Source organism: Aedes aegypti, chromosome 2, assembly GCF_002204515.2.
Source record: "Aedes aegypti strain LVP_AGWG chromosome 2, AaegL5.0 Primary Assembly, whole genome shotgun sequence".
NCBI lineage: Eukaryota > Metazoa > Arthropoda > Insecta > Diptera > Culicidae > Aedes > Aedes aegypti.
Genome location: NC_035108.1, coordinates 218794648 through 218938826, shown reverse-complemented (window position 1 = coordinate 218938826; position 144179 = coordinate 218794648). Strand labels below are relative to the sequence as shown.

Below are 144179 nucleotides of genomic sequence, written 5' to 3'. Positions count from 1 at the left end.
TTGTTGAAGCCAGAGGCATTGCAATTATAAAATGTGAAGTAAAATTTGAATCCGTGATTATAGACGATGATCTTGAACTCTTGATCCGCCTTAAAAACGTGAGAAGAAGGAAATTTCAACGCACTCGCGATCCTGCTATGAAAACTATATGGCGATGATGGAATTTTCTACATCCTCATCAAGAAACTTCCAGAGAGCAGCTTATCATTCTTTGTTGATATATTTAACAAATGTTTTCAGTTGGCTTATTCTCCTGACAAATGGAAAAATGCCAAGGTTGTACCAATTTTAAAACCTGCCAAAAATCCTGCAGAAGCTTCTAGCTATCGTCCAATCAGTTTGATTTCCTCCATCAGTAAACTTTTTGAAAAGGTCATTTTGAGCAGATTGATGGTCGACATCAACGAAAATTCAATTTTCGAATGAACCCAATTTTCCAACAAACATTGTTAGAACAATCCAAAGTAATCTGTCAAATTGTACCTTACCTCAAATTGGCTTACCTCAGGGATGTCAAAAATCTTTGTTTGCGGAATGACACAGGCCTCTCCTCCAAAGCACAAAGCCTGCGTGTCATCTGTAGTAGATTGCAAAAAAGTTTGGATATTTTTTCATCAACTCAACTAATAATATTCCCACATAAACCAAAAGCTCTTTATTTGAAACCTTCATGAGGACATGTTGTCACGATGAGAGGGGTTCCAATAAATTGTTCAGATGAAGTTAAGTATCTAGAGCTCATGCTAGATAAAAAATTAACTTCCAAAAATCACATTGAGGACATTCAAGCCAAATGTAACTAATATATAAAATGTCTGTATCCACTTATTACCAGAAAATCGAAATTTTCTCTTAAGAACAAGCTTTTGATCTTCAAACAAATTTTCAGGCCAGCCATGTTGTATGCTGTACTAATATGGACTAGCTGTTGTAATACCAGGAAGAAAGCTCTGCAGAGAATTCAAATAAAATTTTGAAAATGATTCTGAAGCTTCCTCCCTGGTATGTACCAATAAGATACATATAATATAAAATGTTGAAACATTGGAACAAATGTCAAACAAAATAATTGATAATTTCAGGCAAAAATCGTTACAATTTTTTTATTGCCACGATTAATGCGTTATATATTTAGGTTAAGTTTGGTTAACCCCTCTACCGGCAGCTTCATTTTTTACCTCAAGAAAAAAAATCAAATCGCGATAACTTTTTCGTTTCTCGGTATTTTTGCACCATTTTTTCACAAATTCTCAAAAAAACTCTCCTAGTTTAAGAATCCGTGTCGATATTGATGATTGGTGATCTGGTTTTAAAGATATTCCAGTGTTCCTTGGGGGACCGACATTTTCCATATAAAATGTCTTAGGCGGCCATTTTGTTTTACGTCAATTTATCGAAGAAATAAAATGTGGGCTATGCTTGCATGGCATTGCATAAGGAGCTACTCTGAAAAAATCATACAAATTGGTTAAGTATTCTTAGAGAAATATGAAAATTACGATATGCGGTTTTGTGAAGTTTTCAAGATCCTTATTTGGCCAGCGTGGTACCAGCAACATAAATGCTCATAACTCCAAGACGGCTGCACCAAATTGCTTCATATTTTCACAACAAACTCTCATTAATGTATTGTTCCGAAGAGTGAATATCCGAATACGATAAAAATTATATAATCTGAGATATATGTGTGGGTTACGGTTACGCGTCGGTCCCCCAAGGGATTTCGGAATATCTCTGGATCCAGATGTCCAATGATCAATATTGACACAGATTCTAAAACTAGAAGATTTTTTTGACAACTTGTGAAAAAATGGTGCAAAAATACCGAGAAATAAAAAAGTTATCGTGATTCTAATTTTTTATCTAGCGGTTAAAAATGAAGCTGCCGGTAGAGGGGTTAAGTAAATTGAAAACGTGTTTTTTTTTCAACTCACCAAATCAACTCATCTGTAAAAAATTTGAACTGCAACGGCAAATGAAATGTAATATGTTGTTGACAAAATGTTAATAAAAGCTTAAATTTGTTTTACCAAATTAGGATAATAGTGTTGTCTAACACAGAACACAGAAATGTAATATTTGAAATAATACCAATAAAGAATTAAAAAAAGGAAAAAAAAAAGGAATTTGTAGACAGTTAACTCTCCCTTACTCGATATTCCGTATCTCGATATCGAGTTAGATAACCATAGTAAAAGTTGGTTTTCATGGCTAACTCGATGGTCCCTTGGATCGCAGTTGCACTGATTTTGTGTTCTGTAACTCGATACCTCCCTAACTCGATGGTCCCTTCAATATCGAGTAAGGGAGAGATGACTGTATCTGCTAGCGGTGGACACCCTTCGGAAATCTTACACCTCCAACGACACCGAAATGTACAAGATGATCTGTTCAGATCTTCAAAGACTCCGCTACCGGAAATAGCTAAATCCGATCCAAAAGTTTACGATTTTCTTCAGCTGCATAGGGATGGAGTCGACCTTCCAACAACTAGAACTTCTAATTCATTCTGAACCAGAAAAAAATCCTGTTACTGCAATAGCTTATCCAGAAACTGCAAAGCCTACCATAACGGGTTACAGACGAGGAGTTGAAATCGGCTCTCTGTGTGTAAGACAATCAAGAACAACTTCGACTCGACTTCTTTCGCAATTCAATAGAACATAAATGGCTACTACAAAAATCTAGCTGACCTTGAGATGCATGTTAAAGATCAACAGCCAAACATGTTGGCTATTCAAGAACCGCACAAGATTAGGGACCGTTCATTAATAACGTAATGGTTTATGGAAGGAAGTTTAAGAAGTTTAGGAGAGTTCAAGATTTAAGATTTATTACACGCCATGCAATTTATTTTTAATTTGCATACAAAAATCTTACCATGATAACCAATAATATTAAAAATTATGGTTTGGTCTATCCGCTCAATAAATACTTTATCAAAGGATTCCGTTTCTAAAAGTGATTGCTCAAAAGGATTTTCTGAACCAAAGAATATTGAGTTGACTATAAATGAAAGTTTGCATATGATTTCTGTTATTGTTTATTGTGACACTTGAAGAAGTGTTAAAGTTTTTAGAAATCGTAGATCTAACTGTCCTTTTTTTCAATTTTTCGTCCTAAACGACATTATTGCCTAGTACTGAATTGCATTCCGATTTCCGATCGTTGACTTTCGACAGTATTTTCATATAATAGTAACAACAGCGGAATTTACTTATTTGACTGACGACTTTAATTTAGTGCTAGAACCACAATATTTAAACTTGCCTCATTAGTGAAGTTAGTGAAAATGGGAAATAAGTTTTTCAAAACATTTTCGATATTTGTTCTGGAGTTTTTAGATTTAGTAGCTGTCATTCTAAAAAATATACACGACCATATTAATTTAAACTGGAAGTATTTATGATGTCGAGAACCTTAACTATACAATTTTCCATACCCGCTTACAAATTGTTAAAGAAAACCACTAGATAGACAGCTTAGGTAAGGCTCAACAAATGTGATCGATCATACATCAGATTCAAGTTCAATGTTTGAATGTATTGTGGGTGCTCTGCCCACGCCATCCACCAGTCCAAATGCATTTTTATTGTTTCCTTTTGTGTCGATTTGATTGCTACCTGAACCACTTGATGAACTGCATGTCTTTGATAGTTTTCATAAAATAATTAAAGAGCTTATAAACATATGATATCTGTTCCTTGTTATAACATAGCACAAATAAGCTTCTACTGCTAAGTTATCCTTTATTATTTCATGCGAAGCCCAGCTATCAAGTGTATAAAAAAAAAAAATTCCTTGTAAAAGTCAAATTATGTGCAAAGGCGTTCATAGCAGATAAAAGCAAATTATGCTATTGTAGCTGAAAAAAATGAAACCTAGCGTCGAATCTTTATCGAATTGACATCATTTCTATTTCTTCCACACTTTCAGTATGGAGAACGAAATGAAAAAAAAAAACAATCTCACATGAATCAGATTCATGTTGCAATACAATTTAGAAGCAAAACTAACCGAAATCTTTGAATTTGTTAAAAAATTATCATCGCATGAAGTTTCGTAGACTTTGTCAAACTATTATTGTACGCATTTGGGTTTTAGTCATAGCATTTTCCATTTTACCTTCGAGAAAGTTGGAGCTGCTCAACACACGAGCAGAAAATCCGCAGGCGAAAATTTTTCTTCAGTTTTCACCCCCAAACCACTGGCCGAGGCAGGAACTAAACCACTAATCACTGCTTTGATCGTAATAGTACACTTTTGTCCGTCTGAATCGTAAAATTATTCGAAAATATAATCTATTGGAAATGTTTTCACTGAAAATTTTGAGAGAAACTGCTTGAGAAATCTATCGATAATAACACCACCAACATCACGATGATGACAGCAAGCAATGACAGCGATGCACTTTGACAGATTTGACGTATAGCACGGTGAACATGTTTTGTTCAAAAATTGCGTATAAAAAACTATCGCGTTTATATTTTTTAAGGGGCGTATCGTGATCGTCAACCAGGGCTGTGCATTTTCGAAAGCCTTTTACGAGCGCTCATGGCTGCCGGATATAATCTCGCTTTCTGGTAGGGATCAAAAGATTTGACGATTGTCTTGGGTCAGCTCAATACACGGTCGTTTGAGAATACCCTTTAATGGGTGAAAAAATACCCATTTTCGCTAGAAGTGCCTCTCCACATTTAATGAGTAAACACGGTTTACTCATTAACGGGTAAAGGCAGTTTATGTCAAGGAATGGGTATTTTTTTACCCTTTTTTGTATATCAAGCTCGCGGCATAAAAAGGGTAAAAATTTACCCATTTTGAGGACGGTCAATGGAGCTATCAAGAGTAATGATAATTTTGAGATTGTTTTCGTCTTACTTCTAAAAGAAAGTTCCGTTAAACAATGTTTCTATACAATTTATTTCAAAATATAAGTGTAATTTAGCAAAATTTTAAAATACATTCATATCCACTGGGCAGCTCTCGGTATGCCGTATACAAATCTTGGTGCAGCCTAGAAATGCAGAGAAACAGAAAAAAATCCAATTATTACAATAAATGTACCACATCATCACTTACCTTTCAAATTAAGTCTCCTGTGAGTTAAAATAGTTGATTTTTTTTACAAATAAGAACTGTTAATGCACACCATAAACACATGCGGATTGACGAGTTGAATAATCATAACTATTTTTCACCCATTAATGGGAACGCTATTGGTTATTAAAAATGGGTAAATTTTTACCCCTTTCGAGATTTCAAATTCCCCCATTTTCTGACAGATCTGATCGCTATTCGACAATGGGTATTTTTTCACCCATTAAAGGGTATTCTCAAACGACCGTGTATAAAACGACCCATGCCAAACGTCAAATCAACTCATCCCTAGCAGAAAGCGTGACTGTATGCGGCAGCTATAAGCGCTCGTAAAAAGCTGGATAAGGCATTTATGACACGTTTTTTGGCGTTATTAAATTTGCCAACAAACCCTAACAAAAGGGCTCATTCACAAATTTCATAACGCTGAAAAGGGGTGGGTGGGTGTCTTGGCGATGTTACAGCTCATACAAAATTTGTAAAATGGTCATACAAATAGCGTTACGAGGGGGTGGGTGGGTGTCAAAAATGACCATTTTTGGCGTTATGAAATTTGTGAATAAACCCAAAGAGTTTCAACTTCTTTAAAGAGGTATAGATCTTCAACGTTGTTGCATTTATCCTTTGAAATATCACAGTTAAAATCACTTATTTTTACAAAATAATTATTTTTACATTTTAAACATTTTTTACAATATTTATTGCCTTTTGAACTTCTTTTGTTTACTTGTGTCAGTCAAGCTACACAGAAAAAAATTACAGCTAATTTACACGAAAATTGGAATTTGACCAAAATTTTAAAACCGTTGAAAACTACAGTCGCCTCTCCACATCTCGATATCGAAGGGACCATCGAGATAGGGAGAGATCGAGACAAAGAACAAATTTTTGATGAATACTAGATTGAAAACACTCCGTTGCCAAGAAAGTAGTACACAAACAAACGTCATTTTGCGCTCCTAATTTGTTTTGAATCCCAAAACTTTGGTCTAGTAACCTTCGATATTGGTCATATCGACATACGGAGAGAAAATTGAGAACGAAAAATCAACAGAAACACATCGAGATATGGAGATATCGAGATAAGGAGGATATCGAGATATGGAGAGTGAAAATGTATGCAGACTGAAGGGACTTATGAAACCATCGACATAGGGAGAGATATCGAGATGTAGAACATCGAGAGGTGGAGAGTCGACTGTAATAGGGCCCATTCACAAATTTCATAACTCTGAAGGGGGTGGGTGGATGTTCTCGTTCTGTTGCGGCTCATACAAAATTTGTAAAATATTCATACAAAAAGCGTTACGACGGGGGTGGGTGGGTGTCGAAAATGGCCATTTTTAGCGTTATGGAATTTGTGAACAAACCCATACAGTGTTCTAATACAATACATTAAATTGTTATTGGATTGTATATTCAATATAGAATAATTTTGTTTCGACATTCAATTACAATAGAGTCTGTTCACAAATTTCATAACGCTGAAGGGGATGGGTGGCTATCCACAAAATGTAAAAATAATTTTTCAAAATGTTCATACAAAAAGTGTTACGAGGGGCTGGGTGGGTGTCAAAAATGGCCATTTTTGGTTTTATGAAATTTGTGAACAAACCCATACACGGTCGTTTGAGAATACCCTTTAATGGGTGAAAAAATACCCATTGTCGAATAGCGATCAGATCTGTCAGAAAATGGGGGAATTTGAAATCTCGAAAGGGGTAAAAATTTACCCATTTTTAATAACCAATAGCGTTCCCATTAATGGGTGAAAAATAGTTATGATTATTCAACTCGTCAATCCGCATGTGTTTATGGTGTGCATTAACAGTTCTTATTTGTAAAAAAAATCAACTATTTTAACTCACAGGAGACTTAATTTGAAAGGTAAGTGATGATGTGGTACATTTATTGTAATAATTGGATTTTTTTCTGTTTCTCTGCATTTCTAGGCTGCACCAAGATTTGTATACGGCATACCGAGAGCTGCCCAGTGGATATGAATGTATTTTAAAATTTTGCTAAATTACACTTATATTTTGAAATAAATTGTATAGAAACATTGTTTAACGGAACTTTCTTTTAGAAGTAAGACGAAAACAATCTCAAAATTATCATTACTCTTGATAGCTCCATTGACCGTCCTCAAAATGGGTAAATTTTTACCCTTTTTATGCCGCGAGCTTGATATACAAAAAAGGGTAAAAAAATACCCATTCCTTGACATAAACTGCCTTTACCCGTTAATGAGTAAACCGTGTTTACTCATTAAATGTGGAGAGGCACTTCTAGCGAAAATGGGTATTTTTTCACCCATTAAAGGGTATTCTCAAACGACCGTGTACGCTGTATTTTATCCAATACTTTATATCATACATTTAAGATTTATTCCATTCACTGAGAGGTACACTGAGAACAGCGTTGCGGTTGAAAATACTATATTAGAGGGTTAAATTAAATACACAACGCCACTTGATTTGTGCAGACTAAATTTGCATTTATTTCAAATATTCTGTGCATTCAATTTTACCATGGCACCATTTCGACAGTAAAAATTACTATATCATGGTTAAAACTGGCAGCAGACTAGAATCGAACCGAGGATCTTGCGATTGTCAAGCGCGAACGCTTACCGCTCGGCTATCGATGCGGTTGGATCGAGAGGGTACAAAACGCAAATAAAAAGCTTTCTTGATAGCTCAATCATGATTGGAATAGTAAATTTAAAAACTTATTCATGGTTCTCATTACTTCAATGCTTGTTTCAGTGTACGTTTTAATCCGGGAAATCTCGCATAACTTTTCAAAACGTCCTAAGTAACAAATGTAAACAAATCGAGATTATCATTGCAAATCATTTGCGTTGCACCACTTAGCAGCACACTACAACACTCGTTCTGATATATTAACAACAAATTAATCTATTAATAGTTTAACAAAATGACCAATGTTCAAAACTGCATCGTTTTTAATCAATTGTTACATTGGACCTTTGATCAGAGAACCAACCACATGTCCTATGTTACATTTATGAATAAACACGATTCTAATGTTACATTGGACATTCCTGAATAATGCTTTGGAATGGAGTTTAAAAGGTAGAATGATTTGTAGAAGCGTGTCTGAGACACTACCCGGATAAAAAATACAATACAAAAACAATATAACGTATTGAAACAGTACCATTCAATATATTGGAAATACAATACAGTATTTTGTGAAATGACAATACAATTACAGTACAATATATTGTTTTCAACAGATCACTGTATGGTATATGAGATTTTTGCAATATAATGTATGGGTGGTTAAGTATCGTAACAATACAAATATAGATATTTTCTCATACAAATATTTTGAAAACACAATATGATATATTGTTCATGTATTGTCTTGATAAGCAATTCGTGTATTGTTGTACAATACAAAAACAATTCAACAAACTGTATCATGGTTGCATGTCAGCTAATGTCAAGTGACTTTTAAAAAACTACTTATTTTGACTTTTTGAATATTTTCCACCCAACATTTCTTGCTTTTTGAACTTGTTTTGTTTATTTCTTTCAGCAAAGCTACATAGAAAAAAGCAACAGTTGTTTTACGCGAAAATAGGAATTTGACCAAAATTGTAAGGTATAAAACCAATTAAAAACAATACAATGTTCTGTTACAACATATTATATTGTTTTTGAATTGTATATCCAAACATGAATAATATTGCTTCGACATTCACTTACAATACGCTGTATTGTATCCAATACGTTATATTGTACATTAATGGTTTATTCCATTCACTGAATGATACGTTTTTATCCGGGTACTTAGATGTATAGAATGCCATAATAACTGCTTCTCAATCATTTCAGTCGATATTTTCTGAGTCGCACTGCCTCGCAACATTGAAAACGCTCAAGTGACAAAAAGAGAATGAGTTACACAAAACTGTATTTTGGTCTTTTTGCCAAACCATGTTTTACCGTTTCGCTGGATTGGATCAGCTGCAACTTCTTTTTTCATATTATAAGCGCATTGCGTGCATATAGTGGAATGATATTGAGCACAAGATTGAGCATCATGATGTCATTGTATCAATCTGATTTAGATGCATGGTCGATCAAGCATATACATATGCTTCCCGGCAGCAACACGAGCAACGTACATGCGCGACTTGCTCACACATATTTGCAGAGCGATCAATCACCGAAGAGCGGAGAAGCTGTATGTATTTGTTAGGCGTGGGCTTCTTTCTCAAGCTCCTACACTGAGAATAATCCCACTCTAGTTTTTATGTGCTGCACACATATTTTTTTGCAATCAAGCTTTGCACATAAATTATATTGGTATTGCAGATAGAACCAGGAAATCTGTTACCCTTAATTTTGATATGCAATGCAACTACAAGATAAGGGTAGATGCAGTTTAATTCATATGATCTTGCATTTATATTTTATGTGCGTCCACAAATGGTAAACAAATGACGCGCTTTTAAACTGTTTTGTTTTGTTTAGCCTTCTCTAATGATCAAAAAAGAAAAAGAAACAAAAATATTAAGTTTTCTTTGAAACGTTTTATATATTGTTGACTAAAGTATATTTGAATATTAGTTTGACTTCAAATCTGAACAAGATTTCTACTGTAAACCAACGATAACGGAATCCGTTTTTGTGGCGTCATTTTCAGCAATCAGGTTTGTAGTTTTCGTTGTCGACCTGCTGTCTGGCCGAAAATATCGCTTGCCTCCGGGTGTGGGCCAATTGTGGTTGTGGTTGTAGCGTTCGTTTCGAAACCTCCCGCTGGCCGCAAACCAGAAGAAAGATGTTTTTAGAGTTTTGTTTTCAAGGGTAAATGTGAACTTACAGCTTTATGAATAGCGTTTATAATCGTTCCCAAATTAGACAATGTACTGCATCCACTTCCTGTTTATATGATCAAAGTTCATAAAATAACATATAAAGTACAAGATTTTTGGAAACTGAAAACCGATCAGTGGATTTTCAAACAGTTTTTTTTCTGTTGGTTGCAATGCGTTGATCCACGTTCGTCCCACGTGTTGATATATAATTCTACGCATTCAAATCTTAAATGTGAGACATTTCCATTACACTGCAGAGCATGTGGATAATATATGAAGAGACAGTAAATTTTATTGGAAGCTAATAGTATTTAAATGTTGCACATAGATCAAAGTTAGGGACACTAGAAGTCGTTCTATCTGATCTTCGCACATAAAATATAATGGAGATTTAATCTCAGTGTACAACAAGATGGACGGTGTCGTCATCGTCATCATTCCCCACCGCAATTTCTTGTTTCAACCGACGGCAGCACCTTGCAACACAGTCGTCACCACCACCACGTCATGCAGTGGGAAACTCACGCCTGATCATGTGGGCGAAACCGTTATAAAAACGGGGGGAAAATTGAGGGAGAATCGGTGGGAGAGCAAAATGTCCTACATACAGCTCAACGTTTCCCCTCCTTCTGTTGTTACATAGGACATATAGACGGAGGGGAAGAAGTGACGTCGTGGGATTGAATGAATCAAAACAAAGCACAGCTGGTGTCTCCGATTAGCACACCGCAACAAAATGTCGATATTTTCAGAGTCGCTCTGCCTCGCAATATTGAAACGCTCAAATAACAAAAAGAGAACGAGGTACACAAAACTGTATTTTGCTCTTTTTTCCAAATCATGTTTTAGGCTTACGCTGGATTGGATCAGCATTCGCTCAGCTGCCAGTTCTCTTTTCATGTTATCAGCGTATTGAGTGCATGTAAGGAAATGATATTGAGCATCATGATCTTAGGGCTTATTCACAAATTTCATAACGCTGGAAGGGGTGGGTGGGTGTCGTACTGGTGTTACGGCTCATACAAAAGTTGAAGATTATTCATATAAAAAAGCGTTACATGGGGGTGGGTGGGTGTCAAAAATTGTCATTTTCAGCGTTATGAAATATATGAATGAACCCTTATTGTATCAATTCGATTCAGATCCATGGTCGATGAAGCATATACATATGCTTCATGGCAGCAACACGAGCAACGTGCATGCGCGACTTGCGCACATATATTTGCAGAGCAATCATTCACCGAAGAGCGGAGAAGCAGTATGTATTTGTTTGGCATTGGTTTCCTACAACACAATCGACGGCGCCGTCATCGTCATCATTTCCCACCGCTATTTCTTGTTTGCGCCGACGGCTGGTGCCGAATGCAACACAGTCGTCACCACCCGTCGTGCAGTGGGTAACTCACACACGAACAAGTGTGGGCGAAACCAGCATTGAAACGGGGGGAAGATTGAGAGAGAAACAGCGAGAAAGCAAAAAGTCCCAAATACAGCTCAACATTTCCCCTCCTTCTGTTGTTACATAGGACACATAGACGGAGGGGAAAAAGTGACGGCGTGGCATTGAATGAATCAAATTGTTGTTGTTTGTGAGAGACTTGAACCCGAAGGTCATTTGTCCCTTCTTCAAATGAATCAACACAAAGCACAGCTGGTGCCTGAAATTATCACACCGCAACAAAATGAGCAGTTCAACTTGAATGTTGAAGCAGTTCAACGCACGTGGATACAAAATGAAATAAAACATGCTTGCTGTGTGCTCAAATCAAAATGTCCGATGTTACTATAACTGAAAAAAAAATGACCGAAGTGAATGTCCAATGTAACAATTGTTGAAACAGAACGACCTATGTGATTTGTCCTATGTACATATTTTTGGTCAAAACGTCCTATTTGATGTTTTTATAGATTTCAGTGTAATTTCCAAATAAATTGACAAAATTTCATTTCTTACTTCTTCTTCTTTCTGGCGTTACGTCCCCACTAGGACAGAGCCTGCTTCTCAGCTTAGTGTTCTTATGAGCACTTCCACAGTTATTCACTGAGAGCTTACTATGCCAATGACCATTTTTGCATGCGTATATCGTGTGGCAGGTACGAAGATACTCTATGCCCTGGGAAGTCGAGAAAATTTCCAACCCGAAAAGATCCTCGACCGGCTTGATTCGAACCCACGACCCTCAGCTTGGTCTTGCTGAATAGCTGCGCGTTTACCGCTACGGCTATCTGGGCCCCTCATTTCTTACGTTGAACTCTATTACACTGCTTCCCTCTACAAGCAACACAGTGGGGAAAAAATGTTTCATTTTGATATTGAGGATTTTGCCCTCTAATAGACTCACACCTAAATAATTTTGTCACACCAAAATATTCTCCCACCATGTTTGCCATATATTGGATGGTGTCGTAGCTAACAAAACCAACAAGTAACGCACATGTAACGCATTATGTTGGATTGTACATTGAATGCAAGGTGCGTACTTCTATGAAAGTGCCATATAAACTGACGTGTGAGTATTTATTTTTCCACGTTGAAAATGTGCACGAGAATCTATTCCTTAACTAAACGAACAATACAGTTTCAAAATATATTTTCACAACCTTCAAGCTCGATTTACTCGAAATGTGTGAATTGTTAGATAGGCCGTTTTGAAAAGTTACGCGAGAAATCAAATGTTGGGTTGGTAACTTACCCATGTCAAAAACATTACCTTAGGGATCGTTCAAATATTACGTAACGCAACAGGGGGAGGGAGAGGATCTTACATTATGTTACGGTCCATACAAAAAAAACAAATCAATACAGTACCAGAACAACGGCCTAACTGACAAATGTAAACAAATTGAGTTTTATTCACCTAACAGTTTATTTGATAAACTACAATCATATAATGCACAACTGTTTCTGAAAAATAACGTTTTTCACGAAATAAGTGAGAAAAACATAAAGGCGCATTTGATATTCTCTTTCGATACGAACTCTAATGTCAATTTCGCCCACCTTCTCCCCCTACGGTAACCGGGCGCATTTGCGATTGAGTGTTGCAGCAGGGCGCATTTAAAACTGAGTGTGCAGAAGGTCGATAGTGAAGAAGGTTCGTGTGAAAGAGCGTAGCAAAACGGCGAAGCTGATGATAGTCAAACCAGAAGGATGAGGTAGAAAGGCGCAATCGCTGCTGTCAAACTGAAGAAGACGAAAAACCGAGGGGCGCAACAATCCTCAATTTTGATGAATGGCGCATGATGCTTTTTTATTTATTTTAACATGTTGTTCATAATATGAAAATAAATCAAATGGTTTGTTACAAAAGTAATATTGTAATGGATCATACAAAAATGCATCATGCGATTAAATCGATCGGAAACATAGTATAGAATTGAAATTATATCCGCTGAACTTCTAACCGATATTACTGACAATGTATTAGTGTTCACATTCGCCCTAATTCTGACTCTGTATTGAAATAAAATTTTCCTTACAACAGCTGTTACGTGGGGAGGGAGGGGGTCTATAATTGGCAAATTTTTCGTTACGTAATATTTGAATGAACCCTTATTCCGGAATGTGCGGAATGAGATAAAAACTTGTCTGCAAAATTTAGTATCACTAATGTTTAGCGTGTGTTGCGGACAACCTAATCGCCCAATGTTTTCCGTCAAAATAAAAAAGAGAGCCCCGTCGCGAAAAATAGCGTTCATTGTTTATGTTATGTGCTCGTGGATGGTTTTTTGTTTGAAGTTGTGACCGACTGCAGACAATTTTTATTCCCAAGTGCTGTTCAGTGGAATATTTTGCGTAAAATGACGAGTAACAATAAGCCGAAAAAGGTCGATTTCAAAAAAAACGAAAAGGAAACCCCTGACGGAAACCGTCACCAAGCAGAATTCGTGGAAAACGTTGGCCGTGTCGTTTACCGGCTTAACTATTCTTGGCGTTGTGGCCGCTATTACTTATCAGGGCTATCTGGAAACCAGAGTTTCGACACCGTTTAGCCAACACAAGGTAAGATTCTCCCTAAATGCTTCGATAAAATTGCATGCGATAAATAAGCGTTAATTTGTGATCTTTGGAGTAAAATCCGATGATTTTACATACAGTGAGTCAATGTCATATTCGTACAGGGCACTGATTTCATATAAAGTTGGTAAAAAACTATCCAACTATATCGCAATAGAAAATTTCAAAATTATAGACAAAATATGAACCCGTTTCGCAGCTAATTGATTTTATAATGAGAAGACAACATTACTTGAATTATTGGGGATCTGTAGCCTTGAGGTTACGCTTTCGCTTCATAAGCGGAAGGTCCTGGGTTCGATTCCCAGCCCCTCCACAAAAAACCCGTCCAGCCACACCAGAAGACGCCCCACGGAGGACCATGCTTTGGGGAGCACATCCATCCTCCGTCAATATCAGATGGTGACCAGGGTGTCTACTACCTGAAAAAAAACCTAGAAAACCTGGAATTCTCAGGGAATTTTATTTATTTATTTATTTATTTATGCACCATCTTCGGCTACGCCGTACAGACTGATTTCTTAATAACTACTTAATCTAAACCTCTTATTCTAACACTGAATACATTTTTGGACATATTAAAATCAAACTCGTCACAAACATCATTGAACGAACGCAAACACATATCAAAACAGTTGCTGTATCCAAAATTAGATCTATGGAAAGGAATCACGAATAACACTGAATTACGAAGACGTCTGGAAGGAACATTCCACGGAATCAATTCTAACAGATCAGGGCAGTCTATATTGTTTGTGATGAGGTCAAAAATGAACAATCTCTGTGATCTGATGCGCCTTGCAGAGAGAGATTCTAAGTTAATTAACTTAAGTCTTTCCGGATAGCTCGGTAAGTTTATCGGATCATTCCAAGGAAGATGACGCAAAGAAAACCTTAAAAAGCTTTTTTGGATACGTTCAATTGCCAGATTATGCTTTACGTAGAATGGCGACCAAACCGGTGATGCATACTCAAGAATGCTGCGTACTAGAGAACAGAATAACGTCTTAAGACAATAAATATCGGTAAAACCGGAAGCATGGCGACGGATGAAACCAAGCACGGTAAATGCTTTGGCAGTTATGATGCTTATGTGCTCGTTAAATCTCAATTTTGAGTCAATCGTAACACCCAGATCACATATTGAGTCAACCCTTTCCAAAAAATCTAGTCCCATGTTATACTGATGGAGGGAAATGCTATTGGATCGTGAGAAGGAAATTACTTTGCACTTTTTACTGTTTACGCGCATGCCATTATCGTCGCACCAGATAAGCAGTCGATTTATGTCTTCTTGTAGTTCGACACAATTTGCAGAGGAGGCAATCACACGGAAAATTTTTAAGTCATCCGCATATGAAAGATTAAATGAAGAAAGCAGCTCATAAAGGTCGTTTACATAAATGATAAAAATCAACGGACCGAGGACACTTCCTTGCGGGACGCCGGATGGAATATTGAATGTCCTGGAGCGTGTGGATTTCACTTTCACGAAAGCTTCACGATCGGTTAAGTAGGAGCAAAGCCAGTCAGTAAGCCACGCCGGAAAACCAAGATGACTGAGTTTTCTGCAGATGATGTCATGCGGTACTGAATCAAAAGCTTTTGCAAAATCTACATACACTGCATCGATTTGCCGCCTTGATTCAAGTTCACGGGATACAGCTGACACATAGCACATAAGGTTCGATGTTGTGGAGCGGTGCTTCATGAAGCCATGCTGGTTGTTATAGATGATCGGCAGCTTGGTACAAAACTGCGTGTATCAGCTTCTCAAACACTTTGCTTAGGCTGCAAAGTATAGACACCCCGCGATAATTTGCGACACAATTGTAGCTTCCGGACTTGTGAATCGGTGTTATAGATTTTATTCAACCTGGAAAAAACCTGGAAATCTCAGGGAATTTTGGCCATCTTGTAAAAAGTTTAAAACTAATTGGTTAGGGATCGTTCAAATATTACGTAACACAACAGGGGGTGGGAGGAGGTCTTACATAGTGTTACGGTTCATACAAAAATTTAAAATTTTCCATACAAAACCTGTTACGTGGGGGAGGGAGGGGGTCTAAAATTGGCAAATGTTGCGTTACGTAATATTTGAATGAACCCTTATCGTCACAAATAAATAAACATACATACATACAGTCAGGGAAATAATTTTGAAACAGTAATTCATGGTTGAATGTGTCCACGATTAACTATTTCGAAACTATTTTTGCACACTTTATTTAATATAAAAAATTTCGACTTCACCGCTTAAAAATGCTACTTGAACGATTCAGTTCATTAATAAACTTGGACGTTTTCCGTGAAATGCTTTCAAATAATCCACCATGTATTTATCATAAATTTCTAAAATCATCGATTATCCGTAGTTCCAGAAAAAATTGTCTGTTTGTTGCAAGTTATGAATCTGCATGATTAAAATTTTCAAAGGTAGCAGTAATATTAGGGGAAAGGGTGGTAAAATGAACACCTTAAGGAAATCATCTTGTTTCTGATAGAAAAACGAGAAATCTGTATAGTTCTATCGCACAACATCAAAAATAGGGATGTAATCTATAGCAGCGACGTGGATTCAGACTAAAATAGCAAAATTTTCACATATTTTCATCGCTATCAAAAAGCGATGCAAATGTTCATTTTACCTGCACTATGTGGGTAAAATGAACAGCGATTGGTGGTAAAACGAACACCATACAAAAATCGTGAGCAAACCAAATATTTCTGAAAATTTTCATTGCCCCACCAAAAATACATCCATTAATGATTGCAACCCATTCAAAAAGAATTCTAAAGATATCAGATTTGACATCATACCATAACGATATTCATCTCACTGAAAAACCTCAAGTCTTCCGGGCTAAAAGTAACGTCAATTCTATTTTTCAAACGTGGTTTTCTAAAATCTTTGTTTTCATTGATATTTTCACTTCAATTGGCCTACGTATCAACTCGAACACTCAAATTTATGCTCTGAATCGTCTGTGCGTGATAAAATTAATCGAAATTTGTTTTTTCTCGGTAAAAGGCACGGTGTTCATTTTACCACCCCTGTTCATTTTACCACCACTTCCCCTACACAGCTTAACGAAGATAATATTTTCGCGTATCTCAAAGATCAAATGTACCTAGTAAATTTGGGGGTGGTGAATTTGAAGCTAATTTCGAAAATGTTCCAGCACATTACAATTTCAAGCTACGGGTCCTCAAAGTTGTATATAATGCTGAAAGTTAAACTATGATTGGTATATAGTGATCTAACCCACCAATAATTATCAGAATAGGATTATGTAGGATTCAATTTGGTTGGAATGCACGAATAAATGTTGAATGAATTGATCTTTTCAACATACCGCCATCGTCACACAAAACTATTCGTTCCAATTATATGGCAAGATATCATATTTTTCTAATACATCAACAGATAACTTTTGAGATTTGAAAGTATTATGAAATTTGTTGAAAAGTATTCTCTAACACATTAACTTTGAACATTTTAGTAAACTAAGAAAATAAATCTTCATATAAGCTGGTTCTTGCATTTAATGCATTTCAACACCCAACATCTCAAAAACTAAAAAAAAATGAAAACGGCCATGGTTTCAGTAATTCTAATTTAAGTAAACAACAGATATTGATAAAATGAATACTTTTTAATCGAACTTTTGAATAGACCCGCTCTCAGAATATTTTTAAAGCATTCCTGTTTTTCGTAGACATTCTGATGAAATACAAGGAAGGAAGATCTCTAAAGTCTCTGTTTTGAACAAAATGGTCTCCAAAGTCACTATATTAATTATATTGCTTGCAGTTAATCCTGATGCAAAATTATACACAGTAACATTCAGAGACTATAATTTAATCTGGAATACTTTCAAAGATGTCCTCTAGAACTTTCTATAGAGTTCTCTCTACCAATTATCCCAGAAATTCATCCAGTGACTTTTCGAAGGCTGCTTAGAGGAACTTCTCCAGGTTGTGCTCCCGTAATTTCTTCATTTATTTCTTTGGTTTATTTTTTCGAAAAACTTTCCCAAACTATGCACTAATTCTTCAATTGATTCCTCCAGTTGTTGCTCTGAAGAATTTTCCAATGATTCATACACAGAAATTTCTTCAAGAAAATGCACAAAGATTTATTCAATAGTTTTGAAGAAATTCGCTTAGAAATTTTACCAAGGAACCCTACAAGAATTCCTACGCTTTTTCATGTGAATTCCTTTAGAGCTCATGTTTACTTCAAGGAATTGCTCCAACAGTTTCTCGAGGGGTTATTTGAGGAAATCTATTAGGAAGGAAGGCTTTTCCAATAAACTCTATCGTCGATTCATCATAAAGCTACTACAGATTTTTTTCTAGGAATTTCTTCAGCATTTCATCCAAACGTTTTCAATGCATTTCTCGAATAAAAAACCCTTGGAATCTTCTAAAGTTTATTTAAGGTTCCACACCAGTGCAAATTTTTCAGTAATTACTCCGATCATTCTTACACAAACTTCTTTGGGAAATCCTTCCTTCCTTTGGGAATCATTCAAGGAGTTAGAATTCAAAAAATCCTACGGGATAAGCTATTCGATTGAGTTTTGTTTTCAATATCTTAACAATTGATCTAGGTAATCTCCTAAAACTTCCTCAAGTATCTAGAAGTTCTTTAAGAGATCCTTGTTCAACAAGAGTTATGTACTTTAAACCTTATACAAGCTTCATCAGTGTTTCAGGTTTTCTTCTAAAATATTACTCGTCCAGATTTTATCAAAGATTTATTTAATACTTTCTAAAAAAATTTCATTAAATTTATCTGGAGATATTCTTTTAAAAATATTGGAAGGCTAACTTGGGAAATATCTCAAAGAATTACTGGAGTAATTCCTTAAGAAATCTTAGAAGGAATCTCTAGGGTACATCCAGAAAGTATCCATAGAGAAATTTCAAGTTGAAATGTTAAAGATATCCTGGAAAACAATGTTGTAGGGAATTTTAAGAAAGGCAACATTGCATAAAAGTCTGGAAGACTTAAGACTGGAGAATTTTTGGAGGAATTTCTAATGAAATCTTTGAGGTTGTTATATACTAGTTTTAAGTTGAAGGGTTGTAGATCTTTCTCGGTACTAGCAAATGAATAACTGTTTTTAAGTCGGTAGCCGAAATATGAATGACGACTCAAAGCTTATTTTATTATTTCGAAACCTTCCAATGAGATGAAAATATAAGAGGAGACTATCGATGTCTCTTTCATACAATGTCATTTGACACACGGTAAAAAGAAGCAAGGTATTATACTCCGAAAAATGACATTTGGCAGTGACGTCATTCCTATCGCAAACTCGAACGAGTGCAAACAAAGCAAGGCTTGCTCTCTTTTACTATCCTGTAAGCCTCATGCTTGACGATAGGAATGACGACACATGTTTTTGATTGAAAACCGTTGTTTACACGTGGGAATAGCCTACCTTGTTGTGTCTACCGTGATTTGACATATATCTCAGAGGTGTTTTCTGTGGTTCAACTTTGAAAAATCTATATTGTATTCTTGAGGATTCTAAAATGAAATTGTAGGGGAAATTCTTTGGGAAATAATCACTTAAAAAATATTTTTTTTATCAAGTGTTTTGAAGCCATTTAAGACCTATACTGTTAGAAATGAATTCAAATTCATTCAAAATTAATAATTTGATAATCATTAGTATTTAAGAGTTTTTCTTGAGCCTGGAATTATTTATTAAGACCTGGAAAAAACCTGAATACATCAGGGAATTTCATTTCGGTAAACGAGTAGACACCCTGGTGACTGAGACAAAACTGATCCTCTCGCAGGCAGCTAGCCTCACTAATAGCAGAGCTCTCTCCTACCTGCTCGGTGTGAGAGTAAAAGAGTAGGAGAGAGTGAAACTAGATGTAAATATTCGTGATCAAACGTCAACATCCCACCGCAAAATCGCTAGTGTTTGGAGGTGATTTTAACCTCCAAAATGCGAAATCATCACCTCCAACTTAGTTCTAATACCCACCCTATATGAATTATGGAGGAGCGTCGATCGTCGCAAGTTTCTCGTTAAACAGATCAACTGAGTCCGGCACAGTAGTGGCCACGAGCACGGAGTGCCTATAAAAAAAAACATTACTTGAATTTAGTTGAGAGCATTGATATTCTTTTTACTAGAATATATTCTGATGAGTTCTAGCATTATGATGATTATGGACAGCACGGTGTAGGGTAGTTTGTTGCACAACAAAATCCGTGGTTCGATTTATTACTGGTGGCCTTTCGTACTCATGTTGCGTACACTAGAGCAGCGAGCTCGATTTGGCGCACGGGGTCATCTACGCTTAATACCTTCCGGGCCGTTGGGGATCACAGCGTCCACGTATGGACTTCAAATTTTCACCTGGCTTATAACATTTCGCATTTTCGAAACATAAGGGACGGCCTAATGCGCATCGTACTGTGCGTACACGAATTCTCTCTGCTCTTGGAAGTTTAAAAAAAAAATACCTAAAACAATAAAACAGTACTTCTCAGTGCTGAAATAAAAAACGGTACTTTTCAGTGCTACTAAAACAGTATTTTTCAGTACCATTTTTGCTACTATTGATCCCTTTACGATCCTTGTTTGGACTCGTGCCTTCGATTTTTCGTTGGACCCGTTGGTGAAAGCCAAGCTTCTTGGACATCTTCTTGGAAAAAAAAAACCTCTCGAAGAGCACGTCTTCTTTCGTTTATACACCAAACAAAAGGAGGGCAGAATCTCTGAATTCACAACTTCCTTCCAAAAAAAGTGGGTTTTAAAACTGTCACTAGACGTGGTAACAATGGAAGAAAGGACGTTTCCCCGGAATACAAACTTTCTTCCAAGGGTGAAATGAATAATTGTATCGAAATGAGCAATCAGTTCGATGCTCTAGACAAATTTACCGAACACCAAATCGGAGCAGTCTCTAGACGTCTACCACAAAAAGCCGAAACACAGAAATTTTAAAATCAATTGTATTGTAAACCACAACCATTCAGCACCTTTTATGCAATATTTTGAACACCGAATCTATGCTATGCACACTCCAGATATCGGAGACTGCGGCGGCCTTCTGCCTTCTGTTGTGGCATGCTGTTGTGTATGCATGTGGTTACTTGGGTTATGTTCGATGTCCGTGTGACATGGGAACATTTCCAGAAACCTGGAGGAAATTACCAGAACCCCACTCAGTGCCGTCGGTGCCAAAAGTGGGGTCATGGTACAAAAAATTGCCGCATGGATTCTTAATGCATGATTTGCGGAGGTTCCTCTCACGCTAAGGACGTCTGTCCTATGAAAGAAGATACCGATAAGTTCATATGCGCAAATAGCGGGGGCAACCATAAGTCTAATTTTTGGGCTTGCCCTTCGCGTAGGCGACTCGTCGAGGCAGATTTTATTTTTCATTTATGTCGGTAATGTCCGTTACGATAATGGTCGTTTCCGGAATTCCCTTGGTGGAGTATCGAACACTGCTCATTTTTCAGTTAACGATCGCTTGAATAGGAATCATACCCATCAGGAAGATTATAATCATGCTCATTCACAAACAAATTCTAATCCGTCGGGTAACAGTTCGAATCTTTTAATTTCGAATGGATCTACCCAAGGAAAATTCTTTGCCGATATCGTAGCAGGATTTGAATTCCTCCCCTTTTCATACTATGAGTACCGTAGAATGGGGTGAAGTTGATCATTTTTTTGCCACTCCGTTTTATAATTCCTAGTAGGATCCATGTATTATCATTCAAATATTTTTGAATCCTATACTGGTTGAACGTTTATTGCGTTATAAAAACGTAATTTTGACGAAATGTTATCATAATAGTAAAAATAGTTTTAAGAAATCGAAAAGTGGAGTTTTTGATTCCGGGGTGAAGTTGATCAATTACTGCGATAGGTTTCCTTAAGGTGATTATAGAACGAAGCCACACCTCAAACTTTCAAGAGCACAAGTCTTGAGAACCAAACAGCGCTCCGCGTTGAAAATTTATCCCATTGGTCACCACCAGCAAACAAGCAATTTGATTTATTTTCAACGCGAACTGTTGTCAGATTCTCCAGTCTTGTGTACTTGAAAATTCAAAGTTTGGCTTCGTCTTACAATCACCTTAAATAAAGCGATATGCTATTCAAAAGATTTGAAGTCACTAAACCTGAATCGAGTCTCAACAATTACATCTTATTGATAAATCGGTCAATTTTAGAGTTGAATGTTGTAAATTAAAGAATACACCACATTAAACGCTTAAAAGTATGCAATTATCCTTTGAAATAGCAACTTGCTCACAAAAGTTCTTTTTGTTTTTTCTCTAAAATGATTTTTTATGTTCAATGCAAATTCAAAACAGTTTATTTAAATGGTGTTAGTACTTGGCAATAGTAGATTGTTTGGAAATGAACCCTTCAACAGTTCATCAAAAATTTCATAAAAATCTGATTTTACATAGTATAATTATCTTGAATATCGAAACGAATTTCAAAACATCAAGAGGTATCAGGTAATATGACATCACAGAAATTGTGATAATTGAAAATGGATCATAGCTCTCTTAACAGTTCATACATGTGGGCACGGGAATGATCAACTTTTCCCCACTGATCAACTACACCCCGAATTACGGTACCCGTTCATTTTTTTCAAATCAAATGGAAAAACTATGCCGCCACAGGTAATTTCTACTCCGCCTCTTCGTCTAACGAAAATTCTAACGGGAAATAATCAGATAATGTACCCACTTCAAGTGATATGTTTGCCTCTGATTTTAATTTTCTAACTGAACAATTGAATCAAATGAATGATGCAATGTTCAAAACCACCACTATGACTGAAGCAGTCCAAGTTGGTGTAAAATTTACTAATCAAATTTTTATTTGATTACGCTTTTCTAATGAATCCAAATAATAATTTAAATATTTTTAAATTGGAGTGCTCGTTCTGAGTAGCAGAAAGGATGAGCTGTTTAATTTCCTTACAGCTAAGAACGAACATATAGCAGTTATTACTAAAACCTATTTGAAACCTGGATCCAAACTCATAGGAGATCATAACTTTTTTGTTTATCGTAATGATCGACTTTATGGGGCATGTGGGGGAGTTGCAATCATTAATGATGATGTATAAAACATCAACTGTTTTCGTCATATGAAACTACAGTTTTTGAAACTTTAACCCTCTAATACCCACATTTTTGTTTTCGATCTAAATATTATTTTTCGTTGTCTAAAATCATTCTAAACACGGTTTATGCAATGATTTATTTTTCTTCGCAAATTTATGAATTTTCGTTTTTGATTTTATTATTTTTATTTTTGAACATCCCTATCCTTTTCAAATTTTTCTTGAAGCCTTTTCTGGTTACTGATTTTTGACAATAATAAAAATTTGAGTTTTTACTATATTTTTGAAAATATGATTTTTTTAATATTTTTCTGGAACATTTTTTATTTTCCGTGTAACTAACGGAAAAACAGGTTTGAAATCATTTTTAATACCATCAGGCTCTTCTTCTGTGATAGGTTGATCGTAGAAAAATATAAAAAGTAAGATTTTTTATAATACACGTTAAATGAATCCCAGGCATTTGTAGGCTATATGAAAATACAATTTTTCAAACAATTTTCAATAATACAAAAAAGTTTCAAAAATTCATAAAAAACTTTTCTTATATGCGTGTTATGAGTCAAGGTTTAAGCCAAAAATAAAATCATTTTAATTTCCGGCCTACGAAAAAATACACAAAATAGGGTCCTAAAGCCATGTCCCAATTTTAGTACCAAACGCTTAAGTTTAGGCCAAAAACACATGTTTACTCAATTTTCTAATGTTTGCCGTTGGTTTAAGCCCAAAAAACATTTTTTTAGATTTTGTCACATCCTTTGGCTTAAACTTAAATTTTGGGTGTATTTTGTTTTCCGTGTCCCTTACGAAATGTCAGATAGGAACAACCCCAGTGGTAGAACTAAAACCCCTGTGGTGTTTTTGTCGACTAAGCGAACGTCAAACATGATCAAAAGTGTCAAGGTTCATTTATGGACCAAATTTTTAAATTAAAGTTTAAACATGTTATAGCCATTATTTGAGCGGGAAAAATTGCTAAAGTAGTTACAGTAACATGCTTTTTCGTGTTATTGAATAAAAACAAGATTTGATTAAAAATTTTAGGACCCAATTCCAAAGTGTACCCCGTCTAAAGGCGGGGTTGGGTATTAGAGGGTTAAGTGTTTCTGTTGAAACACAGCTTGGTTAATATAATTTCATAGCTGCCTATTTGCCTTTTCAATGCTCTGGACAGCAAGTTAATTTGCTCCAAACTGACTTGCGAAAGTTGACTCGCAATAAGTCAACATTTTTTGTCATTGGTGACTTTAATGCCAAACATCGGTCATGGAATAATTCACAAAGTAATTCCAACGGCAGAATTTTTTTCGATGAGTGCTCTTCAGGATATTTCTCAATTCAATACCCTAATAGCCCTACGTGTTTTTACTCTTCTAGAAATCCTTCTACGATTGATTTGGTCTTAATCGACTCTAGTCATCTTTGTAGCCAATAAGGTACTCATGCTGATTTTGATTCTGATCATGTCCCTGTTACATTTCAAATATCCCATGAAGCGATTCTCAATCCTATCAGCTCCACTTTCAATTATTTTCGATCCGACTGGAATATATATGAAACAAACATCGATAGTAATCTTGATGTCAAATTTCTTTTCGAACAAAACTTGATATTAACAATGCTATGTAACTTTAACAAATTCCATTGTTGAAGCCAGGGGCATTGCAATACCAAAATGTGAAGTAAAACTTGAATCCGTGATTATAAACGATGATCTTTAACTCTTGATCCGTCTTAAAAACGTGAGAAGGCAATTTCAACGCACTCGCGATCCTGCTATGAAAATTATATGGCAGGATTTGCAGAAAGAAATCAAGAAACGTTTTGCACAATTAGGAAACAAAAATATTAAAAATAAAATTTCTCAATTGGACCCTGGCTCTAAGCCCTTTTTGGAAGTTATCCAGAAATTATCTAAAATATTGAACAAACACATCAAAAGCCTATACCGGCATTGAACGAGGAAAACAAATCATTACTATCTAATTGCGAAAAAGCTCAAAAACTTGCTATGTAGTTTGGAAGCTCGCACAATTTTAATTTTGGTCTTACTAGTCCAATTAAAAATCAAGTTACTCAGGACTTCGAAAATATTCTCAATCAAGAGAATGTTTTCGAAAATTCCTAGGAGACTTATTTGGAAGAAAAAGTTATTGAAAAAAAATCAAAAATATGAAATCCACTGGCGAAGCTGGAATTTTTTACATTCTCATCAAGAAATTTCCAGAAAGTAGCTTATCATTCTTAGTTGATATAGGGTTTCAATGCTAGTAATGGAACCATTAGTAGCTGAAATTCATTCTCGACGCTTTTCCGCAATGATATCTCAGACGCATATACGTTTTGTGGATTCCAACAACAAGTTCAATGTTTTTACTTCATAGTGCGCCTATGAAACATACAAAATCATTCGATTTTTCCAGCGAAATATGCATTTGGAAAACTGTTGTCCAAATGCCTATTATGGACCCACCTGGAAATGCGTATTGTGGACCCTCTTGTGTGGTTTCATTTACAAAACCGTTCAAATATCTGTATTTATGCGTCTCAAACCAAATATTTTGCCTGAAACTGCTGACTAACAATGCAACCGAAGTTCCCCCAGTGGATTTTCATATGAAAATGGTTGCTTTGAGTGTTAATTTTATGTTTTTCTGTAGGGGGTTCATAAAAGGCAAAGGGTCCAACAAATGTTTTCTGTTGGCATATTTTCCTGACAAATGGAAAAATGCTAAGGTTGTTCCAATTTTAAAACCAGACAAAAATCCTGCAGAAACTCTGAAAGGTCTGAAAGGCTTCCTGTAAGAGCTGGTGTTCCTCAAGGCAGCATTTTGGGACCAATATTATACAATATCTTCACATCTGACTTACCTGAGTTACCTCAGAGATGTCAAAAATCCTTGTTTGCGGATGACACAGGCCTCTCCGCCAAAGGACGAAATCTGCGTGTCATCTGTAGTAGATTGCAAAAAAGTTTGGATATATTTTCTTCATACTTGCAAAAATGGAAGATTTCTCCTCATGCTTCCGAAACTCAACTAATAATATTCCCACATAAACCAAAAGCTCTTTATTCAAAATCTTCAAGTAGACATGTTGTCACGATGAGAGGAGTTCCAATAAATTGGTCAGATGAAGTTAAGTATCTAGGGCTCATGCTAGATAAGAATTGAACTTTCAAAAATCACATTGAGGGCATTCATGCTAAACGTAACAAATATGTAAAATGTCTCGATCCCCTTATTAATAGAAAATCAATACTTTGTCTTAAGAATAAGTTTTAGATATTCAAACAAATTTTCAGGTCAGCCATGTTGTATGCTGTACCAATATGGACTAGCTGTTGTAATACCAGGAAGAAAGCTCTGCAGAGAATCCAAAAAAATAATACTAATGAGTTTCATAGAATATCTAATGTTGAAACATTGGAACAAATGTTAAATAAAATAATTATTAATTTCAGGCAAAAATCGTTACAATCTTCTATTGCCACGATTAATGCGTTATATATTTAGGTTCAGATAGGTTAAGTACACTCAGGCAAATGGACTATCGATAAACATAGGAACCCCTTATGAAAATTCGCCACAAGGAATCGGGTTGAAATTCATAAATTTTGCCTTATGAAACCACAATTTGAAAACAAAAAAAGTTTGCGCGGCAACCTGGAATCGAACCAAGAACCTTGCGATCGATAGGCCCGAGCGTTCTCCACGCGCCTATCGACGCCTTGATGTGGAGTGATGCTAAAACGATACATAAAGCGTTCGTATTGCAATAATCGTTCCTCCTTTCATAAGGCAAAATTTATGAAATTCGATAGTGTATATTGAAAGCGTTTTTTTTTTTCTCTTATAAGCAGGTAAAATTACCTGTAAAAAATCTGAACTGCTACGGCAAATGCAATGTAATATGTTGTTAACAAAATGTTAATAAAATCTTAAATTTGTTTTACCGAATTAGGATGACACAGTTGTCTAACATAGAACACCTTGATATAAGAAATGAATGTAATGTTTGAAATGATACATAAAAGAAATTAAAAAAAAAATAAACGATACTGTTAGACTTATTATTGTATTTTATAGCAAAAAAATTGAAAAAGTTGCGTTTTTCATGATTTTCTCAAGTCTGCTTATAAATTGTTCATCTGAAAAGCGTAATGCAAAACCTGAGCAATTATTTAGAATATTAAAACTTAGTTTTAAATGTTGTATGTTTGTTTTGTACGGAAATAGAGTCAATTTTAGATACAAATCCACACTTTTCTATTATTCCAGAGATGAAGTTAAATCAAAAAAGTTAATAATTGACACCTATGATCTGCATTATTGATAAAGTATTTCGAAGTCGGTGTATCATTTGATAGTTTTATGAAACATGAAATTGAGTCACTATAAAAAAAAATAAATTCGAATATTTACTTTCCAGCTCGTATCTGATGGCGGAGATGACGGCATGTTATGGGGCTCATACCGGCCCGGTGTATATTTCGGCATGAAATCTAGAGAAGAACATCCACTCTTAACTGGCTTAATGTGGTATCTCCCGAGCCAACTCAGGTCCCTGTCGGATATAAGGTTAGTATACTGTCGTACCGTGTCCTCATGGCGCCCTTGGCGAACTGTCTTTTGAGAGCTCCTTAGTCAAAGCTAAAATTTTGATTACATTGGGCTATTGTTTTAAATACTCAGGGTGACCAGCGCACCGGGAAATCGGGAAAACCGGGAAAAAGCCGGGAATTTCAAATCACCGGGAGAAAACCGGGAAATATACGGGAATTTCAATTACCACCGGGAAAATGGTGCATACCAGATAATATCCAACACAATCCCTATAAAATTGATTAGTGGGTTTTTAATACAGCTTCAACATTCGAATCTCAACCTTGTCAATAAAGTCAGGGTATAGTATGTAGAAACAGAATCTTTATACAAATGTTGCCAATTGGGTTGTTAGTGATGAAAAATTCACAGTTTTTTGTTAGTCTTCTTCTTCTGCTTCAGTGGAACTTTGGATTCTGGCTCCGGCTAACATACAATCAGAATATGTAAAAAGCAGGATACCCCTAAACAAGCCAATTAGATAAATATTTTATAAAACGATGACTTTCTTTAATCCAGTAATTAACTACATAAAATGTTAAAACTTTTCAATGTTGAAGAATCTTGTGAATAATGATTTTTTCATAACATTCCTTGAAGAATTTCATGTTATAAAATACAATATTTGGATGCCATCAATTATATTTATCTAAGCAAGCTTGATATTCGCAAAGCTCTCGACAATTGCATTTTTGATTTTCTATTAATTTAAGCTAAAAATTCCTCCACATAATACTTCTATATTTATTGCTTAAGGTATATTTTTTAAGACATATAAGGATGCCTATGATAATATTACTTCAATCATTTTTCGAAATCAACTTATGGGAAAGTTTATCTAACTTTTCAAAAAACATTTTTGGTGCAAGCTTGCTATTTTCTTCTGATGTTAAAGGCTTGCTATTGTCTTCTGTTCGAGAAATGTATGACAATTGATAAACTTGTTTTACAATTCAAACTATGATGCATTCTTGGGATTCGTGGCTGTGCGGTTAGTGTTACCAAGCATTTAGGCGCATCGAGTCAAGGAGTGTGGGTTCAATTCCCGCTTCAGGTCGTAAAACTTTTCGTGAGGAATGTTTTCCGACTGTGCCACTGGGCGTTGCATGCTAGTCCGTTGTCTAGTGTGGTGCTTCCTTCGTCCTTCGTGTGGGAAAATCGTCCCCTAGAAGCACTAACGTGTGGGTCTTCGAAAAAAAAATACAAACTTCGTTTTTACAATAAAAAGTTTCAAAACAAATTTCACGATAACTTGAAACATTAAAATATCGTTGCATTGATCAGACTCGTATTTGAAGTCGTTTGAAATGTATTTGAAAAATCGTATTTGAAGTCGTTTGAAATTGTAAAAAATAGATTGTAATTGAACCGGGAATATTTTTGAAATATCGGGAAAAAACCGGGAGAAAACCGGGAATTTGATATTGACTTTTCACTGGCCACCCTGAATACTACAAGAAGGGTCTCCCTTAGCCGAGTGGTTAGAGTCCGCGGCTACAAAGCACAGCCATGCTGAAGGTGTCTGGGTTCGATTCCCGATCGGTCCAGAATCTTTTTGTAATGGAAACTTCATTGACTTCCCTGGGCATAGAGTATCATCGTACCTGCCAAAATGGCAACTTTGATTAAGGTGATTATAGAACGAAGCCACATCTCAAATTTTCAAGAGCACAAGACTTGAGAACTAAACAGCGCTCCGCGTTAAAAATCTATCCCATTGGTCACCACCAGCAAGCAAGCAAGTTGATTGGTTTTCTACGCGATCTGTTGTCACATACTCTCGTCTTGTGCACTTGAAAATTCAAAGTTTGGCTTCGTTTTATAATCACCTTAAAATACTAGGGTCGGTAAATTTTTACTGGCTTTTCGGACTACCGGAAAAATCAGTAAAATGAAAATTCTCGCTACGCATAATTGAATAGCAAATATTATAATGTTTTATTATTATTGATAAATTATATTGAAAGATAGCCTTCTATCAAATTACAAAGAAAAATCTCAGATTTTCGACAATTTTAGTTTTTAACTTTTTTGGTAGTTCAGTATTTTTTATCTAGCGCTTCGGGGAAGTCCAAGCAATCGTGTCGGTTTTTTTTTTCATTTCATCGGTGCGGTTCCCTGCTTTCCGTTTGCGCGCGATTTACTGGGCGGTGGGGTGGTGTATGGTCCTTTTATTTGGAATCAATGTTAATCGTGATCGGTTCACGTTGTGCGAGTGCGAAGGGATGTTCGTGTTCAGTCGAGAATGAATTACCAACTGGTGAGCTCGTTTTATGCTTATAATTACATATTTATATTGAGGCAATGTTCCCTGGCCACGATCACAGGGTTTGACGGTGCCAAAGTAAAAGGTGCACCATAATAATACCCGTCTGTGAAACATATCACCTTCCTAATACTTTGGCACACCTCCAACGGTTCATGATTTGTCATGAAACGGCTGCTTTCAGGCGGAGGATCTGTTAATATGTTTCGGCGTATTTTCAGGTTCTCTTCAAACGGAGGGACCGCCAGTGCTCAGTAGTTGCTTATAAACCAGTGCTGGTTGTTGATGTTTCAGTTTGTTTACACGAGCTGTAGCATTAGGGTGGGGTTTATTTCCAAAAATCTTCCGTAGTCAGGATTTACAAATTGGAAAATGATCATCGGTCCCAAAATAACATCCTTTGAAAAAATGAGAATTTTTGGTGAAGGTTTAGAGGTGGCGCAAAGGGCGTAAGTGCAGTTTTCCCATTTTAGTGAACTCTGAAAAATTTTGGTATGCTTTTCAGCTTTTTTTTTGGTGATTTTAAGACCCTTAAGGGCAAAAAATCACCTCAAAATTGCGATATCTCCACTCCTTTAGATGATATTTGACGAAATATATATTATGCATGCGATTTTTGGCCCTTGAATAGGTTACGCTGACTGATTACTATGAACCCGAATAAGCATATCAATAGCTGGGGAAAATTCCTATGCTAGTAGAATGGAACAAAGAGCAAAGAAGAATGATAGAAAGAACAAAGAACACAGAAGAATGTAAGGTGGGGTGGGTTAAAAAGGTAGGAATCTAGAAAACGATGATTATATTTATTGACTTCATTTGTTTTTTTCAATCTTTATTAACGAGATTTTTAGCTCTTTAGCTGTGGGCTAGTTCATCTCGGGACCAACGGGTTCACTTCCCTTCTAAAGGAGTGGAGATATCGCAATTTTGAGGTGATTTTTTGCCCTTAAGGGTCTTAAAATCACCAAAACAAGCTGAAAAGCATACCAAAATTTTTCAGAGTTCACTAAAATGGGAAAACTGCACTTACGCCCTTTGCGCCACCTCTAAACCTTCACCTAAAATTCTCATTTTTTCACAGGATGTTATTTTGGGACCGATGATCATTTTCCAATTTGTAAATCCTGACTACGGAAGATTTTTGGAAATAAGCCCAACCCTACTGTAGCATCCTTTGTACTAATCAGTAATGGTGGTTAAGTTTCAAAGCCAACGTTTTATAATGCAGCATAAGAAAGGGTGTTTGGTGGAACTGTGCGTTACACTCGTCGTTATTAAATTTAGTGATTGTGAGGGGCTAATAGTGATTCTATAATAAAATCTATGATAATAAAAATTTATCTTCTATCTTAAAATATCTTTTCACCGCGAGACAAAATGCAAAAACAGTTTTAAATAAAAGTCGTATTTTCTTCCTTATCCATGGATCGCATCACCGACCCGTGGTGATTGAGGAGATGCAGAGGTATTCTCGGTCTCTGGAAGCCGGCGCCGTTATTGATCAATAATATGAGATCTGCTAAAATTGCACTTCGAGAGTATGGGGAAGCTCCCATCCAATATTCATTTGGATCGTAGTGCAATCCTTACCAGTTCCGATCAATAACGGAGTAGCAATCATTGGTATTTTTTATCGAGCAGATTGTATATCAGGAATTATTGCAAAGAATATACTTTGAAAATTTCATGGACAAACCCTTGCAGGAGTTTCTGGAAGAATTTCCTGAAATAGTTCAAGAAAAATTCCCGAAAAATATCTGGATGTTGAGAAATCTTTGAATGCATTTCATCAAGCATATATGAAACTATTTATTGTAGAATCTTTGAAAGGTTACCACTACTAATATCCAAGATACGCCGTAAGGGTATTCCAAGAAAATAATTGGATAAATATTGCGCAGTTCCCACCTTATTGGACCACGCACTTCAGAAGTGCGGGTGGGTGCATAAGTGCGGAAACGTCAAACCCTTTGTTTTCGCCGTGGCGGGCAAGAAAAGGCAATGAATCGGTATTGTACGGTATCGTACGTTTTAGCAAAAGCACACTGAACCAAGTAATCATGTCCGATTTATCTGAAAACACATATAGTTTTCTCCATATAGCTTTTCACATAACGCTCATCAATTTATCACATAAACTTGTGCGATTTCGTTTTAATTAGATTCATCTGATAAAACACATACATGTCATGCATATTGAAGATAAGAACCTGGGAGGGAGAAACCAATATAAAATTTCTCTACGTCACAGTGAGCCGAGATTTTGCTGTCACGAACTGTCACTGTGAGCCCGAATCTCAAATAATGGACAAACATAACAAAAGCGCGTAATTAGCCAAAGCATAATTTTGCATTTCATCAAAAGTAGCAAAATTTGAATTAAAATCAATTCATGCACACTAAAAAGTAACGTCACGAGAGCACCGTTTATTCTAATTGAATATAACGTATTGGAATAAGGCTCTTATCCGCATATAAAACTGTGGCCCTTTTTCAATGTTTGTCCAGAAAGATCGAAGTTACACAACAAATGAAAACTAGTGATTTTCACCAAGCCTGCCGACAATCAGTTGGCAAACTGGAGTTATCTTGCAGTTTAGAAAAAAATTGTATCAAATTTCGTGTGTAGTATCTGTGTCTCCCTCCCAGATAAGAACCATTGGATGTTGCCAATGAGTGTTATGTTAAATTCAGATGACAAATATTAGTAATGTCAGAGATTTCTATATGATAGTATAATAAATTTTGGATGCTTTCATTTCAGATTTCAGTAGAATTTACAATATAATGATAATTGAAACATCGTTTATTCAATTAACTATTAATTACAATGGATAGCCGATCACATTAACCCTTTCCCGCCCATGGTGTCTGCAGAGCACCAAAACTTTCAACCTTTGTATCTTTAAAAATAACGAACAAAATTAAATTGTTTTCACGCTACTTCATAATTACACATATCCTCATAATTACAGCGCACACAAAAAAAAAGCTTAATATCGATATTTCATCATTGTTTACATTTAACAAGAAATTGTTGTTGACAGCTCATTTTGCAAATTTTACTGAAAATTCATCAAGAAATACGACAAATCTTTACAAAAGTTGTGCAGAAAGTAATTTTATCGGATTTTCCTAAGATGATTCGCTGATGCTTTGAGTGGATTTGACGCAGTTACTGATAAAGTGGAAAATCGTTAAGCATACTCCGAAATCGATTAGATCCAGAAGAAAATACAAAACTAGAATCATATCGGAAGCAGAATATATATAGAGCTATATTACAGATTCCGATAGCGTGCACTTTATCATTGTCCGAAGGAGATGAAACGGAAGAGTAGAATTTGGATATGAGCGATTATGAAGATGAAGTAATCCAGTTGACGGTTGACATCGAAGTATTGGATTATACTTATGTAACGAATTAGGTAAAGGGAAAGATAAGAAACGACAATTACAAAAGCGTTTGAAGAAAGCTCATCTGAAAAAATACGATGAAGCATCAGAGCACCAACTCATATATGATTTTAAATTATCTTGAACACTAATTCATAGTTCAAAAACAAGGTTTTGTTTTACGATTTCGCGCAAAAATGTACAGTTCTATTTTTATTCATGAAAAAAAGTCATGGGCGGGATAGGGTTAATTGGTATAATTTTAACTTGAAACAACACATCCCGTACGATTCTGTGGGTGTTCTGAGCATTGTTTTTTTCCTTTCGTCCTTGTTCCGCCATCTCCAGCTTACAATCAAAGTGATGTTTTCTGTAAATTAAATTCCAAAATTCATTTACATCCAATTTGTGTTATGAATATTTTATTTACCCTTCTTTCACCTTGACGTTATGATTCCAATTCATGTTGCTTATAATTTGAAGCGACTTAAATGCATCAAACTGAAATTATGAAACTCGCCATCACGAAAATACGAATAAAATAAGGAAATAATAAGAACGAATTTTCACATCGGCAAATCACATAACATTCATCGGATTGCACACATGACTTTTGTTCATATACAATTCACAGTATTGGTAAATGTACCCGTAACGCGGGTAGATCACCTTTTCGTGGTGCGTTATGGGGTAAGATCTACCAATTTGAACCCTAGTCTCATCTTGTTTGTCGGGCTAGGGTAATATGTTCTGGTAATTCCAAGGATTCACGGTACAAAGTCCTTGTTACTGGCAACAGTTTCTGAAAATTTATCTATTTTACCTAGCAGATGGTTAAAGACTCGGAGTTGATCAGTCCCGAGACTACACTTGAAGCCAGGATAACAATCATGAGTATTAACTCAACAAGAACTGTTATGCTTTGCTAATTCAAGGACTTACGTGAATTCTGATTATTAAACAAATTTTCTAGCTTGATTCGGTTTTGCTGCTAACATAAAGCCCCTTTTTTTCTAGTATTTTTCTGGGACTAAACTAAAAGCGAAACTAGGATGTGACTAGAGTTCCGTTGCATGGTCAAATATCAGTAGTACCGATTTGGTTCCTCAGAAATTGAATCGATTATGTTTGCTAAGGGGCGCGCCTTCGCTGAGATGTAAATTTCTATGAAGGGTGTAAATAGCGAGACCATTCCATTATAGTCGATTTTTATCAATATCTGAGGAATCAAAACAAGAACTGTACAGAAATCGATGCTTCATTACCTATCAATGGAAATGGAGTAATGCGACATGCACTATACACTAAGGATACGGGTAATGCCACAATAGATCTAAATACTGGTCGCAGTGGCGCATCCGAACAGAGAAAAAAAAATTGGTAAATGAATGATATTAAACATCATAATGAGTTTTATGTGTTCTTGAAATGAATATCATTGGATGCACATAAATGAATCGGATTTCATTTATCGCAAGGGTGTGTGAGGTTTTTAATATTTTCTATGATATTTATTGGTTCAGTGCATGTGCTCTCAGCAGGGTTGCTAGTTTTTTTTTTTGTTTTATTTGTTTCTCGAGAAATTTGCTTGTAAAACATTTGTAAAAGCATGTCAGCCACTTAAAATAGGCTTGGTCGATTATAATTAATTGTGGCAATGATGCAGTCATGTGAAAATCTGCATTTGGATAGAAAAACCAGTGTAATTTGTCGCGTAAATGTACATTTGAAGAACTTTGGGTATTGATCAATTTGCATGGAAACATATTTGGAACCTCTGCTTGGTGACCTTCGAAGTGCGATACACAACTTTCCCAATAACCCATCTATCAAAGCAAAGCACAATAACAACAGAGAGCATATGCAAAACACTTGAAAAAAAAACTTCATTTCATTCCTGAAAGAACTTCAGTAGCTACAATATGAATTATTTTGAGGTTTGTTATGAAAGAATCTTTGTGAAAAATCTTAGTAATTTATGTACCGTAATCCGGGGGCCTTCCTTAGCCGAGTGGTTAGAGTCCGCGGCTACAAAGCAAAGCCATGCTGAAGGTGTCTGGGTTCGATTTCCGGTCGGTCCAGGATCTTTTTGTAAAGGAAATTTCTTTGACTTCCCTGGGCATAGAGAGTATCATCGTATCTGCCACACGATATACGAATGCGAAAATGGCAACTTTGGCAAAGGAAGCTCTCAGTTAATAACTGTGGAAGTGCTCATAAGAACACTACGCTGAGAAGCAGGCTCTGTCCCAGTGAGGACGTAAATGCCAAGAAGAAGAAGAATCCGGGGTAACATTGATCGCAATGACCCTCCTCGTAAAAAGTTCGCATTATCATTTATTGATGGAACATTTCCAAACCATGAATGGTGCTTCCCTTTCTTATATTCATGAGCTAATAAAAGTGAAGATTTTTGCGAAAATTGCGTTTAACTTATACGTATATTTGGAAACTTTTCGAAACAATGATTTTAATGGTTAAGGATGACACTATCAAACATTCATTTTTTTTATTCTCCATTTTACTTAATCTATTGAGCTCTTATTCGCCAGCTTGGGCATCACCAGAGCGAATTCAAATTTGACAGTTGTTCTGCTTTATCGATTAAATCTATTTGTGGATCTGATCCGACGTTACCTGGATGTTGCCTTTTTCCAGAGAGAGTCCAGAGAGAAGTCCATTATTCCTTGCCGTTGGTCGATCATCATGTTATACATTAGAGCATATTTGCTCAGAAGAGGGTCAGTTGTCAGTCCGCTTTCAGACGGCCATGGTGTTGGACGGGTGAAGCTCGTGTAGTTTTCAAGCGGACTGACGATGAGTTTTTTGTTGGGGGGGCTGGGAATTAAATCCATGACGATCCGCTTATGAAGCGAACGTGTAGCCAACTACTCCACGTTACCCCCCCAATCAAACATTCATGTCTCACATAAATTCTGTAAACGATATGAGCAAGGAAAATGCGATTCCTAATTAAAACGGCATCGCCGAAAACGATTCCGTTGTCAAAACTTTCATAATTGTTCAATTAGGCAACATTACCGAATTACTGTTAAGAATGTAAATTTCCCTTAGGAATTTGCCTACCTTGAAGCGTATTCGTGTTTTTAATTTTAAAATAACTCAAAAAGTAAATGACTTGTAAGCGTTTGGCGTTCATATTCGGCTTCAGGGGCCATGATTTGAGTAAGTTACGACATATTCAATAATACCGTTGATTACCTAAGTGATCAATGTTACCCCATACCAGCTAAATAGAAAAATCGCCTGAAACATTTTTTTAAACATTCTTAAATCGTTCGAAAAAACAAAATAAAGTATATAGTTACAAGCTATTGGTGGCAGTACTTGTTTTAAAAAATATAAAATTTGCAACATTTGCATTTTCAAACGAAATATTTAAGAAATATTCAAAAAAAATGATCAATGTTACCCCGGATTACGGTATTAGCTTTAAAAGCTCATGAGGAATTCTAAACCTAAATACAACCTCTACACAGATTCTAAGATAAATTCCTAGGAGAATTCTATCAGAATTCTTGCAGAATTACATTGAAAAACTCTTTAAGGTGAAAATGAAGCGAAGCCACACTTCAAATTTTCAAGAGCACAAAGCTGGAGAACTGAACAACCGTTTAGGCTGAAAATTTAATCGATTGGTCACCACCGATTAAATCATCGATTGGTAAGTTTTCAGCTTAAACGGAAGTTTGGTTCTCCAGATTTGTGTTCTTAAAAATTTGAGGTTTGGCTTCACCTTAGGGGTGCGTGAAGAAATTTTGGATTCATCCGATACATTTTTTAGTTATTATACTTTTTGTGTTTGAACCATTTGGAAATGTAGGACATTAAGTTTTTATGAAAATGAGTCTCCCTTTAGATACCATTTACTATAATCATATGAATGCCCAAGTAGAACTACGAACTATCAATAATTAAAATTAGTCAATATTTGCGTTTCTTCTATTTAAATGAGATAACTTTTTTTTATTCCAGACATTTTTGTGAAATTGGTGATAATTTGAGAAAATATGGCTGGACGCACCACGATGGGCGGAACTTTGGCGTTCAAGAAATTATAGACGGTTCTATTTCACTTCAAACTTCTTTCGTGAAATCGACCCAAGAAAACCCATTCAGTTGGACAGCCAAAATAGACGTAAAGCAGAGAAAACCTGCGCAAACCAAAACCAGCGTATCGCTGATATGGTACGTGGCCTTTGAATCTATCGATGATGGATTCTTAAATGTTTCCACGGCTGGACACCACCCGCAAATAGATGCAATGTCGTTCTCATTGGGCGGAATGGAGATCAAATTTCTGAATAACAGTAAGTTGTTGACTTAGTTGTGGAATCTATACGTTTTTGCTGTACTGATCATTACATTTTACAGATGCAAGTGTATCTACCGATGTATCTTCAACATGCACATCTACCAACAGTGTCGATAAAGTTAAAGAAGCAATTGTGGAAACGTTTGCATATAAGAAGGATGGCGAAAGTGTCAAGTACTTTCTAAATGACAAGGCCGAACAGGTAATCAAATTAAACTGAACAAATTTCTATCACAGAAGATCTTTGATTCAATAGGAGTAGATGGGCAAGATGTGTACCCCAAGAATGAACTCGGTTTAGGCTTAAGGTGAAACAGTTTGGAATCAACTCCTAAGATTGCACTGAAACTTCAAAAGCACAAATCTCGCAAAGAAAGCATCCAACAACAGTAAACTTTTTATTTTGGCTTTGTGCACTAACAGAATGCTTAAAATAAGAAGATCAGGAACGATTGCCAACTATTTCGCCAGTTTAGTGCCTTTGAAAACGTGAGTAGGGGAACAAGTCGGCCATTGTGACGGCCATCTTTGGATTCCGAGATGTTTCATCTTAAGTACTAAACGTTTTTATTTTGGTAAAATTAGTTACTATACTTATATTTGTTATGATCGTCAAAAGTTGTGGAAAACGAAACAAAAGTTTTACACATAACATTCATGTGCAAATCTAAAGATTAGAAGAATCCGAAGCTAAACTGTTCAAAAATTTAGACGAAATTATCCTTCGGAAATGCAGGAGAATCACTGATGTTGATAAGCTTTTCATGCGTATCTCGAACGCGAGCACGACAGCTGTTCAAGCCCCGGCGTCAAACTCATCATGGGATATCCTAACCAACACTCACCGGCTGACGAACGAGAACGACCTCCGATATTTTGCCTCTTTTCAGAATATGACCATTCATAACACTTGCTTCCAGCACAGCCTTTCGTTCCGGTACACCTGAATGTTAAGGACCACAAATTAAGTCTATTTTATACCTGCAGGTACGCGAAGTACCAATGGTACGCATTGTCCAGTCATTTACCGCCCACGCCAGCACTGTACGTGATGGAAAATACTACCTACTTAATTTACCTTGCGCATGTTCTTAGGTTGATACGTGCTACGCAGGATGGTTTGAAATCAAGAGTAAGGATTTCAGACGAAGTGTCAATCTCGTTTGTGTCGTTAGATGGATGTTGCATGTGAGTGTGTGGGGGTGTAAGGAAACCCGACACAGCTCCGACTGAACAAGTACCAATGAAGTTGTGTTATCTGATCATATTTTCTTATATTTGCTTACAGGGAGCGGCCGTAATATCTATGGCACATCTGGTGCTCGCTAACTCCTACCATTCTTTCCCTATCTATTTCTATGCTTAGTGTCTACTCACATATATGCACATCTCTTCTTCGCGGTGCGGGCCCCGGCTTACTCGCAGCCTACGTCTTTGCGCTGTCCTGCTGTACTGCTCTTCATGCTGTCCCAAAGCTTCGAACCGCCGGTCGGCTTTTGTGGCTCGCACTCGAACAAGAACTGTCCGCCTTCACAAACCCGGGGTACGGCCGATGCCGCCGTTGTTCCGCTTGCCGCACTCGATCGCTTGGAAGTGTGTCCGTACACTGAGCCAGTCACGCACCGGCTTGGACGACCCTTGTTCGCAATCCTGCCGAACACGATCTCCCGGATGAGGTGAATCCCGGTAATGGGGCTCTTTTCGTACGTGTGATACGGAATCCTGTGGGATTTTGGTTCCGAAATGTACCGTACCTCCAATCGTGAAATCCGTAGGGGCTTTCTTCTAGCGGTCGTACGTGGTTGTAAACCTTCGGTGTTGATTTCCCAATCCGGTTTCCAAACGGAATCGTTCATCCACACGTAGAATCGTGTTTATCCTTTCTCAAACGTGCACGTGCGTGGACCTTCTCAGACCTGCCGCAACTATCCTGTCTAAGAAAGAGCGCTCCTTCCGGACCTGTCCTTGTCCGCCAGGTGGAATCGTATCGGGTTGCGTATCGGAGTTGCTTCTGCGGCCAGTGAACTTTTCCCGCAATCTTGAAGAATGCCTATCTATCCGCCGGGCAGTTGGAAATTGCACGAAGGCCGTTTTTTTCCTGAACCGATCGGACTAATTCCCGTGGGAATTTTCGCTCTCACCAGCTACCGCAATGTTGCATTCCGGTGGGACTCAGGCCAAATTCGGCATCCACGCAGTGTCACTTCTGTTCAGTTTATGCGCAATCCTGTGGCTGATGTGCCGTTTCTCTTTTCTTCCGTTCGTTTGCCAGTGACAACAGTTGACAGTATGACGTTTTGACGTCAGTGCGGTGTAGCTGTTGCTTAACGCCTTTTCGTTTCGTCGCAGTTGATAGGGATGTGCATATTGTATCTTCATTCGATATTATTTTTATTCTTTCACTTACATCTAATTGAGCTATGTGCATGAGCAGAACTTTATCATTATGGTCAAACAAATCTAAACGTAACATGGATTGAAGCAAGGAAACGCACTTTCGAATTTATTATTTAACATTGCACTAGAGGGTGCTATTAGGAGCAGTGCTGGGAATGGTAATAGTAGTAGGCTTGAATTTTCGCGAAAATCACGTGGCTCTCCCAGTACAGTAGTTCAAAAACGTGAATCTCATCAAGTAGCCTTTGTTGGGTGCACGAATTTTCTCAATCATGAGTGTCATTGAAGGCTCTAACTGCGGGAAATGCAGCCGGAAATAGAACATTTTTCTACAGTAATTTTGGGTTGCCCTTAGCAACGGGTGTTTTGCAATTTTCAAGGCATTTGCCTACATCAGCGATGGGCGTGAGTTTCACTGGCTTCGCTGACTGTGATTGGCTTTGTTTGGCTACTGTAGAGTGAGTTTCAGATTTTTTCCCAACCCTGATTAGGAGATCTAGCGTGCAGAGAAACAGTACTATCATTATACGATCGCATATGCTCCTTGGCTTTGCGGACGATATGGACTTATTGGAATCGATCGCAGGTCAGTGGAGGAAGCCTTCGTGCCTCTAAAGAGGGAAACATCGAGGACAGGCCCGACCATTAATTGTAGATAGAGATAGAGGTAGGCCTAGTGTTGTTGGTGCTGAGGTAGTGCTTGATGGAGATGTGCTTGAAGTTGTTGAAGAGTTTGTTCATCTCGGAACACTTGTGGTAGAGGTATCAGCGAGTCAGCAGCAAGTTATCCTTAAGGATGGTATCGGAGCTAAAGATAAGGTGACCATATTGTCGTAATGTTTTTCCATTTTCGTCGCGAACAACTCCAAAATCGCCGGTTAAACGGGAATACAACGTGGCACTCCGAAGCCAATTCTTTCTAACAAAATAACGCGTCCAACTGTTATAACGTTCGTCAACAGAATGGAGAACCCTTATCGTCACCGCGACGCCAAACCATCCTAAGATCAGTCAGAAGCCGCTTCGGGTCGGTTCGCTTCGTTGCTTCTCCCGAGAGACCGCTCATCGCACGACTTTTTACGGGTTATTTTTCTCGAAGCCAAACGTCCCGAAATATCCTCCCCATCTCTTTCGCCTTCAACCTTTTCATTTGTCGAACCGAACCCTTAGTCCGGCCTCGACCCATCGTTCGTTTTCCCTTCCGAAGCTTTCATCCAGCGCAGCCTAGTCGTCCGTTCTCGGCTCGAGTAAAACCCTCTCTCACTCGGCCAAACACGCTCTCTGCAAATTCGAGAAGGACGCTTAATTTTGCACAACCAGACTTCTCCCGTTTGTAATTTCCCCATTCCTAAAGCCTTTTTCTTTCTTCCGGGCAAATTATGATGATTTGGATTTCAAACACGCTACGAACTGCTTATTTAAGTTTGCATTATTTTTTATTTTATATTATATATTCTATGGTCATTTTATCTACTACACATATCAGTATCAGCTCGTCTGCTTAAACAACTAGATAACTCGAATTTTCAATTTTTAGAGTTCAATTTGTCGAAAGAATTAGATCTCCCAGATATTCACAGATCATATGCGTGTGATTCAAAGTAAACAAGTCAAATATTACGTTTGAATCATTTTATCTGTGATTATCCATCACCTTGTGAAACGGTCAAACTTTCAATGTTGACTAGTTCGAAGTTTGGATTTCCGAGTTATCTAGTTGTAGCATCAAGGGGGTGAGCTGATAGGCACAGTCTAGCAAATGAAACAACAACAGAACTGGAATAAAGGAGTAACGTGCCCCATCTATAAAATGACGGCAAATTGAATCGTGAGAACTTTCAGGCAATCGCCATTTCAAACGCAACCTACAAAGTGTTATTCTAGATCATTTCCCGTCGTCTCGTTTAAATCTTGCCGGGGACTTCTACAAGGTGATAATCTTTCGTGCCTATTGTTCATTATGCATTGGAAGGCGCTATGTAAAGCTATCTTCAACAGCAAAGGAACGATTTTCAACAGATCCAGTCAATTTGTTTGCTTCACGGATGATGAATGTCCATTGTCGGATGAATATTTGAAAGGGGCATAGCTTGAAACGCGAGGAAGCAAAAGTCGGACTAGAGTTGAATGCCTCCAAAACAAGGTACATGCTAATAAGTGGAGCCGAGCGCGACAGGCTTCGCCTAGGCAGTAGTGTGACGATAGACAGGCAGCGTCCAAAACACTTTGCATCTCCATCAGTAAGTGCCGTGGATATGAGCGAACAGTATCGACACTAAACATATTGCGAATCTTTACTTAAATCCGCAAACTGTCGAACAAGTTGTGCGCCGGTGGCCCATGCGCCGAGTTGTGCGCCAGCCAAAAAGTAAATAAAGAATTGTCAAAATATCTCGCCGATGAAGTGAATCACTTTTAGGGTTCGAGTCCTAAATTGGAGAGCGATCATAATTGTTTTATCGATACAAAACATACGGAATAAAATTGCTCGTACCTTCTTGAGTTCAAGTTGCAAGCGATTCAAATCGTTTTGACCGACCCACAACTCGGCGCATAATTGATCGGCGGGCAACTTATTTGCTGGTCTGCGGTTTTGCGAAAAGATTCGCAAAGTGCCCAACTAGTACCAGACCATGGCGCGTAACACTCGAAATAAAGAGGAAGTGATCGAAATGCTAAAAATTCTCGAGAAGCTCAATAAGAATCTCTCTCCGTTGTTCGTAGGCACGCCGAGAAGTGTTGAATTACACATCTAAGATAACTGAAGTTATGAAAGAGAATGCGGGGTCGATTTCAGGTTGACCGGCGGCGCTGCCGTTCTGTGGCGTTGTTGGTTAACGTGCACTGTCTAGCATACTGGGGAGTCGTGAGATAGAAGCTCACCAGAATGATTACATTATTTTTCATAATGTTGCCTCTCAATTTGTCAAAATTGACATTTGTGTTTATGAATAACAAGATTTTCTTACGAATCAATGTTATTTTGTTATACTGAACAACACACAACAAGAAAGAAATCTGGATCCTGAAAAGAAACAAAAATCAATAAGTTAAGCACAATTGAGCTACTTTGTAGCCAACTCACCCAGGCTGTCAGTCGATCTCCCCTCCGTCACGATACGATACGATTTTTTGGAGGAGAGAAACAGCCTCCTACATAAGGCATATCGTCTTGAATCAGGGATGCTGCCAGGATCAACCTTTTTCTGAATCCTCACCGCTGCTACCGGTCGCTCATCGGTCCAATAACTGGTGGGTGGTCTTTTCCCGCACCCGTCATAGCCTCTTTCGCTGGGCACATCTTCATAGGAGGAACGGAATCCTAGCGACCAACGCCCACGAGTCCATCACTGGTACTGACCAGTCCTCGGCGGTTTTGGACAGACCCAGAGTTTGCCCGAAATTGGTGGAAACAAGAGAGAAAGAAGAAGCGTGCAAACGTTAAACGTTAAAAAATACGTTGTAGTGGTTTCTTTTTTTATTCAATTCCAATTTTAGCTTGTAGTATTGTTCCTTTCGTTTTACCTGTTTGTTTGAATGGGTTAACTGTAAAGTAATTAGTATCGTGAAATCTGTGAAAATCTTCAATGTAATCTGCCTAGGCTAGCCCATCTGGCCAGTTTTTTTGCCTTTTTAAAGTGGCGAACTCGCCAAGGGCGAAAAGTCACTCAAATAAAGATAAATAAATAATAATAATGTTATTTTGTTCTGTTCAAATGCTACTAAATCAATTGAAAAAAAAAAACTAAATTGCTACTAAATTCTAATTGAAATTGAAAATATTTTTTATAATAATTTAATAAGAACCCAACAATGTTTACTCATCTTGTCCCGCTAACCCCTACAAATTGCCATAAAGCAACGTTATATTTAATTTTGCAAACATTCTGCATTACAGGCCCCTTGTAACTTGGCCGCCATCATGGTAACGTTCGAAGCCCCTGGTTCGTTCCTCATTACCATGGATAATGCGAGCAAGTCATCCGTTACCATTGGATCATCTCCGCAACAGCACTTCCAGAGAAATCTAAACTATCACAAAGAAAAATTTACCGAAAAGTTCGATTCCATCTTTAATCTTGAAGCCAAGGGTTTCACGGCCGGTGAAGTGACCTTTGCCAAATCGATTTTGAGCAACTTGGTTGGAGGTATAGGTTATTTCTACGGTTCTTCCAAGGTACAAAGCGAGTACAACGAAAACCCTATAAACTATTGGAAGGCTCCACTATACACGGCAGTCCCTTCAAGATCCTTCTTTCCCAGAGGTTTCTTGTGGGACGAAGGATTTCACTCTCTATTGGTGTCAACTTGGGACGTTGATATAGCTTTAGACATAATGATGCACTGGTTTGATCTTATAAACATTGACGGATGGATTCCGCGGGAACAAATTTTGGGTAGCGAAGCATTAGCAAAGGTGCCAGCAGAATTCGTTGTTCAGCGTAGCTCGAATGCAAACCCTCCCACGTTTTTCCTCACGCTTAGATATTTACTGAACAACTATGAAGAACAGCTAAGAGCCCCGAAGCGCCAAGAAAACCTCAAGAAGATGTTTCCCCGACTGCAGGCATGGTTTTCTTGGTTCAATAAAACGCAAAAGGGCGAAGTGGCTGGAAGCTATCGCTGGAGGGGAAGATCGATCACCCCAGAAGAGATCAATCCCAAGACATTAACCTCAGGTTTAGACGATTATCCCAGAGCGTCACATCCAGACAATCTAGAGAGACACGTAGATTTGTTGTGCTGGATGCAGTTAGCATCGCATGTAATGAGTGATTTAGCCAAATTCTTAGGTAGGGATGATACAAAATATTTTGAAACTTACAAATACTTGTCTAATGTCGAGCGTTTGAACGCGCTTCACTTATCGCCAAGAACGAACACGTATGCTGACTACGGTCTGCACACCGACAAAGTAAGGCTAACACTAATAGAACGCGAAACTGGAAGCAAGTGGTTGCGTGACGTTATACAGAATCCCAAGTACCAGTTAGTAGACAACGTTTTTGGATATATCAGTCTATTCCCGTTTTTACTGAAATTGCTGCCAACTGATTCCATGCCCCTCAAAACAACTTTAGATAATCTGAGAGATCCGGAGGTTTTGTGGACTGATTTTGGGGTGAGGTCTTTGTCAAAGAAATCAACTCTTTACATGGAACGCAATACTGAACATGATCCACCGTATTGGAGAGGCCAGATCTGGATAAATATTAACTACCTGGTATTAAGTGCGCTCAATCATTATAGGAATAAGACTGGGCCTCACAAGGCATTAGCGCAGGAAATATATAGTGAGTTGAGGAAAAATATTATCACTAATATGTATAGGCAGTACCAAAGAACTGGATATGTCTGGGAAAACTATAGAGACGATACGGGAGAGGGTAAGGGTTGTTATCCCTTTACGGGGTGGAGTGCACTCGTTGTGATGATTATGGCTGAAATATATTAGCAATGCTGTTGAAATCCATTGTGTTATTCATTATCCGAATTCCTATTTTTCTTCTCTGACGTTACCCCCAGCTAAGGCCTCCTGGGGTAATATGCACTGCCGGGGCAAAACGCACCTCGTCAATTTCTCTGAAATTAACTAGTTTTGAGTGAAAAACACTAGGCGGATTGATGAAACATTGCAAATTGTTGACACCTAGAGGATTTGATACATTTTGAAAAACTTAACAGGGAGATAGGACAATAAATTTGAAAAGCACGATTCTGATGTAACTTTCCCGATCATTTCACTTGTTGTTTTGAAAGTGATGAGTTGAACATTTTTACAACCCTTAACCATAAAACAGTTGATTAGAGACAGGGTTAGTTGTTGATGAGATTATTATTTATTTAGTTGGTGTTACATAAATTCATTTGATAAAATCTCGTTAACGATGTTACGCCATTTTACTCGGTTCATGGCTGTGTCCCTCCAACTTCGATTTTGGCCCCCGCTCTCCAGATCTTGTTGCACCTGATCAAGACACCTCGCTCGCTGAGCTCTCCGCCTTCTTGAGCCAACCGGATTCAACGCGAACACCATCTTTGCAGGATTGTTGTCCGGTAGTCTTGCAACATGCCCTGACCAGCGCACCATTCCGGCTTTCGCAACCTTCTGGATACTGGGTTCTCCGTAGAGCCTAGCGAGCTCGTGGTTCATTCTCCGCCGCCACACACCGTTCTCCTGCACTCCGCCAAAGATGGTCCTAAGCACCCTTTGTTCGAACACTCCAAGTGCTTGCAGGTTCTCTTCCAGCATGATCCATGCTTCATGTCCATAGAGGACCACCGGTCTTATTAACGTTTTGTACATGGTATATTTGGTGCGAGGGTAAATCTTTCTCGACCGTAGCTTCTTCTCGAGCCCATAGTAGGCACGACTTCCACTGATGATGCGCCTGTGTATTTCACAGCTAACGTTATTGTCAGCCGTCAGCAAGGATCCAAGATAGACGAACTCATCAACCACCTCAAAAGTATCCCCGTCTATCGTCACACTGCTTCCTGGGCGGGCCCTGTCGCGCTCGGTTCCGCCTATCAGCATGTACTTTGTTTTCGACACATTCACCACCAGGCCGACTTTTGTCGCTTCACGTTTCAGGCGGGTGTACATGTCTGGCACCGTTCCAAATGTTCTGCCGACAATACCCATATCATCCACGAAGCAAACAAATTGGCTATATTTTGTGAAAATCGTACCTCGGTTATTGAACCCGGCTCTCCGCATAACACCTTCTAGCGCGATGTTGAACAGCAGGCACGAAAGTCCATCACCCTGTCAAAGTCCCCGGCGGGATTCGAACGAACTGGAATGTTCGCCCGTAATCTTCACGCTATTCTGCACACCGTCCATCGTTGCTCTTATTAGTCTTGTGAGCTTCCCGGGAAAGCTGCACTCGTCCATGATTTGCCATAGCTCTTCGCGGTCGATGGTATCATAATCTGGGATAGCACTTTGTAGGCGGCATTCAGGTTAGTGATCGCACGATAGTTTTCACATTCCAGTTTGTCGTCCTTCTTGTAGATGGGGCATATGACCCCTTGTTTCTACTCCTCCGGCAGCTGTTCCGTTTCCCAGATTCTGACTATCAGCCGGTGCAGACAGGCGGTCAACCTCTCCGGACACATTTTGATGAGCTCAGCTCCATCCTTACTAGAGGTCTTGTTATTCTTGAGTTGGTTGATGGCATCTCAACTTCCCTCAATGTGGTTTCCTTCATCCGCCGTGCTGACGTATTCGCTTCTTCAGCTGTCGTGACCCTCTGCGCCTGTGTTCTCCGTGCCATTCAGGTGTTTATCGTAGTGCTAATTCCACCTTTCAATCACCTCACGTCCGTCCGTCAAGATGCTTCCGTCCTTATCCCTACATATTTTGGCTCGCGGCACGAAGCCTTTTCGGGATGCGTTAAGCTTCTTGTAGAACTTTCGCGTTTTTTGTGAACGATGCAGCTGCTCTATTTTTTCACATTCCGCTTCTTTCAGGCGGCGCTTTTTGTCACGGAATAGGCGGGTTTGCTGCTTTCGTTTCCTCTTATATTTTTTTTATTTTGAACGTTTCAACATTCTTTCTTTATTCTTTCTTTATTTAGAGCAGGGAAAAGCCCGTTTAGTTGAGCACCTCAGCTCTATCTCAAATAGGCGCAAAACCTCCTCATCTTTTAGTACCAACAGAAAAACATACAATCCAAATGATACAATTTAACTTAATACTATACACCTATTTTCTTAATAATAACATAAAAACGATTTAATTTGCTAACCTTAAAAAGAGGTCAACAAGAATTTTGATGAGACTCTGAAATAATCTGAGAGAATTTCGTTCGGAGCGTAGTACGGGGGATATGAAAATCGAATTCATGTGAGCAACGATTGAAGGAACGACACATAGCGGAAAACGGTTCGTTATATCCGTAATTAGTACGAGCACCATGGAGAAATACGAAAGTACTAGAACGAAGAGGACGATGAGGTACGTTGAAATTAAGAAGCGACAGCAAATGTGGACAATCAATTTTCAATTGCAAAAGATCTGATACAAACAAAGATTTTGAAATTTCACGGTGGACGCTTAACAACTCCAAACCAATCAGTTTACAACGGTCTTCGTAAATGGGTAAGTTAGTTGGGTTGTTCCATGGCAGATGGCGCAAGGCAAAGCGTACAAATCTGCGCTGAATTGCCTCTATGCGAGAAATACTGTTTTGATAATAGGGCGCCCAGACTACTGACGAGTATTCTAATATTGACCTCACTAGCGAACAAAACAAAGACTTTAAACATTGAATGTTTTTAAACTGCTTTGCAACACGAAATATGAAACCGAGTGTTTTAGATGCTTTGGAGGCTACGAAAGCAATGTGTTCTTTAAAGGACAACTTAGAGTCCAATAACACACCCAGATCTTTAATTACCGATTCTCTCCTAAGGACAGTATTTCCAACCTTGTAGTCAAAATTAAACGTAGAGCGTTTGCGGGAAAAAAGATATTACTGAGCATTTGCCTGCATTTAGCTCCATGCGGTTCGTTTTACACCAAACTGTAAACGCGTCAAGCTGGGATTGAAGGAAACAAGCGTTGTTGACATCGTCGACGATACAATACAGCTTAAAATCATCGGCAAATTAAAGCTTGAACGACTTTAGCAGCGAATGCACATCATTGAGGTACACTAAAAAAATCAATGGCCCTAAATGACTGCCTTGTGGCACTCCAGAGGTAACAAGAAAGTATGGCGAAGTGCAATCTCCAATTTTGATGGCCATTTTCCTACCACTCAAGTAGGATTTCAGCCAATCAATAAAAGATCCGGAGAAACCGAGACGACTAAACTTGGCAACAATTATCTGATGATTGATTTCAAAAGCTGCTGAGAAATCCGTATAGATGGAATCTACTTGATGACCTTTTTGTAGTTTTTTGCAATGAATGATGTATACGCTACTAAGTTGGTATTCGTTGAACGCTTCGGCATGAAACCGTGTTGGTGTTCCGATATGAAATGAAGGCAATTGTGCAGCAAAAAGTTGTGAACCACTTTTTCGAACAACTTAGACACAGCGCAAAGAGCAGATATACCACGATAATTTTTGACATCACGTTTGTTGCCTTTTTTGAACACCGGAAAGACGAACGATTTTTTCCAACATTCCGGGAATGATCCTGCTTGTAGAGATAGGTTGAACAGTTGTGATAGGGGCACGGATAGAATACTTGAGCAATTCTTCAAAACTATTGCAGGAATACCATCCGGACCACAGCTAGTTGACGCCTTCAAAGCAGAGCAATTCTTGCAGACAAATATTGCTCCACGTTTTGTCGTGTTCATTGCTGCAGCGTTGTAGCCCGCGCTGCATCCTTCTCCTCCAAAGCCTGCCTGCATTCTTTGTCGAACCAATCGTTACATGTCCTCCTTTCCACGTACCCGACGATGTTCTCGGCTGCGTTGTTGATGGCTATTTTTATGTTGCTTCAGCAGTCCTCAAGAGGGGCTTCGTCAAGCTCGCCCTCTTCCGGCAACGCTACCTCGAGTTGCTGCGCTGCCCATAACTCCATAACAGTCACATTCGACATTTTTGACAATTTCGAGTTAATACCGGGGAGAGTCATCAAATGACAAATACTTTCGATCAACTTACTGAAATATGTGAAATTGTTCTAGAAAATTTGAAAAAAAAATACCAAGTTATTTTGTCACATTGGCAATTGTAACCGCATAACAGTCACATTGAGATTATACATGAGCCTCATAATGCAGTAGCAACGAAATTTATATCAGAATTATTTTCTGACTGTCCACCCAATATGCGATATGAGTTGTACAAAATTTCAGCCTCATATAAGCACTTTTGAATTCTTAGTGATTTTTTGAAATTTTAGTTTCCTCCCATACTGCAATAAAATGCAAACTTGGTATTCCATTTACTCAATGCCTACTTTTGTCGAATGTTACAAATATGCAGTTATGGGCAGTGCGCATATGCGAAGGCGACATTTGGTTGGGCCAGTCGCGCTAGGTTATACCGAGACGGGCGTCGATACCGTACATTGTTGATGACGGATAGTTTTTGGGCGCAGTTTAACCATCACTAGATGGTGATCAGAATCAATGTTTGCGCCACGATAGGTTCTGACGTCGGTTATATCGGAAAAGTGCCGTCCATCGATCAAAACGTGGTCGATTTGTGATTCCGTCTGTTGTGGTGATCTCCAGGTGTATCATACGGGTGCCTATGCTGGAAGTAGGTGCTGCGATTGGCCATATTCTTGGAGGCAGCAAAATATATCAGTCGTAGGCCGTTCTCGTTCGTCAGCCGGTGAGCGCTAAACTTTCCAATCGTCGGCCTGAACTCCTCCTCCTGGCCAACCTGAGCGTCCAAATCTCCTATGATGATCTTGACGTCGTGGCTTGGGTAGCGATCGTATTCGCGTTCGAGCTGCGCGTAAAATGCGTCATTGTCATCATCAGTGCTTCCAGAGTGAGGGCTATGCACGTTCATGATGCTGAAGTTGAAGATCCGGCCTTTGAACCTCAACTTGCACATTCTTTCGTTGATCGGTTATCACCCGAACACGAGCCTTTGCATATCACCCATCACTATGAAAGTTGTTCCCAGCTCACGTGTGTTGACGCAGCTCTAGTAGATGGTATGATTACCTCTAAACGTTCGCACCATCGAACCTGTCCAGCACACCTCCTGCAGCGCTTCGATGTCGAAACCGCGAATCTTCAGTACATCGGAGAGTATGCGTGTGCTTCCGATGAAGTTGAGAGATTTGCAGTTCTACGTACCGAGTTTCCAATCGCTAGTCCATTTTCGTCGCTGTGGTCTTTGTCGATTGTTCTGGTCCGTATTCTTGCATGGCCTGACACCAACCCCCTAAATGTTCGGAGGGCCATAGATGTTGATGAGATGATTTGGCGAAATTACACAACGATTGAGGGGCCCAAATAGCCGTAGCGGTAAACGCGCAGCTATTCAGCAAGACCAAGCTGAGGGTCGTGGGTTCGAATCCCACAGGTCGAGGATCTTTCCGGGTTGGAAATTTTCTCGACTTCCCAGGGCATAGAGTATCTTCGTACCTGCCACACGATATACGCATGCAAAAATGGTCATTGGCATAGTAAGCTCTCAGTTAATAACTGTGGAAGTGCTCATAAGAACACTAAGCTGAGAAGCAGGCTCTGTCCCAGTGGGGACGTAACGCCAGAAAAGAAGAAGAAGACACAACGATTTCTGTTTTCCATAAAATTTTCTGTTGAGCGCCTGGATGGGGCACCATGCACTCCATTGATAGGGGCAGAACGATCCATTCCAAAATAAACTACAATCATAAAAGTTAGGTCATTTGAAATCTTTACTAACGTATTCATGCACTTTTGTATCATCTAGTAGACGAAAATCATCCAAAACTCGTGTTTTTTACGATAAATTAAATTATGGTTAAAACACGATAATGGTTTTAACCGTGGTGCATAATTCCCTATTGTAATTCAAGCAAAATAAGTGTTTGATAAAAGTTAAATTTTTCAACAATCTAGTGTAATTATGGTGAAAATTCGGTGAACCCAAACCAACTAGATTCGTGTATTAAAACACTACATACATGTTGTTTAGTGTTCATTTCGGCACATCTTCCTTAAGTGGTGCATATTACGCCAGACCCCCCTACAGCTTAACTGTTACCGATTAGACTTCACAGAGACAGATTGATCTTCGGGCCGTGGGGACACTGGAGAGAAATCGCAGTAGGTAGCGCGCGCGAACGGATGTGTTGAAAATTGATCCGTCACGTTTTTATCGTCTCCGCAAATTATTAGATTCGGCTGGTGCAGGTTATGAAAAAAGTGTCTATAGCAGAAATAAGTCGGTTTATTCTGCACGGGTTCTGCAGGAACTGCTGGCAGAACGCGTGCAGAAATCGTTAAACCCCAAGGTGAAGATGCTTCGAAGCCAAACCTCAGATTTTTGGGAGCAAAGATTTAGTTAGTCGGACAGTGGATCGGACTAGAGACGTTCCGATACTTCCGATATATCGGAATATCGATATTTTGCTTTTGATATTCGATATTTTGGTATCGATATTTCATATTCAATATATCGGTGATATCGATATTTCCTTCCGATATATCGTGGATAACAATTATAGGGTTTTCTCGAAATACAATTAAATTTTAAATAATTTAAAGCAGTTCGCTTACCAATTATTGTTATATAAATGATACATTAAAGGTTGTCCATGCAGAACGTGGTCATTTTTTCGAATTTCCAGACCTCCCATCTCCTTTTGTGGTCTTTTGTCCCCGTAACTTTCTATGAATCGTGTTTTTTTAACAGAACTATTCTTCGTTCTGGCGTTTCGTCTCCACTGAGACAGAGCCTGCTTCTCAGCGTATTGTTCTTATGAGCACTTTCAAATTTGTTAACTGAGAGTTTTCTTTGCCAATTGACCATTTTGCATGTGTATATCATGTGTCCGGTGCGATACTCTATGCCCTGGGAAGTCGAGAAAATTTCCAACCCGAAAGCATCCTCGACCGGCTTGATTCGAACCCACGACCCACAGCTTGGTCTTGCTGGCTAGCTACGTGTTTAAAAAAGGGACGAATGACCTTCGGGTTGAAGTCCCTCTCAAACAAAAAAATACGACCCCAAATAAGACATTTATGTCACTATCGATCAAGATAACGGTAATATTGAGGGTTGTAAGAATTGTTTGCGAATCGTAGGAAACTAACTAAAACTAAACTAGATAACTGAGCGGTATATGAATTTTGCACCCTTCAAAAATATCATATGATATTGCGATATATCGATAATTTGAATCAATATATCGGTGGTATCGATACTTTGATTCGATAATCGTATCGAATCAAATATCGATACGTCGCAGTATCGGAACGTCCCTAGATCGGACTGAGGGCTTGATCGATTGGGTACTTGCTGGTGGTAACCGATGGTTAAAATTTTTAGCTTGAACTGCTTTTTGGATCTCTAGATTTGTGCTCTTGAAAGTTTAAGTTTTGGATTCGTTTCATACTCATTAGAAAAGCCGTGTTTTTGCGTCGACGCCGAAGTTTTTTGTCGTTTTAATTTGCGTTCTGAGTACAATCGAGAGTTTTCGCGTCGCCGAAGTGAAATCTTGCTTTTGTGAAATGAACATGCTAATGGATCATTAAAATAACCAAAACGGCCGCTATGGAAAGCATATATAGCGCCACCGTAGTCTTGTGTGTTTGACAGAACAGCAATGCTGTCACAATGTTAAATCCCATATACAGTGGCGCCTTTGTTTTGATGCGGTGAGCACTGACAAAAACTACCTTCAATGATCCATTATAGTAGCTTCCAGCTGCTTAATCAAGGATGGAAGATCAATATGGTGAACTCGTTTCATACTTTAATTTCAAATGTACACCATATTAAGAAACGTATTTTTATCATGACAACGGTGGGAATTTTACTTGAATAAATTTATTTAACAAAATATTAACATATCGTCATTGAAAGTGTCGACATAGGCTATTGTACATTAACATTGAAAACCCCATAACTCTCCTTTTACCTGATTTTTATCATTATGAAAAATGACCTTTGATTTGTTCGACGCTAATTGTGTCGACTTACTATATGTTCACGTTGTCTCTAGAGTACTGATAGGTGTTTTTTGAACTGAGGTTGCATGAATCGAATCACATACCAAGCTGAATTCTGATCATGCAGCTATGATCTCTCCCCACTAACAAAACTCCTTCCCGTAACAACCATGGAGATGCAGAGGTGATCTTGGTCGCTAGTAACAACACAAACATTCCTTGCCTTCCCCGATGACCGCAAGGACGTTACCGATGCCGTTTTTGGCTTTTTAATGTTTGGAGTTTCTGAAGATGGAAAGTTACTTCCAAGCTACATCTCTTGCTTCCTTAAGCAACTTCGATTATTTTGGTCAATCACGGAGTAGCAACTACGAATTGTACGATCATCAATATACTAGGGATACTGAATGAATTTATGGAAAAGTCCCAGAAATAAAAATTAGGAAAATTTACAATGCACTTTCTGTAAGAATCTCTGCGAGAATTCTTGCACAAAGCGGTACGATAAACCCTAGTCAATGAGAAACTTATATATCGATGATCACCATCTCCAATGGACTATGGAATCCCAATCACTACCCCTAGGGACAGGTGAACCGCCAAAGGTCGGTATCGCCTGGCACGGTTCCAAATCGTTACGGCTAATCGTAAAATTAAAAAAAAATCGATTTTCGTGGTGGGTTTCAGCGATCCAACACGCCATACGCTAACCGTTCACCAAACACGCAGCGTTCCACCAGCTATCTGCCTATAGCATCCTGTAAAAAATCTGCACTGATATGGCAAATGAAATGTTATATGTTGTTAACAAAATGTCGATAATAGATATCAAAAATGAATGTATTGTTTGGAATAATACTAATAAATAAATTTAAAAAAAGACACATCTAGTATCAAGTAAGTACAAAAAGTAAGCGGCGTTACATACCTCCTCTTGAAACACCTCAACGATCTTCATTAAAAAGCTTTCATTTCTCAGTGATTCAAGACCATTTTAACTATTATCACTACTGATCTATCAAAGATATGTGTTGAATCGATGAAAAAGATGATCGTAGAAGTGATTGAATAAAAAAAAACTTACTGAAAACTGTTCACTTTTAAAATTGCAACCGATCCTAATCGCATCGCGTCATCAGTAATTCCTTTGAGCATCCCAGAGGTACATAAGTAATTCACTTTTCAAATTTATCAACCATTTGCGTGGTCAATTCAGCTTTCGGCATCTGAATCACCAGCGACGTAAGGACGTAGGAACGTTCTCTCCTGATAGCAAGTCAACAACGAGGCCTAATCTATAAACTGCGGATTTGCAGTAGATAAAAGGATTCTTGTCAAAATGTAGAAAAGATAAAATTTTGCATTGATTTAGTTCGTTGCTGGCGGTTTGGTGGCAAAGACGTTAAAATGTCTGGTTTAGGGCGGCAACTAGGAGCGGTACTTAGTGGTAAGTTTGTATATTATTAGTGTGATATAGTTTTGGAAATAGTTATGACTATTGAAGTGGTGTTGTTCCTTATGATTGATCATAATTCAAATACGCGTTCTAGCGACCGTTTGAAAATGCTGGTTTAATCCCTCTTACTTATTTTTTTTACGTAGGACTAGAAAAATTTGTGGCAGGTCGTCACGTTTTCCATTTTTTAACTCTTATTTGCGTAATTAAAATACAAAACACAAACTGTTTCTAAATCTTTATCAGACTAAAAGATTTTCAATTTGGAACGAAAATCTATGCTTGAATGTCTGCTGATGAAGGTTAGTACTCACTTAGAGCAAACAAGTTTACTGCAGAGCTTTTGCTATCGGTTAATCTTTTAAGACCCTAAGATATTAAAAAGAAGTATTAAACAGAGCAGGTTACTATCGCGGTAAAAAAATCAGGAAGATGTTTACACTTCGGCACATTAATATGCACATCATTATGATATCAATAAACATTCTTAAGATAAATCATAGAACATGTGATTCATAAACACATATTTGTAGTATTTTTTTTTTGTACAGTTGTGTTCAGAATAATAGTAGTGACAGCCGATTTTTATACAAAATGCTCAACTTTGACATGCTGTAACTTTATTTCCCAATGAGCAATCGGTATGAAATTTTCGCAGAGAACTACAAATATACTCAATTTAATTTTCACGAAATAATAAATTTTTCACTCTCCGATTAAAAAGTTAAGCACCAGGTGAAATCGCTCCAAATAATAGTAGTTTTTCTCTTGTAAATTTTTGTTCAACAACAATTTTGTGTGGCTTGTTTATACATATATACCGTTTTGACTCATATTCCGAACACTTAAGGCCAACCGTGACTTCAAATGCATCTGATAGGCATATATTAGCTGATATTTGTGAAAATTTCAATTTCTTCGCAAAGTCTAACTGTTAGCTGTTGGGTGTGCCGATAAAATTGTTCATTTTAGCTTGTCTAGTATTGTTTTTACGTAAAAGTATGGAGCACCATTTTGATTCAAATGCCGAACACTAATGAGACAGCTGTCTCATATTCCGAACACCTTGATTCAAATTCCGAACAGCACGAAAATATCGTATCCAAATGAATAATTTCACAAATAAATTTATCTGAGCTAGTTTTACCGGTCTTGAACTAGAGAACCATCACTACTCCAGAGGTATAAAATAGATTGGACTCGGTAAAATTGAATTGCAATTGACTGCCACTTCCTTGTAATCTGATGATATATTTCAGTGAAACATTTCAACCACATCGCCATACAAAAACCGAGTGTTCGGAATATGCGTCTGTTCGGAATTTGAGGCAAAACGGTAGCTTGAGGGAAAATTGTTGAGAAAAATTCGAAAACTTAATATACACCAGATATTTGAATTATTAAAACTACTATTATTTTGAGCGATTTCACCTGGTGCTTAACCTTTTGACCGGTAATGTGAGAATTATAATTAAATTGAGTAGATATAATTAATAAAATTGAGTATATTTGTAGTTAGGGGCCCAGATAGCCGTAGCGGTAAACGCGCAGCTATACAGTATGACCATGCTGAGGGTCGTGCGTTCGAATCCCGCTGGTCGAGGATCTTTTCGTAAAGGAAATTTTCTCGATTCCCAGGGCATAGAGTATCTTCGTACCTGCCACACGATATACACATGCAAAAATGGTCAATCCGCAAAGAAAGCTCTCAGTTAATAACTGTGGAAGTGCTCATAAGAACACTAAGCTGAGCAGCAGGCTTTGTCCCAGTTGGGACGTAATGCCAGAAAGAAGAAGATATTTGTAGTTCTCTGCCAAAATTTCATACCGATTGCTCATAGGTAAACAAAGTTACAGCATGTCAGAGTTGAGCATTTTGTATGAAAATCGGCTTTCACTACTATTATTCTGAACACAACTGTATGCGCAGCTTTCTGTTTCATTTAAAACATAAAAAAAATCTTTATTTTTTTCAACAGGAATTTTGCTAGTCTTCTGTGGTGGAATTCATATAGGATGGAGTATTTTCCATTTGTACATGGGTGGCAACAAATGGGCGGTCGGCATCACCATCGATGAATACAGATTCGCTATATTATCGTTCTTCACCGGAGTAGGATTTATTCTTATCATAATGACCTTTTCGAAAGAGTGGCTTTCTACGCGAATATGGCTGGTAAGTAAAAAAGATAAGCTGGTGGAAAATATAATAAATTGCATTTATGACTTGGGGGGTCTTTGGTGATAGCGTAATTACAAATGCTATTTAGACTAACATATGTATTTCATATAAATCAGCGCAACCCACATATACGACAAAAAATGTGTAATGACCCAAAAGCCTGATCGGAGTTACTTATTTTCAGATTCCATGATAACGATTATGAATAATGTTACGCGTCGCTTTCATGGGCTTAAATATCTTCATGCATGAAAATGTGTTATCACATCACAAATTCGAGATTAGTACATTTTGTGAACACGACAATTTCACTATAACACTCATTATGCAAAATAGGGTAGGATTATAATCTATCAGAGCCCTACCCGGGTACCATTATGACCGGTACGCTGATCATAAGTACTGTGCAAAATGATAGGACAAGAAACGGTCAAGGAATGATTCCGCTACCGAAATTACTTCACTGAGGAAACGAAACGTATGAGGTACATAAGATTTTCTTTTGGAATAACGACATAAGAAGTATTTTGTTTTTCATTCGAGAATCTTATAAAATTCCATTGCAGACTTATGAAACAATACTCATTACATAGACAGATATAATTTCATAAGAAACTCGTTTTGGTTATCATACGCATTGATCATTGGCTTTCATAAGATAATCTAATGGAGTACGATTTTCTTAACAATTTCATACGAAAATCTTATGAATTACGTGGAGCGATGGTAATAACATAATATTCACGATAGAGATTCATAAGCGCGCTTATGACAATTATTATTAACACTTGTGAAAAACAGTCGACTATCGAAAAATACGTAAGAATTTCATACGAATTTCTTATGGAATAAAGACATAAGAAGCATCTAATGAGACTCATAAGAAAAACTTGTGAACTTCCATCGATCATTACGTTCATAATATAAATGGGTATAATATCATAAGATACTCTTATGAAGGATCATAGATATCAATTATGGAATTCTTTTCGACCATTATGTATTTAGAGAATCGCTCTTTGAATTTAGGAAAATAAAGATATTCATAAGATCTCTAATGATAACGACAAGAATTTCTTGTGAATATCGGACGTTTTGTATTTCATAAGACTCTTATGAAAGAGAGAAAACCAGTCGAGAAATCAATTCACAAGCGTTCTCTTATGAAATTCGTACGCAATTTCTGGCTCAGTGTTGAGCTGTACGCTGCTGAGAAGTAGAGCTGATTTCATAACATCGATACGCCTGCTGTACAAATCAAATGGAGCTGTCACTTTTCCGTACGGAAAAATGTGCCGCTCAATTATTCCGCAAGTAAAAGCGACATTTCGCCCATACTGGATCAGCTGTCAAAATTACTTCGGTAAAAAGGAGAAATTTTACTTGAGCGCTTTACGTTTCAGGTGCATACTACGTCTAAAAGAGAATCACAAAGATAGTAGGTTTTACCGTTAGAGGGACTATGTACCTTAAATGAAAAGTAATTGCCTATCTATGCGTGGGAAATTTATTTTTAGAAATGGTTCTTTGATCGTAGTTCGGAGTTGGGAAGAAACGTCATTTCAAATTGTGCTCTCTATATAAAATTTATTGATTATTTCTGACATTGATATAACTGATATTGTTTGACAAAATAATAAAGTAATATTAAAATTTTCCATTTTAAGAACAATCAGTAGTATGGTAGTAATCAGCATCAAATAACATGTTTTTCTTTCAACAATCATCTTAGGTACCACGACAATAATGTTTGTCAATCCAACATTATTTTTTGTTGGAGTGATAGATTGATTCTTTTGTTTATTTTTAATTTTTCATTATAATGAGACAATGGCTGTTGTTACGTTTGTTTATATATTGTGTTTAATAATAGCTTTTTGAGGTGCGTAACTTTGAAGGTTCCGGGTTAAATTATTATTTCACCGATCGAGGTGAAATTTTTTTCAGTCGTTATGGGATACAAATGAAACCTAAAAATTGACTGGAAGTAGAAGTAGAGAATTTATATTTTTCATATAATCGTGTTCCACGCTTATAGTTATAAGAACGATACAATAATGTGGCTTATTCTAAGTCGAAAGTTGAACCACTATGACTATTATGTTTTGGAAATACTGCAGCAATCAATACTATCAAGAAGAAAAATTGGGCATTATCTAACCAAACTTTGTTTTTTTTGCGAAGGCTTTTTTTTGCTTTCTTTTATTTACTACAAGAAAAATAGGGGTAGCGTTTGTACTTGATTAGATAAGATATGGAAATAAATCGATTAGTGCATTTACATCCATATGATTCTAAACGCACAATAGCGCTATAGCGTCTCGTGCCAAAGTAAAATGAGATGTTCAAGACTTATTTTTCAATGCTCATTTTTTTTTCAAATTGCATCACATTTTTTCAAAACTATTAATTTTAAATGAACTATAAACAGAGACATCGTCTACTTACCGTGACATACAATGTGGTGTAATGTGTGGTTTACAGTTGCACTATCCATAAACGCAAATGCTCAGAAACAATGAGCTACACACATGGTTACCAATGGCTTTTGGGGCGAGATCATAAGTTATGCGAGATTTGTTTTAAAAAGGGTGTCCACGAGAAATTTGTATTTCCGGAAAGTATTATAACTTTTTTCCTGTACAGCCAACTCTCTCTAAGTCAATATTCCGCATCTCGATATCGAGTTATAGAACCATACTTGGTTTTCATGGCTACCTCAATGGTCCCTTGGATCGCATTTTTACTAGTTTTGTGTTCTAAAACTCGATAATTACTTCCCTAACTCGATGGTCCCTTCAATAACGAGTTATGCCGAGGGAAATGTTTTGTAATTTTGTTTTCATTCATGAATGAAATTTTCACAACACAAGGAGATCGCAGCACGCCACGCGCGCGAGCAATTGTGTTAAAAATTCAATGTCACGCTTTGTGTTGTCATCCGTATTAATTTAGTTCCGCTGGTGGAATCACAAATAGCCTTATGTGAAATTGGAAAAGGCTGATACGAGTAAAGCTAAGATTCTTTTTTCTTATAATAAGTGAATTTTATAGTGTTTAACATTACCATTGATTGTAGTGTTTTGAACTCTTGTACGCGAAACCAGAAAATCAGTATATCAAAATAAATAGTGTCGGAATATGCGTGCAAGTGTTGTACAGTGAATGCGATAAAAGCGTATGTTTGTTATGAAGAGCATTTTGATTGAAGAAATGCAGATTATACTTCGAATTTTGGTCAGATTGTTCCCTTCTTTATGATTAATTATATTTAAAAGTATTTCGATCCACAACCGATTCTCTTTTTGCACGTGCAAATATAAGGCATTGCTCCTTTTTTTTTTAACTTAATGCAAGACCGTTTGAAAGCAGTGTAAAAAGAGAATCGAGTTGAGTTCCAACGTGTAGAGTTTTGTTTGCTTGTCGCGAATCAGAAGATCAAGATTTTTATCAAATTGTTGTATAACATGAAAGGGACGAAAAAAGTTTTTATCTCTTTTTGGAGAGCGAGCAAAGGCGCTTAAGCCAAGTCTCTAGAACCAGGACATGAGGTAGAAATCCCTGTGTTACATCCCAGGAGAACTGAAGCTTACGACTATGGAGTGTGCATTAACATTAACATTAACTACGCCACTTCCAACGATTACCATGAATAGAAACGGTTGGTACGATTGTCCCCGTTTCTTCATTCTTTGAATTCTAAAGAATTGGCCTAGCCATTTTAATATTTGTATCATATCGTTGATATTCTGCAAATATTAATGCTGACAAGAAAATACCTAGGTATTTCCAGGATGCTTTTCAATATTGGCTGTACAAGCATTTAGAATAGAATAGAATAGAATAGAATAGAATAGAATGAATGAAATTTTTACAACACATCAGACATAACTTGAATTTCAACATATATTTTTGAGATTGTTTTACAATTTGTCAAAAAATTCGCTTAAGTCATACCGTTATGACTTTCAAACTCGTGATTGGAAAAATCGCTCAAAAATATATGTTATAATTCAAGTTAATTCTGGCGTGCTGTGATTGACGAAGAGACTGAATAGAAATAACCTGCGGTGGCATGAGTGTTTCCATTTGATTTGGAACGGTTACAACGTAGAAAAAAATGAAGGTGAGGACCTAGAATTACCTGCAACAACATTGACATAGGAATTTGCCTGGGTATTTCCATTCTAACGATGAACTTGACCTAATTATACAAAGCACTTAACGTGGCAATAGAAGTTTGCCAAGGTTTGAGCCTAAAATAATTGGTAATTATATTCGAAACTTGCTTCATTCTTTTATCCGTATTTCGATATCGAGTTAGAGGATCATAGTAAATGGTTTTCATGGCAACCACGATGGTCCTTTGGATTGGATCGCAGTTGCACTGGTTTTGTGTTCTGTAACTGGATACCTCCCTAACTCGATGGTCCCTTCAATATCGAGTAAGGGAGAGTTAACTGTACTTGAAGAGTAGATTTTGAATTTTGAGCGATTTTTTTCGCTACCTGTTTGTTGATGGTGTTACATTTCTGGAAGCTGATAAGAAGAGTTGTGCTAGGTCATTGAGTACTTACAATAAAGATCTGAAAAAATATATATTTTTCATAAATAAAAAATTATAAACATAAGTTTCATAGAATAGAAACAAAAAATCCGCTTTCAGGTATGGTTGATTTTTAAAAGCATCAATATATTCAATAAAACATATAAAAATCTAAAATTTTTGTTGTTTATCCATAACTATAGATATTTGACATAATTTAATTTTGAATGAAATATTTTTATTTATGCTAAAATCGCATGTGGAGAGAAAAACTATCGATTTTTTAGATTTACCATTTTGTCAAATGTTTTTTAGCAATCCAAATAAAATTTTAAACCAAAATTCTAGTGGAACGCTTTAGATACAATTTACTTGAAATCGTTCATTACTAGTTAAATTTCAAAAAACGCATAAGTAGAGTCTGTGCTAGATAGATAGAATAGATTTTCTCAAACCAAAGATTTCGATGTAAAAATTCATTTATTCAAACAAAATTGTCACAGATAGCATTTATAATGCTCCAAGGAAAAAAATAATAATAATAAAAATGTTTATTTGTTTGAAAAAATATTGTGATTCGCGTTATCAACGTTGTGCCCATACTTTCTGGGACACCCATGCAGAAACACGCCTGCTTCAACTGTGAATATTCCTGAGTGAAAAAGTACGAAATAGCTTTTGACGTGAAAATATTGTTCTATTATATCAAAAATTTACAGATGTGTAATTTTTGCATCTCTATTAAATGCATTTAAAAATAGTGCATTTTTATTTGAAAAACATGAACAATTTTCATTAGAAAAGACTCAGCAATTAATGTTTCGCATGAAAATGATCGTATTTTCAAAATAATAGAATTAGCTAGAAGTACTAAATCAGGACGGATTGTGAAACTATATGCTCAAAAATATTCGTGGAGAGAGAGCACCGAGTGATGTTGGGTAAAATATTGATCGATTTGCTTAATTGTGGATATGTATAAGAAAATTCAAATAGATAGCGAGATAGAGATTTTTGGCCACAGTAATTCTAGTTATAGCGATTATTGTATTAAAGAATTCGTGGTATTAAAGCATAAGAAGTGGATGAAATTTGAAATTTAGCGTGACATGATTGTGAACATAGTAAAGCTAGGTATGCTGTTCCGGTCAAGAAGAGTAAAAAATTCTGCTCAAGAAATGGTCAAGAAATTTCCTACAGTGAGCTCCATTTGAAATGACATTTCTTTTCAATTGCATACTGCGATCAAAGAAAAATGCTTTGCTTGAGCATATCTTGCAAGAAATTTCCCACGCATCGAGATAGGCGATTACTTTTCTGTTGAAGTGCATACTTCGCTTAATATAGTTTTCGGTGCTCGGTGCACTGTCAAATATGAAGGCCACTTAATTAGAAGTGTTAGCGTGAACAGCCACAATTAACTAGCTATCAGATATATGTAGAAAAATAAGATTTATAGCTCAATTCAAAATAAAAGTTACAAAGGTCATAGTGGTTCGAATGTTATTTAAGTAAGAAGCAGTCACTCCAAATTTTGGAAGATTATAGCTATCAGTTATAGCTATTTGTTGTTTTTAGACGTAAAAATTGTAATTTTCGGTCGAATTTTCGTTATATTGAACAAAATAAAAATAAAATCTCATTCGAGATTTTATGACGCCTATCATAAGGATGCTTTGAGGTTGTAGTTTTTGCATAAATGCTTGGAAACCATTTTTGGCCTACAGTGGGGCAAAAGTTCGAATTAGCTGGGCACAAGTTCGACCCATATATTATTTCGCAAAAAAGTCCCATAAATTATTTCGCGGCAAAAGCTGGCTAAAATCCACATATTATCTTTAAATTAAGCGAAATTTGCTTGATCGTGTGAAAAAAGCTACTAACAATTGACGTTTTTACTTAGTTTTGTGAAAAACTGCTTTTTTTTGGGTATATTACAATTTGCCCTGTTTCGAGATTTTTTTTTACTAGGGGAAATCTGCAAACAGACGCCTGAGGAGGTAACTCAGGGAGTGTGGGGATGCCGCACCAACGACGACACACTAAAACCAGCTCATGCAGTTCTCGTTGAATTGCACTGTACAAACTGCACCGACATTACCCTTGGCTTCAGAACCTTATCTCCCCGGAACCACCTTACGGTATTTCTTCGGGTAGGGGCCAGTGCATATAGCAGTCAACATCAGGGCTGGTAAGCGTCAATGTAAATAAAGAGTGTGAGTGTGCCACTTTTACATAGAAACTTCCCTCACTGTCATCGGACGGCGAGGCAATGATAGAGATTTTTTAAATTCTCTTTCATTTTTCGGTCGCTACGGCTTGTGACGGAATCGTAAACTCGATCATTTTTAGGTCATTATCTGATATGACTGTTATTTATATCGCTGGAATCAGGGAAGGATATCCATTTAACTTATCAAACACAGTTGCTTTCCGAAATTCTCCAAAAAGAAATTGAAATTTTAAAAGCAAAACAAAATTAAAACTACTCTCTTGAGAGCTCCGTCATTGCGACGCGACGAAGTGAGCACATGAAATATAGATTCGTCTAGCGACAGTGAGAAGAGCGCTGCAATTCTAGCATAATGTAAGTGCCAGCCGTAGTTACTGCATTCCAGCACTCGGCATCCGCACACATTTTCTGGATTCTATAATCGGGACGTGTTCCCTCAGCTTGTAGCGAGCATGCGATCTCTCACAGCAATTGATCACGACATGCTTCGCTGTTTCCTTCACACCGTCACAATTGGGGAACGCAGAAGATTCTAAGTGCCCCAACCTTTGCAGGTACTGCCTATAGCAACAATGTCTTGACAGAAACTGCGTCAGGTGGAAGTTCACTTCCCCATGGTTTCTTTTATACCAATCTGACTCATTTGGTATTAGCCGATGGGTCCATCTACCTTCAGCGGAGTTATCCCATTCCTGCTGCCTACCTCTGAGCGTTGCCTCTTTACACGCGTTGCGGACTCCTCTGGTATCTCTTTGGTTGAAGCATGTTCTCCTTGATGATGAGCCCGATGGGCACATGGCCTCTTTAGAAACCGTTTGGTATGCCCTTGCTACTCTTAAGCACATGATCCCATACGTGATTTACCACCGCTTCAGGTTCTTGCTCGTTCTTTTGCTTTCTACCAGATTGGTCCTCAGTATTAATAGCGCAACGCCTCCCAGGAGCTTGCGTTTGCTGGCAATTACAGCAGAGCTGTTAGACATCATCTTCGAAAGCGCCGCTGTAGACGTAGATGCCCTTTTACAGGCATATTCAACGTAGCTCGCGAAGCTAAACTTTTCATCGATCATTACCCCATGCAAGATGCCTAAGGGATCGTTTTGACTCTATGGTGCAAACACCTACCGAGATAAGCGCCCGTAAGCTCGGACTTGCGGTTGTTGACCACCTCCACCACCTCAATCTTGTAATTTTCTTAGACCTCATTCACTCCTCAACTATGAAACTATGCTGCTGTTACCTCTACTTCCACTCTACCACTAGGGTGATATCGTCGGCGAAGCCAACAATCTTAACACTCGTCGGAGGGGCAGCCTCAGTACGTCATAGTACATCGCATTCCATAACATCGGACCCAGGATTGAACCTTTAGGTACTCCCGCGGTAATTTGTGACCGTTCATTTCGGGTCACAATAAAATACTTGGTGAGAAAGCAAGTTAGAGGTTTAGCAACAATATGATGTAATATATGTTTTGTGCTGTCTTAAAAATTAAATGTCCAAGTGTGAAATAAATATCTGTCTCCGCTTCAATTAGTGTTTCAGTGACGTTTATTTTGTATTTAGTAGTCTCTTGGTTGATGTCTTTCAGAAAAATAGTTATTTTGTTTGTTACCTTACTCAGATCGTAGTTTAGATTTATTTATGTTTTTATTTACCTATTTATTTATTTATTTATTTATTTATTCAGTATTAGATTATTTACATTATTTCGAGTATATATTTACATTATTATTTACACAGATTATTTATTTACTCAGATTGTTTATTTACACGAACATATTTATTTATTAATTCAGAATATTTATTTACATTCATCTTTTCAAACCCAAAATATATTTGATTATTAAATTATGCGGAAACAAGTAGCAGGGAATTTGAATTTTGTTAAGGCAAAGTATGCAGCCACTTTTGTCGGAGTAAGTGTGTAATTTAGTATAGGATATCAACCAATGAGTATATATACCGAGGTGTGGAAAAGACATTTAGTGTGCTTGACATCCGTGTACGCTGCAAAATGTTTCACAACTACAAGCGAGTGAGCTCCCATAAGAAGCTGTGTAAATTAGTGACGTAGTTATTTTTGTTTACGTTTTTTCTCTTTACTAATACATAGCGATTGCTTCTTCTTCCACACCTTGGTATATATTCTCATTGGATATCAACCAAGCCCCATTTAGAGTGTAAGCTTTTGCCGATCAACTGTCATCGTTCGTCCTTCTTCGTGTCCACGTATGTCATCGTCATCATGATCGTCTAGACCTTGACCATGAAATGCAAGATCGTCATGGACTATAAATAGGGTGCGCTGTCTTATATTGAACAAAGTCCGGAGGAGTGAAGATAGAGACGGTTCACGGTTTAGTTCGTCATTTAAACTAACCTTAGTAGTTCCGCGTAAGTGAAAGTCAGTGGATAAAATCTAAAACTAAATCCTAAATCTATAGTAAAACTTACGGACTAAAAGGTGAAATTAAAATCAGCTAAAATACCATTAAAATTAAAACACCTTAAAAGCTTATTAGTACGGATCATTAGTGAAAATCACCACGAACGGTTGAGGAATGTGCACCTATAATTAGAAAAGTAAATCCCAACCGCGTTAGAATCACATTGATCAAAAAAACGTACGACAGAAAATCAAGCGAGCAAGTGGTGAAAGACATTGACAATGGACATAAATTGCAGTGAACAATAGTGGTCGAGCGGACAGGAATATTGTTAAGTGGTATTACGAAAAGACTGATACTGTCCTGCTCAAAATGGTGCAAGCTCGCTTGATGAAGACCACGACGTAGAGTGCGCGCGCGATCGGTACCACTCCCCGGACTCGGAACTGTGGCCTTCGCTACACTGGCCAAACCGTCTGTGAAGTGATTCCCTTGTTAAGAGTGGGAAAAGAATGAGAAGATGAAGTAGAAGAAGAAGAAAAAGAAGAGTGAAGCAGACGATCCAGCTAGTGCGAGAAGATTCACCCCCCCTTGCAGTCCAGCATGTCGACCAACGTTTCAACCGGCCGCAACGGTGAGCTCCCAAATTTGGAATAAATAAATTTGCAAATAAAATGAACAAAAATAGTGCACGAAAAATTAACCATTTAATTTTTTTAATAAAATTGTAAGGCCTGCTAAACCCTAACTTTTGTTCGTTTTCCAAAGCTTTGTCACCAAGTATAATAGGGAAGATTGTCCGGGAGAAAATTATTGTGAACGACCCTGAAAAAGTGTGTTGATAACCCCTGCCCTATAGGTTTTCCCATTACAGGGGTTCCCACCACGCTTTTAGCTAGTATCAAATTCGAACGCTTTTTTTCCCGTCCTCTGTGTCATACAGTATAACCTACTTAAAAATAGCTTTCTAGAAGCTTACACAACTCAAGCGTGTGCTGGAATAAGGGCGTAAGTCGTATGATCGATTTCTCTTCATCGATCCTCTCTTTTGTGAATAAAGGTGACAAGATGAAAGTTTGTAAGCATATTTTCACTTCATACCGCTTGGCAGCGATGCAATCTTGCGTCCTAAGGTGAAAAAATGCTGACAAACTTGCATCTTGTCACCTTTATTCGCCGAAGATCAAGAGGATCAATGAAGAGAAATCGTTCATGCGACTTACGCCATTATTCCAGCACACGCTTGAACTATCGATTAAAAGCTTGCTCCCAGATTAAAAACCACGCAGTAACGGATGCCGCTCCTTTATGCTCGATTGCCACCTCAGTTCTCTGAACGCCCGACTGGTTAGCGTCCAGAGTCTTTCCAGAATCTTTCTTGAATCCAACCTGTTTTCCGTATACTGTACTTGCCTGTTGAGGATCACCCTCTCAAACAACTTGCCTGTCGTATCTATTTAGTGGACATATACGCCGGCGGTCACCTGCAGGTGTAAACCAATCAATCAACATCTTTGCGCTAAGTACTGTTTAGTTCTCTAGATTTTGCATTCTAATGTTTGGGGTGTGGTTTCCTTTCCTTTTCTTATTCTTATTTTTCTTGGAATTCTTCTTGGAATAACGTCCCCACTGGGACAGAGCATGCTTAATTTCTTTATCAATGCTGCCAGTTTGCATAAGTATACCTATGGTGTAGCAGGCACGATGATATTCTATGTTCAAGGAAGTCAGAAAAAATTTCCATTATGAAGAGTTCCTGGACCGTCAGGGAAGCATGGCTTTGCTTCGTAGCATGGTCGTATCACAAGGCTGAGGAATGCCCCTATAAACCTTCAAATAATCAAATAATACATCTTTGCTCAATATTTATAATTTATAATAATAAATTTGAATTTTTTTTTAGATGATGTCTTCATTCTTCTTCATGCTGAATGGTATATTTTTCACTGCTATGCCTAACGATTACCCAGCAACGGTAGCAACGCGCATCATTGCAGGTACGTACAAAAACTATAATATAGTTTACCCACTACTTAAAAACAATATTTTTTCTTGTACTTCTTGACATAACGTCCCCAGTGGGACAAATCCTGCTACTCAGCTGAGAATTTCCACAGTTAATAACTAAGAGCTTAACTTGAGCATAAATAATTATAAACAATGTTTATAAACAATCTAAGCGGCTGTAAATATCAATAATCAGTATATATTTTCTACAGTGGTTCAATACCTGAAGAAGTCTTTAATCGCATTTTTAATTGAAAACAAGTGTATTTGAGAAGACTAATTTGAAAAGATCAAATTTTCTTTCAAAAACTATTCAAGGTGATTATAGAACGCAACCACACCTCAAATTTTCAAGAGCACAAGACTTGAGAACCAAACAGCGCTCCGCGTTGAAAATTTATCCCATTGGTGACCACCAGCAAGCAAGTAATTTGATTGATTTTCAATGCGAACTCGTGTCAGATTCTCCAGTCTTGTGCACTTGAAAATTCGAAGTTTAGCTTCGTTTTACAATAAACCTGGTCGTTTGTTTCGAAGATATAAATATAGGAATGTAAGCAAAATCAAAGATATTCGTTTAATTCGAAATCGCAGAGATAGTCCCATGGGACAAAATATGACCATACTGGAGTGTTGTGTTTAAACTTCTAAGTTTTGGAGTTCAAAAACGTTCATTCGAAAATTATGCATTATTTTCATAGGTTTCGGTCACGGAATTGCCCATCTTGTGATGTCTATGTATATTGGCGAAATCGCTTCGAAACAATACCGAGGAAAGCTGATAACACTGATGGTTGGGTCCATTATCGCCGGCATAGCAGGTAAATTATGAACAATTGATGTTCCAATTCAATCTCATCTCTGAATGTATGATCTTTTTAGTATTTTCCGTTATATCCATGGTGACGACAAATGTGATATACATTATGGAACCAGCAATGCATGCAAATATGGCCTTGGGGATAATCATTATGCCGCTCAGTCTAGCAGCTTTTGTTTTAGCATTTTTCCTCACAATTGAGTCGCCAATCCATACACTTCTGGTGAAAAATGATGAGTCTACTGCTCAAAAGGACTTTTTAAAGCTACGAGGTCAAGCATTGGAAACTACGGAAACCGCTCAGGAGTTCACCGAAATGAAACTGCTAGTGGCGGAAAGTAACATGCTCTCCAAAATCTTTGTCACAGAAGGGAACTTCAAACCTTTCCAACTAGTACTAACATTGAAACTAGCCAACTTATTGTATTTCAACTTTTCGATGAACATTGCGAAAATGACTCTGATGTCAATGATGTTCGATTTGGGCTTAACTACTCCAAACTGGGCACCTCCAATTCTAATGCTTAGTAAGTTGGGCGGTGCATTGTTAGCAATATTTATAATTGACATTCTTCCACGCCGATTCCAATACGGTTTCTCATCTACATTCACTGGAACATTCCTCCTAGCATTTGGTATTGTATTGGCAACGCATGACTACCTAGAACCATGGATTCCACCTTTCTTGTACATTACCGCTGAAGTGTTCGTTACGTTTGGTATGCTTCCAGTTTCGGAAATTTTGCTCTCTGAGGCTTTTCCTCCGAAGAAAAAAGTCCTCTCAGTTGCTTCTGTGTTGATCTGTGAATATGTAGGTCACATGGTAGTTTACATCATATATTTCAATGTTCCAAGTAATCTTCAAAGCACATACATCAAAACGATCGTGTTTGGTGGAGTAATACTCTTGAAGTGTCTACTCGCGCTGTTGCTTATTCCTGATACCCGAAATACCACGCCACGAGAAGCTGTTCAGATGATGTCTAAACATTAAGTCATGTGGAAGCGGAAATATTTCACATATGCGATAATGACTATTAAAACACGATAGTTACTTTTTGTAAAAAGCAGAGCATTGAAAAAAGACTGTTAATAAATACCACACGAAACCTATGTTCATTTTCTATACCAGAATAGAAAGAAAGCCAACATTATACGTGCGTATAGGGAGAGATCCCCCAGTGCCGGACAGCACCCAATACCGGACTAAGTAAAAAAATTGAGAAATCATGATCCAATCAAGATGGTGTATTAGAAGGAAAGGAAGCTATAATGGAGACTAATGTTTGCGTAGAATAACACATCCTTGAAATATGCATGCTTTTTTGAAAAAGTAAAAAAAATGAAAATCTTAAAAAAAATGACGTGTCGTCTTAATATTGAGCCTATTTAGTAATTATTTTGAATATGAAAAAAATACTTTGGATCACACAAGCATGTTCGAAAATAATCCTTATTTGATAGTATAAATGTATTTTGTACCATAATGGAACTAAATATGGACAAATTACAATTTTGGTTAAGCACCTCCTGTCCCCCAGATTCGGACAGTTTGATTTGTTATATGTTATCTTTGTAATTATTGTACCAGTGTCTCAAAATACATTCATTTTTCATGGATTCCGTCGATCATGGTATCAAACATGTGATAAAATGAAGAAGAATGAACATTCAGAACAACATCGTAAAATGTGCTATTTTTCATCATATATGAAAGAGGATTTTGATGGACATCTTGCAAACTAAGAAAAACTCAAACTGTTCTTGTAAATGTTGCAAATGCATAAAATTGGCAATTATATACTATTCCTATAGTGTACACATTCAATGATGTTCAAATTTACAGAATTCGAGGCATTTCCAGATTGTGTCCGGTATTGGGTGCTACCTTTCAAGATCGATCAATTTGATACTAAAATACATCATCAAAATGCAATGCCAAAATTCATATTTATATTTTCAAATTTATTTTTGTACACTATAAAAATGATAATATTTATCATTAATGGGTAACACGAGCTCATAAAACCAATATTTTTCGAATTATGAATTTAGTGACTTAAGTGTCCGGTACTGGGGGATCTCCCGCTACTGTTTTATTTTACCACATATAACATTTCATTTGCCATAGAAGTTCAGAATTTTTACAGGTGAGTTGATTTCACCTGTTCATTAGAGAAAAAACGCTCTCAATTAACTTAGATATATAACGCATTTATTGTGGTAATAAGCTTACCATTGTTTTCTATTTCCTGTATCATTTTCCTTTTTGAAACAATGTATTCATTCATTAGATTCAGGTGTTCTGTATTAAACTAACGTGGAAACTTGTGGAAACTAAATAAAACTATTCATCAGAAGATTTGCGATATCGAGAATTGGTAGTAGGTCTCTTTTTAGACTTGGTTACTATTTTAACGGCAGTCTCTTCAAAATCTCTATTTTTAATGGAAGCCTCTAAAGCCTCTATTTCAGCCAAAATAGTCTCTAAAGACACATTTTCTTTGTGCTGCTTGTAAGTTCAAACAATCTTACGCGTCTACGTTCTCTGGAAATTTATTCTCAGATTTCTGGAAGAAAACGCTTAGGGAATTCTGTTGATTCCGCCAGAAGCCTTCAGGTACTCCTCCAGGGTTCTCTTCAGAAATTCATCTAGATATTTCTCCAACAAGTACTCCGGAAATCAATCCGGCTATTATCCGGGGGATGTTTTGAGAAATTTATTTCATTAATCTTTGAGCAATTCAACTCTACAACTTCAAGTATATTCCAAAGAAATTACTCTGAATATTTTCAGCGTTTCCTCCAAAAGTTTCCAGGTGTTGCTCTAGGATATCTTCTAAAGGTTCGTACATGAATTCTCACAAGAGAATTCACATAGGGTTATTCAAGAGTAAAAAAAAAATTATCTATGGTTTCACTCAAAATTTTTTTGAGAAAAATTCTACAGTGATTATGCGACGAAATCTATTAAAAACTTTTTCAAGAAAATTTCTAGGAATTTATCCAGCATTTCATCCAAGGATAACTCACATAGTTCCTACAAACATTTGTTTAGTGTTTAAAATTTGTAATCATGAAAAAATGCAAGCAGTTATAGGGTAGGTGTACCAGTTTTGGCCACCCTAAGGAAAAATATTGTTTATACATAAATTAAACGACCTTTGGTTACTGTCAATACCGTAAAACGGGGTGTTAAGGACTCGTGGGGTTTTGATGGATTGAGCTTTTCCATCAAGTTTGACAAATCACAAAAACGTTGAAAGTCGATATATCAGTCATCTGAAATGCTTGATTTGTTCGGAAGATTGTGAGCTGCATTATGTAATAGGAGATGTCTATTGAAATAAAGTATTGTGGAGTCTAGATATTGAAAACGATTCAAAACATTTTTGTTCGAATTTACATTTAACTACAAAACTATGAAACAATATTGAAAGAAATATGTGAATAACTTAGAACATAAGTATATTTAATTGAGATCACAACGCAGACAAAAACTTTTGAAAATTTTATCTAGTTTTCGACTTATAATATTTCTTATGGAAAAAGTCTCTTTTTGAAAAGTGGGGTGTTAGGGGATTATCTTTTCTACTATACGTTTGGCTTGTTCCGTGAAGTAAAACTGCATTGTAAAAGTTAAGAGGTCTATTTTTTTGTTACTGAATATCACAAAAATGTCTAATCTCAAAAATAGGTAAAACTGGTAGGAGAATCTTGATAACAACGTATTAAAGTAAATATGAGATTTTTCTTGATACTTTTTCCAAAACTTGTTCGATCACACTGGTAAAATGTTTGGAAAGTTTGAATGATTCTTTTATTTGGAAATGGTTATGAAGCATTGATCCTTTCAGTGGTAATCCTATGAAGTGATTAATAATAATAATATTTTGTCATTTCTCAGAGTCCATAAATTAAGAGTTGCGTGAAGAGTGAAACCAAATCCACCTATCGAACTGTCAAATCGTCTGTCTACCTATCGAGCAGACCAGCCAAAATAGGGGCTATTTTAGAAGACGAAAGAGAACGATCATTCAAAGAAGCCTCTTCGCGCAACTCTCTGTACTCTTTTTGAGAAACTTCGTGGCCTTGTCGGGCACTAAAAGCATTGTGTTATACAGTGCGCGTTAGATTTCCGCTCCATTCTGGAACATTTTTTTTCTTCAGTATTTTTTTTTTTTTGACCATGCCACTGAATGTTGCATGCAAATACTTTGTTTACTGTACCGTTTCATTTACAGGGCAAATTTGCCATTTCCCCTATTAAAACTAAAAGCTTGTTGAAATTATCCTTATATTATAGATTATTTATACAGTTGCTCTGCATAGCTTATAGGATTCGTAAATTGCAAATATAAAGGTTAGGATCCTGTTGCATTTAAGTATAAAAATCATTTCAAGACAAATTTACGATGTATTGATAATTTCCAAAAAGGATTATTAACTATGAAAAATTTAGCAGTATAAATAAAACGGTTGACGTTTGCAGGAGTTCCAAGTTCAATAATTTTGATGTTTAATCTGATCAAGGTTGAACATATCTTATGAAATTGAATGAATGTCTCAAAGTTATTGACCAAACAGATTATTTTTTGTGATTGGTTTTATTTACGAAACTCAAATTCCTTAACACCCCATTTTGCATTTCCGTCAAAAATCACACATTTTCATGATTATCTTAAAAATCTGTAATAGGGTCCTCATAATTGTATTTGGCTTTTGATATACACGACGAGAGAATGGTAGGACTGTCCTTTGTTCAATTATTAACATACAAGAAGTTGCTTGAAATTCGAGTCGAATTTTTTTTCCATCCCTTAACACCCCATTTTTCGGTACATCAAACGAAAGCTTTCAATCCATGCTCAGCAGGGAAAATATAAAAACTAATCAGAAACTTTGTTTTTGTATTAAAAATAGTGGTGGCGAATACTGGACCACTTGCACCAGTATTCGCCACAATTTTAATTTCGGTTCCTGAATTCGTCACTTACGTTGATTTCTTATGGAGGGTGGCAAATCAGGGACAGGTGGCGAAAAATAGGTGCAAAGGAGCAGAAAATTTAAGAAAAATGATTTTTTCTATTATTTTCTGAGAAAATTTTGCGGTTTCCAAGAACGTTTCCGTATCATTTTAAAGCAATTTAGCGAACACTAAACAATTTGCAACCATATATGTCGTAAAACAGTATATAATCTGGGGTGGCGAATAACTGGTACATTGCGAATACCGGTACACCGTCCCTACTAGCAGAAATTCAAAAAAGAGTTATAAAGCAGATAAGCTCAATGATTGAGATAGTCAAAATTTTGTCTAAATTCAAACGCTTATAACTCTTTGAAAAAATGATGACATTGGATGCGTCTGGAAACATTCGACGGCAAATTAGGTCTAGTTTAAGTGACTTGCTTGATCATTAGGGTGCGGCTTATTTTTCAAAAGTTTTAATAACCAAAAATTCGTGTGCTCTTATGAATTCAAATCACATTAGAAGAGAAACGTCAAATGAAAAAGTCCAGCGGCGTTCTAGAATAAGGGCGTAAGTCGCATGATCGATTTCTCTTCACCGATCCTCCCTTCTGTAAATAAAGACGACAAGACGCAAGTTTGTCAGCATTTTTTCACCTCAGGACGCAAGATTCGTCGCCTAGCGTCGTGGAGCGAAAAAAAATACTAACAAACCCGCATATTGTCATCTTTATTCATAGAAGAGAGGATCGATGAAGAGAAACCGATCATGCGACTTACACCCTTATTCTAGCACACGCTTGAAGTCCATTTTTTTATAAATTTTATAGAGGTAGGATATAGCTTTTATCTGATTGTGAGACTAAAAACATTTTGGCGGTAATTTTGAATTTGTCCACCATTTTGAATTTCGTTAGAAAAATCGTTTATTATCATTCATCAGAATTAAATAAATTAAAAATATTTGACAAGAACCTCACCAACAAAGAGAGCTCAACCCATCCCGCCTACTCCAAACTATATACAGACTTTGTTGATGTCAGATAGAAATTCCCAGTCGATTCGGTTTTCGGAGTTAATAAAAATGCGAAATCGAGGACATAAATAATTTATTCTATCTAATGCAATAAATAACTCACAAATAAATTATTCCACTGGATTAAATCGACCTACATAAAGAATTAGCTGAGATGGATTATGCCTAATAATATATAGAAAAGGTTTATCTAGTTTTATGATATTCTCCGCATAGTGACTCTGAGTATTTTGATGATATTTATTTAAATTACTCTTCACATTCAAGAATGATGAAGTAATTTCACTGGACTTAGGTTTGGCTGAGGTATCACATAAACTGACTCGATTAATTTGCAAAAAATCTGACATGTGAATTGGAGCAGCTGTTGTTTCTTGGATTCCCCTCAGGTTAGACGAATCGCTCCGGAAAAGTTCACCTAAGCCTAATTGTTGCAGCTGTCTCGAAACATTGACAAACGATTGCTGATTAAGATGCGGAATGTGCAGAACACTGCTAATCTGAGGCCTCAGTTTTGCTTCTAGTGTTTTAAGTTTTGCCGGGAAAGTATTCGTGAATACTCTACTTTCCAGGTCAAGCAGACTATTTCGCTCGATAGTTCCACTCTGCTGGCCCGGCATCAGGAAAATGGTTGATATTTCACGAGCTTCCGAGAAAATCGACGCTACTGTTACGTCCATTTCTGTGTTATAGCCGAAAAGGAAGCTTCCTGTGTAGACATGGGCAGTTAGATCAATGAGCTTGCGTTTACCCTTTGCGTCGATCACATGGAAGAAGATGTCAGGACTCTCATCATTCGTCGGGCAGCCAAGCTGAGGAACATAGAAAAGAAATGTTAGTTAAATCAATTTTAATTGAAAAAAGTGTGATGATGATACGATAGACAGGGTGAAACATGGAAATGATCAACAACAAAAATATCGATGTCAACTGATTTGCTATAAAAGTTTGTTAACTCTATGAATTATTCCAGGAATTATTGCATGAATTCTCGCGGAACATTACTAAAGGACCTATGTACAAATGAGAGATTCTCTCCTCTCTCGTTCTCTTTCGATTATAACAGTGGAACACTAAAGATTTTGGGAAGTTTTTCACTATAGATCGAAAGTCAATTTCCTTGACTAGCGTTTTATACAAAAAACGCAACAGAAGAGATTAATGTGACTTAGTTATTAATGAAAGAGAAAGTAAACAAAGAGAGCCTCTCAATGTTAGATAGGTCCTTTAGTAATGTTCCGCGAGAATTCCTCTACATATTTTTTCTAAAAATTTCGAACTCTTCCAGGAATATCTCATGGAATTCGTAAAGGATTTATTTTTGCAATTTTTATAAGAAACTTTTCTGGATTCCTAATAAAATTTGCACTTTTCTAAATAATTTCAGTTAAAACGTGAATAATTTTTACAATAAAACTAAAAAAATACTTTTTCAGTTTTGAACGCGCTTAGAGCAATAAACCATAAAACTGATAATAATAGTTTATTAGTATTTTCCAGCAATTCTTAGAGAAAGGGATCCGTTGAAGGATTTTTTTTAGTAGAATTTATGTAGAATCCATGAAGAATCAAAAGAAGTAATGTTTAAATATTATCTTAAGGATATAAAAAATAGAAGAAGTAAGTCTTCTCAAAAATCCTTTAAATATCTCTAGGCAATATCTCTAAAACAATCTCTAGAGCAATTTCAGTTGTATTGCTTTGGGCGGGTCAAGGTGGGTCTGCAAAATAATATTCTACGGAAAACATCTTCAAAATTCGATAAAACATCACAACTTGCAGTAGAAATTCCTTCAGCAGGTGTATTCTGTTGACCTTGAAATAAATTCCGAAACTTAAAAATGAAAATAAAAACTTGTAATAGCTCTTAAATTCCACTTGTAAATAGTTATTGAATTCCACCACATTTCAAGCCGATGTTTTATGTTCTTTTAATGAAAGTTTTAACGCATAATGAAAAAAAAATCCTTCTTGGCAAAGATTCCACTTTTTTCGCCAGAAATTCTTACATAATTTTATTCAATACATCTATCTAGAAGATCAAATCCGCCAGAAATCTATAAATTTGACAATTTTCCTCTACAAAGAATACTCTTATTGGGTTTTCTTTAGAAAACTGTAAGAAAATTCATTCACAAATGCTGACACTGATCTCCTCTAGAGTGTGAGATTATGAGATTGAATTTAATAATAAGTTTTGAAAAACACTGCTTCACGCTTTTTTCAGGTGAAAATTTTATCAAAAAGTTTCCTTGAAAATTAAAGGATTATAGTCGAAACATTCTTCTTCTTCTTTTTGGCATTAACGTCCTCATTGGGACAGAGCCTGCTTCTCAGCTTAGTGTTCTTATGAGCACTTCCACAGTTATTAACTGAGAGCTTTCTTTGCCAAAGTTGCCATTTTCGAATTTGTATATCGTGTGGCAGGTACGATGATACTCTATGCCCAGGGAAGTCCAGGAAATTTCCATTACGAAAAGATCCTGGGCCGTCCAGGAATCGAAACCAGACACCTTCAGCATGGCTTTGCTATGTAGCCGCGGACTCTAACCACTCGGCTAAGGAAGGCCCCCTCGAAACATTCTGCTAACAATTAATAATAGAATTCCTCATGTAAGGTGTTTTGCGAATTGTTGAAAGGTTAAAACTCTCGCTATTTGTAGAACACGCTAAAAGGAATACAAGGGCTGTTTAACAATAGGCGAGCTTATAGCTAAACTTGAATTTTGGCAAGTTGAAAATACTTTTTAGTTATGATTTATCGTTTGCGGCTAACCAGCCGAGTGTGTAGCATACTTATGAACCTTAAAATATATTTCCCAGCAGTGGCGCAACCAAGGGGGGGTTTTGGGGGTCAAACCCCCCCCCCCCCCCCAGAGCCGAAAAATAATAAGGCTCGCCGAATATATTGATGAAATTCAGCACTAGACATTATACAACGATACATCTAAAGAGGAGTAACTTAGTCTAATTCGTGTTTACACTGATAATGTCAGAGGCCTCCACAGTTATATTGTTTGAAGTTGGATTTTTTAACTTTTAAACTCTTCAGGGAGTATGATCAAAACAAAATTATAACTACAATGAGCTAATAAATAACAAAATTTTCTAGCCTTTATCAAAAACAAACTGATGGCATTGTATCGACAGTTTGTTGAACCTTCATGTATATTGGAAACTTCCCATTGGTGCAGCATCTAAAACATCAAAATTCTTATAGTTGCCTCAGCATTTGGCCAAATTTTGCGACCTTCAGAGCATATGAATTCCTTGATAATTGAAGATTACAAAGAAAAAAGTCTACGAATACTGTTGAAATATTTAGCTGTCGGTGGAAGCATTTCGGCCACATCAGGAGTTTGTAGGTGAATCATGAAAATAGTAAATCAATTTTCTTACAAAGTCATCAAAAAACAGCTTCTCATGAGCATATTGAACATTTTGAAATGTTATCATATATTAAGTCATAACATCTTCACAATGAAAGCAGAACACATTTTTGACCTTTACACTCGATTTTCTAGAACACCAACTCTTTAAATTGTGAAAATTAGTTTTCTACCGTCAGTTGAATTTTGCAACGCTGATCTGTTTTCGACCTACTGCAACAGTAGTGGTAATGATTTCTATTGCAAATTTCTGCGCATAAAGATTATTCTCCAAGTCATTCTCATTCTTGAAAAACTCGAAAACATATTTAAGGAACAACACATAATAAGAGCGGTTAAATGGCATGACACTAATTTATTGTAATCTTTCTTAATTCATTTTAATCATGCAGAATATAAAACATACTTGAACTCTTCAACTCAATTTTTTTCTTCATCAAAAAATTTCTTCTCAATAAGTATTTTAAAATTTGCAAAACCCCCCCTAGAGCCAAATCCTGGTTGCGCTACTGTTTCCCAGCCTTCTCCAACACATGTTGTAAAATCTTAACTTTCCCACAGTTCGAAACCCATTTGACATAAGCCAACCGTCTTCATAGAATAAGCGATTGTCCACTTGGTAACAAAATGACAATCATCTCTCCAAACTAAATTATTGCTTTTTTTTTTCCTCTTTTTTTTTTTTTTTTTTTTTTTTTTTTTTTTTTTTTTTTTTTTTTTTTTTTTTTAATAGTATCATTCCAAACATTACATTCATTTCTTATATCTAGGTGTTCTGTGTTATTAGACAACACTATCATCCTGCTTATAAGAGAAAAAAAACGCTTTGAATATACTTAACCTAACTTAACCTAAACATATAACGCATTAATCGTGGCAATAGAAGATTGTAACTATTTTTGCCTGAAATTATTTATTATTTTATTTGACATTTGTTCCAATGTTTCAACATTGGATATTCTATGTAACTCATTGGTACTATACCAGGGAGGAAGTCTCAGAATCATTTTCAAAATTTTATTTTGAATTCTCTGCAGAGCTTTCTTCCTGGTATTACAACAGCTAGTCCATATTGGTACAGCATACAACATGGCTGGCCTGAAAATTTGTTTGAATATCAAAAGCTTGTTCTTAAGACAAAGTTTTGATTTTCTATTAATAAGGGGATAGAGACATTTTACATATTTATTACATTTGGCTTGAATACCCTCAATGTGATTTTTGAAAGTTAAATTCTTATCTAGCATGAGCCCTAGATACTTAACTTCATCTGACCAATTTATTGGAACCCCTCTCATAGTGACAACATGTCTACTTGAAGGTTTCAAATAAAGAGCTTTTGGTTTATGTGGGAATATTATTAGTTGAGTTTTGGAAGCATTAGGAGAAATCTTCCATTTTTGCAAGTATGAAGAAAAAATATCCAAACTTTTTTGCAATCGACTACAGATGACACGCAGGCTTCGTCCTTTGGCGGAGAGGCCTGTGTCATCCGCAAACAAAGATATTTGACATCCCTGAGGTAACTACTCAGGTAAGTCAGAAAATGCTGCCTTGAGGAACACCAGCTCTTACAGGAAGTCTTTCAGATCTGGAGTTCTGATAATTAACCTGAAGTGTACGATTTGACAGATAACTTTGAATTATTCTAACAATGTATGTTGGAAAATTGAAGTTTTTTAATTTTACAATCAAACCTTCATGCCAAACACTGTCGAATGCTTTTTCTATGTCTAGAAGAGCAAAACCAGTAGAATAGCCTTCAGATTTGTTGGAACGGATCAAATTTGTTACACGTAATAGTTGATGAGTGGTCGAATGTCCATGGCGGAATCCGAACTGTTCATTGGCAAAAATTGAATTTTCGTTGATGTGGGCCATCATTCTGTTCAAAATAACCTTTTCAAAAAGTTTACTGATGGAGGATAGCAAACTGATTGGACGATAGCTAGAAGCTTCTGCAGGATTTTTATCTGGTTTTAAAATTGGAACAACCTTAGCATTTTTCCAGTTGTCAGGAAAATATGCTAATTGAAAACATTTGTTAAATATATCAACTAAAAATGATAAGCTACTTTCTGGAAGTTTCTTGATGAGGATGTAGAAAATTCCATCATCGCCAGGAGCTTTCATATTTTTGAATTTTTTAATAATAGTTCTCACTTCTTCCAAATCAGTCTCCCAGGCATTTTCGAAAACGTTCTCTTGATTGAGAATATTTTCAAACTCCTGAGTAACTTCATTTTCAATTGGACTAGTAAGTCCTAAATTAAAATTGTGCGCACTTTCAAACTGCATAGCAAATTTTTGAGCTTTTTCGCAATTAGTTAGTAATAATTTGTTTTCCTCTTTCAATGCCGGTATTGGCTTTTGAGGTTTTTTCAAGATTTTAGATAATTTCCAAAAGGGCTTAGAGCCAGGGTCCAATTGAGAAATTTTATTTTCAAAATTTTTGTTTCTTAATTGAGCAAAACGTTTCTTGATTTCTTTCTGCAAATCCTGCCATATAATTTTCATAGCAGGATCGCGAGTGCGTTGAAATTGCCTTCTCCTCACGTTTTTAAGACGGATCAAGAGTTTAAGATCATCGTCTATAATCACGGATTCAAATTTTACTTCACATTTTGGAATTGCAATGCTCCGGGCTTCAACAATGGAATTTGTTAAAGTTTCAAGAGCATTGTCAATATCAAGTTTGGTTTCTAAAGAAATGTTAACATCAAGATTAGAGTCAACATACGTTTTATATATATTCCAGTCGGCTCGTAAATAATTGAAAGTGGAGCTGATAGGATTGAGAATCGCTTCTTGAGATATTTGAAATGTAACAGGGACATGATCAGAATCAAAATCAGCATGAGTAATTAGTTGGCTACAAAGATGACTAGAGTCGGTTAAGACCAAGTCAATCGTAGATGGATTTCTAGAAGAGGAAAAACATGTAGGGCTATCAGGGTATTGAATTGAGAAATATCCTGAAGAGCACTCATCAAATAAAATTCTGCCGTTGGAATTACTTTGAAAATTATTCCATGACCGATGTTTGGCATTAAAGTCACCAATGACAAAAAATTTTGACTTATTGCGAGTCAATTTACGCAAGTCAGTTTGGAGCAAATTAACTTGCTGTCCAGAGCATTGAAAAGGCAAATAGGCAGCTATGAAAGTATATTTACCAAACTGTGTTTCAACAGAAACACCTAAAGTTTCAAAAACTTTAGTTTCAAATGATGAAAACAGTTGATGTTTTATACGCCTATGAATGATGATTGCAACTCCCCCACATGCCCCATCAAGGCGATCATTACGATAAACAAAAAAGTTAGGATCTCTTTTGAGTTTAGATCCAGGTTTTAAATACGTTTCGGTAATAACTGCTATATGCACGTTATTAACCGTAAGAAAATTAAACAGCTCGCCCTCTTTACTATTCAGAGAACGAGCATTCCAATTTAAAATATTTAAATTATTATTTGGATCCATTAGAAAAACGTAATCAAATAACAATTTGATTTGTAAATTTTACACCTACTTGGACTGCTTCAGTCATAGTGGTGGCTTTGAACATTGCATCAATCATTAGATTCAATTGTTCAGTTAGAAAATTAAAATCAGAGGCAGACATGTCATGTGATTTCCCATTAGAATTTCCGGTAGACGAAGATGCGAAGTTACCTGTGGCGGTAGGGTTTTTTCCATTTGATTTGAAACAAGTAGAATGGGTACCCATGGATCGAGCAGGGGAGGAATTCGAATTTCCTGCTACGATATCGGCAAAAGATTGACCGTGGGTAGATACATTCGAAATTGAAAGATTCGAACGGCTACCCGACGGATTAAAATTAGTTTGTGAATGAGCATGATTATGATCTTCTTGATGGGTATGATTCATGATCAAGCGATCGTTAACTGAAAAATGAGCATTGTTCGATACTCTACCAGGCAAATTTCGGAAACGACCGTTATCGTAACGGATATTATCTTTCATCTGTCTGGCACGAGCCTCAATGACCCTTTTGCGTGAAGGACAATTCCAAAAATTGGACTTATGGTTAGCCCCGCAATTACAGCATATGAACTTGGTGGTATCTTCCTTCACTGGACAGACGTCTTTGGCGTGAGAAGAACCTCCGCAAATCATGCATTTAGCATCCATGCGACAATTTTTTGTACCATGACCCCACTTTTGGCACCGACGGCACTGAGTGGGGTTATGGTAATTTCCTCCAGGTTTCTGGAAATGTTCCCATGTCACACGGACATCAAACAAAAGTTTTGCTTTTTCTAAAGCTTTAATATTATTTAGTTCTTTTTTGTTAAAGTGAACTAAATAAAATTCTTGAGAAAGCCCTTTCCAAACAATGCCAGATTGGGTTCTCTTTTTCATAATGATTACTTGGACTGGGGAAAATCCAAGTAAATCATTTATTCCATTTTTGATCTCTTCAGGTGACTTATAGTCACTTGAGAGACCTTTCAAGACAACTTTGAACAAACGTTCAGTTTTGTCGTCATAAGTAAAAAATTTGTGCTTCTTCTCTTCAAGATGTCTCAGAAGAAGTTCACGATCTTTAATAGTTTCCAGCAAAACGCAACAGTCTCCTTTCTTTGCGATTTGGAAGGAAACCTTGATTCCCCTAATGGCGTTCAAGATCTCCTGCCTAAATCCCCCAAATTCGTAACAACTGACCACGATAGGCGGCACTCTTTGCTTCCTCACTTGAATCAAAGAGCCTGGGCTAGAGGCTGCTTCGATTTGGTGTTCGTAAAATTTGTCTAGAGCATCGAACTGATTGCTCATTTCGATACAATTATTCATTTCACCCTTGGAAGAAAGTTCGCATTCCGGGGAAACGTCCTTTCTTCCATTCTTGCCACGTGTAGTGACAGTTTTAAAACCCACTTTTTTGGAAGGAAGTAGTGAATTCAGAGATTCACCCTTCCTTTTGTTTGTTGTTGATACCATGTTCAATTAATAAACGAAAGAAGACGTGACCTTCGAGAGGTTTTTTTTCCCAAGACGGTGTCCAAGAAGGATTACCACCGCTAGCTTTCGCCAACGGGTCCAACGAAAAATCGAAGGCACGGGTCCAAACAAGGATCGTAAAGGGATCAATAGTAGAAAAAATAGTACTGAAAAGTACTGTTTTAGTAGCACTGAAAAGTACCGTTTTGAAATTTTAGCACTGAAAAGTACTGTTTTTGTAGCACTGAAAAGTACTGTTTTATTGCTTTAGGTAGTTTTTAAGAAAACTTCCAAGAGCAGAGAGAATTCGTGTACGCACAGCACGAAGGTACGATGCGCACTAAATTATTGCTTATACTATTTCTCAAATAACGACGACCCATGTCGTTGACACTTCAACAATATACTTATTACACAATTTCCAACATATGCGGTAACCGACCGTAATTCGATCCTTTCTTTACCTCGAACCATCGAGGCACTTGAACTCAATCTATATTCCATGCGTATGCATTAATTTACCGAACTGTCACCAAGCGCAACACGCTTCATTCTCACGCGCTCACACTCTGTCTTACTATTGATAGGGCGTCTGTACCAGTGATAGAGGCAATAGTAACGGGTTAAGGAATAAAAAATCGCCAAAAAATAACGGAAGCTTGTTTTTCATATCTGAATACGTCATTCGAAAGCTTTTCTGTCATATTTCATGAAAAAAATAAGTTTAGAACGATAAAATCATTGAATCTTTCAAAAACTCATTTCCACCATAACTGGAACATGTTCTAGTAATAGTGGTATTTACTAACAGCTGTTCCTATAATAGTGGTTTACATTGATTTCCCATTGAGACTCACTATTATAGGAACGCCCCACTATTACTGGTGCAAAGGAGTAAAAAAGTTAAGGTTTTCAATTGTTTTCTATTGTTTCCTTACTAATTTCTAAGATTTTTTTTTACACATTCATCTCATTTTGACAAGGGCCATGTTAGAAAAATACACATAAAAATAAAAATAACCTATAACACGCTTGAAATCGCAATACCACTATTATTGGGACACACACTACTACTGGATCAGCCACCCTACTCTCTCTCTCTCTTGAAAACCTTTTAATTGAACTCTCATTGGCTAAGCCTTAGTGAAGGACAACTCCAAGCACCTCCCTTTAGCATAAGAATAAAGAAAGAAGAACATCAAGAATTGTTAGAACTAAGTTACGAATCAGTCTTTGGACAACCATCATGACAGTAGTTAAGATTTAATAATCAACATATCACAAGTGGAAGTTTGAACAACTATCGAAAAAACTAAACATTATAAATACTTTGCAATTGAATTGAAATTTGAATCAAACTTACGACTTCATGTTCGGCGTCCATGAGTCCTCTCGTAGTGTAGAGGTAACTCGCCCTATCTAGTGAATAGGGAGTAGTGAGTTCGATTCTCACCGAGAAAACGTGTAACTTTTTCGAAAAGTTCACTTGAATTTATCCATTTAATCCAATTGCAAAATATAATATATTATGTAATGTTTAGTTTAGTTGTTCAAGTTGAAAAATATAAAAAAATTGATAAAAAATATGCGTTTCATTAAATATTGAAAAAAAATTCGGAAAGCGATATGGGAATGAAAATCTCTCTGGATTCCTCAGTATAGGGGAAGACGGGGTAAGAGCGCCCGCCGGGGTAAGACGGACCACCTTCAGTTTGGCATGAAAATGGCAATTTTCTTAAAAGTTCACCAAGCACTTTCCATGAACACAAGATTTTTGACATTCCGGAGCATTTAGTGTGATATTTACATCAAAATTTCATAACAAATGTCAAAAACAAAGTTTCTGATTGTCGATAGTGAATTTGATCTAAATTTAGCAGATGCTTATTTAAGGATTTCGGAAGGGATTTTTTTGGTAAAACATAACAAATTACCCGTGTATGCTTTAACAGAAATGTGAAATATGCTTCGGTGAAATGAAATATTAATTGTAAATATTAAGCTTCGAAATAAGGCCATAGTTGTGAAAATTGCGCAAGCGGGGTAAAACCGACCACTGTTGACGGGGTAAGACCGCCATCCATGATTTATACCAAATAACTGTGTAAACCATTTTAGAAGTTGTAATTACGTTGTACATTACTGTTCAAATGAAATGAAATCAATTTTGTGAAAAATACAAGCTAAATCCGCATAGTTTTTCCAAAATATGGGTGTTTCAAGGTACTAATAAGTATATATTCAAGTTTTTAGGAATATTTAATCCTAAAAATGATTCAATATCCACGTTTATCAATGTAGAATTCATAAAACATTATACTTTTTAGAATCACAGGAAACTGATAAATTTTTTTCGCAAAATTGTGTACGAAAATCGTGGTGGTCGCTCTTACCCCGTGGGTGGGCGGTTTTACCCCGTCGCTAAAAATAATCATGATAAGACATCACTTTTTTAAAGGTTCAAGAAATAAATAATTTCAGAAAAACAACACATGTGATATTTTTTGATCATGCCTAAGGCTTCAAAATACGACATGCTGCGTCGAAAAAGGATTTATTGATTCTTGATTTTGACATATGAATTAAATTGCTTAGGCGGGCGGTCTTACCCCGTCTTCCCCTACAGGCAGTTTATAGGCACAGCGTTTTTGCGGCCTGTGTTGATAGCAAAGCTCAAAGCTTTGAGCCAACCCTTTTCTAGTAGAGAAGCTAGGCAAAATACAGGACGCTTCGATGCTTACTGACTTAAAAATGGCTTGCTCAATTTTCACCACCTAATTAAAACATTTCCAATCTTGTCGCTCCCTTGCGACGCCTAGGGTAACGGTCGTATTTTGGACCCCCTATCAGGTATCAGGTATCAGAAGGCCGGCTCCAAAGGCACGTTCCTCACCAGTTGGGAGATTTGTGCCATCGCCATATTTGAGCCTATTTCATCATCTACCCGATGGGAGAGGAAAGGGAAGGGAAAGATGGGAGGAAATAGGAGTGGGGTCCCTTGAAGAGGGAAGATCGCATAAGCGAAATGAGAGCATGTAGCTCCATACCACAATGGGTTCGAACAGCGCCCTAAAAAGGGCACTGCAAAACGCATGAGCGTAAAGAGAGCCTATAGCTCATTACCACAGCGGGTTAAGAATAACAGGATGTCCTGAAGATTCAGGCTTCTGTATTCAGTTTCACTTAATAAGTGTTTACCAAGTAATTGGAATCGCATTTGCGCAAAAACTGGACAGTTACATATCAGGTGATACGAAGTTCCATAATCGGAGTCACAACTATCACACACAAATGAGTCAGCACGCTGAATATTTGCCATGTGATAGTTGAGTCGGCAATGGCCTGTCAACGCTCTGACCAAGAGACTGCAATTCTGCTTTGACAGATTTGTTAAATACTTCGCCACCTTTGGAGATGGCTCAGTAATATACAATTTTGTTTGACGACACGACTCCAAACTATTCCAATATTGCTTGTGCTGAGTTGCCGCCCAAGAGTTTATCTGAAGCTTCACCCAGCACTTCGAAATTGGAATAGCCGGCTCAGGGCCAATGAAGTCATGCGATGCTCCATCGCGAGCTAGCTCATCAGCCAATTCATTTCCAGCGATGGAAGAATGGCCAGGTACCCATACAAGGTTAACAGAGTTGACTGAATTCAGTTCCTCAATTTGAGTTCTCACTTCGCCCTTTTGCCACCACACAAGACATCCATATGCCAATATTGGTCGAACAACTGTTGTGTAAATCCATTTGATATATTTGGGCTTGAGGCCCCAAGTTTTACCAAAGGTTCGCCGGCATTGACCGGTTGGTAAATGGCTGGGCATGGCGTACCATTGGTACCTCGCGTACCTGAAGGAATAAAATAGACCCCTTTGTGCGGTCCTTAGCCTCTTGCCCAGCAACTCCTATCCCTACCTCCTCGCGGTACTGGCCGGGGTACGAGTAACCTTAGGGAAGATCGGGTAACCAACCCCCGGTGGGAACTTTGGTCGTATGCTGACAGGGAAGGGGGGGTTTGCTTTTGCTTTTGCTTCTGCAAACCTTGAGCGTCTGTACTCCATGTTAGGAGCGGCTCACAACAGCGTCTGTTCCCCATGTCAGGGGCAACTGATCATCGTCCGAGTGCCAGAGAAGGACTCTAAGCTAAACTGCGCACTATGGTCCTCCGAACATTTAGGGGGAATGGTCCTCCAGAAATCTAGGGGGTTGGTGTCAGGCCCTGCAAGCCAGCCGTAAAAAATCAAGCAACGAATAATCAACGAGAGAATACGAACCGGGACAATCGGCGAAGACCACAGCGACGTAAAGGGACTAGCGATTGGAAGCTCGGTACGTGGAACTGTAAATCTCTCAACTTCATCGGGAGCACACGCATACTCGCCGACGTGCTGAAGGACCGTGGATTCGGCATCGTAGCGTTGCAGGAAGTGTGTTGGAAGGGATCAATGGTGCGAACGTTTAGAGGGAACCATACCATCTACCAGAGCTGCGGCAATACACATGAGCTGGGAACAGCTTTTATAGTGATGGGTGATATGCAGAGGCGCGTGATCGGGTGGTGGCCGGTCAATGAAAGAATGTGCAAGTTGAGACTCAAAGGCCGGTTCTTCAACTTCAGCATAATAAACGAGCACAGCCCTCACTCCGGAAGCACTGATGATGATAAAGACGCTTTTTACGCGCAGCTTGAACGCGAGTACGACAGTTGCCCAAGCCAGGAGGAGGAATTCAGACCGACGATTGGAAAGTTCAGCGCCCACCGGTTGACGAACGAAAACGGCCTACGACTAATTGATTTTGCCGCCTCCAAGAATATGGCCATTCGTAGCACCTACTTCCAGCACAGCCTTCCGTACCGATACACCTGGAGATCACCACAGCAGACAGAATCGCAAATCGACCACGTTCTGATTGATGGTCGGCACTTCTCCGACATTATCGACGTCAGGACCTATCGTGGCGCTAACATCGACTCTGACCACTATCTGGTGATGGTCAAACTGCGCCCAAAACTCTCCGTCGTTAACAACGTACGGTACCGACGGCCGCCCCGGTATAACCTAGAGCGGTTCAAGCAACCGGATGTCGCAGCGGCATACGCGCAGCAACTCGAGGCTGCATTACCGGAAGAGGGTGAGCTGGACGAAGCCCCTCTTGAGGACTGCTGGAGAACAGTAAAAGCAGCCATCAACGATGCAGCTGAGAGCAACGTCGGGTACGTGGGACGGAGTCGACGGAACGATTGGTTCGACGAGGAATGCCAGGAGTTTTTGAAGGAGACGAATGCAGCGCGGGCGGTCATGCTGCAGCAAGGGACCCGGCTGGAGGAGACGGAGTGCGAGGAGATGGAACAGCTGTGCCGGTCTCAGGAAACGCGTAGGTTCTATCAGAAGCTCAACGTATCCCGCAACGGCTCCGTGCCGCAAGCCGAGATGTGCAGGGATAAGGATGGGAGCATTCTGACGGACGAGCGTGAGGTGATCGAAAGGTGGAAGCAGCACTTCGACGAGCACCTGAATGGTGCTGAGAGCACAGGCAATGAAGGACGGGACAACGGAGGAAATGCCTTCGTCAGTACTGCGGAAGATGGAAATCAACCAGCCCCCACTTTGAGGGAGGTTAAGGATGCCATTCACCAGCTCAAGAACAATAAAGCTGCTGGTAAGGATGGTATCGGAGCTGAACTCATAAAGATGGGTCCGGAAAGGCTGGCCATTTGTCTGCACCGGCTGATAGGCACAATCTGGGAAACAGAACAGCTACCGGAGGAGTGGAAGGAAGGGGTAATCTGCCCCATTTACAAGAAAGGCGACAAGTTAGACTGTGAGAACTTTCGAGCGATCACCATTCTAAATGCGGCCTACAAAGTATTATCCCAGATCATCTTCCGTCGTTTGTCACCCATAGTAAACGAGTTCGTAGGAAGTTATCAAGCCGGCTTCGTTGACGGCCGATCGACAACGGACCAGATCTTTACTGTACGGCAAAATCTCCAAAAATTTCGTGAATACCAGGTCCCAACGCATCACCTTTTCATCGATTTCAAGGCGGCATACGACAGTATCGACCGCGTAGAGCTATGGAAAATCATGGACGAGAACAGCTTTCCCGGGAAGCTCACGAGACTGATAAGAGCGACGATGGAAGGTGTGCAAAATTGTGTGAAGGTTTCAGGCGAACACTCCAGTTTGTTTGGATCCCACCGGGGACTACGACAAGGTGATGGACTTTCGTGCCTGTTGTTCAATATTGCGCTAGAAGGTGTTATGCGGAGAGCCGGGCTTAACAGCCGGGGTACGATTTTTACGAGATCCAGTCAATTTGTTTGCTTCGCGGATGATATGGACATCGTCGGCCGAACATTTGAAAAGGTGGCAGACCTGTACACCCGCCTGAAACGCGAGGCAGCAAAAGTTGGACTGGTGGTGAATGCGGCCAAGACAAAGTACATGCTAGCTGGTGGGGCCGAGCGCGACAGGGCTCGCCTAGGTAGCAGTGTTACGATAGACGGGGATACGTTCGAGGTGGTCGACGAATTCGTTTACCTTGGATCCTTGCTGACGGCTGACAATAACGTTAGCCGTGAAATACGGAGGCGCATCATCAGTGGAAGTCGGGCCTACTATGGCCTCCAGAAGAAGCTGCGGTCAAAAAAGATTCACGCCCGCACCAAATGTACCATGTACAAAACGCTCATAAGGCCGGTAGTCCTCTACGGGCATGAAACGTGGACGATGCTCCAGGAGGACCTGCAAGCACTTGGAGTCTTCGAACGTCGGGTGCTTAGGACGATCTTCGGCGGTGTGCAGGAGAACGGTGTGTGGCGGCGAAGGATGAACCACGAGCTCGCCCACCTCTACGGCGAACCCAGTATCCAGAAGGTGGCCAAAGCTGGAAGGATACGATGGGCAGGGCATGTTGCAAGATTTCCGGACAGCAACCCTGCAAAGATGGTATTCGCTTCGGATCCGGTTGGTACAAGAAGGCGTGGAGCGCAGCGAGCTAGGTGGGCGGATCAAGTGCGTATCGATTTGGCGAGCGTGGGGCAGAACCGAGGATGGAGAGATGCGGCCACGAACCGAGTATTGTACCGTGAAATTGTTGATTCAGTGTTATCTGTGTAGATGTTAACTAAATAAATGAATCGCCGGCATTGACCGAAGGCCATACAAGCTTTTTTGACTCTGAAATCAATGTGAGCTGTCCATAAAAGTTTGGAATCTAGAATGACTCCGACATACTTTACTTGATCAGTCACATTAATCTCAGTGCCAAAAAGACGTAAAGGTCGAATTCCATCGCGGTTTCGTCTTTCCGTAAAAAGAACAATAGATGTTTTATTCGGGTTAACCGAAAGGCCATATTGGCGACACCAACTCTCGACTACCTGAAGAGCACTTTGCATCAGGTCGAATAGGGTGCTTATGCACATACCAACTATCAGAGCTAGATAGTCGTCGGCAAATCCATAAGTTGGAAAACCGCAATTATTGAGTTGCCTCAATAGCGTATCTGCTACGAGATTCCACAAAAGTGGTGACAAGACTCCCCCTTGGGGGCATCCACAAACACTCAATTTTCGAATCGCTGCTTGACGCAATGTCGAGAAGAGATGTCGGTGGTTGAGCATTTGATGAATCCAATTGGTAATCATTGTAGGTAGCCCATGGTTTCGTGCGGCTTCCAATATGGCATCGAAAGACACGTTATCAAAGGCACCCTCAATATCCAAGAAAACACCCAAGCACGATTGCTTCTGAGCGAATGCTTTCTCGATATCGTATACAACTTTGTGTAAAAGAGTCACAGTGGACTTTCCAGATTGGTAAGCATGTTGATTCACATGAAGAGGCATGTTTGCCAAATAAACATCACGGATGTGATGATCGATAATGCGTTGCAGACATTTCAGAAGAAAAGAGGTCAGACTGATTGGTCTAAAACTCTTCGCTTCCTCATACGACGCACGTCCTCCTTTTGGGATAAACTTTACTGTAATATCACGCCAGGTTTTGGGAATGTACCCGGTAGCAAAACTGCTTACAAGTAGCTTTTTCAAAACATGTTTGATAGACTCAAATCCCTTTTGGAGCAGAACAGGATAAATCCCATCCGCTCCTGGAGATTTGAAAGGAGCAAAACTATTAAGTGCCCATTGAATCGATTCAGTAGTTACGATACTGCGAGCCGAGGCCAGAGACTCGTAACTACATGAAAAGACATTTGGTTCATCCGTAGATGCTATGTCCACACATCCGGGGAAGTGTGTATTGAATAAACATTCTAAAACTTCTTCATCGGAAGAAGTAAAGTCACCATTAGGTAAGCGACTTTCGTTCACTTGGAAATCCTTAGATTTTGCAAGAATTTTGTTCAACCGACTGACTTCACTCAAACTGGAAACATTTGTACAAAGGTTTTTCCAGCCGGATCGTTCAGCAGAACGAAGAGCCTTCTTGTAAGCCTTGCGAGCTGACTTGAACGACTCTGATCCAGCTGAACGGCGTCTGTTCCAACTCCTTCTACATTGTTTCCTGAGTCTAGTCAGATCGGAATTCCACCATGGGGTCCCTCTTGTAGTCTTTACAGACCGCAGAGGACATGCTTCTTCAAAAGCTTCCATAATGTAGGATGTTGTAGTATCAACGGCATCATCCAGATCACTTGGATTTTCAATGGACGGAGAATATCCATGAAATTTGGTCGCAACCAATTCAATGTAGAGTTCCCAGTTTGTTGACCGGGGATTCCTAAAACGCAAAGTCTGCGCAGTTACATTTGAATGTTCAAAGAAGATGTAGCGATGATCAGATAATGATTCCTCATCTGATACATGCCAATTCGTCAACTCGTGACTGATTCTATTCGAGCAGAGCGTTATGTCTAACACTTCTTCTCTATTAGAAACCATGAAGGTTGGGCGATTGCCTATGTTAAGTAATCCAAGGTCTGTACTACTTAAGTATTCTATCAGACTGGAGCCTCTCAAATTGATATCCGAGCTGCCCCAGATGATGTGATGAGCATTGGCATCACTGCCCACAATCAGCGGAAGGCCTTTAGTTACGCAGTGTACGACAACTCGTTTGAAGTCATCCGTTGGGGATGGTTCATCATGTGGTAAATATACCGAACAATAGACGTATTTCCTGTTGAGGTCACCAGCAGAAACATCGATTGTGACAGCACATACATCTCTGGTAGTTAACTCAGAAATGAGTGTAGCAACGATTGCTTTATTAACGAGCACGCATGCGCGGGGCATGAAACGCGAGTTTGCCCTTCAAGCTTGCTAAAAGTAGCAAAAACTGGGTCCACAAGGTTACCTAGATAGAAGTTCCCTCTACGAAAGTAGGGTTCTTGAACTAGCGCCACTTGGGTTGCACCATTTTGCATGAGTCTGCAAAGATTGATCGTTGCTGTTCATTTATGCTGAAGATTGATCTGAGCTAACCTAACCGTAGCCACTACCCAAACTAGGCAGGATTAAGCTTTTTGCAATCTCAGCACGAAAAAGACCAGCAACGAAAAAACCAGATCGGTATCTATTTAGAGTCGCCAAAGGCGAAAGAGCACAGAATACACTGTGTAAAACGCATAATGCGAATCCATATAGGTGATAATTTAAATTAAATGTCAACATATTCATAATCCCACCCTTATTAAGCCTCAGAATAGAGACTGAAGAAGGGCAGCCGATTATCTCGGAGAAACACAAGGTCACCTGCACCATTGCTCCGGGTAGCACAGGAAGGACTCAATACTGTGGAGGGCGCCCTGGTACCCCACAGGCTCCGTTTGCGGTTAGGTTTTATTTAGACCCCCCTAACCATTCATTCTTAGGCACGGTGCGCATCACACCATAAATTAGGGGTCACCTGTGAGGTGGACTTTTACCACCGGAACAGGCAGGTGTTAATTCTTAGCCAGTTGAAACAACCGCTACCGACACTACGCGGCTATCTAGGCTGCTCGGGAAAAGGAGGTTAATATTGATGATTAACTCCTGACGTGCCCAAGCAGCCCCAAAAGGAAGTGATTTTTGTTTTTTTTTTTTCAAATTAATTGATTGCACAGCGTAACCAAGTCAAAGAACATGCTAAAATGTAGAGAAAAACTTTCTCTACGAGTTTAAAATGTCCATAGGTCATGCAGGATCCAAAAAACGTCGAAAATAGTTGAATTTTGAAGCACTGTTTTCCATTATTTTGGACACACCAATACATTTTGGACCCTCAAAGTATATATTTTGGACCCCGGCATTTTTATCGAAAATGTAATCAAAAAAAAGTTTTGAAGGGATACCTTCAAGAGCTAATGGAGTTATTCAATGCAGGAGGAACACTCAGGCAAATGGACTATCGAAATATATAGGAACTACTTATGAAAATTCGCCACAATAAATTGGGTTGAAATTCATAGCTTAGCCTTATGAAACCAACATTTCAAAACAAACATATGTTTTTGCGGCAACCAGGAATCAAACCAAGGACCTTGCGTTCGTTAGGCCCGTGCGTACACCACGCGTCTAACAACGTTTTATTGTGAGTTGATGCTTAAAACGATACATAAAGCGTTCGTATTGCAATAACCGTTCTACCTTTCATAAAGCAACATGTATGCATTTCAGTAGTCTAGTTCACAGCGTGAAGGAGGATTGCCATTGCTTCCTCTGGCTAAGCCCATGCGTGCATGATATCGAACATCATCATCTGTATTAATGTGAACGTGATACAATATGACGAAGACAATATTTTGATGTATTTAAAATAGGCTGACAAAATCGGGTCAAAAAGCTGACAAAATCGGGTCAAAAAGCTGACAAAATCTGGGCTTCGTAGCCGTGCGGTTAGTGTCACCGAGGCATTTGGCCACATCGTGCTAAGGAGTGTGGGTTCGATTCCCGCTTCAGGCCGAAAACTTTTCGAGAGGAGTGTTTTCCGACTGTGCCACTGGGCGTTGCATGCTAGTCCGTTGTCTAGTGTGGTGCTTCCTTCAAAGGGCAAACAGCCCACTGGAAGCATTAACGTGTAGGGAAAGTGTACCAGTTATGGCCATAGTGGTTCCCTATTTGGCCATAAGCAAAATATGGATAACATTTACATTTTTAATCTTTCTGAATGTTTTAACATCAAGATTTATCCTTTATCTTACTGCTAAAACACAAACAATATTTCAAAATGTGAAGGCATTCAAGATATCACGTATGGCGAAATAGGGAACCACTATGACCATAACTGGTACACCTACCCTACTGTCTTTAAAAAAAGAAAAATCGGGGGCTGACAAAATCGGGTCAGTACTGTATTTGAACGATCCCAAGGAACACTGCCTTGGACAACGTAAGTGACATCCGGCAGTGAACCGGAACCAAGTATTGCAAATATCTGTGAGCCATTGCTCGATTTTTAATTTTGGGTAAATAGCAGCCCGACGCTGATTAATAAATTGTGCTGGACGATGAAAATAATACAAGTGTTAAGTCCGTTTGTCTGTAATTATTGTTTCGATCTTTTGGCAACGTGAAAAAAAGAAGTTCAATCAATTATTACAATTTGATGATCGCGATTGGCGGATAGCTATTATTTATAACTTATTTATTTTTCATCAAAATTAAGGTTTACTAAAAAAAAGCACCCTGTTCTTTGTTCAAGTTCTAATTTGTTTTCATGAAAATCATTTCACTGCATTTAAGATAGCAAGTAGAGGTGAGTAGAGTGCAATGATAGATTTTCGAGAACAATGCTTGGAATTCGATCGAAAAACTGTGTTGGAAAATCTATAAAACGATGACGGTCATTTTCCTCCGCACTTTTTGTTGCAATGGCTTCGCGGACCCCTTGATAGATCGTCACGGACCCCTAGGGGTCCGCGGACCCCCAGTTGAGGAACGCTGCCGTAGAAGTATTCATGACAAATCTCGAAAATTCCTCTACAGAAACACCTGAAAATATTTAAAGAGTGTTTCCTAGAGTCATTTCGGAAGAAATTCCTTACAGAATCTGGAATAATTTGTTTAAAAAAACTGCAGGATTAATTTATGGATTAAATAAAAAAAATATTGATTTCCAGAAAAAAATATGGAGGATTTAATGAAAGAATCATGACTACTTTGAAATGCTTCTTTTTTGACTTTGCAATTCAAAAAGCTTTTTTTCAAGTAAAACACTTCCGAAATATTGAATCATAATTATTGTATGAGCTCTAAAGAAGTTTATTAAAAAAAACAACAATTATTTATGGGTTCGAGAAAAATACACGTAATATAGTAATAAAATCATGAAGAAATCTCCAAAAAGTTCTTTACATAAAAACCTGATTATATTTATTGAGTTGTTCCTTAATAAATTCTTGAAGAATCTCTAACAGAATAATTATTTAAAAAAAAAACTGTAAGATTAATTTCTGTGTTGGACGAAAATAGGTAGTTGAATGAAATAAAGTATTCCTGATGGACTCTCATAAGAAATTTATGGAGGATTTCGTGAATGAACCATGGATATCTTGAAATACTTCTTACTTCGCAATTCTAAAAGCTTTTTCAAGAAACACATTTCCGAAATATTAAAGCAATTACTGATAATGTATATTTACGCAAGTTCAGATAGAAACAAGTAATTCAGATTAGAATAGTCAGACTGTTCTTCTTCTTCTTTCTGGCGTTACGTCCCCACTGGGACAAAGCCTGCTTCTCAGCTTAGTGTTCTTATGAGCACTTCCACAGTTATTCACTGAGAGCTTACTATGCCAATGACCATTTTTGCATGCGTATATCGTGTGGCAGGTACGAAGATACTCTATGCCCTGGGAAGTCGAGAAAATTTCCAACCCGAAAAGATCCTCGACCGGTGGGATTCGAACCCACGACCCTCAGCTTGATCATGCTGAATAGCTGCGCGTTTACCGCTACGGCTATCTGGGCCCCTAGTCAGACTGTAGTGTAACCATAACTAAATCTCATGCAATTGTTATACACTCAGTCACTCAGTACTGTTACCGCCAAAACTTAGCATTATGTGCAACAAACTTCCAGTAGAATGTGATTGACCGCTCTATAATTGCCTTTAGAATACTTGAAAACAATTAGTCTATACATCAAGAGCATATAAAAGGCCAAATTTGAGTAAACTACAGTTAATAACCGATCAACAGTTGATGTAGTTAGTCCGTACGTGTCCAGTTTGTAATAGTCCAGAAATACAGTGATTGTTCAAAGTCATGTGAACAGTTTACAGTATATACAGAACAGTGGTTCAATCCAAATCCAGACAGAATAAACCGTAGTTGAAACTGAGTTAGCAATTAATGAACCATTAATACAGAAAATTATGTGTAGGGGGAGATCCCCCAGTACCGGACACCTAAGCCGCTTAAATCATTTTTCAAAAACAATTCTCGATTACTTTTTCAAATCGACGTAATTAACTTCCATACGGTTTTGAGAAAATTAATTCAGAAGAATCACAACCTGTCTTCTAAAACTGTTTTAAAATGAATTACCTTTATAACATTTTTTCGACGTGTACATTTCTTAAATTTTGCATACAATAAGCTCGCGTTAAAAAACTATGGAGTTCCTATTATTTCACACAAGAATTTTATGACAAAATTATAAGCCGTTTTATTCAGTTACTTGCGACGTTTTTCTACCAGTGTAAAATCGACTAAAGTAGTGTTTTGTTTTGATTCGGGGTTAAGTCACTTTGTCTCTCCATACAGCGGGCCGGCGAAAGTAGTGGTTAGGTTGCGAAAGTTGAAAATCTTACTTTCGTCGTTTTGTAAATCCGGAAATTAAACGTTCCAAAAGTGAAAAATCGAGTTGGTTCAGAGCGTTACGCGTAGAATTTCGTCTGCGAAACACATAGGATCGATAAAGCAAGTTTGTATACTTTTTCACTTGAGTCTGTATGAATACGTTTTCGAGAATTGATTTTTTACCGTCTTGGTGCCCATTTATGATAAATATTATCATTACAATTGTAGCGAACAAAAATAAATTTGAAAATGTTAATATGAATTTTGACATTGTATTTTGATGATGAATTTTAGCACCAAATTGACCTATCAAAAAAGGTGACTCCCAATACCGGACACGATCTGGAAATACCTCGAATGCTGAAAGTTTGGACATCATTGAATTTTTTTTCTCCAGGAATTGTTTTTTATTGTCAATTCAATGTATTTGCAACATTCACAAGATTAATTTGAACTTTACGTAGTCTGCAAGTTAGTCATCAAAAACCTCTTTCATATATGATAAAAACAGCATATTTTAGATACTTGTTTTTAATTATGAATCGTAGTTTACGGCCAACCAGCCGAGTGGAAGTTTAACAACTACCGAAAAGCTAAACATTACATATAATTTGCAATTGGATTAGATGGACAAATTGATGTGAAGATTTGCGAAAAAGTTACACGTCTTCTCAGTGAGAATCGAACTCACGACTCCCCGATCTCTAGTTGGGGCGCGTTACCACTATGCCATGAAAGGACTCATGAACGCAGAAGTTAACCTGAATTCGATTTCAGCTCAATAATCACGTGGTCCTTTTTCGTAAAGTGCACCTCTTTCGGAAGAATTCGATGTCCATCCAAGTATCCTAATTGTGAAAATTGCGCAAGCAGGGTAAAACCGACCACTGTTGATTGGGTAAGAACGCAAAAAGGTTTTAACATTTTTAAATGTTACATCTACTATGTACATCGTTATTCAAGTGAAATGAAATCAATTTAGTTAAAAATGCAAGCCAAATCCAGATTTTTTCCATAATATGGGTGTCACAAGGTGATACAATTAAACCTCCATGAGTCGATATTCGATAACTCGATATCGACTCATGGAACCATACTAAAAATCAAATTTCATGGTTATTATTATGGTCCCCTCAAACAGCTTTCTATGTCATTGCTGTTCCATGACTCGATATTTCCATGAGTCGATGGTCTCTTCAATATCGACTCATGGAGGATTGACTGTATTAGGTATCCATCTATGATTTAAGAATCTATTTAGTGAAAAAAAAATCATAATAACAATGGCAACAAAGTTGAAATTTTCAGTTGCCAAAAACGGAACCATGCCAAAATCGGAACCCATATTCCAAATTTTATTTTTCAAGTGTTGGTTTTGAAAACATTATTACAATGTTAATACATCATTTTTATGGAATTATAAGGCGTTGAGACTTCGAAAAGGTTCACTTCGAAACATTTTTCCGAAGGGTTATACTATGCTATAAATCTATAGCCCCGTAATGTTAAATCTGGCAAACATTTTTCTGGTGGCGTTATTACGCCTTAACGTCTTCAATTATTTTTCAGTAGCTTTATGTATATTTTTTGTATAAGATGGCCTTGTAAAACCAATAATCGCATAAGTGACTTTTATTGAAGAACTGGACATTTTCTTAAAACTATAAATGAACACGATTTTTTTTTTCTTCTAAATACGTATTTGTGAATCAAAAGCGCTGGGTATAGCAAAACGGCATGAACTGTTTTTTTTCTTATAAAATGACCATTTAAAGTCAGTTTAACTTTTGGAGCGTAAAATTTGAAAAATGCGATGAGTTTAGAATTGCTCCTTCAATTTATGTTTCTGATAAAGTAAAGCAATTTATAATGCATGGTTGACTGCATCAAAAGGGCAAACGTAAACATGAGATGATGCATAAATGTGACTTGTAATTTTGTAGAATTTAATTTTTACTTGAAATAATTTTTAATTGAGCTTGATATATGTTTTACACCTACCTTATGAAATCAATCGAAATTTACAGGATCCTGTTATGAATCCTCAAGAACCTTATAGGAATCTTCAGGTTCTTATAAGAAATCTACAGAAAAAAACGCTTGAGCTCTGATGCATCTGGCCAAGCATCCGTAGGATCGCATAGAGTTCTTAGGATCTTGTTAAGGAATTTACTAGCAGTTAACATCTTCGAATTCCGCTGCGATGTTGCTGAACAAGTCTCTCTCAAGTCTCCGATGAAAAATTTAAAAGTTTATTATTATTAGGCTACCACTAGCACACCGCAAATTCCTCTAGGAACCTTTTAAAAAATTCCCAATTTTTCGCCGGAAATATTAAAAATAATAATAGAAATTCTCATTATCCCGCTTAAAATTTACAGGACGCCCTAGAGTTTATAAGAAATCACCAGATTTTGGATATAATCCTCAATAACCAATTATACACTCTAAGGATCCCTCAACAAGCCCTTAGTGTCCACTTGGAATCTGCAGATATCCTCATGAGTTGTGGGAGTCCTCATTGAAAAGTCCCACAAGAACCAAGAATCCCTTAAGGATTCTCCTGGTTACAGTAAGGATACTCATATCCTCAGCTCGTAAGGAAAATTTTGATGATAATGAGACCCGTATCCTTGATTAACAATCTTGTACAGAATTCTGGATCGTCTCTTAACAAATCTAACGCCTTACAGAGTCTATAGAAAAAAAGGAACGTAGCTTTAAATTGTTGACGCAGAAAGATCAATATACACACCAATACCACAGACAAAAAGTTAAAACACACTCAGTCATATTTATCGCACGCTTCAATGATATTATTGAGAATAAATTGTAGTTTGGACTGTATTCGCATTTGTCATGTTATTTAATGAAATTTATTAAAAGTTATGATACACGACATTTTGCTGTACATATTTGTATCTTTTATTGCGGTGTGTTTTTACATGCGCAATGTATGTAAAACCATAATAATAAAGACAGTAAGCCAAAAAGATGAGACAAAATTTATGATTGTAACTCTGTGTGAGTCTTAGATTTTTTGTTTCTCTTATGTCGGTGCTGGTGCTTTGTTCAAACAAGCTGTTCCAAATCTGAAGAACAGAGTTTATAATTTTAGCACCTACTGGCAGACTCAAGTGGGCTGGTCACTCAATATGAATGCCTAAGAAAAGAGATTGGTCTTTAGTTGAGATACTGGTAGAGATTGTTGGCCTCATGAAACGTTGCCAATGTATGACCAATGAACATTCTGAAATAAAGAAGCGCGTACGCGAGTCCTTAGTAGTTGGTGAGATTTGAAGAAATATCGACGAAAATGGAGCTCTGGAATGTAATCGGTGTGGAATTGACATGCTTTTTAAATGACTAAAGCAACAGACACGATAATATTTACAAAAATTTACAAATTTCAATGGTATTGAAAAATGTTGCCAAAAACGGATCCATTTTGTTGCCAAAATCGGGGGGTGCCAAAATCGGAGCATGCCAAAAACGGAGCATGCCAAAAACGGAATCTCACTGTAGTAAATGAAAACCCGAATTTAGTACTACCTACCATTTAATTCCACTAAACTTTGTATCTGTCACAGGATACAAACTCTAGTGGAATTACATGTTATATTACTAAATTCGGTTTTTCATTTACGGAAAAAAAAAATGATTCAACTCCCAGTTTAAACAATGTGGAACTAATATTGGGTATTGGGTAAGTGCGAAAGTGTGAATAAAAGTGCGGGATAGCATCAAAACATGTTGGAGTCTTCAGAGCACTTATTCTTTGATGTGCGAAGAATAAGTCCCCCGAAGACACCTACCCGATTAAATGCAATTGCGCACTTTTATTAGCGTTTCCGCACTTGTAAAAACTTCTGCGATAGCCCAGTGGTGAAAGAAACGCGCAAAAAACATCATACTTCTTAGAATCACAGTGAATTTATGTATTTTTTTTCGCAAAATTAAGTAAAAAAATCGTGGGGGTCACTTTTACCCCATCGCTAAAAATAATCGTGATAAGTAATCACTTTTTTAAGTCTCATAAAATAAATTAACTTTCACAAATAGAACATCTGTGATATTTCTTGATCATGTTCAAAACTTCAAAGCTTCAAAAACATGCGGCATCGAAAAAGTATTTTTGCGATTCCGTTGCAAATCAATCAACTTTTCATTGATAAGATGCGCAACATAATGGCCTGCTTTTCCTACAAAAAAAAACAATGCTGAAAAGTGCTACTTTTCAGCACTGGTTTTGGTGCTGAAAAGTAGCACTTTTTAGTTCTGTTTGGGAGGCGTCAGCGATCCATATGCAAGACTGGTGACATTGTCAGCGAGCCTCGTTGGATAAATGTACAACTCATGCTGAAAAAATCATCATTTTGCAACTTTTTGCATAAACAACTATTATTTAATCTTGATTTTTACACATAAATTAAATTGCTTAAGTGGGCGGACTTAACCCGTTTTTCCCCTACAGCATTTTGCCTGAAAACGGCTTTAAAGGGCCCAGTAGCACTTTTCAGCACTGTTTCTTTTGGTAGGAAAAGTAGATCATTATATGCATCTATTTCTTGTTAAAAAGTAGGGTGATATACAACGGAATTGCAAAACACATTTACATACTTAAGACAGCACGGGTTATTTATGCAACATGTTGCATGAACAAAGTGAAACTATTCATGTTTGCATGCATTGAAGTGCACTACTAAAAATAACGAAAGTTTTGAATTTTCGTAAAATCTTAAGGATGTTAATCAGTGAAAAACATTTTTATTAATAAATTTGGCAAACAATAAGAATTTATGCTGTTTTGAACAATACAGTCTACCCTCCATGAGTCGATATTGAAGGGACCATCGACTCATGGAAATATCGAGTCATGGGACAGCAATGCCACAGAACGCTGTTTGAGGGGACCATCATAGTAACCATGTAATTTGATTTTTAGTAGGGTTCCATGCGTCGATATCGAGTTATCATCGGCTCATGGAGGTTTAACTGTAGTTTTATTGCGTCTCACTCATGTTCAGGTTTCACTGTTTTAAATTCTTTGGCAATCCCTTGGGTAATCCTGATCACGATTGTGTTGATAATTTTGTTTAAAACAAATATTAGAATTCTACCAAAATCTCTTTATGATCCTTTGAATATCGTTTTCGAAGCTCTGTGGAATTCTTTTCGTGATATTTGATTATCCTTGACCTGTGAGGCCATCTAACTTAAATTATAGCATCCCGACGTATTCGGTGCACTTGTGAATTAAACTACAAGGAATGTCTGGGTGCCCATGGTTTGATCAAATAGAATTGCCCAGAGGTTCAAGGTTTCCAAATCACAGAATATCGTCATCCCAGATCATTAGCACAAATTCTCATTGATTGCATTACCTACTTTGTTATTTCTTTATATGAAGTGTTGGAACTTCAAGCGAATTGCAATTATTATTTTTATATTTTCGCTTTTTAGTTACGACACATTTTCTACTGTAAAACAGTAGTATGTGCGTACATGTTAGGGAATCGATGTTATTTAAGAAATATATTTCTTATAATTTTTCCCGCATTTGAACAAAGAAAAATTGGTCATTGGCAAAGAAAACTATCAGTTAATAACCGTTATCTTGTATTATTTGAAGTGCACATACAAAATTTTAATATTAATTAGACGTGTAATCACAGAGATTTAGTCAAAACACTTTTGTATGTTTTTGATGGGGTAAACCCAAACTTGTTCACGGAATTGTACATAAAAAAAAAAAAAACAAATATTTTTGAGGTAACAAAGGGATAAAAATATCACAAGGAGTAATAAGTAAAGTTCTGACGTTTGTTCGAATTTTAATAGGTGTACGGAAATGGAAATTAAGGGCCTTCCTTAGCCGAGTGGTTGGAGTCCACGGCTACAAAGCCAGCCATGCTGAAGGTGTCTGGGTTCGAATCCCGTTTGGTCCAGGATCTTTTCGTATTGGAAATTTCCTTGACTTCCCTGGGCATAGAGTATAATCGTACCTGTCACACGATATACGAATGCGAAAATGGCAAGTTTGACAAAGAAAGCTCTCAGTTAATAACTGTGGAAGTGCTTATAAGAAAACTACGCTGAGAAGCAGGTTCTGTCCCATTGAGGATGTAATGCCAAAAAGAAGAAGAAGAAGAAAAAAGACGGAAATGGAATGGGGTAAACTTTGGACACTAATGAAATACTTCTTCATTCAGGAGATTCATCGATTCATCTTGACCTAATCAGTTTCCGATCACTAATTTTTTTATAACACGTTTTTCGCTTGTGAGTTTTGAAAAATTGGAAGTACCTATTAGGTATTTGATAGTTTTTCAACCACCTGATGTGAAAATAGGGCAGTGTATTCAGAGGCGTAGCTAGAGTTTTGGGGGCCCGATCCGGAGGTAGATTTCGGGGCTCCTAATATCCCTTTCGGGACGAACCAGCACAATTGTGCTGTTCGGCACCCTTGACATCGAATGACTATTTCAGCCAATAAATCATTGTTTTACTAAACTTTTTCGATTTCAATTATTGAATTATCATTGATACTTGTAATCAAGCACAACAGCTTTTGTTTACATCGTGTTTAGAAAACACCAGCTCAGGGTAAACAAAAAGTAAACAAACACCGTAAGAATTGAAAAAGTTTTATCTGTCGCAACTTTTTAACTATTCGTTTTTTCTAGGTATGCACTGATACGAATCGAGAGTGAAAGAGTCATTCTTTGAAATGGTGAAGACCAAATGAGAATTGATTCACACAGCAAATATTTCTGGAGGGACAAAGTGGGACCAGCACAATTGTGCTGGTGCCGGCACTTACCCGGTCGATGTTCGTTGTAGACTACCAATTTTCATTTTCAGTATGTTGATCGAATTAAGTGGCTAAATCTGGTTCTAATGTCCACAATAGTGCATAATATTGCATTAAAACATGAATGAGTGATTTCATACGAATCATAAGGATGATGTACCGTTCGAAAACTATGTAACAGAAACTCATAGCTTTGGTTTAAAAACTTTTATTTTTTATACGTCCATATTTGAAATAGATTGGGAATCACATTTAATGTTTTAAATCTCCTTTAGCAAAGTTTAAGACAAAGTAAAAGTTTAGGGGATCGTTCAAAAATTACGTCATTCATTTAGGGGAGTAGAGGTGTATGAAAGTGCGACAGTGCATGTGGGCAAAAGCGTGATAGTGGACATGGGGAGGATTTAGATTGACTTAAAAACAATGGACGTAATTTTTGAATTTCCCCTTGCTTTGATAATCGATCAATACCATGTTGACGCGATAATCTATTTTGGTGTTCTACAATGTATGCCGGTTCAATATCTGCCATAATATTTATGAAATTTGACAACTGAAGCTGAAAACCTTTACTTACTATTTGCTTCCGAACCACAGAGTCCTTTAAATGGCATACTATTGATGTATGCAGCCCATGCTAGTCTTCTTCTTCTTCTTCTTGGCATTACATCCTCACTGGGACAGAGCCTGCTTCTCAGCTTAGTGTTCAATGAGCACTTCCATAGTTATTACCTGAGAGCTTCCATTGCCAAAGTTGCCATTTTCACATTCGTATATTATGTGGCAAGTACGATGAAACTCTATGCCCAGGGAAGTCAAAGAAATTTCCATTACGAAAAGATCCTGGACTGACCGGGAATCGAACCCAGACACCTTCAGCATGGCTTTGCTTTTTAGTCGTGGACTCTAACCACTCGGCTAAGGAAGGCCCCTGCTGGTATTACTCGCAAATATGTTGTTAATGATATATGAAATGCGTTTGAAATAGTCTACTTAACAATTAAACAATGTATGAAGTTATGGAGTCTAGATTATCCGCTCATATGAAAAATATCGTTTCATTCCTTTTACGTTTAAACATATATTGTCTTAATCTGGAATTTTGAGACTTAGATAAGCTGATATATTAAAATTAAAAATCTGTACTTTATTGCCGTGCGTACAGTGTTGCAAAGTAACTAGCAGTATCGATCAAAGAAGTTTAGGTTAAATTCCCGCTGAAGTATTTTTTTTTTCGTCAGATACGTATTACGATTGTGCCATTTGGCGTTGCATGCTAGTCCGTTGATTCGTGTGATGCTTCCTTTAAAGGCCATAATCGTACATAATGCTTTCCAGGAAACTTTCCACGGTAGGATTGACAGCTAAAAATTTACATGCAACCGAAACGAAAGGGAAAACAAAACTTACGAGTATGGTCGAGCTTTACATTTTCCTTAGTAATCTAATGTCTGTATTTTAAAATCTGGAAGTTTCCAAATATTTAAATACATTTAAAAAAATTGATTGTTCTATGTAATTTTTAAATTAGCTGGAATATATGTATGTAACAATTTCAAAAATCAAATTCATTCTTTAATATGGTTATTGACCTGATTTTGTCTATCCTTTTTAAATGGGTTTTTGAATTCCCCGTTATATGTAAGTTATCCGTCATAGTTCTTTCAATCCTACACACTACTAAAAACTAATACAGTACTGACCCGATTTTGTCAGCTTTTTGACCCGATTTTGTCAGCCTATCTTGAATATATCCAAAAATTGTCTTCGTCATGTAGTACCCGTTTACATTAATACTGATGACGATGTTCGATGTCATGCACGCATGGGCGTAGCCAGAGGGAGCAATGGCAATCCTCCTTCCCTCTGTACAAAAGAACAATTTTAATGTTTTATTGGTTTTCTGCCTTGAATAACTCTATAACCTCTTGAAAGTATCCCTTCAAAACTACATTTTGATGAAATTTGCTCACAGTATTCTTAATATAGTTTGGCCTAGGACTCATCAATAGTTTCAAAAACTCCACTTAAAACTGTCTTAGAGATTCCTTCAGAAATTCCTCTAATTTCACTTCTATTTTTTTTGCAAAATTGCTAACATTATGAAGGATTCTTACTGGAATCATCTCACGAGATTTTTCATTAATTCGACCAGGAATTTCACGAAGATCTTTTTCAAGCATTTAATCATCCCATAGGTATGGAAATAATTTCAGATATTTATTCACGACTTTATCGAATGTCATTTATGAATACCTCTAAGAACACAAAAAAAAATCGCAAACTGAAGAAAGTTTCTTAAAATATTATTTTTAAATTTTCATACTGGAAACAATTTTTTTACATCGATTCCAGGTCAAATTCTCGATGAAACTTTTAAAACAATTCTATAAAAATCTTTAAAACAGTTCTGGATGAATTTAAAAATGTTTTAAAATTTACATAGAAATCTCCAGTTGAAATATTCTATGAATTATACTTAAAGGAATTGCAAGAAGAGCTTCGAGGCAATTACTGATGCCATTTTAAAAGAAATTCTGGAAAAAAAACCTAAAGAAATTTTCGATTAGGAATTGCGGTGTCCTAAGAAAAATGCTTAGATAATTCAACGGTTAGGTAGAACTAAGATTCAGATTGATGCCGGTTGTCTTACAGGCCAGAGCAAAATTGCCGATCAAAGGGATCCTTTAGCGTGAAATTTGAGAATGAAATTGTGAGGGCCGCTTTTCTCCCCCTGATAAACAAAAAAAATTGACTACGCCCCCCTTTAAAAGCTATGTAGGTCATAAACGTAATTCATAAGCAAATATTAACACGTTGAAATTTGAAAAACAGAAACAAAATATATGTCCCGATTTTGTCAGGTTCCCCATTTTGTCAGCCTAAAATTCATCAGGGGGCTGACAAAATCGGGTCTCTACTGTATTACAATGACTTAAAATCCATTTTAAGCAAATAGACTCGATATAAAAAATAAAATAAAGTAAATTTGATATTGGGAGCCAGATAGCCATAACGGTATACACGCAGATACTAAGCAAGATCATGCTGAGGGTCGTAGGTTAGGGGCTGTCCATTAATTACGTAAGACAATTTTCGGGGTTTTTCAAACCCCCTCCCCCCGTGGTAAGATTTTTTGTATGAAAATGAAAAATAAATTGTATGGCAAGTAAGAAATCTCAGACCCCCCGTCCCCCCATAAACCCTTACGTAATTAATGGATCGCCCCTTAGAGTCCAGCCGGTCGAGCATCTTTTCGTAAAGGGAATTTTCTCGACTTCCCTGAGCGTAGAGTATGATCGTACGTCTGTCACATGATATACACATGCAACATTGGTCGATTGACAAAGAGAGCTGTTAGTTAATATCTGTGGAAGTGCTCATGAGAAGTTGAGAAGCAGGCTTTTTTAGCGTCAGAAAGAAGAAGAAGAAAATTTTTTATGGTAATTATTTGCACTTAAAAACGTCCAAGCTGTCGGGCACATATGACGTAAATTTACATGATTTTTTAGGAAAGCTGCTTATGCAGACTGAATATTTTGACGTTTCCATTTTAGCTCTAGGAATAAAATGAATGATTCCAGTTATTTAAAATAAATTAGTTCCATGTTACCAACCTTAACAAAAAACATTGTTCAAGCATCATTTGAAGGAGGGCTGTGTGATTTCAAAAGTGATAGTGTATATGTTAGGTAAAGTGAGTGAAAGAGGTTGGAGGGAGTCTCTAAAAAAATAATTTAATTTTCGAGCCTAGTACACGACTCTGACAACGGCCTTAGTGAAGGTTGAATTATGCGTAACTGTCAAAGGATACAAACTGTAGTGGAATAAAATGATATAGTTCTCAATTGGGTTTTCATTTTTTTATAGGTATTCCACTAAATAATTCGAAGGTTTATTATTATTTTCAATTTTAATTTTTATTGCATTATTATTTTTGAGGAAAAATCCCACATAATTTAGGAGGATATAAACAAACATAGCAAAACAAAGACGATTGATTGAGCCAATTAGTTTTCAAGTTATTCACACATGTATGTTTACCCATTTTTATATGACGTGGACTAGTTCTTGAATAATCTCGATAAACGTCATCGTCACGTTGCATTGAATCTTAGAGAGAATATGAAGTATTTTTATCTCTCGTACATTGTTCTCGTTCCATTAATAAAAAAAAATCATATTAATTAAAGCACATTATTTTTTTAAATTTCAATGTGCATTAAAAAATAACATAATTATTTCTGAATTTTTGGGTCACCCTATCTCACGAAAGAGCACCCTAATGACGAAATAAAAAAATACGGGTCCAAAATTTTTTAAAAAGGCATGATTTGAACAACTTTCTAAACAAATATAAAAAAATATTTTTTTTTCGAACATCGACCGCCTTGGGGACGGACCAGCACAATTGTGCTGGTCTGAATTTGACCCTAAAAAGTTCATGGAGTGATAGAATAGCCAAAATAAAGAATTTTTTGTTCTACGAGATGATGAGTTTATAAGGTAAATTTTGAAATAATCACTCAAATATGGTCCGTCCCGAAAGGGATATAGAGGTTTGCAAAATATGCCTCACACGAGTCTTTAAAAAAATTTCGAAACCGTTCAACATTCAGAAGAAAGTTTCGTGATTAAGAGGTCAAAAGAAATTCTGCCGATAAAAATGCACCCATACATATGTGTAGTGTAAATACGGCTTCCCATTTAATTTGTATTGACATTTTCTCTTAGGCTGGCCAAAACCGGTGATTTACCCTAAGTGAAACTTTACACATGTAAGCATTGCATAAAGCAAAAGGTGATTTCCTTATGCGTACATTTTGGTTGTCTGGGGTATCCTTTGAGAAAAATTTGAAATATACCTTGAATAACAAAAAACTTGCAGAGATTCTTCTGAAGTAAAAATACTTTCCTGGAACTCTGTCAAAATTCCTTAAATTCTTGGATTTTTCGATAAACTCCTTATTAGCGAAATCTTAAAGAAATCTTGCAAGAATATTTAAAATAATTCTGGATAAAATAGTGGAATCGCTAAGGAGTTTCTGGACTCATACACAAATTAAGTAACGCTCCAAGGGGGGGAGGTGTTGTGGTCAAGCCAAGCGCGGCAAGCCTTACAAAATTTTCGAAGGACTCATACAAAAAACGTGACAAAGGGGGGAGGGGGTCGAAAAAAGTCGAAATTTTACGTGATATAATTTATGTACCATCCTTCTGGAGAAATCACTGCTTTTATCATTTGAAAACCTTTATGTAGTAATTGACGAATCCAAGAAGGGCTCCCTTAAAAATATGAAGCACGAATCGAAAAAGATTAGAACACTCGCCTCTCACGCCGAGGACCTGGGATCGAATCCCATCCCCGACATAGTCACTTATGACGTAAAAAGTTATAGTGACGACTTCCTTCGGAAGGGAAGTAAAGCCGTTGGTCCCGAGATGAACTAGCCCAGGGCTAAAAATCTCGTTAATAAAGTCAAACCAACCAACCAATCTTTTGAGACGAATGCACACAAAAATCCACAGATAAATCTCAAGGGTTATATTAGAAATAAAATAATTCGTGGAAGAATGCTTAAAGTTATTGATAAAAGAATACTTTAGAAAACCACGATATACCTTGACCAAGGGTAATTCAAGAAATCCCTTCAGTGGTTTTCAGAGGACAATGCTCAAAGGTCTTCTCAGTGGAATTCATGCTCGAAACCTTGATAAATTCCTAGTATGATTCCTATAGAAATTTTTGAAGAATCCTTGAAAACATCCGGGTAGAATGTTTTAGAACCTCTGTGGCAATTTTTTGAAAGTCCCTTAATGCATTGACGTCTATAGAGGAACACCAGATAGATTATTACTAGCAATATTAAAGTTCATTCGAGAAAAATTCCTGGTGTTATTGCTTAGAATATTTTGAAAAGTTTCTACATGAAAGTGCTAAATTCCTGAAAAAATTCCTGAACAAATTCTTGGAAATATTTCCTTGTTTTTTTAACGAAATCTAATTTTATTGGTAAAATTCAGTGAACAATTTCATATAAATTACCAGGAGAAATTTATAAAGAAATATCCAGATGAATTATTTAAGGTAACCCGAGAATAAATGTGGATGATTTCTGGTAGATATTTTTGGATGATTAAAAAAATATGACTGTATTAATTTTGATTCGCAGTCATTTAAAAAACAAATGGTAAAATTAACTTTTTTTTGTAATAAAATGTTTGTACCCAAGTTCGTATCCTAAATATTTTCCACAGTCTTGAGACTCCCAAGTGGTCTCGAACATAAAAAAAAATATTTGCATTAATCTAAAAATAAAAAATCGAAATATTTGACTTACTTTTTCTACAAAATGTATGATTACACAGCGTAACAAAAATGACATTTTTGCGTGTCTTGTGGGGTTGCTGAATCTGGTGCCATTCTCAGAAATGTTCCAGCACGTCACAATTTTCAGCTACAGGTCGCCAATGTTGTATAAAACACTGGTTTTATTAATGTTTACATGAAATTTAAAGTACAATTTATCATACTTTTTTGTAATCTAATCCACCAAACATGCAAAATAAAACTTGAACTTTCATTTCAGACATAATTTGATTGAAATTGCGCGATTAAATTTCGATTGAACCGATTTTTTTAACATGCTTGCAGTCTCCATACAAAATTCTTCGTTTCTTCTATAAAAATAAAATAAAAAAATAACTTTTCCGTATCGAAAGTATTACAAACTTTGATGATAAGTAGGGTAACGGTCGTATTTTGGACCCCCTAAGGAAGAGATTTTAGTTTTGTGTCCCAATTAATTATATGCACAGCGTAACCAAGTCAAATAACATGTCAAAATGTAGAGAAAAACTTCCTCTACGAGATAAAAAATACCCAAATGGCCTACATGAAAAAAACGTCGATAATAATTGAATTGTGAAGCACTGTTTTTCATTATTTTGGACACACCAATACATTTTGGACCCTCAAAGTATATATTTTGGACCACCGGCATTTTTTATCGTTTGGTGACAAAGTCTATGACACTGGATGTATAATATGCTTGCTCATAGTCTAATCAATCGATCGACAATGGAAAACCAAAAAAAAGTCTACGTTTTTTGTACAGAAATTAAAAAAAAACGTTTTTGTTTACATTTGAAACTTTCTGACGGCTTCAATTTCTGTGTGTAACGTTCTGTAACGGTTGCATGGATGCACCGATTGAATTAAATTAATTTCAGATAAAATAAAAACATTTTCTTTGTACAAACGGTTGATGCAAGTGCGGAATAGTCCTATCTTCCTAAATAGCATGCAAATTGAGTTGGTCTTTCGATTTAAATTGAGAAATTTGCAGGAAAATGGCCAAGGGGGTCCAAAATATATAGGGGTCCAAATTATATTGGTTACCCTATTGTTATACACATAAAGTTTGAATTCTGTGGCAAATTAAGCGAATATATTGCCTTACAAGCTGGCAAACTTGCATGCAAGTTGGCTGAAATAGTCATTTTTTGCATTTCTACAGTGAATATCTAAAAAATTAGACGTGCTATGAAATTTCTGAAAACGGCAATGGATTCAGCAACCCTGAATTAAGTGAATAGCGGTATTTTGGTGCTGGATACAAAAACGTGTTCCGCAGTGTTATGGAAATACCTCAAACGTTGAAATTATAAAAAAGGTCATTTTTAGACTTTAAGTCATGAAAATTTACTATTGAGAAGGTCTCTGTATCATTTCTAAATTAAATGACAATGAGATGGTTCAGATAGGAAGAAAATATGTACAAGTTGAAAGCTCACCAATACTCTAGATTTTTGGAGCCCTACAAAACTGGGTAGATTAGATTATAAATCAGAATTCATGAAGTATTATATAGATGTAAATATTTATGAATTCAAAGACGTAATTAGACTCAACATCTCCAAAATTGATATCTGAGCCTACTTAAATATCTACAATAGGGCCGCGTTTAGCTATTAGAAGACTCAGTTCTCTCATGCGTGAAATCGATCGAACAACAAGGAAAATAACTTACAAAACAAATATTTGTGAAGGCCCCTGAAATATGGGGGCCCACAACCACGGTTTCCCCGGGCCCTTGGCTCGCTTTAAACCTAGCTTCAAAATATTAAAAAATAAGGGACAATCAAGGGGCCCCTGTACATCGTTGATCCAAATTTACACCAATCCTTCCTTACTCATTCTCATTTTTGGATCCTACAAATTGTCAGTTTCCTACGATCTATGTCGAACTTCTAATGCTATGGAAATCTTCACTGCTATATTGGGGCCCCTAGGAGCTGGGGGCCCACCCGGTTCGGACCGCACCCCCCTAGCTACGTTACTGAGTGTATTATGTCCGTTGTTAAAAAAAAAATGGTTTACAAACGACTCCGTTTTCGGGCGTTTCTTAATCGTACGACACGTAATGTACTACATTGTTTTGTATGTTTTTTTTCTACGTCGGTTTTTCGAATAATGCTTTATTTAAAAATGCACCGCTTCAAACAGCTTAATTGTACTTACCTCGAAGGAATTGGCCGAGATTAAACATAATGGTGGTGCCGCTCGTATATGGAAATCCTCCAGGAACTGAGCCTGTGCGCCTTGGGTAGAGTTGTTGACTAGCAGGTTCACTCGGTTCGTTATCATATTTTTGTCATCAAATGATATTTCCTCCGCGTATCCGGAATACAGCTGCGTTACTTTAGTTTTGAAAAAGTTTTGCAGTTTGCCGAGATTTTCATCGCTGAACAGCATCCGCACGAAGTAGGAGTTGGAGTTCTCTTCCTCTATCGACTGAGAAATGGTTCGGAATGTAACGTGTGGGTTGAACGAAGTCATTTCGTCCAGGCCGATCAACTTATTTATCTGATCGGCTGTTTTGCCGCGTGCTCCCAAGTGAAGCATCGACATCATGGATATTGCGGAGAATGGAGAGAATGAGAAGCTTTTTGTTTGCTCAAATTCTCTCTGGGTTGTAATTGATTGGTACATGTCAAGGCCAATTCGGTTACAAAGTTTAAAAAAGTTATTCATTTCACTGTTCTCCTCATCGCCATTCTCATCAGATTCTTCAGGGAACTCTGACGACTCTTCTGTTAGTAGTATGTCGAAGGTATTTAGTTGATCACTGAATGATGTATTGCGACGTGCTTCTGGTTCACCAAGTTTTTGGAAGAGGTCATTGGTGATACGATTTCCAGCATCCTCTGTCGATGCAGCCTGACTGTCTTGTTTGAGCTCATTGGTGATCGTCAAGAAAGACTGGAACACGTCATGTTCCGCAATTTCTGAATTTTGAACTGGTTGAGGCTTTTTCAATGGTTTCAGTATAGATGCAACCGTCGCTGTTTCACCCACATAGCTGGTCATATTCTTGCTGTTTACCGACAGTAGACCTAGAAGATTTTCAACGTCCACGTGCTCCGCACTGTTTGCATGGGGCACCGGATTGGCTTGTCGCAGAATCATTTCCGCTATGGAGACAAATTCGTTTGAGGATGGTTGTTGTGCAATTTGAGATGGTGAAGGTTTGACCTTTGAAGGAGTCAATTTCAACCTAGTGGTAGTAGCAGTCGTAGAAGCAGTGGTACTAGCGGTTGGCTTGGCCGTCGATGGTAAACGTGTAGTGATAGTAGTCTTTGGTGGATCCGTTTCTTTAGTTGAAGGCTCCCATGAAATAGTGACCTTATTTATTGGCTTGACTTTATTCACGATATCGAACAGATTCGTGGTGGTGTATTTCTCAGTCACGGCAGTAGTGTCGAGCAGTTCAGGCAAGTTTGAGTAAGGTGCTTCTGTTGTAATTTCGTTGCTTTCGATAATAGCATCGGTGAACGCTTGTGAAGTGGTAGAATCGAATGTTTCGGTAGAATATTGTTCAACCTCTTCTTCAGCATCTTCATATTCATCTGCTGGATTTTCATTTGAGTCGGTCACCGCATTTTGCTGTGGATATTGTTGCATACTTGATTCCTCGTTCATATTCTCATCCTTAAGAAGTTCCAAAATCATGTAGAAGGCGTTCTGGGTATCTGAGAGGGTAGTTGCCTCTGGTTTATTCGTTGTTTCGAATAATGTACTGATACCTTCATTGTGAGATTGTGTATCTACTGTAGTCTTGAAGTCATGCGAATTGAGTTCAGTAGTGGTTTCTTTTTCAGTGATTTTATCAAATTGATTTGTGTACATATCAAGTTTTGTCTGATAATCATTTTTTGTAGTGTAGTGTGGTGATACTGAATCGTCATCGAATGTGGTGAAAATAGTATGTGGAGCGGATTGAGTGACTGTTTCTTCACTTTGGGTTGTGGTTGTTTCAAATGTATTAGTGCTGGGCAACGTAAAAGTTATAATCTTTTCCGCGTATTGTTCATCTGTTTGAAGTCCATCAGAGTAATCTGACAGGTTTTTATTTGATATAAACGATATTACTTCATCTGCGCTTTGATGCAATGTGCTAACCTGAGCTGATTCTGTAGTCTCCATTGTAGTCTCTTTCTGATTGCTAAGGTTGTTGTTCAATAAGAATGACATTAACAGATTTTCATCTGTTTGATGCGTTGTGCTGAATTGCGTTGTTAATTCTTCCGTTTGATGGGTTGTGCTTTCAACAGCCTTTTCCGTTGGCTCAGTTGACCTAATTACCATTTCCGTTACATTTTCTATTAAAAGTTGTGGAGTTACGTCCGTAGCTTTCTCAGTTTCTACTAAAAGTTGTGGAGTTGCGTCTGTAACTTTCTCAAAATCTATTAAAAGTTGTGGAGTTACGTCCGTAACTTTCTCAGTTGCAAATGTTAAGTGATTAACTTGTTTTGTAAATTCTTCTAGTAACATCGGAGTGTTTTCTGTTTGTTTTTCAGTAGAAACTTCTAGTTCTTCTGTTAATAAAATTGGTGTATTCTCCGGTACATTTTCAGTAGAAGTTGTAATATGATCAACTTCCTTGGTATTTTCTTCTAGCAGTACAGGAATATTTTCTGTAACACTTCCATCTAGCAATTGTGGTGTACTGTCTGGAACATTTTCAGTGGATTCAGTGAGATTTTTCAACAACATTAATATAGTTGCGGTTGAATTATTATCAAATGGAGTTGGCGTAATGTCTGTAACTCCTACGTAAGATGTTGTAGGTTTATCAGGTAATACGGACGAAGAAACTTTCTCAGTAGTTTTGACATTCAATAACTGAGGTATATTCTCCGTTGTTTTCTGAGTTGAAGTGGATATTTTATCTGTAACACGTTCTTCTTGGTGATGTAGGGTAGTTTTCGTTGTCGTTTCCGTTGTTTTCAGCTGTGTCGTACTTTCTGGCGTAATATTTTGTTTGACATCACAATTGGGACAGCTCATTACAGGCTGCTTAGGATCTGTTACACTGTCCTCATCTTCATCAGGACTAGAAATTTCAAAACTCAGTACAGCGGGAACGTATTCAGGTTCTTTGTCTGCGGATTCATACGGCGTTACATCCGCTATATTGTTATTAACATTGTTTTCTGCGTTTTGATTTTCTTGGTGTTTTGAAAGCAACTCTGTGTTCAGGACGTTCTTTATGCTGCTAACAATATTCGTTATTATTCCGTGAGGAGATTCAAGTCTATCAAAAACACTTTGTTTGATATTATTACCAGCAACAATGCTTTGAATTTCCTTCGATGTCATCAACCTTTTTATAATATTGCCTTGATTATTGATGGTGAAATATTCGTATTTGTCCGGGTTAAGTAGATTTATTGGGCTCACTAAATGTTGGTGCGGGGAATGCAGTTTAATGTGACCAGGAGAATATCTAAAATTAAACATGAAAATAAAGATTACTACAGTAGAAGTTGTAAATCATTTTTGATATCACTGGGGACGTTACGATTTTTTTTAATTTACCAGAAAATCCGATTGTTTATATTCACAAAAAATAGGGGAAGGAGGAGAAATCAGGGTGTAGTTTCCGTAATCATCGATATATTGTCAATACTTCAACTGATATGTGTAGAAGTACTTGGAGTAAATACATCTGCTTAATGAAAGTGAAACAAATAAGCATTACTTTGCGCTTGCACAAAAGGTGTAGAAAAAAAATTAAAATTTGATAAAGTGTTCCTCTAGGAATGTTTGAAATAAATATAAAGCAAAACCATCAGGGATTTTTCAAGGTATTTTTTTTAACTAGACTCAGAATTACTACAGCGCTTCTTCCAGGAATTTAGCTAGAGCAGTGGTGCTCATCCTGCGGCCCGCTGGCCGCATGTGGCCCTCGAAGCCCAAGATTGCGGCCCGCAGAGCACCACTTGTAAAATGAGATTCCGTATTAATTTTTGAAAATGAATTATCCTTTCACAAAATATTCAAATCATAAATTTGAAACGGACTCATATTCAGTATTTTATGAAAACATAGATTTTTTCCAAATAAATCATGTTGATTCCTTTGAAGAATCCCTCAAAGAATTCTTGAAGGAATCAGGAGGAATTTTTTAATGAACATCTGAAGAAATTCTCGAAAGCATTCCTTAAGGAACAACTAGATGGAACCCTTGAATGATGGAATATTTGAAAGACTTCCTAAAGAAATTTCAGAATTCACTGGTGAAATCATTTGAGAAGTCGTGAAGGTATTGTGAGAATTTCTGGAGGATTTCCAGCAAGAACAATTGAAAGAATCACATAATATAGTTTCCTTGCAGAATCCCCCAAGAAATTTCTTGAGAAATCTCTGGAGGGTAGATTATCTGGATTTTTGCCTAAGTAATTCAAATAGGTATAATGCATAAGCAAAAGTGCACAATATTTTGTAAGTGCTACCAAAACCTAGGAAAAATTATGACTTCATATTATTAAAGAATTGATGAGATAATTTGCAAGTATTTCACAATCATCCTTTCCAATCGTTGTTGAAGCAAATGTTAATCGAATACTTCCAATAATCGACTATAAGCCAAAAATAATGAATGCTTTCACAAAAGTTAAAAAAAATCTGATGACGATTCTGGATCTGCGATAAATATTTTGATATCACTAATAATATTCGTCATTAAAATGATTTTTACATGACAGACTGAAAGAAAATTTAAAAACGTCCATAGGTCGTATTTTTATTTTTATTGTAAATAATCTCTAATTTTGCTTCGTACCGTTAAAACTAATGAAACCTTTCGAGCAAGAAAAAGTAAAAGTAATCAGAAGGAATAAATCTGTTTCAAAATAACTGGGAAAATCTTCTTCTTTATTTTTGAATCAATTGAGATTAGGCGCATATTAATTTTTAAAGAAACATTTGAATTACCCTTGCGGCCCGCAGCGCTGATGGCATATTGTGATTTGGCTCGCAATATCTGCAGCTTGAGCACCACTGGGCTAGAGCATAGGCCTTCCTTAGACTAGTGGTTAGAGTCCGCGGCTACAAAGTAAAGCCATGTTTGAGGTGTCTGGGTTCGATTCCCGGTCAAGCAAGTAAGTTTATAATTTCACTTCTTTTGATTATTTTTAAAAAGTTGAAATAAAATTGAAGTTCAAATGAAAGTTGACTCATCCCTTTTAGTTTTAAGATATATATTGCACTTACCTGTGTTTGACGTCAATCCGGCTTCTTGGACTATCGCATCTATTCAATTGTGAACATTGCAATAGCAAAGCAACGAATAACATATAATGCAGCATGTCTAAAAGAACAAGAAAAGTAGACGAATGAAATATTTGAGTTACAGCTAAATCAACTTTAACATGTATCAACTTGGGTGTGGTTATGTTCAATTTATGTTTGATCAATTTGAATATGACACACAGCATTCAGGTAAGCGATTTCTCCTGAATTGTGAAACCTATGGTATTCAAGTACAATGTACCGTACCAGTCAAGCTAAGGCCTGGCTGTACATAGGAGACGTCTCTATTCGACTCGGTCCATGGCTGCACGCCGCCAGCTACGCATTCTGCGAAGGGTCCGCAAATCATCTTCAATTTGATCGCTCCATCTTGCTCGTTGCGCACCACGTCGTCTTGTGCCGGTCGGATTGCTTTAGAGAACCACTTTCACTGGGTTGTTTTGCGACATTCTGGTGACAAGCCCGAACAACCCGAACCTCCCAAAAATTTGCGAGGTGGACCATGGTTGGTTCTCCAGCAGATGGTGCAATTCAAGCGTGTGCTGTAATAAGAGCGTAAGTCGCATGATCGATTTCTCTTCATCGATCCTCTCTTCTGTGAATAAAAGTGACAATATGCAAATTTGCCAGCATTTTTCCACCTTAAAAGTTTGTCCGGGAAACCGTATTCGTTCATAATCTGCCATAGCCGATCTCGATTAATTGTATCATAGGCCGATTTAAAATCTATGAACAATTTTTTTCGCGACATTTCTGCAACACTTGGTGGATTGTGAATATCTGGTCCATTGTTGCACGTTCGCCCATAAATCCTGCCTAATATTGCCCAACGCATTATCTAGCAATTGATGATAGACGGCGACATAAAATTTGGGAGAGTACCTTGTAGGCGGCACTCAATTGTGATCGCACAATATTTGGCGCAATCAAACTTGTGGCCCTTTTTGTAGATAGGACACACAAAACCTTCCATCCACTCCTTCGGTAATACTTTCTCCTTCCAAATCTTAGAAATAACCCAGTGGAGTGCTCTTGCCAGTGCATCTCTACCGTATTTTAGCAGCTCGCTCGATAGTTGACCTACTCAGCTTTGTTGTTTTCCAAACGTTCAATCTCCGTTTCTACCTCTTGGAGATCTTCCAACGTTATTTCCATACCATCTTCACTACTGGCCATATCACCATCAAGGTCGTCGTAGTGCTGCAACCATCTATCGACCACCTAACGTTCGTTCGTGATAAGATTTCCGTCAAGATATCTGAACATTTCGGCTTGTAGCACAAAAGGCTTTGCGCGAACGCTTCAGCTTCTCATTAAACTTTCGTGATTCCTTAGCGCGGATCAGTGAATCAAATTTTCATCAGAATAGATGAAAAACAAACAACAAAGCAAGCTCGCTCACAACCGTTTGTCACAACTGTTGCGGATAAGGACACAATCAAAAGCAAAATTGTCACGACAATCTTAGAGCACAACATTGTTGCAACCTATTCAACTCGCAATTAATCAGTTATTTTAAACATAAAACCAAATTTGTTTATAGATGCTGTTTGATAATGTGTCAATGTTTACCAACACGGAGAAAGTTCTCGAAAACTGCAATGCGAAGCCTAGAAAATCGCTGCGCACGTGGTGATTAATCTTTGTCATATTCTGTTCAAGTGATGACAAACTGATGTTGCGGAATAAAATTGTTGCAACAAGAATAGAAGGTGACAATGTCTTTGTTGCTGCGTGTTGGGTGACAATCAGGGCTGCCACATGTACAGATTTCTCTGTATTACACAGATATTTTTATTCTGACACAGATTCAATTTGTATGGAACACAGATTTTTTATCAACATTTTTTGTATGGACACAGATTTTTTTTGTATGGGACACAGGTTTTTTAACCTCGTGGATACAGATTTTCTATCAAATCATCTGGCAGCTCTGGTGACAATTGATTCACTGGCGCGTTTTTCCATCGCTACGCGATCTCGTTCGTCTTGCTGGCGCTTCTTTCATCGGAAGATCGAGTTTTGTCTGTTCCGTGCCTGTTTTTACCGTGTCTCGCTCGCTCTCGTGCGGTGTTGCAGCATTCTCGCCCATGCCGCATTCTTTTCATTCTTCAACTGCTCGTATTCGCCATCGAACTAGTCGTTTCTCTGATTCGGAGCCGCTGAACATATTATTGCTGCTGCGGTGCTACCTATGGCGGATCGGATGTGCCTCCAGCCATCTTCAAGAGTGACGGCGCCAAGCAGCTCTTCCTCTGGTAGGGCCACTTCCAACTGCTACGCGTATTCTTGGGCTACTTCTGAGTCCCATAGCCGCTCGATGTTGAGCAGAGGCGTTCGGCTTCGACGCAAGTTGATCCCCGTCGAAAGTTTTGAGCGCATACAGACAACAACTAAGTAGTAACTTTTTTAAGTCTATGGTAGTAGTAAGAATCTATATTCGCACTGCAGTATGTGCGAACATTGGTGATGTCGGAGAAGAATTTTCCGTCGATTAGAACGTGGTCGATTTGGGTTTCGGTTCGTTTATCGGGTGATATCTAGGGCGATATCTTTGCGGGAGAAGATGGTGCTTCTGACTAACATACCACGAGAGGCTGCAAAGTTGACGCATCGTTGGGCGTTGTCGTTCGCTTTGGCGTACGGCTGTTCAGCCCGATTACCGGTCTGTACATCTCCTTTCGTCCTACCTGTGTGTTCATGTCACCAACAACGATTTTTACGACACGTGGCGAGCATCCGTTGTATAACTGCTTCAGCTGCGCGTAAAACATCTCCTTCTCGTTGTCGGATCTCCCTTCGTGTGGACAGTGTACGTTGATAAAGCTGTATTTGAAGAAACGGCATTTTATCCTTATCTTGCTTATCCTTGCGTTGATCGGCTGCCACCCGATAACGCGTGGCCACATCTTTCCAAACACAATCAAGCCAGTTCCTTGCTCGTTTTCGGACAAACATTTCAAAAGGGCATTGGTAAACATTGGCTTTGCAAGACGCTGTTGAGCTCAATTCAACTCCATCACGCTCACCAGATAGCCGTAGCGGTGAACAAGCAGCTATTCAGCAATACCAAGCTGAGGGTCGTGGGTTCGAATCCCACTGATCGAGGATCTTTTCGTAAAGCAAATTTTCTTGACTTCCTAGGGCACAAAGTATCTTCGTACCTGCCACACGATGTACGCATACAAAAATGGTCAAACGGCAAAACTGTGGAAGTGCTCATAAGAACACTAAGCTGAGAAGCTTTGTCCCAGTTGGGATGTTACGCCAGAACGAAGAAGAAGAACGCTCACCAATACTACTATCAAGAAGAGCTAACACCAATCTTACTGATAAAGGTGTTAGTTTGCGTGAGCGGGCTAAAAAGGGCTCAACAGCAACGTTTCTAAAAAAAGGCTCAAGACCTCTTGGGCCCTTTTCAAACGTTTGTTCAGATTTGTGGGGGTCGAGCTTTGTTAGAAGATAGCCATATTTGTTACATTTGGCCTGAATGCCCTTAATGTGATTTTTGAAAGTAAAATTCTTATCTAGCATGTGCCCTAGGTATTTAACTTCATCTGACCAATTTATTGGAACCCCTCTCATCGTGACAACATGTCTACTTGAAGGTTTCAAATAAAGGGCTTTTGGTTTATGTGGGAATATTATTAGTTGAGTTTTGGAAGCATTTGGAGAAATCTTCCATTTTTGCAAGTATGAAGAAATATATCCAAACTTTTTTGCAATCGACTACAGATGACACGCAGGCTTCGTCCTTTGGCGGAGAGGTCTGTGTCATCCGCAAACAAGGATTTTTGACATCCCTGAGGTAACTCAAGTAAGTCAGATGTGAAAATATTGTATAATATTGGTCCCAAAATGCTGCCTTGGGGAACACCAGCTCATACAGGAAGTCTTTCAGATCTGGAGTTCTGATAATTAACCTGAAGTGTACGATTTGACAGATAACTTTGAATTATTCTAACAATGTATGTTGGAAAATTAAAGTTTTTAAATTTTACGATCAAACCTTCATGCCAAACACTGTCGAATTCTTTTTCTATGTCAATAAGAGTAGCCAGTAGAATAGCCTTGAGATTTGTTGGAACGGATCAAATTTGTTACACGTAAAAGTTGATGAGGGGTCGAATGTTCATGGCGGAAGCCGAACATTGGCAAAACTTGAATTTTCGTTGATGTGGGCCATCATTCTGTTCAAAATAACCTTTTCAAAAAGTTTACTGATGGAGGAAAGCAAACTGATTGGACGATAGCTAGAACACAGACAAACAGACGTAACAGTTAGAAAAAATTTCTTCAAATTCCATCGCCCAGTTTACACCATCATCATCTGGTGAGCATGTTACACGAAAAGGCGTTTCGTGCAACAAGACCGGCAGATGGCGGTAGTGTGAAACGTCAAACGCGAAGAAGAACGATGTGCGCGTCTCTGGGTGTGAGATTTGTAACATAGCGAATTTGAAATGATTGTTGAATGAGTGGTCGATGGAAATTTTGTCAGTGTTACGTCTGTTTGTCTGTGGCTAGAAGCTTTTGCAGGATTTTTGTCTGGTTTTAAAATTGGAACAACCTTAGCATTTTTCCATTTGTCAGGAGAATATGCTAATCGAAATCATTTGTTGAATATATCAACTAAAAATGATAAGCTACTTTCTGGAAGTTTCTTGATGAGGATGTAGAAAATTCCATCATCGCCAGGAGCTTTCATATTTTTAATTTTTTTAAAATAGTTCTCACTTCTTCCAAATCAGTCTCACAGGCATTTTCGAAAACGTTCTCTTGATTGAGAATATTTTCGAAGTCCTGAGTAACTTGATTTTCAATTGGACTAGTAAGTCCTAAATTAAAATTGTGCGCACTTTCAAACTGCATAGCAAGTTTTTCAGCTTTTTCGCAATTAGTTAGTAATGATTTGTTTTCCTCTTTCAATGCCGGTATTGGCTTCTGAGGTTTTTTCAAGATTTTAGATAATTTCCAAAAGGGCTTAGAGCCAAGGTCCAATTGAGAAATTTTATTTTCAAATTTTTTGTTTCTTAAATCTGCAAAACGTTTCTTGATTTCTTTCTGCAAATGCTGCCATATAATGTTCATAGCAGGATCGCGAGTGTGTTGAAATTACCTTCTCCTCACGTTTTTAAGACGGATCAAGAGTTTAAGATCATCGTCCATAATCACGGATTTTTTGAATCCATTTTGGAATTGCAATGCTCCTGGCTTCAACAATGGCATTTGTTAAAGTTTCAAGAGCACTGTCAATATCAAGTTTAGTTTCTAAAGAAATGTTAACATCAAGATTAGAGTCAACATACGTTTTATATATATTCCAGTCGGCTCGTAAATAATTGAAAGTGGAGCTGATAGGATTTAGAATCGCTTCATGGGATATTTGAAATGTAACAGGAACATGATCAGAATCAAAATCAGCATGAGTAAGTAATTGGCTACAAAGATGACTAGAGTCGGTTAAGACCAAGTCAATCGTAGATGGATTTCTAGAAGAGGAAAAACATGTAGGGCTATCAGGGTATTGAATTGAGAAATATCCTGAAGAGCACTCATCAAATAAAATTCTGCCGTTGGAATTACTTTGAGAATTATTCCATGACCGATGTTTGGCATTAAAGTCACCAATGACAAAAAATTTTGACTTATTGCGAGTCAATTTTCGCAAGTCAGTTTGGAGCAAATTAACTTGCTGTCCAGAGCATTGAAAAGGCAAATAGGCAGCTATGAAAGTATATTTACTAATCTGTCAACAGAAACACCTAAAGTTTCAAAAACTTTAGTTTCAAATGACGTAAACAGTTGATGTTTTATACGCCTATGAATGATGATTGCAACTCCCCCACATGCCCCATCAAGTCGATCATTACGATAAACAAAAAAGTTAGGATCTTTTTTTAGTTTGGATCCAGGTTTTAAATAAGTTTCGGTAATAACTGCTATATGTACGTTATTAGCTGTAAGAAAATTAAACAGCTCGTCCTCTTTACCATTCAGAGAACGAGCATTCCAATTCAAAATATTTAAATTATTATTTGGATCCATTAGAAAAACGTAATCCAATAACAATTTGATTTGTAAATTTTACACCTACTTGGACTGCTTCAGTCATAGTGGTGGCTTTGAACATTGCATCAATCATTAGATTCAATTGTTCAGTTAGAAAATTAAAATCAGAGGCAGACATATCACTTGAAGTGGGTACATCTGATGATTTCCCATTAGAACTTTCGGTAGACGAAGAAGCGGAGTAGGAATTATGAATGAGCATGATTATGATCTTCTTGATGGGTATGATTCCTAGTCAAGCGATCGTTAACTGAAAAATGAGCATTGTTCGATACTCTACCAGGCAAATTCCGGAAACGACCGTTATCGTAACGGATATTATCTTTCATCTGTCTGGCAAGCGCCTCAATGACTCTTTTGCGTGAAGGACAATCCCAAAAATTTGACTTATGATTGGCCCCGCAATTAGAGCATATGAACTGCATATGGTGGTATCTTCCTTCACTGGACAGACGTCCTTAGCGTGAGAAGAACCTCCACAAATCATGCATTTAGCATCCATGCGACAATTTTTTGTACCATGACCCCACTTTTGGCACCGACGGCACTGAGTGGGGTTCTGGTAATTTCCTCCAGGTTTCTGGAAATGTTCCCACGTCACACGGACATCGAACATAAGTTTTGCTTTTTCTAAAGCTTTAATATTATTTAGTTCTTTTTTGTTAAAGTGAACTAAATAATATTATTGAGAAAACCCTTTCCGAACAATAGCAGATTGGGTTCTCTTTTTCATAATGATTACTTGGATTGGGGAAAATCCAAATAAATCATTCAAACTATGTTTGACCTCTTCAGGTGACTTATAGTCACTTGAGAGACCTTTCAAGACAACTTTGAACAAACGTTCAGTTTTGTCGTCATAAGTTAAAAATTTGTGCTTCTTCTCTTCAAGATGTTTGAGAAGAAGTTCGCGATCTTTAAGAGTTTCCGGCAAAACGCGACAGTCTCCTTTCTTTGCGATTAGGAAGGAAACCTTGATTCCCCTAATGGAGTTCAAGATCTCCTGCCTAAATCCCCCAAATTCGGAACAACTGACCACGATAGGCGGCACTCTTTGCTTCCTCACTTGAATCAAAGAGCCTGGGCTAGAGGCTGCTTCGATTTGGTGTTCGGAAAATTTGTCTAGAGCATCGAACTGATTGCTCATTTCGATACAATTATTCATTTCTCCCGCTGTGGTGATCTCCAGGTGTATCGGTATGGAAGGCTGTGCTGGAAGTAGGTGCCACGAATGGCCATATTCTTGGAGGCGGCGAAATCAATTAGTCGTATGCCGGTTTCGTTCGTCAGCCGGTGAGCGCTGGATTTTCCAATAGTCGGTCTGAATTCTTCCTCCTATAACGATTTTGATGTCGTGGCTTGGTCAGCTGTCGTACTCGCGTTCGAGCTGCGCGTAAGAAGCGTCTTTATCACCATCAGTGCTTCCGGAGTGTGGCTGTGCTCGTTTATTATGCTGAAGTTGAAGAACCGGCCTTTGAGCCTCAACTTGCACATTCTCTCATTGATCGGCCATCACCCGATCACGCGCCTTTGCATATCACCCATCACTATAAAAGTTATTCCCAGCTCGTGTGTTTTGCCGCAGCTCTGGTAGATGGTATGGTTTTTTTTTTTTTTTCTTTTGTTGGGATTTGAACCACTGCGACCATTAAGTTGATCTATTGTGGTATACCCCTGTTTATTTTTCGCATATTTTCAGGACGACAAGTTACTATTGAGAGTAACTGCAGTTGACTGATAGTGCGACGTACCCCAATCTGGTATGATTCTTAAAATGAATTCAACTACCTTATTGGGATTTCCTTGCCAAATTTCAAAAGGACTCAGTATGCCCTTGTTGAAATACTGTCTTCTTTGCGCAAATAGTGCTGAGCATTCACAAAGCAAGTGTTGAGAGGTCTCTATCTCACAGTCGCAAAACCGACAGATATCAGTTGGACTTCGACCCATCTTCTTTAAATGATATCTAGCTGGACAATGTCCTGTAAATAGTCCAATAACTATACAGAATGATTTTTTATTTAAGTTTAGAAGTTTTTCTGTAATTTGTTTATTTGGAGTTATAAACAGTTTAGACTGTCTTGATGTATTTGTACCAATCCAGTTCGACTGTATCATATTACGCTCCCATTTTTTTATTTCCATTTGTATTACACATTTTGAAACTCCACAAAAGGGTTCTGGTCCTAAAAACTGAGTATTCGATCCTCGTCTAGCCAGAAAATCAGCTTTCTCATTTTTTTCGATTCCACAATGGCCTGGTACCCAGTACAGGGACACCTGGTTATTCATAGCCAGTTGCTTCAATACTTGTATGCATTCCCAAACCAGTTTTGATTGGCATGTATAGGATTTTAATGCGTTCAGAGCCGCCTGGCTGTCTGAAAATACGCAAATCCTTGCATGTCTATACTTTCTTCTAAGACATATAGAAGCACACTCTAAGATGGCGTATATTTCTGCAAGGAAAACAGTTGTCCATCGTCCCATTGGTATTGAAACATTAACTCCTGGACCTGTTATTCCAGCCCCTGTGTTATCACTCATTTTAGAACCATCGGTGTAGAACATAATCGATCCTGGTGAAATACTAGGCCCACCCGATTCCCACATTTGGCGGTCTGTTTCAACCACCTTATATGGTATATCTAGGTTTAGGGTTCTTTCCATCCAGTCTTCGTTCATGACTACTAATGGATTAATTTGAAAATCTTTCAGTATACTTAGATGTCCGGAAAGATTTCCTTCAAGAAAGATATTTGTTCTTCGCAGTCTTAGTGCATTCTTTTCAGCTTCCATTTGCACGTGTTGATGTAGTGGAAGCTTATACAGAACTGCCTCTAAGGCCTTTGATGGCGTACTACGCATTGCTCCTGTCATAGCCATGCAGGCCAAACGTTGCAATTTTTCTAGCTTTTTTTGGGCTGTGCTTTGCTTTGTTTTAGGCCACCATACTAGTGCGGCATAAACTACCCTGGGCCTTACAATAACCGTATAAATCCAATGAATCATTTTAGGTTTGAGACCCCATTTTTTACCAAAAGTATTCTTACTCACCCACAGGGCAATAGTGGCTTTGCTTATTACCTGCTCTAAGTGCAAGTTCCAATTAAGTTTATCATCTAGAATAAGTCCTAGATATTTTACACTGGATGCATATTGGACAATACATCCCTCAATTGTTATATTTTCAAAAGTTACTTTCCGTCTGCGAGTGAACGGTACCAAAACGGTTTTCGATGGGTTTATATTCAACCCTTCGTTTTGGCACCACCGCGAAATGCAGTTTAGTGCAGACTGCATTAAATCTGTGATGGTATGTTCAAACTTTCCACGAACTATTATGGCCACATCATCAGCAAAACCGATAACTTCGAAGCCTTGTTCTGTCAATTTATTAAGAATATCATCAACAACAAGCGACCATAATAAAGGCGACAATACGCCTCCTTGAGGACATCCCTTAGTGGTCTTTATTGTTATAGATGATACTCCCAATTCAGCAGATACTTCTCTATTTTTCAGCATTTCCATAATCCAAGCTATAATGCCAGGATCGAAATGCCTATTTTCCATTGACTTTTTTATTGAACTGAATGTCGCATTATCAAAAGCACCTTCTACATCAAGAAATGCTACAAGAGCAATTTCTTTTCTATCGAGAGTACTTTCTATTTTTGTAACCAAATTATGTAGAGCAGTGACTGTAGATTTGTTAGTTTGATATGCATACTGATACCTGTTAAGAGGAATCTTTTGTAGGTATTCTGTTTTGATATATTCATCTATTATCTTTTCCATGATTTTAAGCATAGTAGATGTTAGACTTATTGGCCTAAAAGATTTTGGATTTGTTTTGTATCTTTTTCCTACTTTAGGAATGAAGACAACTCGTACTTGGGTCCATATTTTTGGTACATGGCCTAACATTAAACTTGCTTTGAAAATATTTGTTATAGAATCCAGCAGTATTTCCCCACCCTTCTGAAGCAGTGCAGGAAATATACCGTCCATTCCCGGAGATTTAAATGGCTCGAAAGAGTTCATCGACCATTCAACTTTAGATTTTGTGAAAATGGTATCAGGTATAAGCGAATTATATCTTATAGTCCCGGTCGGCCCATAATTATCGTTAACGTTTATACTTTCTTCATTATCACTTACCACTAAGTTTGATCCTGGGAAATGAGTCTCCATCAACATTTCAAGGGTTTCTTGTGAGTTAACAGTAAAATCGCCATTTGTTTTCTTTAAATTTCCCAGACCATTTGAATGGTCTTTGGAAAGCACTTTTTGCAGTTTAGCTATATCTGGAGTTTTCTCTATGTTTTCACAATAGGATCTCCAGGTTCGTCGTTTTGATTTTCTAATTTCTTTGTTGTACATTGTAAGGGCCTTTTTATATTGGTCCCATTGCCCAGAAATTTTCGCTTTATTGAAAAGTTTTCGCGATTTTTTCCTTAAATTATTTAATGTTTTATTCCACCAAGGAACCTCTCGATTTGAGATTTCTTCCTTGACAGGACAATTAACGTTGTATGCTTGTATTATTTGTTCAGTAATATTTTTTGCAACTCTATCCAATTGCATTGTTGATTGAATTGTAGTATTTAGCAATAAACATTCAGATTGCATTGTTGAAGCATATCTCTCCCAGTTAGTGTTCCTGGGATTTTTATACGCTATTTTAACTATTTCCCCAGCATTGTATTGAAACACTATGTGCTTGTGATCAGATAAAGATTGTTCATCTGAAACATGCCAGTTTTTTATACGCGTCGAAAATATAGGACTGCACATGGTTATGTCCAATACTTCTTCCCTAGCTTTGGTTATAAATGTAGGTTGATTTCCTTTGTTACATAAATCGATGTTGTTCGAAGATATGTATTCAAAAAGGTCTTCCCCTCTTTTATTGATGTTGGTGCTTCCCCAGATTGTATGATGGGAATTTGCATCGCAACCAATGATAAAGTGTTTATTATTAGTTTTACAATAATTAATGAAAGCTGTCAATTCGGGTGGAGGTACCGCCTCCACATCTCCAGGGAAATAAGCTGAAACTACATAAGCTTCAGTTTTGCCCCTAGTTGTGGGTATTTCCATGCGAATCACGACTATATCTTTTGCAATAAACTGTGTTATAGGTACGAATTTTATTCCCCCTTTTATTAAGATTGCTGTCCGAGGATTTGAGTTTCCTTCATCATAAACTAGTTTTCCTATTTGCCCAGCGATTCCAAGAACTCGGTTCTTGTTAACCCAAGGTTCTTGAATAAACGCGACACTAAAATTTTCTTTCAAAAATCTTCGACAAAGTATTCCTGTTGCACCTTTGGCATGGTGAAGATTTATTTGAATAAATTTAACATCAGTATTCATTTTTATAAATGTTCATTAGAGGACTAGTAATTCACTCTTCATGTTTCGATTGTTATTTATATTTTCTGCTGTGCTGGTCTTTTTCAGGCCCAGAAGGCATTTGTTCCTTCGAAGGTTCGGACGAATTCCGGTATTTTATATGTCCAGAACGACTTCGGGCCTTTGGAAGCCCAGATGTGTTCCGGTCCATTGGAAGCCCAGATGTGTTCCGGTCTATTGGAAGCCCAGATGTGTTACGGTCACTCTGAGGCCCAGAACAGTTCCGGTCCTTCGAAGGCCCAGCAGCATTCTGGTCTTTTAGTCGCCCAGAATAATTTTGATCTTTTTGATAGCCAGATTGGTCTTTCGGAAGCCCAAAAGTATTCCGGTCCTTTGAACGCTCTGAAGATTTTTGGTCCATCAGTATTGTGGAGCACTGCTGGTCTTTCGCGAGCCCAGGGCATTGTACATCCACTTGGAGCCCAAAATGGTTCGAGTTCTTAGACGGCCCAGAATAAATTCGGTCATCGAATTTCCCTTGGCTGTTTTCGTTTTTGGGAAGCCCTGTACTCTGAGTGCTTTGGTGGTGATTTTTCGAGGACTTTGCTTCCGGCACTTTACCGTCTGTCCCGCTTGTCACCGGGACACTAAGGCTTTGTTCGGTCCAAGGGTCCACGCTACTTACCGGTTCCAGCTCCTTCGGCTCGTCTCTCGAGATTACCATCCCATCTACCCCAGGTTTGTACATCCCTTTTTTCCGTAGCTTTGTTTGCCCGAACTTGTAGTTGATGAGGAAGTTGCATGTCTTAAAATGTTGCATGGACGCCTCATCAACTGTGAAAACCATTCAACGTGATTCTCATAGAGAATGTTACGTTGAATGCTTTTCCACCTGTCGGTACTCAACCCGTCATTCTGGCTCTCTATGAAAACTCTGATAGTGTCATTTTCATCATTAACACTTTGAGGGAAAAAGCCTACCATTACGTCCAGTCTTGGGATATCGTCCGCATTGACTACCGTAAGTTCCGCGCCTTTCCAAGGGATAAGCGTAGGAACCACTGAATTTAGCCAATCCGACGTTTCCCTATCCTGGCAGTTTATCACCAAATGTCCTGTTCGTTGCCAACAGTTCGTAAACTTTGGCTTGAAAGACTCCCTTCTTTGCAGCGTAACCTTCAGCAAAATGGCCTCTTGTAGACTGTACAGTTGTTCGTCTGTCAGCTGGATTTGAGGATAGTTCTTCGGCAGAATACCTACCCTTACCCATTTGGCCACCTCACTGTAGGTCGATTGTTGATTTTCGAGAGCAGTTGGTTGATCTTGTCTGATATTTTCCATCCGGCTGTTGACAGAAATGTGAATCGACTGTCCTTTCTGCTTTTTAGGGATGGGTTTGCTGTCGCTGTTACTACTGCTGTTACTATACCTCTAAAAGTTCGCACCATTGATCCCTTCCAACACACTTCCTGCAACGCAACGATGCCGAATCCGCGGTCCTACAACACATCGGCGAGTATGCGTGTGCTCCGGATGAAGTTGAGAGATTTACAGTACCACGTACCAAGCTTCATATCGCTAGTTCCTTTACATCGCTGTGGTCTTCGCCGATTGTCCCGGTTCGTATTCTCTCGTTGATTATTCGTTGCTTGATTTTTTTACGGCTGGCTTACAGGGCCTGACACCAACCCCCTAGATATCCGGAAGACCATTCCCCCTAAATGTTCGGAGGACCATAGTGCACAGTTCAGCTTAGAGTCCTTCTCTGACACTCGGACGATGATCAGCCGCCCCTGACATGGGGAACAGTCGCTATTGTGAGCCGCTCCTAACATGGAGTACAGACGTTCCAGGTTTGCAGAAGCAAAACCAAACCCCCTCTTCCCTGTCAGCATACGACCAGAGATCTTCCCTAACGTTACTCGTACCCCGGCCAGTACCGTGAGGAGGTAGGGATAGGACTTGCTGGGCAAGAGGCTAAGGACCACACAAAAGAGTCTATTTTATTCCTGCAGGTACGCGAGGTACCAATGATACGCCATGTCCAGCCATTTACCGTACTGTGGAATGATGACTTTGAATTATGCTAATAATGTTTGTTGCGAAATTAAAGTTTTTCAATTTTACAATCAAACCTCCATGCCAAACATTTTCAAATTCTTTTCAAGTGTCAATAAGAAAAAGATCACTTGAATAGCCTAGATTTGTTGGAACGAAACAAATTCGTTACACGCAAAAGTTGATGCGTGGTCGAATGTTGATTCATGTCGGAATCCGAACTGTTCATTGGCACAAACTAAATTTTGATTAATCTGAACCATGATTCTGTTCAAAATAACTTTTGCAAGCTGATGGGGCTACAGTTCTACAGTTTTTTGTCCGGTTTTAAAATTAATACAAATTTATTGATCCAGGAATTTAGTTAATTATACCAACCAGGAATGATAAGCTACTTTCTGGTAGTTTCATGATCCATCATCGCCAAGGGTTTCAATTTTTTTGAATCAAAAAACAAAATGGTATTCACTTCTTCCAAATCAGACCCCTCAAAATTGTCGAAAACCGTCCCTTGATTGATAATGCTTTCGAAATTTTGAGCAAAAACTGTTAGACATGAGTATGAAAATGTTCTACACAGTTCGAACGAAACGTGTAAATTTCTGACACATATAATGCACATAATTGGAGCGTGGTATATAATGGATATTTACATGATATGTCATGTAAACTTCAATTATATGTCATGTAATCCAGCAGAAAATTTACATGATTCCAGACTTAAATTTACATGACGTCATGTTTACATCGCATAAATGAAGTTTACATGACGTGTAATCTTCATTATTTTTAACTGTGTGGTCACGTAAATAACACCGCTCAAACGTCAAATAATGAACTCATTATTACATGACATATAATTGAAGTTTACATGACATATCATGTAAATATCCATTATATACCACGCTCCAATTATGTGCATTATATGTGCCAGAAATTTACACGTTTCGTTCGAACTGTGCATGGCAACGAGTGAATTCGGCACCGCTCAAACGTCAAATTAGTGAACTCGTGCTTCGGTCCATGGTTCTCTAACTCGACTTCAAGATTCAAAGTATCGAGTAAGGGAGAGTTGACTGAAGTTGATTTTTACATAGGATTAACATTTTTCTCTCGGAGCAGCAACTAATTTCTTTCAAATGAAGCATTCAGATCATCTCTGGGAAATTTCTTCATTTTTCCTAGAGCATTTGACAGCTCAAGAATTCCTTCGCCTGTTCACGTGGATTCCTTCAAGAACTCTGGAATTTTGTATTTCTGGGAGGAAACGTGAATTTTCCTTCCAGCAACTCAAGGGGGTCCTTCGAACATTTTTTTATTGATTTCCCAGCATTTCATCCATGTATTACTCCTGTAGTTTTACCATATATTTCATAAACATTTTCTAAAAAAAAACCTATGGAATCTATAAAACTTTATTTTAGTTTTCATAAACATTTCTTAGGAAGTTGCTCAATAAATTTCCATGAAATCTTCAATAGTTCATTGAGGTTTGTACACCAGTTTGTACTACAGATTTTCTTTAATAATCGTTTTGATATCTTGGTTCCTGTTTGGTCTCTTTTCGGCCTCTTTTAGGTACCTTTTAGATCTCTTTTTGGTCTCTGTCACGAGGTCTTAAATTTCTTATATTCTTCTTTCTGGCGTTCTGGCGTCCCCACTGGGACAGAGCCTGCTTCTCAGCCTAGTGTTCTTATGAGCACTTCCACAGTTATTAACTGAAAGCTTACTATGCCAATGACCATTTTTGCATGCGTATATCGGGTTTTTTTTTTTTTTTTTTTTTTTTTTTTTTTTTTTTTTTTTTTTTCTAAGCAATGGGGGGATAATCTGCTCAACAGACTCCGGACCGAGGTCCGGGAGTGTGGGGTTGGGGACCATTTACTACGTACAAGCAGTAAACAGGACTACACCCCCGACCCACTAAACCATTTCCATTGCCGCCAAACCCTTCGTCTCTCCGGGACCACCAAGAAGGCATTGCTTCGGAGAGGGGCTATTGCACATCGCATCCTCCAGGTTAGCTGCGTAGCCATGCAGCAACGAACATCGATGACACGCTTATGGGGGTCCACCAAGGTAGCATGCTGGCGCATTGCCAGCTTCCCGGGTGGTCCTCACCTCCCGTTGTCCGCTGAAGGCGGGCAGGGTCGACCACTAAGCCCGCGCCCAGCTGCACCGCAGGTATCAAGAACTGATACTGCGGGCTTCGCAATTTGACCTACTGAAGGCTCAGGCCCTATCAGCTAGCACCAGCTGGGATTGCTGACGAAGGGGCCTCCACCTGCCCCGAACAACCAGAGGCTCGTATCCACCCAGTAGGCCGGCGCCACGACAGCAGCGCTACCAGGATGTTCTCCCCGCGGCCACTTAATCGCTGTAAGGGTCGATTTCGACCGTAGGGCACCGGTATGACCTACGTTGCCGACTGCGAACCCTTGGACCACCTGATTAGCGTCTGCACTAGTCACTCCTCGAGTCCACACGCCACCTCCTTTGGAGTTCCGAGACGATGTGGGTGATAGCCGATGAAACGGCATTCCAGCCAAACTCGTCTGCACACATCCTCTGGACCAAATTGTCCGGAGTCGTGTCCCGACCGCATGTGGCAAACATGCGGTCACGCATTGTGCGGAAACGCGGGCACACGAACAAAACGTGTTCCGCCGTTTCCTCTAAACCTGCACAAACTGGACATTCGGGAGAACCCGCATGACCGAAACGGTGTAGATATTGTCTAAAGCATCCATGACCCGAAAGGACCTGTGTTAGGTGGAATGTTAGTTCCCCATGGCGCCTATTGACCCAGATATCTAACCTCGGAATCAACCTGTGAGTCCACACTCCCTTGGTGGAACTGTCCCACGCACGCTGCCATTTGACCATGGAGGCCAGTCTGGCAGTCCTGCGTATGCCTCTTGTGCCGCGCATTTCGAAGCACTCTATGTCTTCCATGATAAGGATACCAATAGGCATCATACCGGTGATGACACAAAGTGCATCGTGTGACACGGTACGGTACGCGCTCGCAACCCTCAGGCACATTAGCCTATAAGTACTCTCTAGCTTGCTACGGTAGCTATCGGTACTCAAAGCCGTGCCCCAAGCCGGGCCACCATACCTCAGTATGGACGAGGCGACACTGGCCAGAAGCTTACGCTTGCTGGCGTACACCGCAGAGCTATTGGACATCATCCGGGACAGTGCCACAATAGCTGTGGAGGCTCTCTTGCAGGCATAATCAACATGGCTACCGAAGGTAAGCTTGTCGTCGATCATCACCCCCAAGTGTTTGACGGAGCGCTTCGAAGTGATTGTGCAGTCGCCTACACTGATCACCGCTTGCTGCACCGACTTTCGGTTGTTGACAACAACAGCCTCAGTTTTGTGGTGAGCCAATTCCAGTTTCCTGGAGCTCATCCACTCCTCCACAATTGCGATCGAGTGGGCTGCAGTCAATTCCACTTCTTCGATCGATTCACCGTAGACCTCCAGCGTAATATCGTCGGCAAAGCCAACGATGACCACACCCGCCGGGAATTTTAATCTCAACACCTCGTCGTACATGACATTCCATAACACCGGACCCAGGATGGAACCTTGCGGGACTCCTGAGGTTATGTGAAAGCACTTCCGACCCACCTCTGTGTCATAGACTAATACCCGATTCTGGAAGTAACTTCCGAGAATCTTGTACAGGTACTCGGGTATCCCCAGACGCAGGAGCGCATCGGCAATAGCCGCCCAACTGGCACTATTAAATGCATTCCTTACATCCAGAGTCACTACTGCGCAGTAGCGAATACCCCTCCTCTTACGCTGGAGTGCTATCTCAGCGGTTTTCTTAACCGTCAGAATAGCGTCTACAGTGGACCTCCCTTTCCGGAAGCCAAACTGGTTGCCTGAGAGACCATTTACACTCTCGGTGTACCTCGACAGTCTGTTGAGGATGATCTTCTCGAGCACTTTCCCCACCGTGTCAATCAAGCATATTGGTCTATACGCCGACGGGTCACCGGGTGGTTTCCCCGCCTTTGGCAATAGTACCAGGCTCTGCCTCTTCCACGCATCTGGAAATACTCCCTCGTCCAGGCATATCTGCATAGCAGATCTGAACATACCGGGAGCCTCCAAGATTGCGACTTTGAGGGCCAGGTTTGGAACTCCGTCCGGACCTGGTGCCTTCCCCATGCTTAGGGATTTTGCAATCCCTACAAGTTCCTCATCAGTTACTCTATCCTCATCACCAGCCCCAATCCCCGGCTGTCCTACAAAAGGAGGCCATGGGCTAGGGTTGTGGCGCGGGAAGAGCCCCTCGATGATCCCCTCCAGCATCTGTGGAGACTGCTCCGTAGGAGCAATTGCACCTCTTGTCTTCGCCATTACGATCCTGTAGGCATCACCCCACGGGTTCGCGTTGGCACTCTGACAGAGTCCCTCGAAGCAGGCCTTTTTGCTTGCCCTTATCTCAGACTTCAGCGCGACTTTGGCAGCGGTGAACACCGCCCGTCGTTCTTCACGCTCCTGCTCGGTACGTGCTCGCTGCATCCGTCTCCTGGCCCGTAGGCAGGCACGGCGCAGGTTCGCAATAGCTTGAGTCCACCAGTATGTCGGTGGTCTCCCATTCCTAGGGTGGACTTTTCTAGGCATGGTCGCATCGCATGCACGCGTAAGCACCGCTACCAGTTCGTCCCCGCTTAGTCCGAGTAGGTTACGCTCACGGCGGAGCGCCTCCCTAAGTACTTCATCATTGAAGTACGATGTCTTCCACCTACGAGGGCTTGGCCTTGACCTAGCCGCTTCCTCAACCCGCTGCCTGCTGTTGTTGTAGTCGATACTGTAGCGAACCGCCAGGTGGTCGCTGTGAGTGTAGGCATCGTCTACCCTCCAGTTCGAACTACTCGTTAGGCCAGGACTACAAAAAGTAACGTCGATAATCGACTCCGCTCCGTTACGGCTGAAGGTACTTTTGGCACCAACATTAGCCAGATCGACATCTAGCACGGCCAGTGCCTCTAGCAGGATTTGACCTCGCTGGTTCGTGTTACGGCTTCCCCATTCCACGGCCCAGGCATTGAAGTCACCCGCTATTACAACTGGCCTTCGCCCTGTCAGCGCGGTCGTCATACAGTCCAGCATCTGCGTGAACCGCTCGGTCGACCAACTCGGAGGCGCATAGCAGCTACAGAAGAGGACCCCGTTTACCTTGGCGATCACGAAGCCCTCGAAGGTAGTAGACACCAACTGCTGGACAGGGTATTTACCCGTTGTCCATATCGCCGCCATTTTTCCGGATCCATCCACGACCCAGTTGCCGTTGCCGGCGGGTACTCGGTATGGGTCCGATATGATGGCGATGTCCGTCCCCCACTCAGCAACTGACTGGTACAGCAGTTGCTGAGCTGCGTCACAGTGGTTCAGGTTCAGCTGCGTTACCTGCACTGTGATTTTTCGTTGATGGCTCGTTTGAAGGTCGGGCACCTTGAGCCTCCCGTTGGGTGATTGTTGTTCACGGACTTGCCGGAACAAATCAAGCACTTGGGAGGGTTCTTGCAGCCTAGTGCCTTATGACCTTCCTCACCACAACGCCTGCACAACTTAGTCCTATCAGGGCCTTTACAGCCCCAGGACTTGTGTCCAGGTTCCCTGCACCTAAAGCAGATCACTGGTTGCTCATGTATGTTCAGTGAACATACTGACCAACCAACCTTGATCTTACCTACCTTAGCGGACTTATTTGCGTCTGCCACAGGTAGGTGTACTAAGGCCACCTGAGTACCTGCCGGACCTTTCCGTAGCTGAACGGCGGTGGTGGGCACCTGCACTTCGCACTGTTGCCGCAGTGCCGTGACGAGCTCTTCTGCGTTAGTGATCTCATCAAGGTTCATCACCTTCAGAGTCACTGACTGCGTCAGAGCCCTCACTTCAACACCAGCGCCAAGGACCTCTTCCGCCAAACTTTTATAGGCGGCGCCCTTGCGCTCCTTGTCGCGCTTAAGCTCGAGGATCATTTCACCTGTACGAGTGCGTCTGACACTGCGTACGTCGGCTCCTAGATCCGCAAGCTTCGCGTCACTGCGCATCGCCTTCAGGACTTCCGAGTACTTGGACTCTTCCGTCTTGATGATGATCGCGTCACCCTTTTCGCGCTTGGCACCTACCCTCCTACCTTTCTTAGGTCTGGTATCCCTGCGCTCCTGTTTCTCCTGTTTCTTCTTCTTCTTCTTCCTCACTACGGTTGTCCAGGGGGCGTCCCCCCCCTGCTCCGCCCTGACCTGTGGTGATGGAGGACCTCTCAAAGGTCGCAACCCCCTGTTCCCATCACTCCGTGAGGGGCCAGCCTTTTCGGGCCCACCCTTCTCGGCTTTCCGGGACGCCTGGCTGGGGTCCGATTTTCCGGCACTTCTGCCGGTTTTCGGGGTCAGTATCCGCCTGGCCTTACGAGCGCCGCCGGGTAGCTCCTCCCCTGACGGCTGCCTCGCGCGCTTCTGCGATTGCTTGCTGTAAGCATTCGCTTCCACGCTTTTGGGGCTGCCCGCGAAAACGAAGGGTTCCGTCTGGGTAGACTTCGGCACCTTCAGTTCCACGGGTTCTGCCGCAGCCACAGTCACCATGGGTTCAGCATGGTTCTGCTTGGCCGCCAACATTGACTTACGAAGTCTAAGCAAGGCCTGCTTGAGGTCCTTGCTGATGTTAGACTTCGAGGACGCAAAGTCAATTATGGAGTCGAGCTGCTGTGCAGCCACTTCCATCGCAGAGAGCCCATCTCTACTTTTATTGATGGCCCTCATCAACCACGCTCCATCCATAACTTCACCCGATGCGTTAGCCGGGGATGAAATATGGGTTCCAGCACTGGCACTACGTGCACTGCTGCCTCCTCCTGCTTCTACTCTCCTCAACGGAGATCTAGCTAGCCCACTTCTTGCGAAGGGGTTCGCTTCCCTACTACTGCTACTACCTGCACTACCACTACTAATTTGATTGTTGTTTGAATTTGTACTCATTTTGGATCCCACGAGTAGCACGGGAAAAGAGGTCAACCACGCCAGAGCCCTGCATTAACGCGGTAAGGGACAAATACTGTGAGGGGTGCCCAGGTGCCCCACAGGCTCCGTTAATGGCCGAACATCTTTTTCACCCCTTCGACCATTCATTCCTCAGCACGGTTTTTCGCATCACACCTTGAATTGGGGTTACCCCGTTTGGTGGACTCTTACCACCGGAACGGGTTGTCCGTAGTTCTATTCTGGACGCCGGAACTACACGGCCAATGCGTATATCGTGTGGCAGGTACGAAGATACTCTATGCCCTGGGGAGTCGAGAAAATTTCCAACCCGAAAAGATCCTCGACTGGTGGGATTCGAACCCACGACCCTTATATTTTCTTATTTAAGGCAAAAAAAAGGCCGTCATTGAAAACAAAAACCTAGTTTTAAGAAAATCTACTTTGAAGTTTTTTGTCAAAAAACAAGCCAGTCTTCTAAGAATTATGTTTTTTTTTCTGTTGAGCAGAAAAATCAACTATAAATATCGTTAGAACGTTTGGAAACAGTAAAATTTCCTCAACTTAACTCAACTCAAAAACGACCAAAATGTCACTTACACCCCTTTGCGTTTGAGCCCGTCAAATATAGTAACTTTCAATTTTCAGTCCAGAGCTAAACTTTTTCTTAGCTTCACAGTGCACAAAATATTTGCCAACATTTGTCCTACCCATGGTTTCGAACGTGAACGCGCCTTTGATTTTAGAATTATAACTGTTATATTTCATCAGAACCAATTGCCCTGAGAAAAACTTCTAGGTTTGTGGGGGTAAACACAGCAAAAACATTAAATGCTGATGAACATGAAACGAAATGTTGAACAATTGGTAAATTCGTTATTAAAGCCTGATTTGCTGCTGAACAGGAATCGTTAAAGAAATTTCTCGCCGATTCCTTGCAGAAATTTTCTACAGCGACTCCCATTTGAACTGACAGTTCTTTTCAACTGCGTACTTCGATCAGAAAAAAGCTCATTCTTGATCGATTCCTTGCAGAAATTTCCCATGCATCAAGATAGGCCGATAAATTACTTGTCAGCAGCGAATCAGGCTTAAGTCTACAAAGTCTGTGTGACCGCTTTTAAATGAAACTATTATTCATTCTACGATTGACTCGATCCCGTCGTATAAACGAGGGTAAAACTATTTTTAACACTCAACTTTTTCACAAAAAATTCCACGATTACCTAAAACGACCGACGTAAATTATTGTTTCATAGATCAAACTGAAATTTAGCAGAATCAGCATAAGCCCAGAAAATATAAATGCACATCAAAAAGTCTGATTTCCGTCTATCCGTAATCAAATTTTGAAATTCACTTTTCACTAGCCACCCTGATATCGGTTTTTTTTATCGAAAAATATACGTTTTATTCCATTGTCTGGTCTCGTCTACTTGTCTCATCTACTAGTACATTACAACCAATGGTACCGGAACCCTAATCATTATTAAACAGAGATCTAGTAATAGATAAGATCTATAATAATCCATCTCCATGACTCAAGCCTAAAACATTTATGAAATCTATATTGGCCGATATAATAAAAATTACGTGCCCATTATTGTAACTTTTTGAGATGTATCCCTTACGCTAACTACATTCTAAATTAATAGAGGTGTTTATTTCACATCAACAATTTCATATCATCTCCGATGAATTAATTTTCATTGACAATTCAAGCTTCCGTTGCCACAAGTACAGCTAAGAATTATTCATCGAACCTGTTTGGTTCATGTAGCTGTAATTCAACTAATGGAAATCAAATCTGTCGCGCCGTCTATGAATCGATTGCCCGCACTTCACACTGTCCACTAGGCAATTTGTGCCTATATCCATCCAAGTGCTCCATATTCTTGTCTCTTCTGTAACACGCTTCCTAAAGCAGCAAAGTTGGCCTACTTAGCATATAACCCTTTAGTCTGCTGACTTCTCCACAGAAACAAAAAAAAAAACTACTCATCATTGGAAAATGATTGGCATCCGATTTTGACCTCCTTTGTCGAAAAGAAAGACAAACAAAATATCCACACTCATGCCCATTCTATTAACTTTCGGTTTCCGCTGCAGCGATATGGAAGACGGGTTCAACTACTGTTTGATGACTTCCGAGAAATATCATAATACTCTTGATCGCACCTATTACGAATGACTTCAAGAAGCCTCTAGTTCACATATATTTGAGTTTATTTGATTTCAAAAGTATGCACAACACTTATCTTTGAAAGCACAGGGAATTAAACCGCAAGTTTAATATATCAACATATGGTGCTTAAGAGGATTTTTTGATGTTCTACTGATCTACTTAATCAAGTAGAACAACAATCATGTAGACCCATAGCAATTTTCCTCAAAACAATACGGTATCTATAATTTCCAACATATGTATCGCATTGTTTTGCGTCACCGGTCACGAATCCATCGCAGGGAGATATACCCATAAGTAAAAAGCACGATTTACCGTTATCAAATACCTGATACACAAATGCTCTGCCGCCAGGTCAATTCGAATGCGTTGAGTGATTTAATTGAATTACTTTCATTTACTGACACAATCATGCACTCCACCAGCTGATCTTATGTCAATTCAATTAACTGAACTTATAAATCATTTCTCAAAATTATAGCACATTATCGGCATCAATCATGCACCTGAAGAACGCCTTCTAAAACCGATTATCACTGGTTTCTTGAGCTGCAACTAACAACTTGACTTTGTGTCTATCTCTATTCAACATGTAGCACCCAAGTTGACGCGTCACATGATTTTCAAATTTACCTTTTATCGTGTGTCGCTACTCTTCATCAATTAAACATTTAACGTGGTTCAGCACTATTTGACTACTAACTGAATGCAGATCCCTCGGGATGATCACCCAATGGGGAAGAAACCTGTACGTGTGGAAGATGCTGTGAGCGAAGCAGTCGGACCACTTTCTCCGTATGGGAGCACACATTGAGCAAGTCATGCGATCCTATGTCCGTTTTTTCGGTTTGGGTGCATCTTCAGAAAATGGTTTGGTCTTCTAAGTCCAGGTGAAATTGCACGCAGATTTGGATTTGAATTGTTTTATGTTGTGTTATATCCTATTTTGGTCAATAAAATATTTTGTGGGAATTGAGTAATTAGCTCCAAATTAATTTAATTGTTTTATAACTTTTTATAAGTATGCAAATTATGTGTTTATTGCCCCTGGTACGTATGGGGTTAAACTAGGGATGTCTGGAAATTCTCCATGGGTCAGTATTCAGGTTTACAATATCCATATGGAGCACTTTTTGCTTCTGTTTGATAGGTGCCTGAAAGAATTGGAGAAAGTTGAATGGGTGTCTGAAAGGAAGAAAGAATGGACAATTAAACTGAAGAACAGTCGTGCTATCGAACATGATCGCACAGTGCACACCCAAGGTGGTTTTCAAACGTCGAAAATCTTAGTATGGAAGGAAAAGTGTAATGCAATTAGGGACAAAACTTAATGAATCCGAACTTTTTAGAATTTTGGACTTGTATTAAAAACGACGTGCACTTGATTTGTGCAGACTAAATTCGCATTTATTTGGAATATTTTGTGCATTCAATTTTACCATGGCACCATTTGTATAGTAAAAATTACTATATCATGGTTAAAAACTTGCAGCAGACCAGAATCGAACCGAGGATCTGGCGATTGCCAAGCGCGAACGCTAGCCGCTCGGCTATCGACGCGGTTGGATTGAGTGGGAACAAAACGCAAATAAAAAGCGTTCATGATAGCTCAATCGTGGTTGGAATAATAAATTTAAAAACACGTTCATGGTTCTCATTACTGCAACGCTTGTTTCAGTGTAGTGTAATAGTGTATGTCAGCGAGGCTCTACTTACAGTTGGTTGTTGTCGATTCGTTCTCACCTCTTCTATTAAGGTCTCCACGCAAACTGCCGTGAATACCAACGCACGATCAATCTTGCACCAGTCGATTTCCTCAGAATGAGGACGTGTCGGTGTTTGTTTGACGTCATTTGAGCTTTCAGTCAACATCAGTCCAACAAGAAAGTGAATACTCGGCAGCATTTCTGTTTATGTCTGCTTTCTCACAGCAAACAAAGAAAATTTTGTCAACATTACTCTACTACAGGCAATGAGCCTATGACGGATTTCACGCCAACTCGACACGCGATTGGCAGCACCCCTTCAGAATTCAATGAAACTTTCTGGATGTCAAAAGTATGTGAAACTAAGATACTTTGCATATTTTGTATTTTCAAAATCGATCTAGACTAACATTTGAAAAGGGTCAAAGTTTTGTTTTACTTTTTTTATAAACCCGTATAACTCGACAACGGTAAGACCTACAAAAAAGTGTTGTATGGGGGACTGTCGTGAAATTTCCTGAAGTTTTAGAAAAAAATATTGAAAAAATAAAAAAAAACATTTTTTACACTGAAAAAACAATGATTCAAAACTTTAAAGTCGATTTAAAAAAACGGCCATTTCAGATTTTGATCATCCTTAAGCAAAAAGTTTCGTAATTAAATTTACTAAAAGTCGTCCATACATTGCAAATTGGGCATATTTTAGGGAAAAAAGTTTTTCTAACAACAATTTTTTTAAGTCCATTTTTTTTTTTTTTTTTTATTTCGCTTTAAATAGTCTAGTATGCTCATATCTTGAAGTGATAAATGAGTTTTAATCACAAAATAGATTATATTTGTTTTATTGGGAGTAGTTAAAAGAAATAAAACGGAATTATACAGAGTTTTTTTTTTAATTAAATACAACTGATCTCGCAACAAACCGCTTATGTGAAAATGAACTCCGTCTAACAATCCGATGGGTTTTAATGGTTGGAAAGATATCACAATAATATTTTATTTCTTATTTGGTCAAAGCCAATCTTAACAGGTGTCTGGAAAGGGTCAATATTATGCTTATAAGAAAAAGTCGTGGTTACACATACATTGTGAATTCCTGTGCTATCGAGAAGCCTACAATGTTTAGGCCTCAACATAGTAAACAAAGTAAAACCAATTTCTACATTTTGGCATCTTTCTTCAAAAATCATGTACGCCTCTTTAAGAGACATCATCAATAGACGCTTTTGAACTTGTTCTTTACTACAATTTCGGTACTCAGAAACGAAGTCATTGGCTCCTGGCATAGGCCTACTAATATCATCACTATCAAAGAAATCAATAACAACCTGTTTATCTGTTTCACTAATTCCATGCCCACTTCGAGCCCTTGTGGTACATAGAATGCCCTTTTCATTCACAAGTTGTTTCACTTGTCTTACCATGTAAATTGGTGCCTCGAACTCCTCGACAATTTTGTTGATCGACCACGACTTAGGAAGAACCGATAATATTTTCAACTGATCATTTCTGTCAATACCAGGTGAGTTGAATTTTTCTTTCAACTGATTGATGATTTCTTCGAATGCCTCCACCTTGTCGACGTCCATTGCATCCATGCCTAGTATGTCATGACGTATAGCTTTGGTGATCTCCACTGACTTTTTAATTCGATAGTCCAAGCTCCTCATGTTTCTCGACGATATTGGGGATAAATTCAAAGTTTCAATAATACTGTTGAATTTTTCCACGTTGCCTACAACGGGCCTAGTAATTCATCCGCTGATGGGACGAATGGCAAAGATGAACAGGACGGGACTGTTTCTGAAATATACAATAATGTCGAATTAATATATTGATATGGGTTCTATGTAAACAATCATTGTCGTTAAATGTGCTGCAAAGTAAATTTATCTTACCTAGCATTTCATTGGAGGCCTGACC

At 38.3% G+C, this 144179-nt stretch overlaps 4 protein-coding genes across 4 annotated transcripts in view; 2 read left to right on the top strand and 2 right to left on the bottom strand.

Moving 5' to 3' along the window:
• The window catches only part of LOC5566652 (kinesin light chain), a 54396-nt gene extending 49991 nt beyond the window's left edge, over positions 1–4405 (bottom strand). The window contains exon 1 of the mRNA XM_021844034.1: positions 4126–4405. The gene's annotated coding sequence lies outside the window, so the exon portion shown is untranslated. The remainder of the gene's footprint in view (positions 1–4125) is intronic.
• Positions 4406–13631: 9226 nt separating this feature from the next.
• On the top strand, positions 13632–45576 carry LOC5576381 (mannosyl-oligosaccharide glucosidase GCS1). Its single transcript, XM_021844033.1, has 5 exons — positions 13632–13955; positions 27537–27685; positions 37371–37705; positions 37770–37912; positions 44006–45576. The coding sequence occupies exons 2-5, from the start codon at positions 27564–27566 to the stop codon at positions 45560–45562; spliced, it is 2157 nt and encodes a 718-aa protein (XP_021699725.1). The 5' UTR covers positions 13632–13955; positions 27537–27563; the 3' UTR covers positions 45563–45576.
• A 9423-nt stretch (positions 45577–54999) lies between these two features.
• LOC5576382 (sugar transporter ERD6-like 6) lies at positions 55000–70443 on the top strand. Its single transcript, XM_001662547.2, has 5 exons — positions 55000–55143; positions 57132–57328; positions 68407–68500; positions 69212–69331; positions 69393–70443. The coding sequence occupies exons 1-5, from the start codon at positions 55104–55106 to the stop codon at positions 70322–70324; spliced, it is 1383 nt and encodes a 460-aa protein (XP_001662597.2). The 5' UTR covers positions 55000–55103; the 3' UTR covers positions 70325–70443.
• A 4951-nt stretch (positions 70444–75394) lies between these two features.
• LOC110676379 lies at positions 75395–141286 on the bottom strand. The gene is made up of 4 exons (XM_021844032.1): positions 141184–141286; positions 117829–117925; positions 112792–116059; positions 75395–76150 (listed from the first exon to the last, which is right to left on the bottom strand). Exons 2-4 carry the CDS (start codon positions 117921–117923, stop codon positions 75449–75451), a joined length of 4065 nt encoding a protein of 1354 aa, XP_021699724.1. The 5' UTR covers positions 117924–117925; positions 141184–141286; the 3' UTR covers positions 75395–75448.
• Positions 141287–144179: the final 2893 nt, after the last annotated feature.

Excerpts from the sequence above, each read along its gene's own strand:
- LOC5576381 (XM_021844033.1), top strand. The coding sequence starts at position 27,564 with ATGTTATGGGGCTCATACCGGCCCGGTGTATATTTCGGCATGAAATCT. Across the intron at positions 27,686-37,370 it reads AGGTCCCTGTCGGATATAAG|ACATTTTTGTGAAATTGGTG; the intron begins GTTAGTATACTG and ends TTTTTATTCCAG. Across the intron at positions 37,706-37,769 it reads GATCAAATTTCTGAATAACA|ATGCAAGTGTATCTACCGAT; the intron begins GTAAGTTGTTGA and ends TACATTTTACAG.
- LOC110676379 (XM_021844032.1), bottom strand. The coding sequence starts at position 117,923 with ATGCTGCATTATATGTTATTCGTTGCTTTGCTATTGCAATGTTCACAA. Across the intron at positions 116,060-117,828 it reads CGGATTGACGTCAAACACAG|ATATTCTCCTGGTCACATTA; the intron begins GTAAGTGCAATA and ends GTTTAATTTTAG. Across the intron at positions 76,151-112,791 it reads TCTCGGCCAATTCCTTCGAG|CTTGGCTGCCCGACGAATGA; the intron begins GTAAGTACAATT and ends TATGTTCCTCAG.
- LOC5576382 (XM_001662547.2), top strand. The coding sequence starts at position 55,104 with ATGTCTGGTTTAGGGCGGCAACTAGGAGCGGTACTTAGTG. Across the intron at positions 57,329-68,406 it reads TTTCTACGCGAATATGGCTG|ATGATGTCTTCATTCTTCTT; the intron begins GTAAGTAAAAAA and ends ATTTTTTTTTAG. Across the intron at positions 68,501-69,211 it reads AGCAACGCGCATCATTGCAG|GTTTCGGTCACGGAATTGCC; the intron begins GTACGTACAAAA and ends TTATTTTCATAG.